Raw genomic sequence first — 132,778 nt, 5'->3', positions numbered from 1 at the left:
ACCATTTACACTTTCAAAATATTAACAGAACATTAGATTCCTTCAAGTCTTCTATAATTTCCCTGGTGTTCCAAGACTTATTGCAAAACCAACATTAATGGTTTAGTGAGCTCCTCAGCCAGCTCTTTTAAAACTCGAATATACAAGTTATTTGGACCTGCTGCTTTAAAAATATCTAATTTTAATAGCTGCTGATATACTAGTGGAATGGAAAGACTGTTATCATATAATATGACTACATCATCTATTTTTCTCAAATACAGAACAGAAATATTTTATTGAACACTTTTACCTTTTCTGTATTATTATTGAAAATTCTATGATTTCCATCTAGTAATGGACCAATACCCTAGTTAGGATTCCTTTGTTCCTAATATACTTTAAAAATTCCTTCTAATTGTCCTTAACTCTGCTGGCCATAGATTTCCTCTTGTGTCCCTTTGCTTCCCTTATCAATTCTCTGTAATTCCTAGCTTCTCATTTATATTCGTTACTTTCAATTTCCCCTTTCTTCAATTTGTTTTATATATATATAAAAAAATTATACCTGCCTTCACTTCACTTCTAAATCAGCCTTCTTCAATTGTGGGATTGTGGATTTTGGGACATCTAATAAAGTGTTCTTAAACAATTCCCAACTACCAGTCATATTTTTCTTATTAAGTTCTTCCTCCCAGCTGATCTGACTCATAATTGTTTCAGCTTTGTGAAACTGGTCCTTTTAAAGCACCAAGTATATATATAAACTGGTTTGGGTTTTATTTTGTTTGCACATTATACATGTGATCAAGCCATGATCACTTGTACCTAAGTTGCCATTAATTTTTATTTCTGTGATCAATTCCTCTTTGTCTGTCAGGAAGTAGTTTAATATAGAATCTCCTCATGTTAGACGAAAAACTTTTTGAGTTAGGAGATTGTCATCTATAACATTTAGAAATTCCAAGGATGTTTTAGTACTGGCAGTATGAGACCTCCAGCGTATGTCACACAAATTGAACTCCCCTGTGAGTATGCAGCTTTTTCCCCTACACATTATAGATCGGTATTTAACCCCTGGAACAACTTACCTCCAAATGTGTGGATTTCCCATCATTTGAAGTCTTTAAATCAAGGCTGGCTAGCTTACTAAAAGGTATGCTGTAGCTCAAAAAGGTGTTATGGGTTTGATGCAAGAATTACCGGATGAGGTTCTGTGGCTTGGGTTATGCAGGAGGTCAGAGTAGATGATCACAATGTTCCTTCCCTTCTGGACCTAAATCCATTTCCCTTCCAACGTGTGGGGAAGTCCAGGTTCAACTCCTACGTTGGTGAATAGAGTGCCAGGCTGGGCATCAGGAGAACTGGCTTCTGTAGCTGGTTCTGCCACTAACCTGCTGCATGACCTTGGATGAGTCACATCTGCTCAACCATCTTTGGTAGGTGTATTCTATATCTACACACACATATGGCTCCTTCATCAATCAGAGTAATAATACACAGTACTGACGTTATTCAATTCCCTTTCTTAAACAATGGGTGGCAGACAGGGCTATATAATAAGTCATGGACACAGACCTGTCAATCCAGTTCTTCTCACCCACACTTTATGGTTAATGTAAAACTAAATACTTTGGGAAAGAATAATTGACCTGTTATCTTGTGAAGAAGAGATCCAGAAGTAATGCCTTGGGTGCAATTAACATCTGTAAATCTCCTCGACAGTAACAGAAAGTGTATCTTGAGGATCTGGACTGAGCTGTGTGTGTGCACTTGTTCTGGAACTCCAAAGGGACTCCTGAGCATCTGCTCCTGTGGCCTGGGGATTAGGCAGAGAGGAAAAGCAAATCACCATAATTTATATCTGTAAAGAGCACATGATTCTGCCAAAGAAAACATATACCAGACTTGATACAGTCAGCGCCAGCTCTGGACTTTCTGCCGTGCTAAGAACCTAGGAAATGTCTGTCCCTTGCATAAGAACATACTAACAGCCATACTGTGTCAGACCAATGGTGGATCGAGCCTCTGTCTTCTGACAGTGGTTGGTGCCAGATGATTCAGAAGGAATGAACAGAACAGGGCAATATATCGAGTAACCCATCCCCTGTCATCCCGTCCCAGCTTGTAGTTAGAATGTGTGACATAGGGTCTATACATTCACATGAGTTTTCTGGAAAAGCCAAAGAGATCAGAAATGACCCCGCAGCCAAAGCTAGATCAGGGCCCAGTGTCACAAGGGGCTGAATTCTCCAGCTCCCAGGGAAGTAATTGAATGAGAGATGAGTGCACCCATCACCATACAGGAGGTGCTCAGTAGCTCACAGTACCAGCCCCTTAGACAGCAGTCCATCTTTAACAGGACATGAAGCCCGTCTGATCTGGCTATAGGTTCAAGTCCAGTGAACTGAGTCAGGAGACTTTGGATTTGTCAATAATAATATTCTTGGCTTTTCTACAGTTCTTTCCACCTGAGAATCTCAGGGAGCTTCCCCAGGTTAGCTTATCTTCCCAGCACCCCTTGGAGGTTAGGTGGTATGATTAGTACCCCCGTTTTAAATGGAGGGATTAGGTGACTTCCTCCAGCTCCTGCAGGAAGTCTGCAGCAGCACGAGAGCTCCTGACTTCATAGCCCATGCCTTGAATCCCTGGACTTCCCAGGAGACTAGAACATTGCTAGAACAGAACTAGAACAACACGGTGAGGTCAGCTAGGGAAGAGCTAGTAATCAAGGAGCCCATCCTTGAGAGTATGTTGGTAAGAGAGGATGATATTTCTCCTAGAGTGCAGGACTGTTCTTGGCAAGTGCTTCCCTCTGTATCTGGCTCTCCTGGGCCGCCCTTGGTCCAGGGTTGGGGGTCCCAGAATGTGGATGCTTTCCAACATGATGACATTTGTGACATCAGGGCACTGGCTGGGATCTGTGAGCTTTGTGGCTAGAACATGGCCACAAACATGAACTTCATCTGGGATTGGCTTCCCAGTGATGTAGGATTAAGGTGACAAGATGTCTGGATATTAGGGGCTTTGTTTTACTTAGGCAACTATCTCCTCTTCCCTCCCCTTCTCCCCCAATAAAGTGTCCTGCTTTTTCACGCTTGCTATCTGGTAACCCTATGTAGGATCAACATGTTTATGCAGTAGATCTTTTGTGGAAGAATTATACATCAAATGGTGCTTTCAGGTTTAAAAACTGACCTCAGTGCACCAAGGTCCTTACTACACCTAAACTAGTAAACTATTTACTAACTAATGACAGGTTTCAGAGTAACAGCCGTGTTAGTCTGTCTTTGCAAAAAGAAAAGGAGTACTTGTGGCACCTTAGAGACTAACCAATTTATTTGAGCATGAGCTTTTGTGAGCTACAGCTCACTTCACCGGATGCATACCGTGGAAACTGCAGTAGACATTATATACACACAAAGACCATGAAACAATACCCCCTCCCACCCCACTGTCCTGCTGGTAATAGCTTATCTAAAGTGATCATTAAGTTGGGCCATTTCCAGCACAAATCCAGTTTCTGGATTTGTGCTGGAAATGGCCCAACTTAATGATCACTTTAGATAAGCTATTACCAGCAGGAGAGTGAGTTTGTGTGTGTATGGGGGTGGGGGGTGGGTGAGAAAACCTGGATTTGTGCTGGAAATGGCCCACCTTGATTATCATGCACATTGTAGGGAGAGTGGTCACTTTTGATAAGCTATTACCAGCAGGATAGTGAGTTTGTGTGTGTGGTTTTTTGGAGGGGGGTGAGGGAGTGAGAGAACCTGGATTTGTGCTGGAAATGGCCCACCTTGATTATCATGCACATTGTGTAGAGAGTTGTCACTTTGGATGGGCTATTACCAGCAGGAGAGTGAGTTTGTGTGTGGGGAGGCGGAGGGTGAGAAAACCTAGATTTGTGCTGGAAATGGCCCAACTTGATGATCACTTCAGATAAGCTATTACCAGCAGGACAGTGGGGTGGGAGGAGGTATTGTTTCATGGTCTCTGTGTGTATATAATGTCTACTGCAGTTTCCACAGTATGCATCCGATGAAGTGAGCTGTAGCTCACGAAAGCTTATGCTCAAATAAACTGGTTAGTCTCTAAGGTGCCACAAGTCCTCCTTTTCTATTTACTAACTAAAACTCACATCTTTGCTGCAGGAGTAGCTGCACTTCGCTATACAAAATGCATGATCACAGAAAACAAAACACAGAGCCTGATTCTCACTTACACTGGTGCAGCTCTACTGACATCAGTGAAGTTCCTTCTCGTTTAAACCCGTGTAAATGAAATTAGAATCAGGCCCGCCAGTATAGGTTTTGGATTCCAACGGCTGCAGTGCAAGGCCTGCTTTTATTCTATTGCAGCAGTGCCACCTAGTGACGCTGTGTAAGGATTGACTCCACTGACAGTTAAGTGCCAATCCCATTCTTCAGGGATGTGCAGTTTAGCAATAGAAAGACAGTTTGGGGTGAAACTTTTAAACACACTGTCAGCCCTGGAGCACTTTTTACACAATAACATTTCCTTGCAATATTTTTATTTGTACCAATGCTGGGGCAAAGACAACTGATTGGCATTAGATAACAACCAAAAAAAGCTTTTGATCAAAACATAGGAAGACATTTAGCCTAATTGATATGATCATACAATCAGGCCATAAGTATGCAAAAATCACATCATTCGTGGAGGCGAACATCAGTCTGGGAATCAGGTCTTCTGCTCTATTCCCAACCCATTGATTTACCGTAAGACTTTGGGCAAATCAGGTATCCTCTCTGTGCCTCAGTTTTCTCAACTTATAACAAAGGAAATTAAACTTGCTATCTGATTACACTCACTTTCTAACGAGATCTACAGATTTAAAGGGGTAGGTATTATTGTTGATTTTATTTTCATAAGACCTTTACAGAGCCCTCTTAGCCCAGTGCAGCAAGCTACAACCTTTGCCACTGGCAAATCCCTTTTCAAAACAGATGTCCACAACCCAGCCCAGCCACCCTTCTAAACTGTGCCCTTACTCAGTCAAAAAAGTGCAGCAAAAAAGGAGACTCTCTCTCTCTTTCTCACGCTTTCTCTCTGTAAACAGCATCTCCATGTGGCTCTATCATTGCATTCTTTATATGTACGTGTTTATATGTATTATAAAATTGTTCATATGTCTCAATTTTTATCAAGACCACATTCCTTTTTTCGTCTCACATTGACTATGTATAATGGGTTAGATTGTCAAAGCTACTTGCACTCAATGTTTATTCATACGGCCTAATTTGTGCATGCAACAGCCGTGAGTGCAGGTGTGAACAGCATTTGCCTGAACGAGTGGTGAGTTAGGTGTCCTAGAAGCCACCTGCATGAACTAACACCTGAACTGTGTGTGCCTATATCAGGAATGTATCTGTGACAACCTGGCCCTCTATATATATCTGATAACGAACCATTATTTTGCTTCCAGAATAAGACATGTTGGAAAAATGAAGCTAAATAATATCACATAATACCGTATGAAATGGTGCACAGTGTAATTCATTCGTTATTCTTGTTATTTGCATATATGAGGCTCTGCTCACTGTGGCATCTGGCTGCACATAAGTGTCAGAGAGGACTTCACAGCTAATGAAGCTGGACTTGCAAATTCAAGTAAACTCTGTGGTTATAACGTATACTTCAGGAGGCAATTTGTAAATGCTGTGGGCAGAGGCAGTGAGCAAAATAAGAGTTAATAGCCTAGTTTTAGAGAGAATTAATAAAACAGATGCTCCTGGAGTGGAAACAGGCCTGGTCTAGTTACGAACATGGTGTTATGTAGACTGGACTTTGTATTTTCTAACTAGCCTGTTGATCACTGTAGCAAAACAAGAAGCCTGGCATTTGAGTGCAGGGAAGAGGTTGGAAACTAGAACCAGGTAAGGTTAGCACAAGAGGTTTGCAGATCTTCACCACTCATGCCGAGGCTCCCAGACTTGGGTATTCAAGATGGCAGCACCGTTTCTTTTAAGACCAAGATTTCACAGAAGGTGTGGTATGGACACTTCTCTTCTGAAGCATCTGATATAGACCCGTCAGAGACAGGATTTTGGACAGGATGCCCAGTGGGATTGTTCCCACGCAGGGATTTCCTATGTTCCTGAGAGCACATTTTATCTTGTCTCTTTGAATGGCTGCTAGAGAGTGACTCACTTCACTGCGGTCTGAGTGTTCCCAAACAGTTACTGGAGTGAAATGTCTCCCCTGAGGAAGGTAGAGAGTTCAGTGTGTACTTCACTGAGGGCCTTTTTCTCAAGAGCGCTTCCTCAAGCAAACAAATAATGAAATGGATTGTTCCAGTCCAAAATCAGGAAATTCCCTGCTCAGGCGGACAAGGCCTTCATGGAAGCGCTTTTCAAATGCATAAACAGGACATTAGGCCTTTGGACAAGGGGTCAGAGTTTGCTATTTTTGCTGATTCAAACAGAAAAGTACGACTGTGCTATGGGCAGACCCTGATCTCACTCTAACAAAGAAGCATAGGTTCGGTAAGAGAACAGATTAATGTTGATCTATGCCTTTGAGACACTGCTTTGTGAAATGTGCAACATGTAGGGTTTATGTTCGTAAAGTAAGGTGGGTGCTACAATAGATGGTTTTCACTACTGTGAGCGAAGGTGATCACCAAACCTGAGGCTTTTTGCCCAGCCTGCAGGGGGCTTTCTCAGGCTCCAAGCCCAGCCTCAATAGTCTCATGGTCTTTCAGCAGTTCCACTGTGAAAGCAAAACTGCACAGAATTGGAGGGCAGGAGAGATGATGGGTCCTTTGTGGGCCAGCTGCAAAGAAGACACTACTGTAGTTAGGAGCCCCTATTAAAATAATGAACATGTGGGCAAAATTCGCAAACTTGGTTGGATAAAATTAGGCACCTATATTTATATTTAGACACCCAAAGTGATGGCTTGATTTTCAGGGGTGCTGAATCCCATGGATTTCAGTGAGAGTTGTGGGTGCTCTGCAGCTCTGAAAGTCAAGCCTTTTTTGATTAAGTACCTAACTATGGATTTAGGTGCCTAACTTTAAGCACCCAAATTTGAGCAGGATGGCCATATATATATATGGAGCTATGACAATTTATGTCAGCTGAGAATCTGTCTCCTAACATTGTTGTTGTTGGGTTGTGTGGTTGTGGGTTCCCCAAATGGCAAATAGGACGCACAGAGAAAAGGTATAGAGGCTTTTCAATTCCCCTTTGCAGGCACATTGGTGACCATGCAATTACTGACCTGGCTGGAACAGTACCGGCGGATTGTGACAGAGTGTGCTGTTCTGACACAACCATTTCCATCTATGCTGGGGTGCTTCCAGGATGTGCCAAGGTTCACAAGAAACTGCACTCCAGAAATTACCTGGTGAGGAACATCAGAGTCAATTGTTTTTCTGACAACATTCACTTGGATCAGAGGAGACTGCAAAGTTCTGATTTCAACTGTCTGAGAGGTATCTGTGATTCAGAATAACTGGCCAATCAAAGCCATCTCTGGCCCAAGCAGTTTTGTAACAAAAATCTTGAGCTCCCTTCACAACATTTCAGGCTGATTTATTCCCTGCTGAGTCTGCTGGTCACTCATGAGTTAGGAGCCGTAATTCACCAACGGCATTACTCCTCCGGTGGAGCATGGTGGAAATTGTAAAGCAGATGGAGCTCAGGTGTTTCTAAGGATGCCTCTTGGGGGCCTATCTTTAAACCAGAGTTACAGCATTCAACCACAGTCGGAGCTATACCAGTGGTAAATTACGAGTTGTAATTTCCCTAGTATCCAGATGGCCCCTTGTTGGCTATGTCAATTCTATTACAGGGGTGGGGGGGAGACTTTAGTCTCTAGTACTGAATTCTGGTTACTTTTCACTCACTGGGTGAAATCCTGGGCCCACTGAAGCCGGTAGGAGCTTTGCCCGCTAACTTTATTGTTTTAAAGGAGAGAGATCTGTGATATTACAAGCTCAACTTCAATAGCTTCAAACGGATCAGAAATGTTTCCCGGGGAGAGGGGTCTAGCTGCACAAAGAGAGTTAGGGCTTGGTCAACGGCATCCAGCAGGACCACGTGCAAAAGCAAAGCCAGGCCTTACAAATTTGATAGTCCTTTTAAAGGAAGTAAGTCAGAGTCAAAAGATGGTGGATGATGGGGACCTAACTGATTTCCATAAAAGCCTTATTTCAAGACCTGCCACAGATCTAATCTAACAGGTCAGCAAGGATGGCAGAGAAGCAGGAAGGAGCTAGCTATCTCAGTGGGGATGGCAGAGTGATCAGAGAAAGAGGAAACACAAAGAGGAGGAGGGGAATGGACATCATTCCGGAGGCAGAAAGGTAGCAGCTGACACACAATGTTATATATCAGTGACCTGGAGCTCAAAAGCTCTACTACACATCCCATAATCATCATAATTATTAACAATTTTACATGTGTATGTCACCTTTTCGCTTGAAGGATTCCAAAGGGCTTTTTGGTTGGTGGGCTTAATGTGAGATTGTTTGGGTACTGCACACATAAAATGAATGGACAATTCCCTACTCAGTTTGTATATGCAATTACCACTGTCAGAGCAATTAGCTAATGAGATGCAGTTGCATGTGTAATTACAGACTTGCATGCAGTGCCAGTAACTGTAAGAACAAATTAGGAGCACTGCATATGCCTTTGAGTGTTACTAAACTAAATATCAGGCCCTGCATATATAAAATCACTTGTCACTAAAATGAGTAACCTTGAGGGTGGAATACAACTGATTAATAGTGCACAGCTATACTGTACAACACTGTACTCTGATACAGTTTCAGTAGGAGATGGTGTCCTTCTTCTCCTGTCCTGTGCAACAGTATAGGGCAAGGGGAGAAGGACACCATGTCCTATGGAAACTACAAGCAGACTCTAAACGGTCAGGACTCCTGAGCCAACTCTTGCATTAACTGCCACAGGATCTTTGTGGTCAAGTGGTTGGGACCTCTGGATCTCATGGAGAAGTCATTGCACCACTACCATTGCACCTCCTAGCCCCTCACTGGGACATTGGTTCAACGGGGGAAGTACCCCTGTCTGGACCATCAGGGCTTGCCTTCTTTCTAACTACGTGTCAATCCTAGCCCTGCTCAGTTTGGTAGATCGAAGCTGAAGGTAGCAAGATCGGTGTCTTGTGAGGTTTAAATATAAAACCAATTTAGAAATATTTTTTTCCTCTGAGTGATGTGATTCAGCATTTGCCTCTCTAGACTTCACATCCATAAAGGAATCTTCCCCACTCCCATTCCTTTTGCATAGAGCAACGGAATAGTATAGCCCATACTTAAAGTGGAAGGGGGGTATGAAGTGGGCACAGGCTCAGAAACAATAATAATTAAAAGTCAAGCTGGGTTGCTGAGGGCTGTACTCTGAGCACTTACCAAAGCTGCTGCCCCCAGATTATGATCGATCCCCCTAAGCTTCTTTCCAGACCTCTTTAGCAGTGAGTACTGCTTTTGCCTAACAGAGAAGTGTGTCACTAGGTCACTCATTCTGTCCTCTAGCATCTGCTTGACTCCGCAGCAGCATGTGTATAACATTTCTGCTTGGCACATGTGAGCAGCTCCATAAATATGAGTCTCAGTCAAACATGTGCAGAGAACTATCCCTTACTCATCATCGAAGAAAGAAGTAGCAATTTCAGGTGCACAGATGAAATGTGGGTGGGAACATATTAGAACCTGCAGCCTGTTTCATTCATGCAGCACAAAGTCTGGGCCTGAGCCACAGACTTTCCACAGCCGTAATACAAGTAAGTAGATGAGCAATGGAATGAAGAATTTCATCACTATTTCTGGTCAAATGCCTCTGAGCAATTCCTCAGTATTACTCCTTCTCCAGCTCTGCAAGTAGTTGCCTGTAATCCAGGCAGCAGAGTGTGTATTAAGAGAGACAAGCTGAATGTTTGGCACTGAATGGGTATGCATGTGTGGGTGCAGAGGCTTTGGGGCAGGGAGGACAGAGATGGGGGTGGGGCAGAGCCCTAAGACTGCTTGAATTCTGGGCACCAGATTCTCCCATTGGTAGGACACCAATAACTCCCATTGAAGACCATGGGAATTACTGATATCTACACTGGGATGAATCAAATCTTAGGAGACAGACAATCCATTCAGTGCATCATGGTAGCAAAGGGCCAAATTCAGGCCTGGCACTAGTGGGCTCAGTTCCATTGTCCAAACAGCACAGAGACATCCATCCAAGGGGAAAGTATCACATCCTACATGGAGAATACAGTGCTGATATGCTCTGCACAGAGTGAAGTACATAAATGCGAGTGCATGGGCATTGCCTGCAATCAGAAAAAGGGGTGGGGGGTCTCACGAAAAAGGGCAGGGGCAGGCTAAAACTGGGTCACCTCTCCTCATCCCTGCAAACATGCATCTCCAGAGCTTTCCCAAGCAACTGTAATGCACACCCATTGTGCACGCAGGGGCAAGAGGTAGGAATTACAATGAGGAGACAGCATGGCAAAGGAAGAGACCAGCAGCTGGACATCACAGCACCCTGGAGATGAAGCCGCAGCCTCCACAGGCATCGCAGTCCAGGCCGTGCTAGGAAGGCAGCATGGGGACTGAAAAAGAGAGAGGAAGAGACCACATGGAATGAGTTCTGTTGCATGCACCCAGGCACAGTAGTTATCAATAGGGGTAGGATCTCGGACTTTCTAAACCACAGGCCCAGGTCTCTTCACTTGAACTAAAGGAGAGCTGTAAGAAAACAGTAGGCTGCTACAGACCCTGGGCTCAGCTACGAGCAGGAGACAGGACCACACACAGACAGCCTGGATATTATGCATGACATAACAATGATTCAGTGGTTAGGGTGAATTCTGTGACAGTGGGACACAAGTTGGAGCACAAAGAGGAGGGAGCGCAGGAGCGGGACATATGGTGACCTCTTTCAGTTAGCCACATTCAAGCAACAGACAGCAAAGGGGCAAAACAACCCATGATTGAATTAAGAAATTTGGCATACACCAGCCATCCTTATACTGTCTACTTTCTTATGCTTCCTGGGTAGACTGGGCTTAGACGTTAATCCTGTTACTTATCTGTGTATAAGCAAGCTGATATGTTGTCATTAGGGTTCCCAGTTTTCTGTACATCTTTCTGCTATGGCAACTGTGACATTCTCTACCTCGTGGGAAAACCCTACACCCCCATGTTCATCCTTATAATATGATTCTGTGGTATCTAATGCAAATTTTGTCATGTCGGGTGTCTTCGGAAGGATCATGATGCACTGAGCATTGTTCTTATAATGATGTTATAGTAATTGTTGTTACAGTAATGTTATAGGTTGTAATTTCATGTGTATAGTTATGAGGCTGAAAATGTGTCTTCATGTCTTAAAATAAGCTCAGGCTGAGAGCAGAGGGGCAGTTCACACCTCATCAGGGCAGGTATGGGACAAACCCAGCCCAGCCTCACAGGAACAAAGGAGGCTGGCCTAGGCAGCAACAAAAGGATCTGTTGGACTCTTGAGTGAGTCACCCCCCCTTCCTTTGGTCAGTTTGGGACTGCGATGAGGTAATGATCATCAGACTATGAACGGGGGGGGGGGCGTGTGCGAAGCCAAGAGGGAAGAAAGAACATGATAAAAGGGAGAGACATTTGCCATGCTCTTCCTCTCTCTTTCACCTCCATCTACAGACATCACCACTGAAGTGCTGATCAAAGGGGAAAGCCTGGCTGAAGGGCAACCAGCCAGCCTGTGGTGAGAAGCATTTAAGTTTGTAGGTCATTGAAAGTGTTAAGATCAGTTTAGAATGCATTTTGCTTTTATTTCATTTGACCAAATCCGACTGGTTATGTTTTGACTTATAATCACTTAAAATCTATCTTTGTAGTTAATAAATCTGTTTGTTTATTCTACCTGAAGCAGTGCGTTTGGTTTGAAGCATGTCAGAGACTCCCCTTGGGATAACAAGCCTGGTGCATATCAATTTCCTTGTTAAATTGACGAACTCATATAAGCTTACAGCATCCAGCAGGTGTAACTGGACACTGCAAGACAGAGGTTCCTAGGGTTGTGTCTGGGACCGGAGATATTGGCTAGTGTCATTCGGTTGCACAATCCAAGGAGCAGCTTACATGCTAGAGAAACTGAGCGTGAACAGCCCAGGAGTGGGGGTTCTCACAGCAGAGCAGGGTAAGGCTGGCTTCCAGAGTCAAGGATTGGAGTGACCTAGCAGATCACCGGTCCGGATAATACCAGAGGGGAACATCACAGCGACATGTCCATTTTTATGTAACTAATGGCTCCATCGTAAGAAGCACTAACCTGTGTTTATCTGTAGTGTAATATATTTCCTCTCTCAAATGCACCAAAAAATCATTTGAGCTGGTTAGAATGTTTGTCCTACAAATAGAACACCACAGTAGCAAAGTTTGTAATTAACATAAAAAGGCATCTCACCTGGATCTCCCTCTATGAAACAGCATTTCTCTGAAGATCAAAATACTATTACAATATAAATTAAGTATAATAAATCATCCCACACACTTTTCTACAGTTGTCAATTTGCTTCCTCATTGTTTTGCTATTTACAGTGTCCAATTGAGAAAAGCTATTTTTTAAAAAGCAACAAAATGAACACTTTTTCTTCTACCTCAGCAAGCTAGCAGTGGTCTACACCGGAGGCTAGGTTGGTATTCACCCCTGAGACACAGCTATACAGAAGAAAATTCCTAGTGTAAACCAGGTCTTAACTGAGTTACTCTGGATTTAAAATGTAGAACCCCAGTTCTTCAGATTTAAAGGGACCTGGTCAGACAGTTAAGCCTTCAAAATTAGCTTTGGTGTGAGAAAGTGGGGTTCTCCGTCACCGGCCATGGAGAGAATGTTTTCATAAAATTACAAATCAGCAAAAATATTTGGGTTCGTTTAAAAAACTCTCACCTGCAAGGTGGGCAGCCAAGGCACACAGCAGTACTAGGCCCAGGCTAGAGAATGTGACAGTGAAATTGAGTCCACAGAAGGACCTCGTTTATGCCGGCAAAATTCAAATTCCAAACTCACCAGCAATACAGCTTCCTGAGTGTTAGCAATGGGGGATGCTGTCATTCAGACAAGGCTCAGATGTTTTGGCCTTGATTCCAGAAATCATCCCTATTCAGGACAGCACCTGTCCTCCCCTCTGCAAGCCAATCTTTATCCCCTTTTATCAAGGTGCTAATTTAATCCTGGTTCCTGAATCCAGTGGCCACAGGTGATAGGAGCTTTCTCCTAACAAACATCTGTGGGTTTTGATTAAAATGGAGACTTTGGTGCTGGCCGATATAAAGGCTAAAGGCCACACTTTGCCTTTCACATTGATATGTCATTAACATGGGAGAGGTTGTGTTTTATTTTTGAAAAGCTGCCTTTTTTTGCATCCTCTCTTTGGATTCAGGAATGTGGTGAGATGGATTCTAAAAAGGGATGGCAGCATTGCACTTTCTTAGCTCTCCTCCCCTCTGTGTGCCAATGGGCATATGCCAGTCCTAATAATTCAAGGGAGAGAGGGTTATAACTAACGGATGCATTGTGCATTATTGCTTTATTTAGTAAGATATATTGAGCTGTAACATCTTTTTTATGTACAAAAGTCAGGCATTTGTCCTCGTCCACCATCCTGGCTCTGGCAGTGGCCAAATGCCTTATGCTTCAGAGGAAGGTGTAAAACACTGTCTAATATATCTAGCTAATTGTACAGTGCTGCACATTACAGAGATAAATTCCTTCCTGTGGCGATCAGCTCTTGATTACTCTTCCTTTGTCTTAGTTTGCATCACTATAAACATTATTAAAGCAGTGGTGCAAAATTTCACATGGTCAGGGTGAGAATTTATTTTATTATTGATGAGTGAGTAAAATACCGTAAGCATTTGTCAGCATGATCAAGCATAGCTTGATACAGCAAGGATGTGCATAGGTTGGTAAATGTTCACAAGCACTTCATAAAGCTAATGCTCTGAATAATATTATTGCTCATCATATTAGTCAACCCTTTTATAAAATCCAGCCCCAATTCTTGACTTGACCTCCTGTGGCTGCAAATTGCACAGGTTGAGCTCTCTTGGCATGAAACAGTGTTTCCTTTCATTGTTTCTACATTGACTGCCCCTTAATTTTATGGGATAACCTCTCCTTTGCATATGATGTGACAGGGTAAAAAAAAAAGGACCACCCTCCCAAAAAACCCAAACCCAACCAACCAAACAATAGCCACCTTCCCGGAAAGGTTCCAGCAGAAATTTCCCAGAGTTTGTTTATTGTGTAGCAGCAAATGAACATTCAGTAGAATGACTGTTCTGGAATATAAAGCACCTCTGAAAATCACTGTGCTTGCTTTTGATTGTAATCAAGGCTGCAAATGTTTGTATGCTCTTCACTTTTACTGCTATCATCGTCAGTCCATCAGAAAGCTGTACATCTAGAAAGCTAATACCTTTAGCTGTCTTCACATTATCAATTTTTTTAAATTAGAATCCTGTATCTAACCATTTTAAAATTGACTGAATTGAAGAGAAATCACACTGAATTTTACAAACCTTATGTAAGATACAGTTTCATGATAACTCAGCAGCTTTTAAAGCAGAGAACATGTTGCACATATCATAGATTTATAGCCCAAGATAATGAAAACTTATCGGGTTATCTGGTCTATTCCCCTGGCTGATACAATACATCTTGGTCAAGATGTCCCCATGAGACATTTATCTGTGGTGCAAAGATAAAAAGGGAATACAGAACAGGTCCGCTGTGTCAATTCAGCCTCAGGTCAGAGGTCATGTCATCTAATAGCTAGAGCAGGAAGCTGGGAGTCATGTCTCTTGGACTCCTTTTTGAGCTCTGTTGTGGTCAGTCATTTAACTGAACTGTGCCTGATTTCTCTGTCTTATCTACTTCACCGGGAGGGGGTGAAGTTTCACTAATTAAAATTTGCCAGCACTTTGAGATGAAAAGGGCTAGAGAAATGCAAAAGTCTTATTATTACTTATAATCTGTAGACAAATGTCTGTAAACAAATGTCTGTAATACAGACAAATGTCTGTATTATTACCTATAATCTGTAGACCTATAATCTGTAGGCAAATGTCATTCTGAGAAACTGGCTAGCAATGAGATTCTCCCCTGGTTTAGACGGCTGTGGTTTGCATGGTTTTAAGCACTCACAGTCAGGGAAGAGCTTAGGTGCAGGCTACTTTGTTACCATACATAAGGGGCTAGTGCTGGGTTAGCACTGGGACTTTGACAGTCAATCACCAACAGGCCAGCCTCAAACCATTCTCTCTGACTTGTGGTGCTTCAGCCGCAGGACCTCTCAGAAAAGGGGATTATTTTTTCTGCTCAGCCGTATGATGGGAGTGCCTTGGGATCTCAGGTGTGCAACACCATTCTCGGTGGTGAGTGCTATAACACCTCCTTTGAAGCCCTGCTGCAACCTCTGCAAAGGATTCTGGGGCTATCGCTGGAGTTGTTCAGAACAGGACCCAGCAGAAACTGGAAGGCACCATTCTAGAAGAATAAATGACAATCAAATGAGTCCAAGAGGAAAGACAGTCCAGTGTTTAGTACCCTAGCCGTGGACTTGGGAGATCCAGACTCAAGTCCTTATTCTACCACAGACTTCCTGCTGACCTTGGGCAAATCACTTAGTCTCTTTGTGCCAGCTGTAAACTGGGGATAACACTATTTCCTTATCTCAGAGAGGGATTGTGGAGATAAATAAAGGATTGTGAGGTGCTCAGATACTCTGGTAGTGGGGGCCATAGATAGAGGTGAATTGTTGTCTGGTGGGAACAAGGAAGCATGAAGCAACGGGTAGAATATCCAAATGCACCCCATGTCCCTTTCCTCTCTCAGGGAAGCTCCATCTGTACCTCATCAGAATGGAAACAAAATAAATCAGGATCCATGTCCATTGTTGAGTTGGTTCTATAGTTTGAGGATTGTCTGATAATTTCTTTGGGGTGGTGCGTGGAGAGAGTTGGTGGTGTATTTGGCTGTAATTTTTCTCTCTGTGTGTTGTTTCTTTTTGGGAGAAGAAAGTGAATTTACCTACAAGGCTTTAGTTTCATTTTTAATTATTTAGTTTCCTTGTTAGTTTTCAGAGTAACAGCCGTGTTAGTCTGTATTTGCAAAAAGAACAGGAGTACTTGTGGCACCTTAGAGACTAACCAATCTATTTGAGCATAAGCTTTCCTGAGCTACAGCTCACTTCATCGAATGCATCCAGTGGAAAGTGCCACTAGTACTCCTTTTCTTCTTGTTAGTTTTGTTTCTTTTGGTTTTGTTCCATCTCCTCCTCCTTTCTGGTGGCTTTGCTTCCCCTTTCTCCTCATATGAAATTAGCAGTCCCAGAGCAGCAGCGCTTTGTAACATTGACCCTCAAGTGCTAGGGGATGAATTGGTGAGCCTGGCTGGAAGTGCAAAAGCACCCACTGGGATTTTAATTTTTTGCTGGACAAGATACAATGGGAGATTTGTCCAAACCTAGGAGCAAAACTGTATTTCCCTGAGTATGCCAGGCATTGCAGAATGTAGGGTTTTTTAAAACTCTTTGTAAGAGTTACTGTCAGGCATGTGTTAACTGTTTTAATAAAACAAACAGAGCCATAGGTGCTGGAAGTAAGGGCACCGGGGTGCTGCAGCGCCCCCTGGCTTGAAGTGGTTTCCATTATATACAAGGGTTTACAGTTTGGTTCAATGGCTTTCAGCGCCCCCACTATAAAAATTGTTCCAGCACCCCTGAACACACCTACCAAATAATTGTCCTAAATTTCCACTAGATCTGATTTAAGGTATCTTCTTGCATCTCCCATTAGTATTTATTTTTCAATTTGGATTCAGGAAGCATAACTGACTAGAAAGCAATGGTTTCTTTGTGGGGCATTACCTCTGAAATATTAAGTTATATATGTTATGTACTATGCTAAATAATACTTATTAAGTTACAACATCAGGGAGGGTCTGATCCTGCAAAGAGCTATAACAGCACCTATTGTTACCTGAAATCAATAGGACTCTGTGGAAGAAATTACAGCCCTGATCTTGCAAAAGGGGCTGATCATCCATGTGACCTGATCCTTATTCCAGCTTGGAGCAGAAGGATCTGTGGAGCCCTTTGCAGGAGAAAGACATATAAGAGTGGTCTAAATTCTATGCAGGATTGGCCCCCTAGATTTTAAGCGTCTGAAGGCAGGGACCTAGTTGTCTTCTGTGTCCTGTCTGAGTACAAACACATTGTCCACGCTGACATATAAAAACAGCAAAAACAATAACATCACCCTTATGTATTAACGGCAACAAACTAAGGCACCTGATCTGCTGGGACAGTATCCTTTGCAGCTCCCCCTAATATTAATGGGAGTTAAGCGTGTGTACAAAATAAGCAAAGGACAGCTTCAAGCTGAGGCAGCTGCTCACCTAAACTTCATCCAGCCACCTTTACAGATAAGGGGGAAACTCCTGTTGACAGCAGAGGGGGTAGGATAGGGTCCACAAACTGTACAATAGACACATTATCATAGTAGCACTGAGTCTTTTTCCCCCCGGGAGACTGTCCTGCTGGCTCGCCGGATAGAGCTGCTGCCTTTAGAAACTCCTGGTCACGGTTCAAGTCAGTGATCTAGTACCACGCAAAGAACCTGCACGGCTCACAACCAGCTGCTTGTCACAGCACTGCCCACCCAGGGCAGAATAGATACTTCAGCTATGAATGGGAGGGGAGGATGCTAAGCGGGCATTTTCACCCGTGTCTGCCTCCCGGGTTGGCGGCTGAGAGGGACGCCACCGTGGTGAGGGTAGATCTGAGTTACTGTGACCAGCTCTTTCAGTTTCTAGACACCGGAGCCAATTATTTTGTCCTGGAGGCTTTGCCTCCTTCGCCTCCCCTGTGTCTCTACCCAGATGGAGAAGTTAAGAAACTAAACTGCCGGCTGGGAGCTGCGCGCAGGACTTCCGGGGCTGAGATGGGAAGGCAGATGGGCATATTGAAGGAATGAGCCGAATGCATGAGGAGGGGGAGAGAAGAAGAGGGGATCCTGCCGGTAAAGTCTTACCCTTTGAGCCCTAGTTACCTAGTGCTGGGTTATCTGGAGGAAGCAGCATTTGCCTAGCTGACTCTCCCTCCCGCCCCATGGCATCTGAGCGCTCAACGGAATTACAGTCATCCGTGCAAGGGGGGGGGAGGCGACGTGTGTGCGGAGGGCCGGGGGGATACACGGTGGGGAGGAGCTGGAGGCTACGCGGTGGGGGGGGGGTACCGAGTATTTTGTGCTCTGGGATCACTGTGGGCTATGGGGAAATACGCGGAGGTGGGGATACACCGGGGGTGGGGTGGGCAGCGTAGAGCACCGGGCTGGCTGATGCAGGGGAGCTTCGGAGTCCGGGGGGGGTCTGCGCAGATCTGATCACTCGGATAATGACAGAATAAAGTTAGTGGGGTGTGGGGCCCCACCCCCGATCAAAGGGGGTAACAAACAGGAGTCAAATGCTGGGCGGGGGGGGCGCTCAGGGAGATGAAGGGGAGGGGGCGGCCCAGCTCGGGCAGGCAGGGTGACGGGGAATGAAATCAGCAGACTGCGCCCCCCCCCCCCCTCCGGCCCCCCACTGGAGAGGGCCAGCCCCAGCCGCCTCGCATGTGGGCTGTCCCCAGCCAGGGGGTGCGGAGCACATGCGCCGTGCGAGCACTGCGGAGTGCCAGGCTGGGCGAAGCTGCCGGGCACACACACGCGCAGAGGCAGCCGCCCTCTCTGCAGCCCCGGCTCGGCACCCGCCTCCTCCGCCCGCCCGCGCCGCAAACATGAACGCCCCGGCCGGCCGCCCGGGCTCCCCGGCCGCCCCGCGCTGAAGGCAGCGCGCCCGCCAGCAGCAGCGGCACCGCGGTGAGGGCGGCAGCGGGGGCTCCGCTCTCCCCGCCTGGGCTGGGGAGGGATGGCGGGGCGTGGGGGCTGCCCGGCCCCTTTGCGTGACGATGCAGGGGCTCTCCAGCCATTTGCACGGGGGGCTGGAGGGTTCGGATCCCCCGGCGCGGGGAAGGGGACACGCCGCGGTGCATGAGGACTCCGATCCCCCTGCGTGGATGAGCGGGCGGGGGGGGAGGTCGGGGGTTCCTCTCCCATTGCACGGGGGCGCTGGGGGGGGGAGAGATAGCTGCTGAGAGCAGCAGGTCCAGCCGTTGCTGGGACAGGTGGGGGAGCAGGAATGTCTCACGGGAGAGCGGGAAGGATCCCCCTAGAATCCGCGCGCTAGGGGACAGGGGGGACTCGGGGCTGGGGTGGGGATGCGGAGTGACTCTAGCTTTCCTGGGAAGGGCGGGGGGGGGGAGCCCGGAGCGTCTGGGTCCGCTACGATGGGCAGCAGAGAGGGGGAGGGGGAAGGAAGCTAAGCTGCATTTGGGTGTGTGAGGACTACCGACCACGCCCGGGGACCTTATCCCAGCGTTTCCCGGGCACCGATCCAGCCCCACATGCAGAGGATGGGTAGGTCGCTGAAGAAACTCAGCAACAGCTGATACCCTCCCAGCAGCAGCCTGGGACTTTATGGCTAAGATGCTGGCGGTGGCTGGAGGCTGGATAGCTCAGAGCAGGCTGGAGTAACCCGGCGGGGCTGCAAGATGCCTGTCAGAATCAGAGGCTCAGTTCAGATCTATTTAATGGGAGCTTTTAAAGATGGATTTTCGCTTCTGGCTGCGCGGAGAGCTCTGGGGTTTGAGCTCAGCGCTCTGGCCATTATTAGGATGGAGGCAGAGATAGATCAGCATTGATTCCACTCTCTGTTGATAATCCGCCAAGGCAGCAAGAGCTGGAAGCTTGCAGGTGAAGTTGACATGCTGAGGGCAGCTGACCCCAAAATGCCCACCCCATTGGCTCCCCTAAGCTGATGACTTCACACTTGTAGATGCTCCCCCCCCCTTCCCACTCCTCAATCCCTTGGGGATTTGGAAGTTGATTTTGAGAGACCTGGAAGATGTGATTGGCTGGGTGGATGGGGATGAGGATTGGGAAAAGCCCAGCTAATCAGGAAGAAACATCAATGTTACAACAGCTGTCAACTCAGCATGAGATCTTGACCTGCCAACAAAGTACACCTGCCACAAGTGTTCGTGGATCTTGAGGCGGTTGGTCTGGGCAGGTGTGTGCCAGCGTGTGCAATTTTTAATTTCCTTGGAGTAACATTTTTACTAGTGACTGGCGGATTTGTTTGTGTGTTGTTTCCATCAGGCCTTTCATTAGCACAGTTTCACTGTTCAGCTGCACCTGCTGTGTCAGTGGTTATATTGTGTGTAATAACATGTCTGTCCTGAGAGAGTATGGGGCTAGTGTGGGCAGGGGGCAGTGTTGTAGGTCAGATTTGCAATTGCTGGCTGCTGGCTTGTGACAGGGGCACCCGAGGAGGATTTTTTTCATTTCCACCTGGCAAGTGACCAGATGTAATTAGGCATGTGTTAATGCTTGGAATCAGCACCTTCCTGTGGGACGCCCATTTAACCTGTCTGTCTGTTCTGTGCATTTCCAGTGAGCCCATCACCAGGGTTTCAGAGTGACAGGTGCAAGTCGAAATCAAAGTATAGATTACCCATAAAGAGCACCTAGGATTCAGCACTCCGGGATTCAGCCACTCTTACTTATAGGGAGTTTTCATTTTATAATTCAAGTCTCAGGAGATTCTCTGTCTCCTTGTCATTGTTTTAATGTGCTAAAAATGCTGCTGGTTTATACAGCTCAAAACATGAGTTCGGGCACATTTCAGCGTAATTCATAGGTGCTTTATTTGTTATTATCTTGTCTACAACAGCTTTACTGTCAGCTATGATGGTAATGGGTACAGTGTAAAGACCCAGACAAATATGTAGATAGAACAACACGGGTAGAATTAATTCATTTTGTAAGCCAGAAAGGTTAACTTGCACAGTGTATTAATGCTGTCTGAGAACACAGGGATGCCCCCTATCTGGAGAGCGCTGAAGTGGATCTAGTTGATCTAGGCTGTGGGGTTTCCACAGTGCGACCCTTGGCTGCTCTCTTCTTTAATAAGGCGGTGGAACCGGGAGAGAGACCATGTAATGGCTGCTGAGATCAGCATGAAGCATCTTTTACTTGGAGCCGCCGTTTACACAGGCCGCAGCTCTCAACTGAAGGCGACCGTAGCCAAGATGATGGAGCCCTGTGGCTCCTGAGATCTTGGCAAGCTGAAAAAGTGGCCCTCTAGTGGGCAATGTTTGGATGCCCCTGGAGTGCTGTTCATCAATAACCATGCACCTGATTTTCATATAAAGCTTTGGGCCCAATCCTACCAGGTAGTGAGTGCCCTCCATTCCGGAAATCGGTGGGAGTTGGGTTGCTCAGCACATTGCAGTTATGTCCCTCGGTTGGATTGATTGTGGCTGAAGAGCTTTAATTGTTCTCACTGTTCAATACTGACCCCAGAAAGATTGATGAGGTTTTCCTCTGGGAAGCGAACAGCAATGAAGTTTGTCTGGAAGAGCATCTAGTATCATGGAAGAGCAAGGTGACCACAATGAAAGGCGTTGCACCGGGCAATGACCTAAAATTAGGGACAAGAAAGGCATTTGAATAAAGGAAAACATCAGATATACTGTTCAAAGATTGTCCCTGGGGTTATCAAAGTCCTTGGGATATTGTGGGAGAATGGCTTTGGGTCAGTGTGATAGTGCTTTACATCTCATTGCACAAAGCTTATAAAAGGTAAGAAATGTTGCCGTGCTATGAATACCGGTGACAAAGCTTAAAAGAGGAATTAAAATACCTAACAGTTATTATTGTTGGACCAATGCCTGTTACTATTCGGCCAAAGTAGACTTCAAGATTTGGCTGCTGCTGCTGGATTTCTACAGCCTGTTGCTTTGCAGATAAATGAAGAAGACAGATCCCTTCTCCAAGGAGCTTACAATCAAAATTAAACATAGGACAGGTAAAGGCTGGAGAGGAGATAAAGGGAGGAAGAAGAGGGTTATGTTAAAAGATCATAAGATTTTGTTACATCCTCACCTGGTTGGTTCCATGCTCTATTATGTCAAAATGTGAAGATATTATATTTATAAGAGAACAAAGCTAGCTGAGATGTTTGACCTGGAAGGGGAACTGAAAGGGAGTGAGTCTCGAGGGGTCTGAAGGAGAAGATTGAGGCTGGAAGGTGCAAAGAATCAGGGAGCAGATTGTATGCATGATGGGTGATGTGAGAAAAATCCAGGGGTAGGAGAAATCCAGGGAAGTGAGCAGACTAGTGGTTGATAGGAGGCAAAACGTAGGAAGGGATAAAACTGTGCTCTTTTTAGGCAGCTCATGCTGTGACCACTGCTTATCATGTCATTGACAATCATCTTATTTCCTCATTCCCCTGTTTATTTCATCTATATCTTGTCTCTCATTTTAGACTTAGGTTGTAAATATTTTGGGGCAGAGACCATCATTTGGTAATGTGTTTGTACAGCACCTATCACCTGGAGGCCCTGATCCATGACTGGAGGTGCAGGCGACAATACAATGATAATGGTCTGTAACTGAGCTGTACTTTTAATAACACTGTTGAATAGTAAACGTTAGATATTTCTAAGAAATCAAATGAAAAAAACAAAATACCACAAAACCTAAAAGCACAGGGAAAATAGCTAAATGAAAATTTGATTACCAATTATGTATTAGGCTTTGATAGCTTTCATCTGTAAAATAACATTTAATTTTTCTTTATTCTTTATTATTTTAAATAAGAAATATATAATGAACCCTGAGTGTTTTGTGTTAGACATACAGTACAAGTGGTGTCTTACAGTGACCAAGAGGTAAAGAAGCATTTGAGTTTATTACATCCCTTTTATAGATAGGCTTCTGGATAATAGTTCCTTGATAGAACCTAGTCTTCAAACAAATTTGTGATTTAAAAGCAATTTAGTCAAGTGTAATTCCTAGATCTTGAGCATTTTACAGTGCAAGAAAGAGAGACAAAATGTAATGTTTATTAATGAAACTGTGCAGTAATGGGAATATTTTTAGGTGTGATTTAATGTTACATTGAATTTCACAGGAAAAATTTCTACTCAATTATTATCGAAGTTAAGGATGTCAGATTTTGTTTAATGAATTAATTTAATATTGGTGGAAGATGATAGATTGATTGTACTGAGACAGAGGTATTGTCTCTACCAAGAGACAAAACAAGCGTAAGCCTCAAAGATGCCTCATCCAGGCCCTGGGAGGGCTTTAGGATTTGATATTTGTAGCTCAATATTCCTAGCCCCGTCAGTTCTTGGCTTCTCTGCTAGCAGATATTTCAGTGATGTGAAGACCTACGAATGGGACTGATGCTTATCAACTCATTTCACATATATCACCAAGCAGCCATTACATGGTAATGAAGTTTGGAGGCTCCCAATCTGGATACCCTTTAAATCAATGACCAAGAAATAAAAGGCTCTGGCTCCTGTTCCTAATCACTTTTGCCTCCAAGTTCCTCTTCCTTTCATGTCTGCATGACAAGTGTTGACATTTATTTACAGTATTGGTACCAGTGTTACATGGCAATGTCTCAAGTGCAACATGTTATTATTGTCTGACACCTGTCCCTGAAATGTGCTGATTTCATTGAGGTCATTATGGCTCAGCTTGGGTTTCCCAAAACTGAAACTAACAACAAACCTTTGAGTATGAAAAACGTTCATCTGGTGTAAGTCAGTGGAGCCATGACAATTTACACTAGTTGAGGGTCTACCCCTCTGTCTTATTTTAAATCCTTGTGAGGTTCAGCAGTAGTTCCGAAGTGTAATGTAATCTCTGATAGTTAAAGCTGTTTTTATGGGATAAGTTTTAAATGGAGCTATGGTATTTTTTCACATCGATACGATATGTGGTCTAAGTGATCATTCATATCAATCACTAATAAACTATCACAACTCGATTGCATAAATCAGACCCATATGTTTGGTTTTCTATGTAAATTTCCCCCTTTTTAGTCCAAGATTATACTTGAGTGTCACAAAAAGCTACTACCACAATTTACTCCAACTAGCATTCTCAGTGGAGAGGCCAAGGACTGAATTCCTCTCTGACTCCCTATCTAAGGTGCTTATAGAGCCCCTGTTACTACAGCACCTCGCAGTCTTTAAGGTAGATAACAAGCTTCTCTGAGTACCGTTATTTGTATTACAGTCATGCCTACAGGCTCCAATCCCATTGCACTGGGGACTCACAACATCTCTGTGAGGTAGGGAAGTCCTGTTATCCCCATTTCACAGATGAGAGACAGAGGGAGACTATGTGACTCACCCAAGGTTAAACAAGAGCCCTGCAGTAGAGCTGGGTATTGAAGCTGGCCCAGACTTATGCCCTAAACACGGCACCATCCTTCCTCTCTGGAAGTGCTCTGTTTAGATCAGAGGTGGAGCACATCATTGGGGATGCTGCCCAGCCCATGTCAGTTCTTTCATCAGTACTAGGGAAACAAAACAACATCTAGAGATGACAAATAAATAAATAAAATGCACTTTACTCTCTACTGACTTAAACCTTGATGGTGCTGGGCTAAAAAAGCGACATGTTAATTTAATGAAGACGTTTATATATTTGTCCTTCTCATAAGTGGAGAACATGTTTTATTATGCAAACCACGTTTAATAACGTGTGGCCAAACAATGAGTTTGGAAATAAACCACCCATGGGGTTTTCTCTCTTTGAACTTGAGTCTTAGCAAATTTATAGACAAATGGGAAATAATAACTTGCATGGATGTTGACCAAAAATAGTAAAAAATATGGAAGTAAAACTTCTTCTGCCTTAATTGTTTACTGAATGTTCTACCGTGTGCTCTTTATTCAGTTCCACTGATCAAGTGAACAAGTGTTCTCATCTCCAAAATCACCACCACTGTTGATGCCAACTGGCACCCTTTTTTGCAGTCTCAACAAAGAATAAAACACAATGCTGGCTGTTTGGCATGGAGATGGAATCCCCTGATCCTTCCATGATAGGGTTGAGACATGTTGCCGAGACTTGGTGGGGAAAGCTTAGCAGCTCATGCCTGTCCTATATATGGTCTGTGGATAAGCAGAGGCCTTCTGTCTGTGAGTCTGCCAGTCCAGCATCTTTCATGAGGCTTAGGACTTACTCTCAGTGAAATTTTAAATCATGAATCTGCTTTTAAAAATAAACATCCTCTGGGTGCATTATGGATTGGTTGAAGAAGAAAATATATGTTGGGTTCCTAATGGGACTAAGTTAATGAGCTAAGAGCCTTCACAGATAGCAGCTGGCTAGTCAACTTACATCTACCAGGCTTCCCTACCCAGCTCTTCTGATAGCAGCATAGGTCTCCTTCTGCATTGCTGCCATTTTTAATCTGCTTCCCCACCCTCTGTCCAGCAGCCTCCTCCTCAGCTTTGTAGAGCTCAGTCAAGGGTCAGTACTGGATGGAAAACCCAGCAGCCTGGGCTGTATTTCAGCATGTTGCTATCACTAGATCATAAAGGCAGTGGAGGGAAATCAGGGAAATGACAAAGGGGCAATAAATTAAAATATTTTTTATTTTAAGCAATGCAAAGGTTGAGGCAGCTTTGGGTTCAAGTGTTGTGAGTAGTGACTCACATTAATTCACAGGAGATGTTGTTTATCTGGGTCTAGCACTCTCTAACTTCTTTTACAATTGGTTTAATTTCTCAGCTGCTCCTCCTATGACTTGAAAACCTTTCATATTTCACTTAGTGTAGGGATCCTTTTTGTTTCCACTGTCCAGCATGAACCTTCCCTCCGATTCTCTTGTGAACGCTGCTGGGGCAGAGATTCCATTCAAGCTCCCAGGAGCTAGCTTCATTCTCATCTCCCTCGCCTGTCCTTTCACTCACCCCACAGCCTGACTTTTTAAGTCTTTAAATATTTAAAGACTGTCTTGTGTTTTTGCTTTCGTTGACAATTTTAGAGCCTGATCCTGCAATTTTTACTCACCCAAATACTCCTATTGCCATCACTGGGACTGCACATGTGAATGAGGGCTGCTTGTGTGAGGAAGGGCTATGGGATCTGGCCCTGAGTCCCCTTTTTTTGTTCTTCTTTTGACTTTTATTTGCAAGTTTTTTCATCTTTCCCTTTCCCAGGATTACAGATATTCAATATACTGTTTTCATTTTCTCAAACTACTCTGAGTTCTGGCATTAGTCCAGTACTCCGGGTTTTTTTAGCATTACTCTGCTGCTCTGGTTCCTGGCAGTTCTCTGACATTCTGGGTTCAGCAATACTCTGATATTCTGGTACAGTAAGTGGCCAGTCATCCTGGGCAGGTGCAATAATAATTAAGGGTAGGCAAAGTGACTGAAATAAAATGAGAGCTGACCCCAAAGCCTTGGGCAAACCTTGAGCTAAAATCTGTGCTTACAATTTTTGCACCCCCATTTTGAGTGAATCAGCTTTTGGGCACTGTTATAAACTTCTGAACCTTTGGAGGTTCCCCCAAAGACAGCTCATGGTGAGATCAATGCATGGTTACCAGATTCCTCCCAAAATGGAGTGTCTTCAGTTATGCTCTATATATTTCCTTATCCTGGGTTAAATATGTTTCTCTTCCGTGTTTGGTGCACATACTGAATTAGAAAACAAACTTGCACCAGGGCCACCCTTGATCACCTGCTCTCCTCTGTTTATTGAAATGTTGTTGACCTCCCATTACTAGCACTTTGGCTGCCTTACAAGCTGGTATTATAAATGCAATAGTTGGGGTTCCCATTCTAAAGCTTAGGTGGTGTAGTGCTTTAGTGCGCTAGCCATTCATCTCTGGAGCCTGGGGCTCATATCCCAGGTCAGGGCTGGGCTTATCCCCATTTCTCAGCATTGCAAATCCATGATTCAGTTTAGAGGCATCCATTGTACCTGACTGTCTCCCCTTAACAGTGCCCCATTGCTGGAGCAGTAGGAGGTGCTGTTGGTCATGAGAAGGGGTATTGTCAGAGCAGACTAGGAAACTCTGCATTTTATCTGTCTGTATTATGTGCGACTCAAGCTGTGTGTTTCTCACTTGATAAACACTCAGTAGGATGGCGGATTTTTTCCTCACCACCTCTTTCAGAGATAGTCGTGTATGTTTCTAAATCCCTTTGCAAACACCTCCACGGAAGTCCACTCTGCATCAGTCCTCCTCTTTGCCAAGCCATCCATGATAAATAAGGCTCAGCCTTTGTGATTACATACCTCCCTGTCTCCTGAGCTACATTCATCCCCTGATGTTAGTAGCCAGACTCCATGCTACACCAAATGATTTCTCTTGCTTCACATCTTTACAACATTGTCCCCAACCCTCTGTAACTGTCAACACCTTCTGTTCTCTCTCTTCCTCTGAAGAGTTCGCCAGAGCTTCATCTGTTTCCTCTGCTAGGATGAAGAGAGAGATGATTTTTTGTTAACGCTCTGAAGCAATGGAAATAAATTTGGAGCCTCTGCATCCTGCCCAAGGAGGACTGGCTGCATGCGAGGGGGATTAAAACTTCATCCAACCTGAGGCTGCACTGATAACTCTCCAGCAGCCTATGAGCTGCACCTAATTAAAATGAAACGGATGGAGGAATACAAACCCCGGGGACTACCATTCCAAGCGTGTGATGCTTTGAGTGACTTGTTTTTTGATCAAGGTATCGCACACTGGAACCTATAGTCTTCGCAGGCTGCACCTCAGCATTGTGGGCCATTCTAGGTCTGCTGGCCACGCACTGGCTGTCCCTGCTCTGCATGAACAAGTGATGAACCAGGATTTTTACAGAAGGCAAAGCTATGGCACTGGATAGCAGGAGCAGAGGGTGAGTAGACAGGAGAGTTAAAAAATAAGCACAAGAAGCCAGGTCCTCAGCTGGCATAAATTGGCATTGCTCCATTAAAGTTAGTGATTTACGCCGGCTGAGGATCTGGCCTCAGGGTGTATAAAAATATAGTTAAGCAGAGGAATTAAGGGGAAGGAACATGTAGTTGCAGTGGAAATGAGCTAATCATAGCAGACTAAATCTTGGATTAAAGGTCACATATGGGGGATATAATCTGAAGAGTAGGAGATTATTTAACTGTCCATAAAGCATCAAAGGATCTCTCCTGGACATTCACGCATAGACAGCGAGGGCACAATTTTGCAAAGCTCTGATTTTGGGAGACTCAGTTCATGGGTGCCCAAATCAAGACACCTTGGACCTGATTTTAAGAAGTGCTGAACTCTCACAAGTCCAGTTAAAGTTCAGCGGCAGCTTTGAGTGCCCAGTGCCTCTGAAAACCAGGCCCAAGATGTCTCGAGTTAGGCACCCAAAATCAGAGGCCAATTTTTGAAAATGTGGGCTTATGACATTTGGGTTGTTTGATGTTCATGGCCAAGCTTTCAAAGGAAACACGGACTGAACTGTAATCTTGGTGGCATCAGCAGCTGCTGATTGAATAGAGTGCAAATAATTGCCCAGTTGTATGGAGCTGACCTGAAATTTCAGAATCCCTAGTACATGAGAACATAACAACCTCAGAATAGCCCACTTGCTGTGAACCCTTCTGAGCCTACATGTTTATCCCATTGTTCCTAGCCATTCACCCAATGTCACCCTATAATTCTTCTCTGTCCAGGAATTTTACCTCCTTCAAACATTCATAGGCTCTTTCATGTGGTCCCTTCCTTCTCTGGTCATGTCTTAGTTAGGTGATATATATCTTGCTCCCTTGTTCTGTCATCATAAATCAAACCCAGCAAATCCCTGATCACTTTTGTTGCTCTTCTTTGAGCTTCTTTCCATTTGTCAGTCAATATCGTTCTGGGGTGCGGTGCCTGGAAATTAATGCAGTATTCTAAGTTCAGTTGCACCGGTGTCAGAGACAGGGGGATCCGATTGGCCTTATCTTAGCATGCACAACTGCTATATAGTTGTCACTGAACTGTTGTCATTTTGCCTTTGATCTTACATGTTCATATGAAATAAGAACTTGCTAAACCAACTCTCAGTCTGGTTAGCTTTTTCTCTGTTGTTTTTGATGTTCACTTATCTGCCCTTCTTGATCATAGCCAAGATCCGAAGCAGAAGTGCAGAAATACAGAAAGAAAGGCCTCTCTCCAGGTGCCTGTGTCCAGATTTTGACAAGAAAGCCTGTTCTTCCAAGATTCCCAGTTTTGCAGACCTAAGTGCTTTGGATGAGGATTTAAGCTTGCACATGGTTTTCCGAACTGCACCTTCTGAGGTTCACTCATCACCAGGACCCGTGTGGTTTTACAGCTTGGGGGGGTCCGATTCACTCATGGGTCAGCGCTGGTGTAAACCCAGTTGCAGAACGGTGGTGGTGGAATGCTTGTCAGGAGAGGACGCTGTGGTGGTGGAACAGGGGGGCCAATGGGAGTCAGTGCTGCCTGGAGAGTGAGTGATGCTGGATGGAAAGGGGGCATGGCTAGGCTGGCTGAGGAATGTGCTAAAATAGCACATCCCCTCAGTGGCCTCTGCCAGCAGGACTCGGACTGGCTGTTCCTGAGATGTGCTGGTGTGGGGGGTGGGGTGTAATTTACACCTTCCTACCCAGATTCAATGGTTTTAGCCCAGGAAATGTGTGATCCATCACAAGTGCTGTGTGCTGATGGAGGGCATCACGGTGCACAGACGCCAGCCTGCAGAGTCTGGGCAGCAGAATGATTCCTTGGACCACTCCAGGCCAAAATCACTTGTAGGAAATTAGGTTTGCTTCATAAACAGTGACTGAATCCCTCCTGGTCAGGGTAAGATGGGAGGCAGCTTTCAGGGGCTCCTGAGGAGAGCAATGATAAAATCATGTACATAAAAGGATACTTTGGAGAATAATGAGAAGTGATGGCTGAACATGGAACTTCTTGTAATGGTCCTCTCCAAATGCTCCAAGAGGCAGCTTGGAAAATGCTGTCTGCCTAGCTCCTTGGGTACAGCCGGAACTGCTCAGTGCATGATGTAAAATGAAGGCAGTACGAGTGTAGATGCAGGGATTCCATGCAATGGTAACATGCGCAGGGCCCCATCCAGCTCTCTTTGCTATCTGTGACCGGTTCCTCCTGTGGCAAGATGGCTGATTTTAGTCTGGTGGGTCCTGCGCTTTTCTTGGCGGGGAGCTAAGATGCCACCCTTTGCCCCTGCTCTTGGGTGCCAAGGACCCCGCTAATAGCCCGGGAAGGTGGTAGAGGAGGGAAGCGGGGGAGGCATCTGGGTTTGCTCCTTGCTCTGAGTCCCAGACCCTCTCAACCCCTGTTGGTTTCTTACCCTCATCCCCCTTAGGTGGGGTTACCCTCGGTCCTTATATGCTGGGGGGAAGGGAATCTCCCTGTCCTACTGGACAGGGTCTCCCTTACTTCAATTCTCAGGTCTTCCAAATCTCTCAACACACCTCTAAGCTCCACTCCTTCCTCCTCCTCCTCTGTCTGCCTGACGCAGGGGGTTTTATTAGGTTCTTAACAGGGCCTTAATTGACTGCAGGTGCTCCAATTAACCTGCAGCCACCTTCCCTAGTCTACAGGGAACCATGCCTTAATTAGCCTTGAGCTTATATATTTCCCCTCTAGCACTCTCCCACTGCTCCCTGGCCCTCCTGTATCACACTCCCTACCACATATTTCCATATGCCCAGGCCTGCATCTAGCCTCATCCTGCCTACTTGTGACCCCTCCCACTCTGGCTCTCTCAAGTGACCCCTTTCTATGCACTGTGAAGCAACAAGGTTGAGACACAAGTGTCCAAGAGAACTGTGGGGCAGGGCAAATAGAGATTTCCATCTTTGCAGCACAGGGAGGCCAACGTTGGATGGGGCCATGGCTGGGGATGCGAATGAGTATTTGGTTCTACTGTAGGGCTCCAGGTGGTTGCTTCACTCTAAGGGCACCATGGGTGATGGTTGATGAGATCAATGACTGCAGCAGACCCGTTCACTGCCCCTGTACTGGCTTCTTAGGTGGAGGTGACCCTAAGAGAGTCTCTCTGGATAAATGTGAAGCAGTGTCCAAGCAGCAGCTATGCTACCTACAGATGAAACCATGCTCATGAATTGCGTGTGGTTTCATTTGTAGGCCTGCAGTGGCAGCAGGGACAGCAGCCTCTGCTCTTTGGCATTGCTGCATGTTTTCATATCCACTTCCGTGGTCCTTCCCTGCAGGGTTTAGAGAAATTCAGAAGGAGAGAATGTAGGTGTAGGCCTTCCAGCAATCTAAACACACGGCATGCCAATATCATTCTACCTATTCTGTAGTTCCATGATCCTTCCTTGGGAGATTGCGCAGTGTGAAGCTCATAGCTTGTTTCCTCTTTATTCCTCTTACTCTCAGAGTCCCTCTGTTGTGGTCGTCTTCACTCCGGCTGTGTAGAATTGGATGTGATTCTCTTCAGAGTTTGTGTTGCTCAGAATACTGACTGGTTGGTAATGGTGGGAGGGGTCATTCAAGGTGCTCTCCCCTCTTTACCCTTCCCCTGATTCTGAGTACACAGCCTTTGCAGCACTTCAAGACTTGGATGGGTATTGGGCAGCTTGTGGATTTTTGCGGCCTAGGAAAATGCTGCGGTTTTTTTTTTATCCTGGAGAGAGATTTGTGAAAATGTGTCTGAAATCTAGTGCACTCTGTGATGTAAGTGCCAGGCCCTCTGTTAGATTTAGCAAGTGCAGTGTATGGGACTGAGCAAACCAATGCATCTCCCAGAACAGAAACAGCTTGGGGAGGTCAATGCAACCAACACAGGTGAGATGCCAAAAATGTTTGACGGATGCATTATGGAAGCTGAAATGTGCTATCCGAGGAAGCAGCGATGTGCTGCTTAGAAGCAGACAGTTTCCAGTAAACATCAAGAATGGTGACTCTTGTCTTGTCATGACAGCTCTGTGAGAGTCATCAGGACTCTCTTCTGCTCAAAACATTTTCCAGTATGGGAAGTTTTCAGAGTTATTGATTCATTCAACAGAGCAGAGAGAACTTTGGGGTCTCTGTGTGTGTGAAATGTATCATTGCTTCCACAGGTCTAAGGAAGCCAAACCCCAGGCTAATTGCTGTTAAGTTCAATGGGCCTGATTCTCCTCTCACATTAGTTTTACACCAGTGTTAACTCCACTGGTTTTCTTTGGCTTAATCCTGATTCACACTGATATCAGTGAGAGGAGAATCAGACACAGTGGATTTTAATTAGAGTAAATGAAATCAAAAACTGGTAATCTCGTAAACACCCCACTTAGAACAAAGCTCTGTGTTCAGACACGTGTTGAGCTGTAACCAGTGCTTGATTTATAATGAAAGAGGTACTGGGGCTCCAGGAATTAGGTGCTAGGGTGCAAGCATTTTTTTTTTTTTTTTTGCTTTCATAACTGATGCAGCAAGCCCAGAGCGGCTGGGACTATGAAATGTCATAGAATCATAGAATATCAGGATTGGAAGGGATCTCAGGAGGTCATCTAATCCAACCCCCTGCTCAAAGCAGGACCAATCCCCAATTTATGCCACAAATCCCTAAATGGCCCCCTCAAGGATTGAACTCACAACCCTGGGTTTAGCAGGCCAATGCTCAAACCACTGAGCTATCCCTCCCCCCCCGGCAAGCCCCGGCATGAATTAAGCACTGGCTGTAATAACCCTGGTGCTTTCCACACTGGCAGCTACACAAAGGCTTCAGGGCAGGTGTAAATGTATGGCTGCGGCATCCAAAGAACTTGAACAATTACTTAAGAGTAACCTAGTGGCGGGATTTAAAGGGTAGATGTGGGCCCATTGCCAGTGACATTGCCTGCAGTAGCTGGATTCTGTAGGCAGTCCTTGATACAGTAGCCTGCATTTCCTAATGGACTCTGAGATGAAGCAGAAATAAAGCCTCAAACCCTCAAGTGCTGGCATGTTTCCTAATCTGAATTACCAGATGAGTCTGAGGAGAAAAGCAGGAGCCCTAAGGGAGGACTGGGATTCCCTTTCTTCTTTTCAATGGAGTGAGTGGCTGACTGGCTGTGATTGGTTGGTAATGAACTGCCACCTGGTCTTGGGGAGAGGCTATTAGGGGCTCCTTTTCGCAAAATGTCGACTGCCAGCTGACAGCCTTTGCTTCTTCTGCTAAGCCACAGCAACCTCAGCAGCAGTACACATGTTTTATAGGAGGGCTCCAGTAATAAACACAATCAACAGCTGGTCCCATTCAAGGGGAGCTACTTGTCCTGTCCTCTTAGGCGCTGTCTGCACTGGGCAGAAAGACATCACAAGAAGTCATTGCTTGGAACCCCGCAGGCAGCATAGCACAGGTGGTGCGGGGGGAGGGGAAGGGGCTCTAACTTATTGCAATCTGAACTATCTGTTATGGGATGCTCTGCTGCCCAGGATTGCCAACATGCAAAGTGGTCCAGCTGCTCTCCCTCTCCTCCCAGCTCTGCAACTGCCAAGCCCTTATGAAGAGGGGGCAGTATAGTTCTGTGTACGTTGACCTTGCACAGCTCCTCTGTTTGGGTGAATTCACCCAGGGGCCTTTGCAACCCTTTAGGGCGCTGGAGTATAGAGGGACTGTACCGGAGGGTGGATTTGGCCCCTTGTGTTCTCACGTTACAATGATGGCAGGTCCATTACAAGCATTATTCATACTGATCTGCATGCGGTGCCTGCACTGGCTGAACCACGGCTGCCTGCTAGGGTTTCTGTTCAGTGTGGAGAGCAAGTCTTGCAGCTGCACTGGTTCCGGTGCCTTTCCTCAAGCACAATGCAGTGCTTCCCATCTGGAAATTACCCAAAAGGCCATGCCCCCAGGAACTGTGCTGAGAGTTAGGGGGTAGGTGTGTCAGAATACACTGGTGTGTCGAGGCAGTAAACATTCGTCGGGACAAGCAAAACAGCTGGCCTAATCCAGCAGCTGATGAGCTTGAAAGGTTTTCCTTGCTTAGATAACAAGTTCTTAAGCGTGTGCCCTTGGGAAAGAGCTACTTTTCCCTTTCCCATTAAACTAGTTTCATACTAGAAGAGCTACGCATTTCCGCTTTCTTCTCTCTTTGGGTATTTGTAGCAAGATGTGAAGTAAATTCAAGGTACAACATGTAGACGCAGGACCATCAAGTCTATCTTGCCTCTGGGAGTGGCCAGTTCCTGATGCTTCAGAGAAAAGTGACTTCCCACCCTTCCTACAAGATCAGATGTGCAATGCTCTACCAGAGTGGAAAGATTAGGATTCCATCTTGACTGCCATGAGTGACCAGGTTATGCCCTGAAGCCTGAGATTTCATTCCTCTTAGTTTAGCATCTTCAGCTTTATCATTGGTTTATAAATAATGTCGCGCTAGAGGGTAGTTGTCTTTACTCAGTGGAGGTGATATTAGTTACACGGTGAAAGAAAGTAAGGACTGTAATGGGTTGATTGTTACTATGGGACAGTAAAGGCTCATAGAGAAGTTGTTTCTTTCAACTCAAAGAACCTGCTGGTGAAACTTAAGTCCTAGTTTTGAAGGCCTGATTCAGGTCTCATATGGGTGGTGTGGGGGGAAAGTCAGGTATAACTCCAGTTAGTCCATAGAGTTACACTGGTTTAATTGAGAGGAGAATCAGGGTTTCTGCCTTTATTTGTCCTTCCACTGCATGTGGCACAGCAAACCCATAGACATGTATTTCATTACATTAGCCTGAGTTGGTGGCACCCGCCTGTAGGTGCATTCAATCTTATAGGCATGAAACAGCCCACAACGATGAAAACCTTCTGCTAACATGATCCTCCAAGGCGGTAAATTCTCTCCACTCCTATTGACACCAACAGGAGTTGAGGGTGCTCAAGACTTAACAGGATCAGACACATCGTTTCCAGTTTCCCAGCTGCCTGACCCTGACTCTGAGAAGCGCGTGTTAAGAAGCATGCTGGGAAATTGCCTTAAATGCCTGACTTTAGTGTAGCAGCTTCTAGTGTTGACTAATTGCTGTTTCATAATGTGCAATACAGTTGCAGAGCTTCTAATGAGATTTGGAAGGTAAACAAAGCCATCAGGTTAATTTGCAGGAACAGGCTGCTGAAATATTGAGTGTGAGATCATCCTGCAGGGCTGGAATCCATCCTGAAGCTTTCTCTGAAGAATGACAGCCATGTAATGACTGCTGGCAGAGCTGTCACTTACTGGGCCGGATCCTGTGCTGGCATGGATTGGTATAGCGCCATTGATCAAAATAGAACTATGCTGATTTACATCAGTGGAGGGTCTGGTCCATTATTATTTATTATTGTATAGTGCTCACAGGTGTGCTGGACATTGCACTAAGAATATGTAGATGAGAGGGCCTTGCCCCAAATAGCCCTCAGTGTAAATGATGGATTTGAGAGGCTGGTGAGGATGCAACCTCACTAGGAGTAAGGAAGGATTCAGATGACAGACATAAGGTTAATCAGTTTAGGTCTCCATGTGATTTAGTTGTGGTGTCTGAAGCATCTTTGCTCAGTGCTGTGGGGAGACTGTTCAGGCTTGAAGGGAAATTTGGATTTTGTTTCTTCCACTTCACTTTCTGACCCCTCCCCCTCCCCCTCCTTCTTCGTTGTCCTTGTAAGGTAGCGTACTTGCGACCAATAGCACCCCTTTGTGTCAGGGTTCAGTGCTGCAAGGGGTCCTTGCCTCCAGAACCTCCTGCAGGCCATCCCATCTGCCTCTCGCCAGGCTCAACCCTCTGACCAAGACACATACAGTTCAGTCCCCTTCCAGGGTAACAAACAGGTCCAGCTGAAAGTTCACAAAACATTTCAACAGAAACAAGTCTTCAGTCCCCCGCTAGGACTATTCCTCAGCCCGTCCTTCGGGGTCTTCAGCTCCACCCTGGGCTCAGTATTGCCTCCCTAGGGCTTGCATCCTCTGGGGCTTGTAGGGGAACCTAGGGCCACGCTCTATTCTGGCTTCCAGCCCAGTGACCCTGTATTAAGCAGCTAGGTCTGCTTCTTCAGATACACTGCTGGTTCCCTGGGCTGCTTCCTACCTCTAAGCCCCCTCAAGCTGTGCTCTCCCCCCACCCCCAGCCTGTGCTTAACGGAACCTCCTTTTGGTTGTCAGCCTCTAGCATCTCTCTAGATTTTCCAGCTTCTCCTTTCTCTGCTGGACTAACCCCTCTTCCACCACTGAAGTGCCTTTAACTGGCCCTACCTCAGGAGCTCCCCACAGGAACCTAACCTGCTCCCTGGGGATCATCCCACTTGGATTTTTACCTGTTTAAGCTCTGTCTCCAGGTTCCTCCCACCCAAACCTCACCTGCACTCTGTAGGTACATCTACACTGCAGTAAAAGACCCATGACACTGCTTTGGCTGTGCTGGGTCAGCTGACTCAGGCACATGGGACTATAAAATTGCAGTATAGATATTCGGGCTCGGGCTGGAGCCTGGGCTTTGAGATCCCAAGATGGGGGAAGGTCTCAGAGCCCAGACTCCGGCCCGGGCCCAGATGTCTACACTACTATTTTTAGCCCCACAGCCCAAGCCCTGCAAGCCAGAGTCAGCTGCCCGAGGCTCTGAGACTCAGTGGCGTGGGTTTTTTATCACTGTGTAGACGTACCCTTAGGATTTCTCTCCACAGGAGAGTTCAGTCTCTTCTGCAGTTTCCCTCCCTTCTCAGTATGTAACTGAGTTACATAAGAATGGCCATACTGAGTCAGATCAGTGGCCCATCTAACTCGGTATCCTGTTTTCTGACAGTGGCCAGTGCCTGAGGCTTCACAGGAATTGAACAGAACAGGGAAGTTTCAAGTGATCCATCCCCTGTTGTCCAGTCCCAGCTTCTGGCAGTTGGAGGTTTAGGGACACCTACACATGGGGTTGTGTCCCTGACCATCTTGCTTAATAGCCATTGATGGATCTATCCTCCATGAACTTATCTCATTCTTTTTTGAACCCAGTCATACTTTTGGCCTTCACAACAAGCCTTGGCAATGAGTTCCACGGGTTGACTGTGCGTTGTGTGAAGAAGTACTTCCTTATGCTTGTCTTAAACGTGCTATCTCTTAATTTCATCAGGTAACCTCTAGTTCTTGTGTTATGGGAAGGGGAAAATAACATTACCCTATTCACTTTCTCCACACCACACAGGATGTTATAGAGACCTTTGTCGGACCCCCTATCATCGTCTCTTTTTCAAGCTAACCAGTCCCGGTCTTTTTAATCTCTTCTTGTATGGAAGCTGTTCCATACCCCTAATTGTTTTTTCCGCTCTTCTCTGTCCCTTTTCTAGACCTGAATGCTGGATTCAAGGTGTGGGTGTGCCATGGAGTTCTTCTCTTATGGTTTATGGGGAAGGCGACTCATCTGCTGAGTCTGTAACTGCCACCTACTATATTCCTCATAAATTCATGCCACTACACTTTCTTACCCTGCGCTATAGCCTTAAAATAAGTAGTAGAGTTTTTTTAATGTGATCAAGTTTCCCATTACGCTCACTAGACCCCTTATAGTAAATTCTGTTACCTTAAAGCATCTAAATTGTTCTCTAAAGAACCTATTATTCCTGAAAACAGTCCCTGCATTCCATATCAGGTGATCAGCTGTTTCTTTGATCTTACATAACCCATCTTTGTGTCTATTCAATAAAGATAAATTACTATTCAAACCATAGTGACCAGCTATCAGTCTGAATATGAGTACTTCACTGATCCTTTCCTAAGTTCGGAGTAGAGCATTATCCTCTGTTTTGGGGCATAATTCATGGAATCTTCTTCTTTTCTCCTTGGTCCATAATTCTTGCCCTTCCTATTTAAATCCTTTTTGAACCAAACTTTTAAATTCCTGCTTATTCAAAGGAATCTTTATATCAATTTCTCAATTTTTTAAAACCATTTTTCACTTCCCTATCCGCTATTTCATTGCCAGATATCCCAGAGAGCTGGAATTCATGCTAGTATTGTGTTCACGTCCGAGCATACTAAGTGTTGTCAGAAACAATATTTCATTGATTAGCTCACTCCTGCTTTCAGAGGCACTGCTTTGAATTGCCAGTATACCTGATAATGAATCCAAAAAGAGAACAGATGCGGTAGGCCATATGGCCCTTATCCAGTTTCATTCAAATATTATTCCCACCAATTCAGCTGTCATAATAGCTAAAAAATTAGATATTCTTTTAGATTTCTTAAATCCAATCACAGAGGGTCAAAAGGCCCACTGTACCTGTTTTTCATCTTTCAAGCCATCAGTATATATTCAGCTATTGTGACTCCATTTACCATATATTAACTTTCATATAAGACAGCTCTTTGTTTCTCTTGATTTTATTATATAATTCTAAATCCAAATCTGGAGAGACAATTTTCCAGGTATAACTTATTGCCCCAGAAGTATAGACTTTAGTATCTTCTTGTCCTTCCTTTTCACTTAAGTTTTTTACCCACATTTTAACCCTAAGAGTACAAGGGAGTTTATTGTGTCAGGCTAAATTTCATCCAGTTATTTCCAAACATTCCTCCTATATTTATCCAGCATTCTTATCTGCACTATTTCCTTTGACTTTAGGGGAAGAAAACTTGTCTCTTTCACCAACAGAAGTTGGTCCAGTAAAAGATATTACCTCCCCACTGTTAGCCCAAAACGTCAGGTCTAACATTTTCATTCTTAAATGGAGAGGCATTTCTCCAGTAGCCACCTGCATTACACACAGTGGTGTTGTGAGAAATGCACCACATGCTATTTGTAGTACTTGAGCTTGACTTTACTCTAACTTTTTAAGCTCCTAACTGGCTGCAGAGCTAAAGGCTTGATACCCACAATCTGATCTTATTAATGCTGTATATAGCTTCATCAGCACTTTCTTATCTGCTCCCCAATTAATCCCAGCAATATCTTTAGGTACATTACTCCTCCTTTATATTTGTAATACTTTCTATATGGCCCTTCCAAGTAAGTTTATTATCGTACAATACACCTGGAAATGTAAAACTATTAACTACATGTGCCTGTTCTTCACAAAGATATGAATGACACTCATAAATCTTTCTTCTAGTGAAGATCATCCCCTTTGTTTTAGTGATTGAAAATTTAAGTCCCCAAGCAGGTCTCCATTCTGAGACACATACACACACACCCTCCAAAAATAGCAGTTATCCCCTATTGAGTTCTCTCCTCCTGAGTTCCTTATAAGGCCCAGTCGCCCAATGATCCTTACCTAGCTCCGCCCCATCTGGCTAGGGGGGCAATCAATCAATCCCAGGTGCACTAATTGGCTCTTAACTGCTTGCCTACCAGGTGATGGGAGTGAACCCCATTACAGTCCCCCTTCAAACCCATCCATTTCCCCTGTCCTTCACCTCCCTCCTACCCTGCCAGTACCTTCAAATGGCCACCTACTCCTCTCCTTCATTCCGTCCCCTCATCAGCACTCCCCACTCTGCCCCAGACAGAGCAGAGCTTGACTCAGGTGACATATTCAGCAGAAGAAGGACTATTCCCCTGGCTGCGTGCTCATCTCTCTGTTCCGGCCATGTCAGGACTCAGGGGGCGGTTGGGGGAGCAGGTCTAAGCAGGTTGTGAGAAGCAAGGGGAGACAGAGAAAAAAGTCCCAAATGTCCAGGGCTCCCACTACAGCTGGGAGGTTTGGCCTAGGTCTGCACGCTGAATCATTGGCAACCACTGGAGGTGTCACTGCTGCCCAGTTGCACCACCCAAGATGGCTGAGGTCAGGGGTGCCTGTGCCGTGTGGAATTTTAGATGTAGAGAAATTCCAGCTGGCTCAGGTCGCAGGGGGCAAAATAGGGATTTTTCTTGTCTAGCACCTTATAGCTAAGGAGCTCCATGCTCTTTGCACACGTCAGTTAATTAAGTCTGACAACACCTATTGTGAGGTAGGTCTCATTATATCCATTTACAAATAGGCAGACTGAGGCACAGAGAGGTCTGTGACTTGCTCAAGGCTGCATGATGCAACAGTGTGTTAGAGTCAGGAAGAGAACCCAGGAGTCCAGGTTCCCAGTCCTTTGGTTTTAACCACTAAACACGGTCTGTCCTTTACATCTAACTCTTCTCAATGTTTTCTGGTGGAGACAAGGTGATTTAGGACCCGCTCTTCTCCAGCTAGGCCCCTACTTTCTCCTGATCAGTATTCTTAGTCCTGTCAGCACTGAAATACCAAAGGAGTGTGTAAAGCTATGTCCTCTCACTGTCCCAATAAAAATCCTGCTGGCTTTGCATGGTACACATCTGCAGGTGATGTTGATGGTATGGCTGATTTCCTAACAGGTTGCCTTTTACTTGATCTTTTTGAGAGACTGACTAGCAAGGTCAAAAAACACAGTTGTTGTTTTCAAGACAATTTTCAATATTAGCTGGGACAGCTTTCTTGAGAGATAAGCTTAAAAGCAAGGGGAGAAAAACTACTGTTGAAAAGTCCAAGCTCTAGGATGGGTTCCCTGGAGTGTTTCCCCTCTCACTGGAGTGCTCTTATGAGAGGGGGTTTTCTATGTCAAGGATGTTGGCTTAAAGTGAGCTGGGTCTCACCAGATTGCAGACAGCCAGAAAACTGGTGGGTTAGAGAAAACTGATGGCAAGAGGGCATTATAATAGTTCAACAACCTGTCTGGGCATGAACATTCTGTTAGGAACTAATGAAAATCCATAGTGCACAATGACACATCTGGCACTTCTCTGAGACCCCTTTAAAGTGTTCTACTCTGAAGCATAATTACCGTGAAATTAGCACCTTCTTACTAATGGGTCTGCTCCTTGGGTGCATTTAAAATCCGATCTGCTTATTTTAGGCAAAACAAAATAAAAACGAGCTACATTTTACCGCTGTTAACCCTGCCGTGCCAAGGCAGCCAATGGGAGCACGGGCTGAATTCTATTCCGTTCAACCCAATTCCAGTTTCAGGGACAAATTCTGCTCTTACTTGGACCCAGGCAACTCCACTGAAGACAGTGGGGCTGGGGTGCATAACTTAGGGCAGAATTTTACCTGCAGAATCCTTATAACTACTGATCATGTGGGTATTCCCTGGTGGGAATAGTATGCACAAATAACATTTGCATCTGTGTAAGCTATGTGTAACCCATGCCTGCTCAGTGCTGCACTCTGCCCTGCTCTTGTGACTGGACTAAAAGCTTGAGTCTGTACAGCCTTTGAGCTAATTACAAGTAGCCAAAAAGGTGATATTTTTGACATCTGATCTGTGTTATAGGCATTGGGCAAAGCTGGACTGGATCCCAGCAAAGGAGCTTTGGCAACTGTGTGAGTCTGATCCTTAAACTGCCTTTACTGGCGTTACATTTCTCCCAGTTACCCCTGTAATGAGCCCAATAATTTGTGTCTGACTAAAGCATAATTTCCAGAAAAGCATCCAGCATTGAGAGCTGGAGAATCCATCTCTTCGCTGGGTAGTTTGTTCCGATGGTTAGTCACTTTCACTGTTACAAATTTATGCCTGATTTCTAATCTGAATTTGTCGGGCTTCAGCTTCTAGCCACTGGTTCTTGCTGTGCCTTTCTCTGCTAGACTAAGGAGACTTTTAGTACCTGGTATTTTCTCCCCGGGAAGGTACTTATAGACTGTGATCAAAATCACCTCTCAATAATAATCTGTTTGATAACCTACACCGACAGAGCTCTAGGTCTCTCACTGTAAGACATTTTCTCTTGCCCTTGAATAATTTTTGTGGGTCTTTTCTGAACTGTCTCCAGTTTTCCAATGTGTGGCAAACAGAACTGAATGGATTTCAGGATTGGGTCTCACAAGCATCACATACAAAAGTAAAATCATCTCCTTCCTCTTAGTCACTACTACCCCATTCATACAGCCAAAGATTGCGTGAGCCCTTTTTTGCCACAGCATTGCACTGGGAGCTTGTTTTGAGTTGCTTGTCTACTATGACCCCTAAATCCTTTTCAGAGTCACAGCTTTCCAAGATACACCCCCCCCCCCCATTCTGTGGGCATGGCCTACATTCCTTGTAGAACTCTGCCTTTGGGTGTATTTGTGTGAATGGACCCAGGTTACCAAGCAATCCAGATGGCTCTGTATGTCTTCCTGTCCTCATCATTATTTACCAGTCATCTGTGCATTGTTTCCTTGGACCCTTTGTTGGCTTGCTGTGGGCCATGAAGTGCTATTCATGGCAGTCAATTAAGAATCTGTAGATACATGGCCCATGGCTGGCTCTAACCTCTTCCATAACAATTGCCCAGTACCAGCCTCACTTGCTTTTTCTGGCCGTTTAACAAGAGAAAGTGACACTTTTTAGGGTGATCCACTTCAGCAGGACTGTTACCTACTAAATAAAGTTCATTAAAGTCAATGGGAAACTTTCCACTGACTTCAATGGGCTTTGTATCAGGCCCGCTGTGCCTTTTATCTGTGTCCATCTTTGTGGAAACCCTGCTTCCCCTTTCATTCATTGTCTTACTGCTGGTGCTCAAAGTTTGTGTCAGCAGGACAGAAACGCTGGATGTTGGCACTTGATCACCATTTTCTTGGCCAATGCTAAGACTCCCTCTTTGTTTCCATCTTTTAATTGTCTGGCTCAAGCAGCTCATTAAATGCTTTCCCCCAACCTCCCTTTCCTGTCCCGGTGCTGGCCATGGCCCAACTGAACTTCAGAGTGAGTTGAATTGAGGACTATGCAGAGTTAGTTGTATGGCACACAGAGAATTTTGCTTTTAGCTCACTAGCTTGAATCAAGTCCAGGCTAGCAGTGACTGGCAGCTATTGCCATCTAAACAGCCTTTTGGTGGCCTATGTGAAAAAGAATGGATGGGTCTCAGTCCATTTGCCAGTGGAAAGGTGCCTTCTGGTTTCCTTACTAGGTTAGAACACAACCAGCTACCATGAGTGGAAAGATGCCAGGCTGGAAAGATGCCAGGCAGTGTCTACACTTGGTGCTGAGTGATTTTTCAGTCATACTGGCCAGCTTGAGACTGAAAAACAACCTTTCTTCCTAGTCTAGACAAGGTCCTAGACACAGAGGGCCAGATACACGGCTACACTCTGGCTGATTCACACCACTCTAGGAACAGCTGTAAACTCAGCTTAACTGAGCACTTAAAGTAGGTTTACAGCTCTTTGGCATCACTGCAGTGGTGCGAAGCATCTGGCGCATACCAGCCAATCTGACCAAGACTCCCTTAGGCTCTCTGGGTACTTAGCAATTAAACACCTGCAGCTGGCCTGGGTCAGCTGACTCTGGCTCGTGGGGCTCCGACTGCAGGGCTGTAACACTGCTGTGTGGGCATGCGGGCTCGGGCTGGAGCCCAAGCTCTGGGACCCTGCAAGGGGGAGGCTCCCAGGGCCCAGGCTCCAGCCGAAGCCTGAACATCTACACAGCAATTTTTAGCCCTGCAGCCTGAGCCCTGCAAGCCTGAATCAGCTGACCAGGCCAGCTGCGGCTGTGCCAGGGGTCTTTTATTCCAGTGTCGATGTACCTGCTCCCTCTACTTTGCGCTCCTAGGTCCAGCCTTCTGTGAGTTGCTTTCCCAGTTATTCTCCTCTCTTCAAACCCCATAGTATATAAATTACACCAGTTTAGCCTCAGGGGACTGATTTCAAAGGTGATACTTTAGGGGAGGTGTAATTTACTTGCCAGTAATGGGTGTGAGAGGATGGCAGCGGAAACTGGTGTAACTAGGAGGCTAGAAGAAGGTGTAAGTTACACCAAGTTTCTCATCTCTGCAATTGATCCAGAGAGTGGGAACTAGGAAATGAAAGTAAAATTGTAATGGTGATCCCCAGCCCTTTATTACAACAGTTTGTGCAGAGGAGCCCGGATCCATTGGAATGCATTAAGCATCCTAATCCTTGTCACCATCAGCACTGAATTCCTGCATTGTCGTCGATTTCTTACCTGGCATATTTAGAACGTTTCGCTCACATTCCTGTGATTGTTGCTTTGCATTCACTATTTTACAGTTTACCTCAGACCTTTTGGCCATATGCATGTGTGCAGAAGAAAAGGGCTACAGGTGTCTAAAGCAGCCAAGTGCTTGGAAAATGAGTTTTGTTTCTTCTGTGGGCTCACACATACCAGCAGACAGCAAAGGTCTCCCATGAAAATTGTGTCCCAGGGAAATATATTCATTTCAAATTCAAGTGTTTGAGGGAAACCTTCTCAAAATAGTTTTGAACCAAGAACAACGATGTATCAGTGCTGTGGGAGGGAGGGGTAGCAACGTTGTGGCTCCTGATCTGTAGCACATTTTGGCAATTCCTGTTAAGATCTAGACTAAGCAGCATGACCGTTTAGCACACCCGTTGTCTGTTCTCCTTGCACAGCAGGAGCACAATTCGGACCACGTTAGAGTTCAGTATTAATTATTTAGAAACAACTTTGTGGTGCTGCACAGTCCCTGTTCTGCATTTGAAAACAATGGCAGCGTCTGCACAAAAAGCAAGCTATACAGGGGAACTGTGGGGTATGGCGTTGCCGGAAAAGTTGACCATGTGGTTCCAGTGGGATGCTGTTCTGCTCTCCACACTGATGGACCAAACCCCCCCCACCCCAACTTTGCTGGTTTCTGGCTCTCGTTAATAGTGCCTAACTACTCTGCTTTGAATTATTGACATCTGACTTGGTAAGCTGTTTTTCCTTGACTGCAGAAGTATAACAGGATTTAGTTAAGGACACAGGGCTGCAATGGGTTTGCATGGGGTATAAAATGGCAGGATTTAGGCTCATTAATAACAGTGGGGTTGCATGGGTGTAACTGAGGGGCGAATTTGGACCATATGTAGCAAGCTAACCTAGATTACTTAATGCTCATTAGGGCCAGCCTTAATAACAAGCAATATAAATGGTTGTTCGGAGCCCTGCACAGACACTCAGCTCATAGATTGGCTTGATCCTAGCAGTGGCCTATGAGGAGGTCATATTTCCTCACCATCCTCCTGGCAAGGAGAGGTCCCTCCTTGCTCTGCTCCTTAGGGCCAGAGGAAGACATAACTTGTAGCTGGAGCTACGTCTCTGGTAACTTGGGGTTGATACCTCTCAGGAGGTGTTTACAACCTGAATGATTCACCGGAATCATCCCCACCTCCACGCTGGTTTTCGTTCCTGGAGGAGCTGTGGTCACCTCTGCTCCAGAGTTTCATACAGTCCCTGGCTCACAGTGTTACATTAAACCATTCATAAACTCGATACAATATGGTCCCCAAAGATATTGCATGCAGCTGCCATCCTGTATCTATCACAGCTAGCTCGGCTGTAAGCTGTACTGACATTTGGTGTGTTGTAGCTTCTTCCACACGTCTGCATCAGCCTGGGATGGAAGTGATAATTGACGAATGGGAATACAATGGGCCTCAATCTTGCCGTGGAGGCAAAAGGAGAGTTCATTTTCCATGGCCCGTTCAATCCCTGGCCTCTTGGATGAGACTGTCAGCAAGGGGTCCAACCGTTGCCAGTTTCAATAGTGTTTTTAGCTCTATGGATACCGTTCAACTGGGAAGAGAACTGAGACCCACCAAACTCGTTTCACTGGCCTGTTTTGTAGAGGCTCTGGGTCACTAATAACTTTGAGCTGGATTTGGACCAGTGATCTAGAGGTGAAAGTCACTGCAACACAGTTCCTCAAGCTCCAGGGTAACTTCATGTTTAATAAATGCTGATTTCAGTGTTCCTCCCTGACATTGCTTGGCATTAGCCCATGGCTGTGCACAAGTCAGCAGTAGAACCGCTTGAGCTTTGGAATGATTGCCGTCATACGAATGACTGCTAAAACTGCAGCTGCCGAGCTCCGGAACGCCTACAAGTGCACCCCCCCACGGACACTTCTTCCAGGGTGTTTGTAAGTCCCCATCTCTCTCAGCTTCCGCTGCCCCAAGAAGAGATAACAAAATAGCTGGTAGCAAATATTAATTAAAAATTCCAAACAGAAAGCGTAAGTCTAAGGAGAAAATGAAATGCCACTGGTCCATTACTTTGCTCTTTGTTGCGAGCCCACTGGTTGTTTAGGGACTAATACTCCTCTTCTGCCATTTTCGTACTAGGGTAACTCCATGGACTTCAGTAGAGTAAGACCTGACTTACCCTGTTGTAAGTGAGATCAGGACCAGACCCTTAGGTTGTAAGCTGTCTTAGACAGGAACCTTGTCTTCTTGCTGACTGAAAAGCAACTAGCATAGGGTTGTACTAGGTTAATAATGCACTTAATTTGCCCATACTCCATTGATAAATGTCTTCATTTTTCTCAAATGGACAGCAGTAACTACTACTATCTGCTCTGCCCCATTGCTAATTTTTGCCACAACAACCAACCCCTCATGCTAATGGAGGAGTCTGACTGAACCCCATTAAGGTATTGGCTTTTCCAGGCCTTTCATCCACGAATCAATCCCGTGTTATTTCAGCTAGTCCATCTTAAGCTGGTCCCATCTGCATTAGCAAATTTTGAAGGCAAGAATTTCTTTGGCAATAGGGAAGGGAGAAGGAGGCCATGGGAAGCGAATTCATTAGGCTTGCTTAATATTGGGATCTCCCAACGTCTCACTGAACCTGTCAGAAAATTAAACATCCCTGGATTCTTCTGCGGTCTCTGGGTTGCCTGCCAGTGTCTGATGATAACAGTTAATAGAGTGTGCTCACTGCTCCGGGCTGTCACAGAACTGGCAGCCGGCGTGAGCAGGATTTCTGTGCTGCTTTTCATTCTAAGCAGCTGGGCTCTTGTAACTGATGGACAGTAACCCAGTTTCAATGAGCAAAAGAAGGAGCGTGTGGATTTGAAACACATACAGAATGATTGGGAATAACCGACACACACCAAAATGCATGATTTGCTGGGGCAGGGCAGAGCGGAGACTGGCGCCTTTGTACTTGGATGGCCTGTATCAGTATATCATGGTGCCCCAAATTAAAAATAAACCCCAAAGAGCTTTGCACTCCGCTGGAGATAATGGAATTACATGTGATTGCTGGTTTCAGTTTTGTCATTTTGGTTGGAAAAGGCTCCACTCAGGGGCTTTTCAAGAGTGGAGGGTAGGAGGCTGGATGGCGCAAGAGACTGATGATAAGATGTGGAGGTTTATAGTGCTGTGTCTCTGGCTTGGATCCAGCTTGGGTGAGGTAAGTGACAGAACAGCATTACCATTGGCAGATGGGTGGCTTGTGTGCAAAGAATTGGTGAGGGGGAGGTGACTCAGCCTGGCTCTTAGCACAGGTGACTCTGCCAGCACAGCCTGGTACTGCATGGCAGCCTTGTTCGTGACCTCCCCAGAGAGGTGGAGAATTGAATGGGCCAGGGTGCCTTGTGGATCTCCTCCCCTCTAGCAGAGGTCCCTCTGAGGCCAATGTCAGGGTAGATTGCACTGCTGCTGTCTGCACAGAGCCCGGCCTGGCAGAGAGAAGTGCAGTCTCTAGGACTATCAAGCTGGCCTCTTTCATGAGTGCCAAACTCAATTACAACACGTTTAAAAATGTAGACTGTCTCCAGACTGACACCTTCACTCCGTGTGTGCGTGGGCAGGTGGATGCCCTGGGGATGGGGAGCCGCGTGTTTGGGCATACACGTTTTCTGCACACCTTGAATCGCATGAGATGAAACAGTGTCTTGCTCAGGAGGTGTTCCGCGAAGCGGTTGCTGCTTGCTGCCCGTCAGATGCATTTTATTTATGCCCCCGCCGCCTGGAATACCATAGCTTGCCAAGTGAGAGCATTAAAAATCCATGGGAGGATAGAGGCAGGGCTCCCTGCATCGTCCAGCTTAAATCACCTCTCAAGCAACCCAGTGGCAGGGACCTATTTTAAGAACTCTGCTGGAGGCAGGTAAAGAGCAGACTTGTATTTCCTTTGTTAAAAGGGCAGCTGCTAGAAGGATTCCCTGTTTGGTTCGAGATTTCCAGAAAAACAGATTTCTCTCCTTTTCTGCTTCATCCCAGGGAAAGCAGTGAGAATTCCCTGGAAAGATGCCTCTGGTGAAGAGGAACATTGAACCTCGTCACCTGTGCCGTGGCGCTCTTCCTGATGGGGTGACCAGCGAGCTGGAATGTGTAACCAACAGCACTTTGGCTGCCATCATCAAGCAGCTGGGTAGCCTCAGTAAGTTGAAAACAGGAGGGCAAGTATGGACCTTCTGTGGGGTTCTTAAGCAGAGTGGTTGTTTGTTCATCATCTGCAAAAATCCCCACTTCAGGGCTTACTGGGTCAGAATGTCAGCTGGTGTGAATGGGCTCCAGGTCTATGAGTGTGAAATCTCAGGGAGATTAGAGAGGCTGCAAAAACAGAAACCCCAATAATAATAATGGGAGATTTCAACTATCCCATATTGACTGGGAACATATCACCTCATGATGGGATGCAGAGATAAAATTTCTAGACCTCATTAATGACTGCTGCTTGGAGCAGCCAGTCCTAGAACCAGCAAGGAGAGAGGCAATTCTTGATTTAGTCCTAAGTGGTGCACAGGATCTGGTCCGAGAGGGGAATTATAGTTGAACTGCTCAGCAATAGCCACCATAATGTGATTTCATTTAACATCCTTATGGGGGAGAAATATCATAGAAACTTATCACAGTGGCATTTAACTTCATGCCAATTTTTTTAAAAAGGCTCTAGAGGGGATCTGGCAATTACAGGCTGGTAAGTTTAATTTCAATACCAGGCAAATTGGCTGAAACTATAGTAAAGAACAGAATTATCAGACATATGCATGAACACAATATGTTGGGGAAGAGTCAACATGGCTGTCAAAGGGAAATTATGTTTCACCAGTCTATTAGAATTCTTTGAGGGGGACAACAAACTTGTGAACAGGGGTGATCCAGTGGATATAGTGTATTTGGACTTTCAGAAAGACTTTGACAAAGTACCACACCAAAAGCTCTTCAGCAAACTAAGCAGCCATGGGATAAGAGGGAAGGTCCTCTCATGGATCAGTAACTGGTTAAAAAACAGGAAACAAAGGGTAGAAATAAGTGGTCAGTTTTCACAATCGAGTCAGATAAATAGCAGGGTCCCCCAAGGATCTGTACTGGGACTAGTGTTTAACATACTCATAAATTATCTAGAAAAAGGTGTAAACAATGAGGTGGCAAAGCTTGCAAATGATACAACATTACTCAAGATAATTAAGTTAAAAGCTAACTGTGAAGAGTTACAAAGGGATCTCATATAACTGAGTGACTCAGCAAGAAAATGGCAGATGAAATTCACTGTTAATAAACACAAAGTAATGCACATAATCCCGACTATACATACAAAATGATGGAGTCTAAATCAGCTGTTACCAATCAAGAAAGAGATCTTGAACTCATCATGGATAGTTCTCTGAAAACATCCACTCAATGTGCAGTGGCAGTCAAAAAAGCTAACAATGTTAGAAGCCATTAGGAAAGGGGTAAGACAATAAATATCAAATGCCATGATATAAATCCATGGTCTGCCCACACCTTGAATACTGCATGCAATTCTGGTATCCCCATCTCAAAAATAATATAGAATAGTTTTTTTTTTATTTAGAGAAAGTTTTGCAGGCCCTGAAACTTAAATTGGGGAGTCTAAACTAAGTTGGAAGTGATTATTATGTACAGTACTTGAAACATAGATTGAAGAATTACATATACCTCTTGCTACGGAAATAATGTAAATGAATAATCTGCAATGTCCCCTATGCAGAGCTGTTTTCTCACTGTAGTGATTACATTTTTTTTCACATGTATTATTATTAATAGACTCTAGAAGTCCCAAATGAGATCAGGGCCACATTGAGCTGGGCATTGCCAAACATGTAATAAGAGACAGTCCCTGCCCCCACAGAGTTTACATTCTAAACAGACAAGACATACAAAGTGTGGGAGGGGAACGAGAAGCCCAGAGAGATTAAGTGACTTGCCCAGGATCACACAGCAGGTCAGTAGCAGAGCTGATGATAGAATCCAGGGACCTAAACACTAGAGCACACTGCCTTTTGTGGAGCATGTTGAAAGGGACCGTATATTTTAGGAGATCGGAAAGGGGATTCTGGGAGCTTTTACCTCCACTGTCAAAGGTTGAATTTGACCCAGATTGGCACTCATGCTGTTAATGGGTAATCACTTGTCTCTGCTAGATTAGTTTGGGGATATCTTTGCAGTTATTAATATGTATCCAGCTTGTAAAAGGCTCTAATTCTCTCCCCTTCCCCCCGCACCTTCCCCAGAGGCAGTTTCAGCAGAGAGGCTGAGGAGAGAAAGGGGTGTGGAGGATGAACCTGCCTCTTGCCTACAGATGAACTTCCTTTGGGGCAGTGGTGAGGGTGGTATGGGAAAACCTGCCCTGCTCTACCCGTGCTGTGCTTATGTAGTGGATAAACAGTGACCTACTCTCTCTCCACACTGTCACTCTGGTATCTTCCATCTGCATTAAATTCACTTTTATTTTTTAAAAATCCCAAATGTTTTCTGAGCTTCTTAGAGCACAACAGTTGATAATAGTGGGCCACATGCAGGGACAACACACACACACATGACAATCCCCATGGTCTACTCATCACAAAGAATGGAAATAAATTAAACCAAGCCTGGCTGAGTTGCTCTGCAACTGGATCAAATCAGAAAGCTACAAAGCACAGAGTTCCCTGTTATTGAAGATATCTATCTGCATGAAAAGCTCCTTGATCCTGAATCTGTGGGGATCGCTTGCTAGAGGTAGCTGGAAAAAAAATCAGCTCAGAACTGTCAACCTAAAGGCACCACATTTAAAACTATATTATTTCTCAAAAGGAGAGAGACGGAGAGATCAGTCCAATTAAGTCATGTACCAGGGTTGAATTAATATGATTCTCACCTGCAGGTGTCAGTAGAGCTTTGATAAACATTGTGATGGTTAGACCTTTCCCACGTTAAAAGACTTAACATGGAAATGTGATGAACTGTGAAATAATATAAGCAGCCTTAATTCAGAGTCTTTCAGCTGCATCAAAATGAATAGTGGATTTTTTTCTTCTAAGCAGTTGAGTCAGCCCTAGTACAGTTTTTGCTCATTCAAGATTGAATTCTTTCAGGACAGTTTAATTTGAATAGATGTTATTAAACTCCATATGGACTGGGAACAATACTGATCTCAATAGTCTGAGAGGTCACTAACAGGGCAGTTATAGTGAACACACACACACGTTAATCCCTGGATTTGGCTATACCATTTCAGTCTGTATGCTCTCTAATAAGAGTCAGTCTGGTCCAAAGGCTAGAGCACTGGATGGGGACTGAGGAGACCTAGCTTTGATTCATAGTCCTCCCCACTGACCTGCTGTGGAACCCTGTGAAGCTGCTTCTTGTTCCAGTTTCCCCTCTCCCACCTTTGTGATGTCTGTTTCGGTTGTAAGCTCTCTGTGGGAGGGGCTGTCTTGCTGGTATGTGCGTGTACGGTGCCTGGTGCAACAGAACCCTGATCATGTTTAGGGTCTCTAGATTTCCTGCTCCCCCTATGGCTCTGTTCTGCAAGGCACTGGCTTGTCCCCAGCCCATGAAGGGCTCACTGCCCATGCCCAGAGATACTTTCCAGGCACAGTTTTATTTTCTAAACATAGTCAAAACACAAAAGCAGTGTCTCTCAGCCCACCATGGACTGCAGCTGCCAGAGGGTTTTCCCCTTTGCCTCTCAGTGCCTCCTGCAGGATTCTTCCTGGCCCTTTTCACAGAGCACTGTCTCCCAGGGCTTTCTCCCACGAGACCCTTTTCCTCCCAGCAGGTTCCCACTGCCTCTCCTCCCAGTGACTGTGGCAGTCACAGCCGCACCCCATTCCTTACTGGCAGCCTGGCTCTTTATAGCCCTAGGTGCTGCCCCATCCTTTTAAATAGCTAAACTGGGAGCACCTGTTCTGGGACAGGGTTTGAAGGGGCCAAGCACTCGCTGACAGTGACAAAATGGCCATTTTCCGCATTCAGAAACATGCACAAATATTGATGTTAAAGCCACTTAGAATGAGGGTGCTGCAGAGAACCTGTGCTCTTGGTTATATAATGACAGGTTTCAGAGTAGCAGCCGTGTTAGTCTGTATCCGCAAAAAGGAACAGGAGGACTTGTGGCACCTTAGAGACTAATACATTTATTAGCGCATAAGCTTTCGTGGGCTACAGCTCACTTCATCGGATGCATAGAATGGAACATATCGTAAGATATATATATATACATACAGATAAGTTGGAAGTTGCCATACAAACTATGAGAGGCTAATTAGTTATGATGATTAGTTAATCTTAACTAATTAGCCTCTCACAGTTTGTATGGTGATGTCCAACTTATCTGTATGTATATATATATCTTACTATATGTTCCATTCTATGCATCCGATGAAGTGAGCTGTAGCCCACGAAAGCTTATGCTCTAATAAATGTGTTAGTCTCTAAGGTGCCACAAGTCCTCCTGTTCCTTTTTCTTGGTTATATAGTGTAACAAATCCATGGCCACCCAAGATTTCACCGTTGTCTCTGGTGCTCACCATGGCTATTGAGACCTTCATGGCAATAGCAGGTGGTAGAAACAAGCTCCTGCTGGTTCAAAAGCAGAATTCTCCTTTGAGCTAAAGGAGAATATCTCCTTAGCAGACAGCAGTATGCTGCGGATGGCAGACCTCAGAGCAGCTCTGATTCTGTGCAGCTGAAGGCAGTGCTGTGCACAAACACATCAGCTCATTACAATATACACAATTAATACACTTGGCCAGTTATACAATTTAGACATGAAGATGGCAGTTAAAAGGAAATCCGTTCCATCAGGCGTATTCCTGTCTTTCATTATCACTTGCTTTGCCCACCAAAACCTTTTACTGCACACACAAAATATGGAAAGATTCTTGCAAACAAGCAGACCTGTAATGGCTGAGCATGAGGGCTGGAGACTTGTGTTCCCATCTTTTACATGTCTCCCAAGACCCCAGGAGGAATGCACTGCACATGCTTGTGGCTAGTTTGTGCAAACTGAAGGCTTCACAGATCTGCAGAAATAATGGCTGGGAATGCAGACTAATGTCATGGAGAACAACTGGGAAGGCCAGGCTTGTACTGGCTATGCCTGTCCTTTGTAGCGGAGTCCCCATGGGACAATCCTTACGTTTGCCTCTCTCTATAACTAAATCATCCATCTCTCAGTTGAGCTGCCATGGTCACCCCCCTTTGCCTTTTGTTCTTTAAGGCAGACATGCTGAAGACATATTTGGAGAACTGTTCAATGAAGCCAATAGTTTCTATATGCGGATGAACTCCCTGCAGGAGAGGGTAGATCTTCTGGTGATCAAGGTCACTCAGCTGGACTCAACTGTGGAGGAAGGTAAGATGGGGCTGGCCGGCAGGAGTTGTCTTTGTTCATCTCTGTTGTGTTGGTTGTAGAATGTGGAGGTTGCAGCTGGAAGGAATTTCAGTGGTAACTTTGCTCTACTAAGATTTTACTAATATTTGGCCTGCTCCTTTCTCTCTCTCTGCCATGGAGAATCATTCCAAAGGATCAGTGGGCAGTATTAGCCTGCTAGCCTGGAAGTCATTTAAAAAAACCCTAATTCTTATTTCTGTTGAGATTGTGAATGCCCATGAACAGCCAAATTTAGAGGCAGTTTTGAGTGAGGAAGTTCCCCAAAAACCCTGGGAGGTTTAGAAACATGGAAATGGAGGAACTTAGCAACTGCCACACCATGCCAGTGCACTGTCTAGGCCAGTATCCTGTCATGAACCACTGCCAGATTCTTCAGAGGAAGGTGCAAGGAACCCTGCCGAAGTCAGCTACGCGCTAAAGTGCTCCTAGGGAACATGTCTTCCTAACCCCCTTAGCTGGAGGCCAGCTAATGCCGGAAAGCAGGAGGGTTTGTATCCTTTCCAGAACTCCTTTGTTTTAAATCCTTGCTCTTCTAACCCCAGATAACATAACTCACAGCAGGTTAGCTGTTCTCAGCTGTTGGAGCAGCCCCTGGGGGCTATGGCAGCTGAGTGTAGGTTAGAGCAGCCCGGAGGGTTAAGGAAAGATTACCAATATGATCAGGACTATGGTGTATTCTCTGGCCCGTTCAAGTTACCGGGGTCTAAGTGGCAACAGGATTTGGCCTCTGGCGTTGAATACTGGTTCCAGCTGGCTGGAAGTATTTCTGCAGGCTGTGCCCATTGCAACACACGTCCTTCCCTTGGAAATGTCGCCGCGTGTTTCTTTAAGAAGATCTTCCCTGCGCTGTCTCAGAGGTAGCCCCGTGTAATGCCACAGTTGCTATGGTTATTTCTTCATTGAATCCCTGGAATGCAGGTAACTTATCAGTCACGTCTCAGTGCTTCTCATGGGCAGCCTTAGGTATCTGCTGATGCGGCCGTGAATTGCCCGTCACCCGGGGTCACAGCGGCTACCCACCTGGACAAGGAGAATTGGGCAGTCTGTCACTGCCACTCCTTAACCCCTGCAGACAGAAGGCGGCGATTCCTGCCTTCCAGACCACCCCTCCCTCCTTGTGTGGCGTAGCTGCTGCCTTGGCAGCCCTCCATGCAAAATATGTTAAGAGAAAATACCGCCGGCAAACATATGAACAGTTACCTTGTTTGGGAGCAGAGAGAATACAGGCAATTATTTGATCAGCTCACTGCATGGGATTAGCCTGAGAGAGGAGCAGAGGATGGCGGGGAAGCAGGAAACCTGCCTAATTAATCAATGTGACTGATGGACAGTCAGACATATGAAGAAGCACTACAAACATCCCAATGGAGGCTAAAGACATGGGGATCTAGGCACTGGAGCACAGGCAACAGACCCTGGTACATAGGTACAGGAGTGCAGGCCGTAACACATACGGAGCCTTTCTCCTGCTAAACAAGCGCTCAGTGTGTCTGCAGATGAGAGCTGTGAGGGAAATGATTTTCCCATCCTAGGAAAATTTCTGAGATACTGAAAAAATGCCCCACCCCGAATCAGGGCGAGAAATCGTTCTCAAATCTTTTTACAGACTGAAAAGCTGAAAAAAAAAATTTTTGGCTCCAGTTAATCAAACTGTTTCATTTTGACAACTTTTAAACTTTTTTCCCAAACATTTTTTTTAGTCAAAAAGAAGTGTTGAAACTAACCCTTTCCTGTGAAAAGTTTGGGTTTGATGAATCGACATTTGCTGATGTTAAAAAGCTTCATTGAAAAATTCCTGACCAGCTGTATTGCAGACACACACAGCCTGGCTAGAGAGCGGATTCAATGGATGTAGGTTGCTTCCTGGTCTGCTGAACAGGCTAGGAGACAGCCATGACTGTGCTGGGCTTTTGATGTGGGAACTTGATATCTTTTGAATACTGGGGAGAAGAAGGAGAGTGGCAAATGCTAACAGGTCCACAAAGCCAGAGTCCCAGCAAATAGCAGAGGGGGGCCAGTGCAATCTTTCTGATGAGGCATTAGGAGTTAGAGATGAACCACAAGCCCTCAAGTTTAGCCTGGAGCAGAACTTCCACAAAGTTTCCGGGTGTTGAGATCTGGGGGGGTTGGTTCAGGCCCATCTCTAATAAGAATTGGCCAAGAATTCAAGACAGCCTGGTTGAATATAGTGCAGAGTAGGCAACACCACTGTTTGTAAAAGTGTCACGCTGCATGTGGCTGCAAAGGATGTTAGAAAATTAAAATTGGACTTATCATTGGGCTTAGCTTAGAAAAATTCCTCTGCACAAAATCCCATTGCACTCTGCCACGTCCCTTCGCTTTGTGACTTTTGGAGCAAAATTGCTCTGTTTTTCACCAATCAAAAGGTACCGCTGTTCCATGCAAAGGAGACTTAACCAGGGTCAAGAATCTGCCCCAGTAAATTTGCATGTGTATCTGACAGAGCCTGGCACACTCCCTCCATTAGAGACAGTTTGCCTTTCCTTGGACATTTAGCCTCTGTAACATCCAGTGCATTCATACAGCTCACACTGATGTGCGGAACTTCTGCTTGTGCTTGCCTGACACAAATCCTGCCACGAGTGAAACTTCACCCAATGTAGGTCTCTTTCAATTCAGTGATGAAAACGTGCCCACTTCCCATCAAAGAAGGGAGGCCTGTCAGCAGAGCTGTCACAGCGTATGCCTGTGCGCAAGCTCAGAGTGGTTCCTTTTTTTGGCAAATTGCTGTTTTCCATCCGGTGGGAGCTCCTGCAGCACGACTTGTAGTGGAGTTGGCATCTCAGGCAGTCAGCAGGAAAGCTTTGGATGGCTCAAGTGGCTGTGCCGGAGGTTGGATTTCTGCCTCCCACTCTTCCCACACACAGCTCTGCCTCATTTGCCCACATGCAGGAGAGGCCGGGGCAAATGCTCGCTGATCTAAAGGGCTGGATGGATTGTCATTGATTGTGGAGGAAATGGCAGAAATTCCGCTTGCTGCCATCGGAGAGGCTTTGATTTTAACAGTGAAATAACACAGAGGTGGAAATATTAATGCCTAGGCACCACTGGCATCCAAAGTGACCTGGGATGAGTCTCTAGCCTGCACAAATAAACTCAAATTGAACACGAGCCAACCTTTTAGTCTAGAGTATCAAAGTCTGGTTTATGTTTTGAATAGCTGTACATTTACACGCTGGGTTTCGGGTGAGGCCGGCAAGCATGCAGCATGAGTGTTGGGCACAGGGGAAAACAGCAGGCATGCCATGTGAGTGCTGGATGCAGTGCACATGTTGGGCACAGGTGGGACTGGCAAACACACAATGTGAGCATTAGGGCTGGAGTGCTCAAATGCAAGGACACAGTGCGAATGGCGAGGGTGCGTTGTTAGTGCAGGGTGCAGAGAGAAAAGGCCGGCACCTGGCTCAGGAGTTGTGTTGAGAATGCAAAGAGCAGGCCCCCAGCCTTTCCCCTGGCACATGAAGGTTTCTTTCTTGTGTGGTCACAGTTTCACTTCAAGACATCAACATGCGGAAAGCATTCAAGAGCTCAACGGTGCAGAACCAGCAGGTGGTCTCTCGGAACTCCATCCCTAACCCCGTGATGGAGATGTACCAGCGGTGTGACAAGCCGCCACCGCTCAACATCCTCACGGCATACAGGTAGGGCATGTGCGGGCTGGGCCTGAGCAACATGCCTCATGCCCACTCTGTGACCACGGTGTACGGTTCAACATAGACCAAACAATTCCTAGCCGAGCCAAACCTACTCTGGAAGAGATTGTTTCCTATCAGATTGGAAGGATCCACTTCTGATCAGCCTTACATCAGTTTTACTCGAATGTAACTCCATTGCCTTTGGTGGTGTTACTTCTGATTTACTTCAGCATTAGCTAGCTCAGAATCAGGCCCCTTATCTCTTTGCTTGTACACTTTGTTCATGCTGCTGTATGGGGCTTCCTCTGGAAGTCCATTGTTGCCCTTGTCCTCAAGTGCTGCGCTGGAGTCAGCCTGAAGTCACAGTTGTTTCGAGCGGTGTTACTGGGTGGTTACAGGAGAATATTGGTCCACTGTTTGGTGATGGTTCAGTAAATGATGCTCTTTTCCCGGCTGTTCAGCTTTCTCGGCATTGCAGGTACCACGATCGCATCTCTCGTACAAGACAACCGAAACCACCCAGAGTTTATTTAATACAGCCAATAATACTCTGTACTTGCACAGTGCAGATCCTCCAATGACAAATGTGATGTGAGAAAGCGTCACTGATCACTAACAGTTTGAAGCTAAATATGGCCTGGATCATCTAAAAAGGCAGGAACCCAAACCCCACCCTCATGTATCTCTAGGGGGTGGGAGGGAGTTGTAACATATGGGAGCTTCTTTGGAAAATTAGAGGGTCTCCTGGAATTCTATATCAGCCTGTATGTCAAACAGGCCTTAATAAACCACTGACTTTGAAGCCAATAGTATTTTCCATTTTTTAGCAATTACTTGAGTGTCCTTTGTGCCAAATCCTTAATGATCTATGTTGTGGTGAGAGGGGAATGGGAGGAGAGTGGGATAGGGGATGGGGATGGAACAGTGAGGGGATGGAAGGCGGCAGCTAGAGAGAAGAGAATAGGCAACTATAGGCTGAAGCAAAGAGGTGTCTTGCCACCAACCAGCGGAGCTCGTTGGGGTTCGTTTCCCAAGTGCTGGGCTCATTAACGTGCCTTTGTTTTTAGCCATTAAGTTATTAATAATATTTTATCCTGTTGCTGAGAATTTCCTCTACCCCTCCTCAACTCTGCTGTGATCATTTCAGGGATGACAAGAAAGATGGCCTCAAATTCTACACCGACCCTTCATATTTCTTCAACCTGTGGAAGGAGAAGATGCTGCAGGCGACTGAGGACAAGAGAAAGGAGAAACGCCGGCAGAAGGTAAAGGCATCAGAGAAAGCTCTGAATCAGGCCTAAGATGAGGCTGGTCTGGACTTAGTTTGATAGTCTGATACGGTCTGGTTATAGTGTCCTTCTGAAATGGGAGCAGTATCTCTTGCTCTTTCTGCCATTTCTAAGGTGCCCTTCACCGTACTATCATCCTCAAACTCATGTCCAGTCAATGCTGCTCTGGTGGTAGTCACTTGTGAAGGAGGCCTGCTAGGTTCCCACCCTATCACCTGAACAGGCTACTGCCCAAGGAGCCCTGGGTGGAGCTTGGGTATTCTTACCTCATGTGTGCCAGTCACCAGTTGTGAGGTTTTTACATTCAGGAAACATACAGATCTCCTAATGTCCAGACCAGCAATAAAAGAATCACAAGACAGTCTAGTGTCCATGAATTTCTGGTTTGTTGCTTGCTCTGGTTTGGGGAGTCATATGACACTGAAACCTTTGGAAAACAAATCCCTCTTGGCTATTTTTGACATTATGCTACCTTGATTGAAGTCCCCTGTATGCCCCTTAGCTATAAGGCATTCAAGGGATTGGCCCCTGAGAATAGAAATATAAAGGAAATCTGGAGTTTCAGTGGTAGGTAAAGGATACCCCATTGCTTTTCTTTTTAAAGAGCCCAGGGACAGAAAAGCAGGTCTTAAAATAGAAGCAAGCCCCACATGTGGTCAGAAAACATGTTTAAGGCCTGGGTTGAAGAGAAACAGGCTTATCCCATAAGCACCAGTGGATGCTGCTGGACCTTGTCTTGTCCTGTTTGCTTTGGCTAATGCCTATTCTGATGGAAGATGTCAGAGCAATGGGTGTGGGAATGGCTCACTGGAATCCAAAGGCTCACATGGGCTATGCAACAAAGGGCAATTGGCATGAGCTTGAGATTCACCCTGACGCTATTACCTCCATCAAGTGTGACTGCGGACTTGAATTTCCATGTTCTCATAGACTCATAGACATTAAGGTCAGAAGGGACCATCATGATCATCTAGTCTGACTTCCTGCACATTGCAGGCCACAGAACTTCACCCACTCCTAACCTCTGGCTGAGTTACTGATGTCCTCACTGTTCTCTGGGTTGTCAGTAGTTTGGCTCAGGCTTCCAAATCTACATGGAAATCACATGGAAAGTCTCTGGAATGTATTCCAGACGCCAATGATTCTACCCCAGCTTTCACAGCTAATTGTACCAGTTTAGAAGGTGAAGACACTGGCTGAACTTGCCGGTGCTCACAGCCTTCCGTTCCATTGTACATGCTCTGGGCTGCTCCAGAACCAGCCTTGTGATTGCGATTGGTGTTTAGATCAGCACAACCTTATTACGTAGTTGAATGAAAAACAGGCAGTGGTGGTGCACCAGGACTCATCATTACAGGAGGGAAAGGGAGTGTGGAGGGGAAGTGCTAACAATATGTCCTAGTAGTTGGGACTCAGGATCTAAAATAATATGTCCTGAGAATTCCAGGATTGTTTGGTATCCCTGTTACCCTTATATACATAACCTAAAATCCTTACTTGAAGTCAAGCTCAAACAAACATTGTGCTGTGTACAGTCAGCAGGCAGCCACCCTGCAGTCATGCTAACAGGACAGTGCTTATCTGCTTCCAGGAGCAGCGGTTAGTGGAAGATTCCACCCGGGAGGTGAAGAAAGTGAGAAAAGCCCGCAACCGGCGCCTGGAGTGGAACATGATGGCATATGATAAAGAATTCCGGCCCGATAACAGGTTCTCACCATCCCCATATCACATGGCCTCATCGGAAGGATCACTGTCCCCAGACAATAGGCAGGTTTTCTGTATTACACGCTTTATTGTTTTTCTTTGCTTTTCTTCACCTTTCTTTTTTCCTTTTCGATTTTCTGGGTGAATTGGTTCCTCATGGCAGTGAAGGACCCTTAGCGCTGGCTAGGAAGCAGGTTCAGGGAAGGCAGGCACTGTGCAAACTACTCCCACAGCCTGCTGCTTAGCACATGTACCTGCGTTCTGATGTGCAACACCCCTGCTAGGTTGGTCCTGCACCTGCCGAATCATGTCTAATTCCGCATTGGTTTTGCGATCTCTGTGTGGAGCTGAGATGAGACCAGAACATTTTCATTTGGGACCTAAGCTAGGATTTCCACCCAGCTGAGCTGAAAGGCTAGTTCGTTAGCCTGAAAGGCTATTGCCGCCTCCCTACCCTCTGCTTGCACCATCCCAATACGGTCTTGCATGTTTGTATTTTGGTGGCTACACATCATGTCTCCTCGTGTTGATGCCTTGATCCCAAATGCCAATAGGTGCCATAATACTCCTCCCTGACCTGTCCTCACCTTGCCTTCCCTCCAGGCCCTCCATACAGGAATACAACCTTTGGTATTTTTGTGTGCAATAGATCTTATGCGTCAGATGCAGCTGATCACTCATACCCAGCCAGTCCTAACCACCCTGTGCAGCAATTAGCTCCAGCCTCACACCTGTCAACTGACAACAAAGAAATCATCCTGGTCGCTAACCAGGCCCAGGAACATGTCTACAGGCCCTCAGCAGCAGGAAGCCGTCAGAACAGTCTCAACCGAGTCCAGCAGCCCCATGTGCCGCAGCATCCAGAGACTATATTGAATGGACCAAGACCTCAGATAGTCAAGGAGTATGGGTATGGATTTCAACCTGCTTTCCTTCATCCAGTGACCTGTTTCTCCCTTTAAATGAGTTTCGTGCTTTGGAAAGGTGCCCGGTTGACAGCCATAGAAAGTGAGGTCCTCTGTCCACAGAACAAGTAAGCGATAGGCAGCAACTGTCCCGTAGATGGTCCTTCTGTAAGTGTCCCTTACCATTCATGAGGTGAGAGATGGTAGTTCAGTCTCCATGACCCAGTCATCCCTTTAGTCATGTGATCAGCCTGCCAACAAGAACATCAGTTGGTGCCATCTGTGAGGGTGCTTTGTGAGAGGGCAACACCTGTTGATCAGGAACTGCACTCAGAAAACACCATCTCCTTTCACATCATGCCACAGTGATGACTAGACCAGTACAAGACTGGTCCAAATTCAATCCAGTAACCTCGATATGTAAAGATCCCTATCCTAGTCCCAACTCTCTGACTCATCCAGCCTTCCCCTTGCTACTAGCCTTTACTGTCACCCAAAGATAAACTGCTGTCAAAAAAGTCATAATCAAGCTCAGATTCTGCCCTCTGTCATCCCGTGGAACCCTGTACATGGTTCTATTTGAGGGCAGAATTTTGCTCGTGATGATTTCTGCCAATTAGAAGGTGGCAGGGGAGGGGAAATAATTTGTTCGGGACCTTGGACAGCTTCCAGTGAGCACTTGGCTTGGGGAGACCTTTCCTATTCTGCAAGTATTCTCTTTCTGTTTTTCAGTGCCCTCCAAGTTCATAATCCCATGGGAGCTCTTACTCCAGAGTCACAAGCAAAACAAAAGACTAAAAAAATAATTCAATCCATTCATTTGAGATGGTCCTTTAAAGGGGCCATTTGGGTTCTAAACTCAATTCTCTTCCTGGGTATGTCTGCACTGCAATAAAAGACCCATGGCATGGGCAGCACTAGCCTGCATCAGTGGACTTGGGCTCACAGGGCTTGGGCTGTGGGCCTATAAAATGGCAGTGTAGATGTTTGGGCTGGAGCCCAGGCTCTGAGACCCCTTGAGACTCCAGCTCGAGCCTGAACGTCCTACACTGCTATAATAACGAGGTGTCCTTGTGGCACCTTAGAGACTAACACATTTATTTGGGCATAAGCTTTTGTGGGTTAGAACCCACTTCATCAGATGCACTGCTATGTTTAGCCCTATAGCCTGAGCCCCACAAGCCCAAGTCAGCTGACCCAAGTTCTGAGACTTGGTGCTGAGGGTTTTTTATTGCAGTGTAGATGTATCCTCTCTCTCTGTCTGGTCAGCTTCACCATCAAATAAAAGGATTTCAGTCTTCAAAGATCATTATGTATCCTGAGCCTAACAGGATCCTACAGATTGTCACACTGCTCCTTCTAATTCAGTATCACTTTGAATAGCTAAAGTGACCGATGCCAGAGGCTTCAGAGGAAGGTGTAATCTCCCCTGCACCCTCACAGAAATGAACCTAAATGCACAATTCTGTACAACGGGAGGGAGATTTCATCCTGACCCCAGCAGTCAGTCAGACCAGCCTTGACAGAGAATAATTTGTAGCCCCTTTAACTTTGTCTCAGCTGGTGTAATTGCGGATACTGTTCCTGGTATGATGCAGGGACTTAACCGGCTTTTGTGAATGAGTCTGAAGCACCTCACTGCCACTATGTTACCTGCCCCTTTGGCATCTGCAAGGCAAAGACATTTTCCAAACAATAAGTTAACAATATATTTTCTTTTGGGTGGAACACTGATCTATCAGAGGCTGTGGACCCCTGTCACAGCGGTTTCCATTCAGAGGCACAATGTACTGACCTAAGGATGGGGATTGAGCCAGATCTCTGTATTCCCCTTACTTTTTGTACGTTTAAATGATCAGTCACTCAGTAGGACTTCAGCATATCCTTTCAAGGTGAAATACGGAGAACAGGTGTCCCCTGACCAGAGGGAACATAACCTTCCAGGCCATCTGAAGCCACGTTCACCAGCGTCTCAGCTCTCACTCAAGATTTACAAGCTTCCCTCCCCACACTACTTTGCCTTACACCCTCCTTCAGTTGCTGTCCTGCCCCTGCCTCTGAGCATGTAAATCCCACGTGTTTTTACATACTCACTGAATGGCAAACTGGTCCAAGATACAGTATTTTACAGCTTATGCCCATTGTTTAATCAACTTCCATGGCCCAGAGACTTCCTTGGCAGTTACACCTGCTGGAACCAGGCCTGGAGTTGATCCGGTATATCCACTTACAGGGACTGAGTTCCCTGTCATTTTTGGTGTTTATGTCTTTTCGGGTGACACTTTAGAAAACTGTCTGCTTTTGTTACCAAAGTGGGTTTCTCTGAATATATAGGAATCATTTCAAATGCAGCCACTGCTGGGGTGGAACATGGGAGCTGTTTACCAGCACATAGCTGAGCTGCACAATAGTTTAGGACAGACATTGGAGATAAATGCCGTGCTCACTTTAAACTGCGGGGGGGAATTGAGCTTGTGCATTTCCCAAAGCTGGGATGTTTGGGTTGCCACTAGGGGACCCTGAGTGGCGGCTCCTTACATTACGGTTCGTGTGTGGTATTTCTTTAGCAAGCGTGGTTTCTGCTATTGCCATTGATTTGCTTTCTGTCCTTTAATTGTTGCAGTCCCCAGCAGATGCCCCTGGCAGAATACTTTGTGCCTCCTGCTCCTCCGCCCCCACCCCCTGTGATACCTTCGGCTCAGACTGCCTTCGACAGCCCCATTTCAGCCCCTCCTGCCCTGGCGCCCAGCGCGGCAGCCTCTGTGGCTCACCCGTCATACGCACCTTCCCCGCCTCCGGCTCCACCCTGCCCATATGCTGCTTCCACCCCTCAGACTGGCCCCATGGGGCCCCCCGTCGCACCTCCCCCACCTCCACCTGGTCCTCCAACAGTCGCTGCCTCGCCGGCTCACTCGGCGTCATCCCCGGCGGCGGTGGTTGAGCCTCGGAAACCTCAGATCCCTCTGATACCAATGAGCGATGCCAGGAGCGACCTGCTTGCTGCGATTCGGAGGGGTGAGTTATGGCCTGGGACACTGGCACTGACCAGCAGTGAGGGGGAGGGGTCTTGGCTCAGCAGAGATGGAGAGAGAAGGACATGTTGGGGATTCCAGCAGACGCACATGCCCACGCACGCTAGAGGCCTGATCCAAAGCCCGTTGTAGTCAGTGCAAAGTCCCGCACTGGTTTCCATGATCTGGGATCAAGGCCCGCGTGTTCAGGGGACCTCTGAAGAAGATTTTGTTGCTAATGTTACCTGTAAACACTGAAGAGAGGGGAATTATTGATGGGGGGTTAGAAGAAGGAGAGATGGGATGAAACTGAGCAAAGGACCATTCAGTCTGGATATCAGGGGAAACATACTGCATGCAGCTTCCCAGGGAACGTGGTGGAAAGCCCCATCATTCAGGATGTTTAAAACCGGGATGCACAGAGCACAAGCAAATGCCCAATAGGGAACAAGCTTGCATTAGGCACCATGGAGAAAGCGGTGGACAGCATGATCTAACATGCCTTTTCCTTCTTCATTTCTGCGAACAACGCTGGGTTGAACAGTAGGGAGGGAGGCAGATAGGCAGGCTGTGGCTCTGGAGCCCCGTGGAGCCCACTGGTGGGCAGGCGGGTGGATTTTTACAGGTCCTCCTCTTTGCCAGATCCATAGAGGAGATGAGTCAGCTACAGCACCAGCTAGGGAGCAGTAGTTTAAGCTACAGCAGCCAATGCTTTTAGTTCTGAAGGTCCCTGGTTCACTCTTTGGGTGGCCATCACACATGCTTATATAGACAATGGGAGTAAGCTGCTCTTGCTGACCTTGGAGATTTTCCTTCCTCTCTACTGCAGGAATTCAACTCCGGAAAGTCCAGGAACAGTGGGAGCAGGAGGCGAAGAAGGAGCCAGTTGGCAATGATGTAGCCACTATCCTGTCCCGCAGGATTGCAGTGGAGTACAGCGAATCCGACGATGACTCGGAGCTGGACGACAATGAGTGGTCAGATTAAGAGAGCTCAGAATGCTGTGTTGGAGTGTACTCCCCCCTCCCTGCTTCTCCACAAGAAGGTGTGCATGGCTGGGCTTCCCTGAAAGCGAATGCTGACCGCCGTCAGCAGTTAGTGTGGCTTATTCAGGAGCTTTGCTTTTACACCATGTTGCATTGTTGAAAAAATGATGGCAGTGTTGTCAGTGGAGAGTGTGCATTGGTGGGACATGCTTTAAAAGCAGTAATAACAGCCATAGGCCCAGAATCTCGCCAGGTGTGGCTATGACACTTTAATAATGCTGAGAACACAATGAGGTGAGGATCAATGGAGTTACTCTGGATTTACACTAGGGTGGCGGCAATCACAAGCTGGCCCCATGCATGTGTTTGTAGAGAAACAAAACTGCAGAAACAGCACTGCTTATTTGGCCAGATGTTAATTTTATAATGAAAAGCTCCTGAAAAAGCATCCTGTTCCCATAGCAAATACAGCCACATGGTCTTAGGTGTCTAGAGATCACAATTCACTTGTTTGTATTTTCTGCAGATGTTTAAAATTGTTGGGATTTGGACCATAGGAACCAGGGAAAAGCTCTGTTCGTTGCCCTGAAAGTTACATGCAGAAAGAGTCTGTTTTCCCTTTAAAGTAATGTCGTTAGCTTTGCGTTCTGACAGTCAGAAAGGAGAGTTCTCTGCTGTCTCCCAGTTTCACTTTTAAGAGCACATCCTGGGGTGGCACAGATGTTTGTGGAATGGTTATATTTCCCTCTCTGCACTCAGATTCCCTGGAGAAGAGCATGAAAGGAAAGTTTAATGTAAACCTGCTCTTCTCTTGCCATCAGCCAAGAAACAAAGCACTCATTACTGAGTAGAAAGGGATAAAGTCAGCTTAAAGAGAAAAGAACCTTGCAATAGATTTAAGTTGTCTAAGAAAGATTCTGAAGGCCTAGAAATAACTGGCTGACAGTGCTGTCCTATTGTTGTATCACCTTATTATTATTTGAAATAAAATTAACCAGGCTAAATACAACTCTCAGCTGCACCAAAGCAACCCCACTGGAGTTAGTAGGGAGCAATATTTGTCCCTTTGGGTTGAATTTTGATTTTCAGTTTCTATTATCTGAGAATCTCCTTGTACAATTGAGGCGAATTCAATCTTATTCCCGAAATAGTTATTGAGGGAACAATTCTTCCACTTTTACTCAGGCTGAATAGTACTGTACTCCAAGAGCAGTGGTACTGGGTCGGGGTGGAGTACAGCAAACCTGACAATGACTCTGAACTGGGGGATGATGAGTAAGATTGGCAGGATCAGGCCCTGAGTTAAGATGCTGAAAACACCAGTGAATAGTATTTGGTTTATTAATCCAAATGGACAGTGATTCATAAAAGCATTTTCATGCATACTAAGGGAGAAGCCCTGAGAATCCAAAGGGATCCTATGGGAAATATTGAAAACCCACAGTCAGTTCTGAAAACTACAAGAGAACAGGAAATGGATTCTGACCAATAGAAAACTGGCCAGTGTCACCCTTGAGTCTGTATGATATGGTCAAATAGGGCCCCAGTGTTCCAGGGACACACACGTACACATCAGCAAATTCACCATTTCCACTTCCCCATCCACAGTCTTGTCTGACTCATGGGTGGTGAATGAAACTGGATTCTCTTATTTCCCTCCCGGTAACAGGAAGCTTACACTTTGGCTCCACCCTCTGGCTTCTTTGTCCATGCAGGTGACTGAAAAAAGCCAAGGGAAGGATACAGGCAGCTAGTGGTCAGCCGGAGTGAGAATGCCTGGGGTGCCTGCAGGCAGGAAGACCTGGTGAAGGGCAGGGAAAACGTTGGCTGGAGCCCACAAGTGTCACTTTGAATAGGGTCCCATTTGGCTAGTGCCACCATTCACCCTTATCTACTAGAGAATGCTGCTATTGAGCCAGCCCGCTTTGCAGGGAGCGGGGGCGATGGGGTTCGCTATTCTAACCAAGCAGCAATAGTTCCTGAAAAACTGCAGCTAGACGGCACATGTCAGACCAGCAACAGGAAAGGAGAAAGAAAACAAGACAACAATCCAGCAGGATGCAACACAGATTCTCAGTGGCATTAACAGAGGACCCAACAGCTCAGCTGCAGCTCCTGGGGCAATGGGAATGTTAAACACATATAGAAAGAGCTGGTGCCATGTTGTTGAGCTGGGAAGTCCTGGTATGCAGTAGTTACACCAAAGGCTCTTGCTCCTACCATCATCTTGTCTCTGTTAAGAACTAGCAGGCAACCCCCTCCCTGAGAAATGGAAAATACAGAGGTAGGAAGCTGCAAGCCAAACCCTGATCTCTTTACTCAGGCAAGTAGCGCCACTGAAGTCAATGATGCTGCTTTCCTCAGTGAGGCGAGTAGGATTAGACCCCTACTGCAAGGTCAGGAAAAGCCTTGTATGTTAAAAATAACATATACAAAACCACATAAGTATTTATTATATGGTGTTGTTAATATATGCATGATTTTGATGTGACCCACAAATGAAGAGAAATCCCAGACTGATGGGCTTGATGTGTAAGATGAAAAACATAATATATTCAGACATAAAGTGAATGCTAACGAGATTTAGTAATTGCCTTTATCTTTGGTACTGATCGTAGGTTTATATCAGCTGGCCCACATGGCTGTGATAAAGCAGTGATGGGATTGGCAACAGCCCCTGAACATTGGCCCTGTTGTGTGTGAGTGCGGAGGAAGGGGGATTTTGACTTGAGGGCTACATGGCACCTCAGGAAGGGAAAAGGCTGCAAGGAGACTTCCCCTTATGACCTTGTGTGGGGCCTCGGCACAGTCCCTGCCCTTGCATGCTGGATGTGCAAGGTGTGGGGACTCTAATGCAGAGAAGGATATTGGTGTCAGGTGAGGCATTGTAGGCACAGTGCCTGAGGGAATGGCCTCCAGAGCGCAGACCACTACCCTTCTCACCTTTGCAAATGTGAGCTGTGTCTTAAAGCCACAGAGCCTGACTCTGCTCTACTTTCACTGGTTTCATACCTGTGTAGCTCCATTAACTTCAGTGAGTTACTCCTGATTTACTCTGGTTTATGACATCAGAATCAGGTGCACAGTCTTGCCCACCACAGATTGGCTCCTACCTGTGACAGGGCCAGACTCTGCCCAGTTTACTCAAGCAAAACTCACTAGTTCATGGGAGCCTGGCCTGAACTAGAGGATAGGACTTGGCTCTGCAATGGGTTTGTTGTCATTTGCACAACCCAAGATGTTAGTTGATCATTTTCTCCAGCATTGTTGACATGGCCTTTCATAAGACATCATAACAAACCAAAGCTGGGGCCTCTCTCCAAACCGGCACACCTGCTTTCAGGCATAAAGTGGCCTGGGGGATAGGATTAAAATTCATAATGATCTGGACCAACTGGGAAATGACTGCCTAGGAAGGAGTACTGCAGAAAGGGATCTGGGGATTATAGTGCATCACAAGCTAAATATGAGTCAACAGTTTCACACTGTTGCACAAAAAGCAAACATCATTCTGGGATGTATTAGCAGGAGTGTTGTAAGCAAGACATGAGAAGTAATTCTTCCGCTTTACTCCGTGCTGATTAGGCTTCAACTGGAGTATTGTGTCCAGTTCTGGGCACCACATTTCAGGAAAGATATGAACAAACTGGAGAAAGGCCAGAGAAGAGCAACAAAAATGATGAAAGGTCTGAAAAACATGACCTATAAGGGAAGATTGAAAAAATTGGGTTTGTTTAGTCTGGAGGAGAGACGACTGAAAGGGGACATGATAACACTTTTCAAATACATAAAAGGTTGTTAAAAGGAGGAGGGAGAAAAATTGTTCTCATTAACTTCTGAGGATAGGACAAGAAGCAATGGGCTTAAGCAGCAAAGGTAGTTTAGGTTAGACATTATAGGAAAAGCTTCCTGTCAGGTAGTTAAACACTGGAACAAATTGCCTAGGAGGTTGTGGAATCTCCGTCACTGGAGGCTTTTAAAATAGGTTATACAAACACCTGTCAGGGGTGGTTTAGTTATTACATAGCCCTGCTTTGAGTGCAGGGGACTGGACTAGATGGGCTCTAGGCACCATCAAAGCAAGCACGTGTTTGGGGCGGCACAATTCCAGGGGCGGCATTCTGGCCACCCTTTATTTATTTTTTTTTTTTGCTTGGGCAGTTGCGCTCTCAGAGCTTGGGGTGGCAAATTTTTTGCTCGGGGTGGCAAAAAACCTAGAGCTGGCCCTGACTAGATGACCTCTCGAGGTCCCTTCCAGTCCTACACGTCTATGACTCTATGATTCTGCTCCCTTTGATGTCAGTGGCAAAACCCCTGGTAGTTTCAGAAGAAGCAAGATTAGCCCTCAAAGCTGTACATAGGAAGACATATCTTGGTTAGGAACTGTGGGGACAGACACACATGGAGACAGAGGCATAGCCCACAGGTCACAGCCCCGGAGCACATGGCTTTATGTCAGCATTGCACTGCCCAGATTCTGGCCTGCTATGGGAGCTGAAACAGCTCCTGGTGTGAACTCGAAGAGGGGCTACTCTCACTTACAGCACCATCCCCGTGGCTGTCTGTAGGCTGCACTACAGCCCACGACAGTGAGTGATATGGGGACACCTCTTCCTACACTGGCATGCGATGGCCAGAGTAGAAAGGGGCCCTTATGTGCTGCGATTGAGGAGGGTAGTGTATTGGCTGCTTACGTTGGCCCTATGTTGCTCTTGCACTAGGGGGATTGATCCCCAGCCTGTTCTGTCTCCTTAACAACTCCAGTCCATTGCTGGAGCACCGCTGGCCACCATTGGCCCCTCTCTTTTGTGTTTATAGCTGTAGTTGCATTATGTGTTGTGCTAAGCAATCCACTGAGGAGTAGCTGTAGTAAGATTGATCAGGCCCATGCCAGGATTGATCCTGTAGTATATTTCCTAGCACACAGCTTTGGAGTGTTTTGTTCTCTCTGGGGTCACACCAGCCATCTTTCCGAAAGTCCATTTGGCCACATGGTTGTTGCACAGCAGCCTAAGGGACAAAGTCTTTTGGATGGCGGGGTGTTTAACAGAGACGCTTTTAAAGCTATATCTACTCAGTGCATGCGGGTAGGTGCGCACTTGTGCTGTTTGCAGAGACAAAATGCCACCGTGAACCCTCTCACAGCAGTTGAGTGGACTTGCTTTTCCTTCCATATCTATTTACGTGCTTGTGCCATATGCTCCCCTCCTCTCCCTCATAAATACCACCTGATTCAGAGCACATGTTGCTGTCCTTTTGCTGCAGCTCTGTCTAGAACCATCGCTCCCCCTCAGACATAAGCACATTCCCTACACAAAGTTCTGCAAGCAAAGCAGGAGAATCACAGCTCACTAAGAGTTTATGGGCCAGATCCCCATAAACTGGCGCAGTTCACCTGACTTCTGTGGAGCAACACTGAGTTACTCCATCGGACCATACATGTTTTCTATGGGCCTGATCCTACAAAGGGGGTGAGCATCCTCATTTGCCATTGACTTGAGGGGCTCAGCACCTCAGTGGATTGGTCCTTATATAGTTTTGTTAGGCAGAATTAATATATTTTTGTCCCAAGTCCTACATTATGTATCAAATCAAATGTATATAGGCCCAGATCCTCAACAGGTGTATACTGATGTATCTCCATTTAAGTCAACGGTACTATAATAATTTACACCAGCTGAGAATAGGGTCCATAAACTCCTAGTTTTAAATATTTTGTATATGTGTGCCTGTTTCCATATACACTGCTAAAAGTAGGCCAGGCTACGTTATACAACCAGAAACATTCAGTCCCCAGATGGGGTGATATAAAAGTGAATATTTAAATATTTTATCTAGCTTGGCAGCCAGTAAAAAGTACAATCCAGGTCACAGCTGATTGAATTTCTCCTCTCTATCAAGTACATCAGAAGCAGGCTGAGCAAAAATCCACTATACATTAAGGTGTAATGTGTCATGTTAAAAGAGAGCCTGATAGTTTACTGACAACACACAATCACACTATGCCAAACATTTAACAACCTGGACCTACCTAGTGAGAGCTCCTATTTCCATTTTATGAGTCTTGTCATGCCTGCCAATTTATGGACATTGATTAAAAATAGTAAATAAAAGATTGCATACAGGGGAAACTGTATTCAGTTTATTTACCACATGAGATATCCTGTAGCCAGTTAAAAATAAATACATTATGTTGAGCCTGCTATGGAGAATCAGTTGAAGCATCTACTCCATGGAGTCCACAAGGGATGTGTCTGTGCAGATCTTCCTGGGAAATGACTAGTTACTATGGTGATGAGTATCCCAGAGATAGAGAGGTAGATCTTCCATAAATGAGGTCTATTCTCCATGGCTAATTATGTTACTGAAGTCTGATCCAACTCCTGTTGAAGTGAATGGAAAGTGCAGTGCAGGGCAGGTCCAGACATCAGACCCTGTTTTTCCCTTGACTTCAGTGAGAATTGGATCAGGCTCTTGAGCCTAGCGGTTCTCACAGGATCATTACCTGAAAGACAAGGGATTATTTATTTTCCAACCTTCCTCTGAGGATTTGAAGAATACTGTTGTGATGCAGTAAACTGGGGAAGAGCTACCATCATATTGCTCAAATGCTCCTACTTTTGAAGATGTCCTGTTCCTTGAAGGCTTTGCTTTTGGTGACCAAACATAATATTTAGTTTGGATTCTCCAGAGAGCTCTGACCTCATAAATCTTCTATCTTTAGCTCTTTTTTAAGCTGCCTGACAGTGTAACCGGTAGCTGCTTGTTTTAGCTGAGAGAAGCTCCCCCCTCTCCCGCATTTTCGGCACACTGATACTTTTATGTTTGAGTGATGTGCTAGCAATTTCTCAGAACAGGTGACACTTCATGGTACTGGGGCATAAATGTTGTGCAACTGTGGGCCTGGTCCTGAAGTCACACCCATTAAAGTCAATGAGAACCTTGTCTGAATAAGGGCTTCAGGATCAGGCCTGTAATAACTTTACTTAGGCTTTAGTGGTAAGTGCCATGTAATTACACACTGATAGAACCATAGATATTAGAGATGAGTGACTTGTGGGGCTTGTCTTAGTTCATATGTCCACCAGCACTGGATTGTTCTCTCTTGAAATTACTTGTTCCTATGGATTAATGTGGACCAAATCTTCTGACTCAGGTCAGGACTGTAGTAAAGTCCTGGACACGATGGCACAGAACAAGAGTCTACTGTGCAGAGAGAAGCACTGCAAGGATAATGAATGTACAGCCCTAGCAGAGCAAAGCTACCTTGAGCAGGTTTGTGAGGGGGGTTTTCAGGGTGTGGCCAGTGGATCCACATGCCAGAAAACCCCTGGTATTGGTGTTGCAGTGACTGCAGAGGCTCCCCTATGCCTGGCAGCATCAGCTCCCCTGCCATTCCGTGGTCCCAGGAGAGGCATTCCAACCCTAAGGAACTTTCCTATGAAGAGCTCTCAGGCTCTGCGCATGGTAGAGGCTCTGGTCCTGTGTCACTAGATCCAATCAGCGGGATTGTATTTACCGTTATTATTATTTATGGCATCACAGGTCAGCGTGGCACTTTACGGACAAAAATAAAAGGACAGGACGGTCTCCTGAGGAGCTTGCAGTTTAACGTAGAGATCATATAACCTGCACTGCACTTTAAAAGATCAATCATTTACACATTCATAAATTTACCATCTAATTAGATGCTATTTGTGGTGTCATTAATTACCCTGCCACTACATTGTAATTACTCATTAGTGCCTGAATTAAGAGAGAGCACAAGTGAGCCAGGGGTTTAGGGTGAGATTGGCAGTTTAGGCTTCTCAGCATCTATTAAAGTGCTAGAAGTGTTGCCCTGGGAAGTAATACTATGTATTTTTAAAACTGGTATCTGTGCTCCCAGACATATTTTGCCTTTATTTGTCTTTCTTGCTTTGCATTGAATGAGGCAGTCATGCTGGTCCTTCATCCATCATAGCCCAAAGTAGAGGTAAAGATGTCCATTTCACAAACACCATCACAGCTGGCACTCATGCCTAGCTGGGAGCCTCAATAGTGAGACTGATTGATTAGGCCCTGGAGACTGAACAAACCTGTCTCCCCTAGAAGGGGGTCTATCCGGGTGAAGGTTGCAACACATGGATGGTAAGTTGGGAGTGTTTGTGCTAACACTCCTTTGTAGATTTATGGGTACCTCCCCGCAGCTGGCCCCAGAGTTGCCTTTCCAGCACCGTATAGCAGCACTAAAAATGGGGTCTAGTTTACCAGGTACCGTTAGCTTTTCCCTTTTTGGTATCATTCCATACATGAATCATGCCTGGCTGAGAAGAAGTATTCTACATGCAGGTGGTGGTGATGTTTAGTCTATCATAGAGCATGGATAGTAAGGGGTATACAGCTTATTGATGTAGTAAACAATTCATGTACTTTTGATGGTACACTGACATAGCTGAGAATAAACATGTGGCCAGAGGATGTCAGAGGTTAGTCACAGCACAGACTAACACAGAGCATCCATCACATTCTAGTACAGTATACTTCAAGGGTTTTAGTACTTGGGACCAGATTTTCAAAGGTATTTAGGTGCCTTGCTTGCTTGGGTACATTATTTCCTTTCCAAGAGTGTTCATTATCATACTCACTGCTAGGAATAATGGATTAGAGGTAGAGCTAGTCATAGACTCAAAAGATAATAGGTTAATCTTCCCCGCCAAACAATATGAATATTTACACATGGCCAAAGATAAGACAGTAAAAATCAAGGGCCAGATTTTCAAAGGTATTCAGGCACTTAAAGATGCAGCTAGATGTCAAGTGGGACTTTCAAAAGCACCTAAGCAAGCAAGGCACATAACTACCTTTGAAAATCTGGTCCCAAGTGCTAAAGTCTGCTTGTTCGGTTGCAGAAACATGTGTCAGCAGTTTGACTACATGGACCAAGCACATCCTGCTTGCTTGCTTCCCTGCAGAATTTTCAGAAATGCCTAGCTGGGGGTTTCAGTGGTACATCCTCACAGCTCCCAGGGGCACACTCAATGTATGAACTCCACTGGCACGGTTAACCCCTATGACTATGCTTTGCACTGTCTGCTTAGCGCATTGGGGTACTTTGTGTAGTATATATAACCCTTAATGAAAAAGAACAATTTGTACATCAGATAATGTAAGATAAATGTGGAGAAGAAACCTTGTGTTCAGTACGATTAAAGACATGCTTTCTAGTTGGCTTTTTTTTTAATCTATAAAACACACACATAATGTATTACACAAGGCCAGGATTTGATCTCTCTCTCTCTATTGTTTTGGATGGTCAATAACGTTAGTAAGTTGTGCATGCATCCAGAACATGACAATTTAAATCACATGTCAATTTAATATCTAAGGAAATTCAAGGATTGTCATAGTCTGATATGTTTAGCTTTTGAATCTGACTAATTAGCTGCATGATTTCACTCCATAGTTTCTAGACCTGATAAATAATGATCATGATGCATTAAATGTACGCAGGGTTTCCTATTAAGGCTGTATATCAAGAGGTGAGATTGGTTCCCATTGGGATTCTGTCTGTACATTCATGTTGTGTTCAGTTAGCCCTTAAGGAATGTTTCTCCTTGGGCATTACAGGCAAGGTCAGACTCGTAGATAGCTGACCCCTAATATCTTTATTTAAGATCCAGAAGGGTCTTTAGCCAGGTCTGATTTTCCTTCAGTGAGTTGTCTAGGATTGCCTCTCCAGATTGAGCCTTGCCCAAGTGACTGATCCTGCAGTCATTTGCTGAGGCAAAGTGTGTATTACTTTTAATGGGCTATTTTCCCTGAGTAAGCCCTCAAGACTCCAATAGCTTGAGGTTTCAGAAATGCTTCCAAGGTAAACAAAACAAGAGATGATTTGATCTTCCCTAATCGTCTCCTTCTGTGGTGTAGGAATCTCTGACTGGAGAACCCAGGACAGAGGAGAATGTGTCACAGGAAGGAAGGGGGGATGAACTATCACTCCATGAAATATGTGGAGAAAATATGGCCAGGCAGATGGAATGCAGCGCACCACAGTGTCCTTGGGAGGCAAAACTGGCACATTAGCTGGTCTAATCTCTTCTCTGTTAGTCCGAGTTTGCACAGAGCTCTGAAGATGTAAAGTGCGAATGATTAGTGGGTTCTCACCCTTTCCCACACAATGCACCTTTCCTTAAGATGGTCACCCTCTCATGGGTACCTCCCCACAACTGGCCTCCCAGAACTGATACTAAACCTCCTTATGGAAACTTTTGGCAGTTAGTTGCATGAGAAATTATTAGAAGGACAGAATTAAAGAGAGAAGATGAAAATACACTTGTCTAATGTAGCAATTTTGTTGCACGTCCCCCCATTTTGTATCTCTCCTTCTTATTTCCCTTCCCTAGGCATGAGACTTTGTATTTATTAGGTCCATCTCTCGCTTTGGTGATTACAACCATAGTCGTTCCAGTGGCACTGCAGTTTGTTTCTGGCCTCCTTTGTGTTTGCTGCCCCTCTCTGGTTTTAATGTATTCCGGAAATGTGATAAAGATTGACTTTACCCCCCAAAGAAACACCCGAGAAAGGAAGACATGAAGCAGCTGCAGAGAAGGAGAGGTGCTTGGAGAGGTTTTTTTAAACTTGGTTGGTAAAAAAACGAATTGGTTTTTGTTGGAAAGTGGTAGCCCAAAACCAGTGCTGGACAAGGCTGCAGTGTGTGGAAAATGTTACTGCTTGAAGCATGGGAGGTGTTTTAACAGGGAAAAGGATGCACTTCTGTGGACCACTTGGAAGTTCGTCATAGACCGTCCATAAGTCACACGGTATTAGATCAAGGCTACATTTTCAAAAGCGGCTGCTGATTTTGGGTGGCTCCGGGCGGGGTGCCCAGTTTGAGACTGTTCAGCTTCATTTTCAGAAGTACTGAGGATCTGCAGCTCACATTGCCTTCAGCTAGAGTTGTGAGCTCTCAGCACCTCTGGAAACCAAGTCTAATATGTTCTCAAGTTGGCCATCCAAAACCTGGGCACTCCCAATGAGTAGCCACTCTTGGAAATTGGGCTATAAATAATGGGGAAGCAAGAATTGAGGGAGTTGAGCAGACAGTACAAAAAAATGTGATTCAGGAAGAAATTCTGTCCATCACCGTGTTAGGAAATGCCTCACTGTCTGGAGGCCCTATCGTGGTTGAACGGTCTTAGTTCCCACTGAAGCTGATGAGCAGTAACTTTTTAGCCTGTAATCCATGCTTGCCTATACCTGACATCCATGCTAGGTACTTTTGGTACAAAGAGAGACACTTTTTCCACAAGACTATTCGTAAAAGAGTAAAAACAAATTTGACTTTGACTAAGCCCAATGAAGTTACCATGGGTGAAAACTGAGGGCATAAAGATTTCTTCTACGGAATGTGGTCTGGTTGTTCCAGCGAATGACTGGGCGTCAGAATTCCGGGGTTCTAATTGTGGCTCTGCCACTGATTCACTGGATACTGTTGTAGCTGTAGGCAACTATTTCCCTGTGTCTCAGCTTACCCATCTGGAAAATGGGTCTGATGCTCACCTCTCTGACTGAAGTGTTATGAGGATTAATTTAATCAATCAATCTTTGAGATTCTTAGAAGAAAGGTGCTACACAAAGGGCCAAAGTTCTGAAGTGAGAAACACAGCAGTATTAAACTCTACTCTTCCCCCCAGCATATTGAGGGGGGCAAAATCCTTTAATGAAGCCCATCTCTTTCTCTTGACTTTATCGCCTATGCTCTCACAGTGGTGTGATTGCATTTCAGGAGCACTTTACATGGTATTGTTTTACTACTGATTTTTAAAACATCTATATTTTTAATTAACATAGTGTTTTTCAAAGTGGACAAATACTCACGCAAGACTAGGAGATTGTCCAAAGTTTTGTGCTGCTGCTGCTGCTTTGGGAGTGGGTGAGAGCTGGATGAATGAATGTTCAGAGGCAGGTTCCAAAAGAGTGAAATTCACACGAGTTCCTGAGCCCCACTTATGGCCCATGTGTCTTCAAACAAGGCTGAACTGAGAGTGAAGTGGTGCACAGACTGTGAATTTCACCTAGTTCCTGCCCTTAGATCCAAGCATAGATTTTGTGCTGGCCATCTTCAAAGGGGTAAATTTCATCTAGATCTTGTAATGAGATCCAGGCAAACAGACCCTTGAGCTCTTGTGAAACCCAGTTAAGACAATGGGGCTCTGTTTAGGCACAGGGGGTTGATTCCATTTCATTACCAGGCCATTGTAAGTAATTGTCCACAGAGAAAGAATGATGTGATTATAAATATGTAGGGATTAAGTGTCCCCCTTGCTCAGGCAAAACTTCCTAGAGCTTTGGGTGACAGGATGAGACCTGCAATGCCTGACAGAAAGGTCACTGTCATTGGTTCAAGATAGTTTTTCTGAAAGTAAGTGACTGAACTCCTTTCCTTGTCATATAATCATGAATAAAGTAGTGTAAGGGGACAAATTAATGATCTGTTATTGCAGCGTGTTGATGAGAGCTGTAATAATGAGACTTACTGGATTCCATCTGTGCTTAACTAGACTGAAATGTTCTTTGCTGCTCCTTCAAAAAGTGTTTTGGCAGCTCTCTCCACATCCTAGTAACTTTTGACCCAGAAACTGACAATTTCAGTGCCTACGGGGAGAAAACTACACAGTGCTGGCACCAGTTACTACTAACAAGGATTGATATAAACTGTAGAAAACCAATGGGGAGCAGAGAGAGAGAATCCAATGAAATGAAGGCAGGTAAACAATGTGAAGCTTTCAAGGCCATACTTGCAAATGATATGGCTCACACTTCCTCCACCTAGAATGAAACTGACAATGAGCTGCCTACATGTTTGACACCTTTGTTAAACGCAGTGTGATACAGCAGACTCCTTGGGTGGCAGGGAATATACGGACTAAAAGTTTCCATCTCTTTTTCTTATCATGTCTGCATTTTTATGAAGTTATCCATCTCTGTGAGACTCTCACCGGGGCGGGAGTGGAGCATATGTGCTTAGTATCCATACTCCGCTCACTGTGGGTGAAATTCTTTCCTGTGCAGAAGCCCAGCCCAAGGAATCACTTATATCCCACAAGTTGGAGTTTAAGTGATGCAATAGGTGTTGAGCCCTCCCTTTGCACAGGTGTGAAATCCAGCCTCCCTTCATATTTTCCCCAGGAGCATGGCAATGTGCACTTGGTTACATTTCTGTTTCTTGTTAATTCAGTGCTGGGGTGGGGAGTGTTTGCTGGTGTGTGCATCTTTGGCACAAAGCCTCAGTGATTTTTTTTCAGTAGTTATTTCCATATGGAGAAGTTTAAGATTTTCATTCCATTCTGGTCAGATTCATCACCAATGCAAACTCTTTATTTGGCTTTGATTGGATATTAAAGTAGCTAAAAACCTTTCCCTGAAATGATTTTTTAGGAGTGCTTTAGACTTCCCCATGTTAATAACCTTTCTCCATTTTTAAGCAGCTTGACATGCCGGTGGAGAATTTGGAATGATACACTCACATAGTGCTAGTTTGACCGTACTATGAGACTGTTCCCCACTGCTTATTCACAGTATTGAGAGGTTTCACTGTGCTATATATGGTTGCTAGAACTCTTGTTTTATATTCTTTTTCTAGCAAGACATTGGGAAATGCTGCATTAGCAAAATTCATTATTGACACAAGTGCCTTTTATGGAAATTGACATTACATTTCCAAGGAGCAGGGGGGAGAGGGATGGTTATATGAAATCATCAGTAACATGCAGGACCAGGAAATGCCATGCATGCACATAGCATTGTAGGGTTCTCAGCTAGTGTGGGTCGGGCTGGGAAACTACACACAGAGCCAAGGTAGACCCACACAGTCAGTCTAGATTAACTTTCTGCTTTTGTCTAGATTAACTTTCTGCTTTTGACTATGCCTACACAGGAGCTCTTCATGCGACCCTTTAAGCAAATAGGAATTTTACCATTTATCTCACTAGTACTGGGCCCATATCACCCGCCTTGAGCTCAGCTTGCCAGCCTGAGACTTCCTGTTATTTTTGCTGTGCCCTGGGCCTGTCTCCTTTTGTCCCTGTTAAGCCAGGGTGATGACAGGAACAAACAGAAGCTGGGGGCTGCCAGTTGGCTGCTACCCCGGGGCCTGTTGGGGCTGTGAAGAGCACCCGTTGCTATGAAGGTATCTGCAGTTCTGAGTAGGGTGCTGTGTTGCATTAGAAGAGCTGGAGGGCTACATGTGGCATTTGGGCTCTATTTTGACTGCTCCTCAATCCAGCCATTCAGAGTTAACCCAGTGTAATGCAGGTTGGCTGCAGGGATTGAATCTGGATACTCTCTATTTACTAGCATAAGCCCTTACTGCTTACACAAGAGGACCAAGACTCATAAGCCAAAGTTCATGGTCCAGCCAGTAAGAGTCACACTTTGCTGGTGAGGATTATACCACAGTCCTCAGAAGCACTAAGATTTGTACCTAGGTGGTAAACTTTTCATTTTTGTTTCCAGTGGTTGTTTCCCCAAGATTTAACTTTTCCTTCCAGTACAGCTACCAGGAAAGGGGTGTCTTGGGGGGGGGGGCGGGGAAGAACCAGCACTGCAGATGTCAGTGAAACATCAGCTCCCCCCCACACAAAGAGATCTGTGCCTCACAAACTACAACACAATATCAACCATGATTCCATCTGTTCACTGGACGTAGCATTGCTCTAAGCCTTTATTCTGGTTGTGGCCAACCCAAAGCCCTCCCCATAAACTCTTCCATCTCGGGGTGGGAATCAATTGCAGAGAGGACTGTGCATAGAGGCCATCGTGCAGCTGGTGCAGCCACATATGCATATGCTTACGAGCATGTGTTCTGTGCCCCCTGTCCTTTGGCCATGCCCTGTTATGATCCTCCAATATTCCTTTTTCAGCAGCCTTGTGGAGCTTTCTGTCTGCAGACAGTATTTTCAGGGGAGCCAGAACTGAAGCTGCCATCTTCCACCATGTGACTTGCATGGATTTGGGCCGTGGTTTTCTGGCAGGTGACCATGCACAAGATGAGCCAGAATTCAGTCCATGAAATCAGTCTGGATTTCTACGCAACACATGTAGGTCCCAAATCAAGCCAGTGAATCCATTCACAAATGTTGCTCAGTGCAAACAATTTCTTTCATTATTACTAATCAATGGATTGCGCTTTATGGTAACAAAATCAGAATGATTTAAGGCAAACTGCAAGCTTTTCATTAAAACAAAAAAAGTGAAAACTCTATTACAGTGTCTTGGCTGCTTAGTGACACACATGGTACGTGGGACAACATACAGGCCTGGCTCCGCCCATGTGCTGGTGACATCATTCCCAAACATCACTGTTCCAATGAGATGGGTGTTCATGCAGAACTATATCCACCCACAGCACTTAATAACTACTCATAATACTGACACGTCACAGAAATAATGCAGTGACCTATGGCAACAAAGAGGTGATGACCATAGGACTAGAGGCTGCTGCTACCCTTCTTTTCACAAGTAATCCCATTGACTTCAGTCGGGTTATTTGTGTGCCTAAGCACTACTGATGTGAGTACAGTCAGGCAGGATTGGGCCCATCAACTCTTCTGCTTCACGGGACAATCTCTTACTATATGCGTGTACAATGCCTTGCACAGCGGGGCTGTGATCTCAGCTGGGCCTGTTAGCACAGCTGTAACTAAACAATCAGTGAGACTAATCAGCTCCCCTGGGGAGGGGCTGTGTTGTTTATTCTTCTGGTAAAACCAAACGGGGACTGAATAAAAAATCAGTAAGAGCCACCCCAGGACTGGACACTTGGAGGGATACACCAACTCTGCAAAACTTTGGGAAAGAAGGAAAATCTCTGGTAAAGGCCCCAGATCAGTACAGTTCTGTATGTGCAGAGAGGCAAATCCCAAATAAGAGCATATTAACCAGGTCTCTTTCTTGGCCCTGCTGGGGCACCCATTCCAATCCCCTTCTCCCCCAACCTGCTCTGCGCTGCTCTGGGGTGGTTGAGTTGCCATCAGCCCTTGCAGGGGGAGCACTGGCTCCTGAGTGGAGTGCTTGGGGCTACAGGGAATGACTTGCACGGGGCTTAGTTTCACACTGTAAGTTCACGCTTACATCGGCAATCACTGGCTCTTCATGAATGATTATTTAACACTTATACACAATCCTCATTTGGGCCAAACTTCAACTGCCATCGGCGGGAGCTTTCCCTGAGTCAGGGCTGCGTGAAAACAGAGCTCTGATCTGGCCCCTTAGTTACAGTAGCTTGATCGCTAGGTCACTTATTAAACTACTTCTTTGAATGGTGGATAATGACATATCTCCCAGCTGGTCTGTGTCTTTCCTGGCCACATACCCAGAGATAGCAGAACTGGGAGCATTTCCAGACCACTGGGCTCTGGCGTATAATTCAAGAACCCCTTTTATCCTCTAAGAACTACTACTAAGGGCTAAATTGTCCTAGTATGCTGGGCCCTGCAGAAGGGGCCTGTGCAAAATTGCATTGCCAGAGAGGGAGCCCCTGTAGTCCTCAGCATACCCTGGGACTGGGAGCATCACATGCCCTGTACCTCCTGTGAGAGACAAGCTCCTGGCAGCTAAGAGAGGGGCTGGGAGCCTAGAACAGTGGTTCTCAAAGCCGGTCCGCTGCTTGTTCAGGGAAAGCCCCTGGTGGGCCGGGCTGCTTTGTTTACCTGCCGCGTCCGCAGGTTCGGCCGATTGCGGTTCACCGCTCCAGGCCAATGGGGGCTGTGGGAAGCGGCGGCCAGCACATCCCTTGGCCCACGCCGCTTCCCGCAGCCCCCATTGGCCTGGAGCAGTGAACCGCGCCAGTGGGAGCTGTGATCGGCTGAACCTGCGGATGCAGCAGGTAAACAAACCGGTCCGGCCTGCCAGGGGCTTTCCCTGAACAAGCAGCAGACCGGTTTTGAGAACCACTGACCTAGAATATATTTGGCGGAGCATAAGGACATCCACTGTGGCTGGTCCCTGTGAGGGTGTGCAAAGGCCGGGGGGGCGGGACTTCTGTTTGCCCTTCCCACCTCTTGTGCATTCGTGTACACAATGTGTTCCTTCATGTTTGTTTAGCTTTGCCAGAGGAAGCTCAGTGAGCAGGTGTGAGTTGTAGCCATGCTGATTATGAAAAGTGACTGCAGATTTTCCATCACAAGCAAGATGCTTCCCTTTTGTTCCGTAAGAGTGGTTCTGGGTGTGATATCGGCAAGTAAGGCAATGGGATGGCAGCAAGTAAGGGACGTATTACACACCAGACCAGTCTGTGAGGAAGGCCTCATCTAACTTTAACCATACAATTGGAACACTGTTTCTGCATACATTGCATTATTGGGACATCTAATAGACTGAGCAAAATGGGAGATCCAGCACAATTACGTTGGTGTCTCGTAGGCTCACATAATGGTTTTTACTTTTTAAAACTTAAGTATTATTTTTTTAAAACTGAATTTCCGTTTGGTAAAAGTGATTAACAGGAGAAAGTTATCTCCACCTTGTGAGTTTGCACATGCTTCAAGATATGTCTTGATTACTGATTTGCATTATTATATAGTTGACATAAGAGAGATGTTCACTGTCTAAGGGGGTCTTTTAACTATGTGCACTTAGTCAATAGCTCAGTACGTGTTGCTGCTTCTCTCTATCCACTGTACATAGTTACTAAATGTAAGCAAGTGTATTTTTCCCAGTGTTGTGAGTTCTACCTGTCTTGATGCTATCAAAGAAAGGTATGAACTATATGGTTGCAAAATGAATTTTCTTCTGTACAATCTACAGAGGAAAACTGTAAAGATTTGAAAACTGCTTGTAACTACATTTGTTAAAAAATGTTGTACAATATAATCCCAGACTGTTGACACTATATGCATGTGGTAATAAAAAGAAAATAAAGATTTTAAGAGGTTTATGGTTTGTCTGTCTGGGGCTATTTATGGTTTTCAAATTCCTGGGTTCTTTCTGGTTGGAAAGAGATTTAAGAGTGTGTTTATTTCTGTTAAAAATGGATGGATTAACATCCCTAGTGTTTTAAGTCCTCTGTATCCACAGAAAAGGTATGGAATCGGGAGCAACAAGACATTATATCACCTTAACCCTTAAATAGAGGAACCCCTTTTAAAATATAGCTCTCTGTCCATATTCATTCCGTCCTCAGCCTCTCTGCTGAGAGTAACAATGAGGTTGCCAATTGGTTCCAGTTCTGGTGGCATTTTAGCAATATTGACATTTGTCCACAAGGAGATACACCAACTCATTCTGCAGTCATCAAATAGCCTTCAGGTGACAGTTAGACTGTGGTCACTGCCATCCTGATCTGGGATCGCAGCAACAACCTAAAAGCAAAGTGTTCCATAGTCAAACACTTTTATTATGGAAAATAATGTGGTAGCATTGTTGAGGTTTGGATCACATCAACAGAACTAGGCAGAAAGTAGTTTTGCAAAAAGTTTTGAAATGTCAAAGTTGGCTTCATTTCTAAGTGTTCAAAGTGGAACCATTTTTTTCAGACCATTTTTGATACAAATATTGAAAAAATAGTATCAAAATGATTATTGATACTTTTTGTTCAGCCCATTTTGGAGTAAATGGAATATTTAGATAACCACTTAGATAATGGTTTTGATAATATTTTGAATCAAAATATAAAAGCAAAGACATGGCATTTTTATTTTATTTTTTTGCAAAAAAGTTGAAAATGTCAACAATTTTGCAAAAAAAGAACCCCAAAACAGAGAGTACATTTTTTAAAATGAAAAAAGCCTCCTTGTCCTTAGCATTTTGACCAGCATATTAATTGGAGGATCAGACTAACCAATGGCTGAATTATGTTGAAGGCTCCCTAAGCAGAGCTGTGTTGAAGTAAAACATTTTGCAGAGATTTCCCAGAGTTGTCAATAGGCCTGATTTTGCTCCTCTCTGATGTACATATGGAGTAAGTCCATTGAAGTCAGGGAGTTACACTAGTGTCTCTCTGGTGTCCAGGAAGTGAGAGGAGAATCTAGCCCAGTGTGTCAAGAATAATATACTGCTCTTTGCTGCCTTTGTCTTCCATTGGAATTCCTTAGACATCTCTTGACACTGATGCACATCTCTTCAAGTTAAAAGCACAATCTGCGCACATGCTCACGGTCAGTGAATTTGCAAGTGAGGTCTACTACAGCCATCACTGGCATGATCCTTACATTGGCATCATGTGCCATTAATGTTTCATGCTGAACAAATAATCCTCAAACCAGGCTCATCTCCCCAAGGTGAGGATATAAACCACAGAGGACCAAATTCACCCCTGACGTAACTGAATTGACCTTGCTGGAGTTGCAGCAGGGATGAATTTGGCTTATCTAAAAGAGACCTCGCTGGAATTTGACACTCCTCTTAATTTGACCAAGCAGCTCAGATTGTGATTATTGGCACCTAAAGGAATAAACCTGGATTAAGTTATGTGTTGGTGTAGAGCAGGATGAGTCATGAAACACACAGAGCAACTCACTTCAGGCCTTTGAGGAACTCCTCAGCCTGTTAAAGCGAGGGAACAGTGAATGAATGGGAAAACCATATCTATTTTATACTTGCCCATGCTGTCTTGTAACCGCACAGGCACTGAACAGAGCCCATTCATCTGCTGCCCTCTTTAAGGACCAAGAAAAAAGAAACTGAATAACGTAGTGAGGAAGGCCAGCTTTCCTGTTTGTATGAATGTGTGACAGGGCGTGTGGGGTGTATGCAGCACATTCCTAGCCAGAATGATATCTGAATAATACACAAATAGCACTTTCTGCTTTGCAAAAAGGTTGGGACCTATCTTTTAGCGCCCTCCTCCTATCAGCCCAGACTTCACTCTTGCTAAGTCCATTCACTGGATGGCTTAACTCGGAGCTCTCTCAAGGAACCCGGGGAAGCAGTGTCCAGCAGGATTAGCTGTTTTATTTTAAGCCTCATTAACAAACAAATCAAAACCTTGCACCCTCCTCTCTCAAAGTCTGTGCAGGCCCCTCCCCAGATGTGTCCCTCCCACCAGTAACTTCAGTAACCAAACTTTCCTGGCTCTTACCTCAGAGCCTCCATACAGTCTCCCCTCTGCCCTTTTGGTTTCTGGAGCAATTCCTCTCTGCAGCAGCTCCAGTAGCTGCCCATTGGGAGCACAGCCCCATGCCCCTCAGCTTTGTAGAGGCAGTTCTCACGCCAGTTCCTGCTGCCCTCTCTTCGTAAGGATCAGCTACCGAAGTTCCAGCTCTTTCTCAGGTGCAGTGCCAACCAGCTGCAGGCCTCTGACCCCCGAGGAATGGTATCCCTTGTACCTTCACATCCTGCTGCTGCTTTTTTGACTGCTACAATATAAAAGGATCAAGCTCTATTTATTTATGCTCAGTCAGCTTGTCATGACACAATTGGAATCATAGAAACTGGGGTGGGAAAAGACCTCATATATTTCATCCATCCTGGGGCCTATTATCCTTTCATTCTCCGTTGCTTTGCCTGTTCTAGTTTTAAGCATCTCAAGCACTTGGGCTTCTACCTGTTCCCTTGGATAACAGTCGAAAAGCAAACCCATTTGCAGTTTTTTCCTGCTGTCTGGCCAAATTATTAATTTTCTTCCCATAACTTCCTAATAAACTCCTGTGCATCATCCCATGTATTCCTCTCCCTCCTTGGTGTTTTCCTTCCCACTTAGGACATGTCTACACTGCAGTTAGACACCCGCAGCTGGCCTGTGCCAGCTGACTTGGGCTCGGCAGGAGAGGTTCTTTAATTGCAGTGTCGACGTTCGGGCTTGGGCTGCAGCTTGAGCTCTGAGACCCTTCTACCTCACAGGATCCTAGATCCCGGGCTCCAGCCTGAGCCCGAATGTCTACACTGCAATTAAACAGCCCCTTAGCCTGAGTCCCGTGAGCCTGAGTCAGCTGGCATGGGCCAACCACGGGTTTTTAATTACAGTGTAGACATACCCTTAGTAGCCAAATTAAATAGATTTGGCTCAGAACATAACATACGAACGACAATACTGAGTCAGACCAAAGGTCCATCTAGCCCAGTATCCTGTCTTCCGACAGTGGCCAATGCCAGAGGGTTTGAACAGAACAGGTAATCATCAAGTGATCCATCTCCTGTCACCCATTCCCAGCTTCTGGCAAACAGAGGCTAGGGATACCATCCCTGACCATCCTGGCTAATAGCCATTGATGGACTTATCCTTCATGAATTTATCTAGTTCTTTTTTGAACTGTTATAGTCTTGGCCTTCACAACATCCTCTGGCAAGGAGTTCCACAGGTTGACTATGCATTGTGTGAAAAAATGCTTCCTTTTGTTTGTTTTAAACCTGCTGCCTATTAATTTCACTTGGTGATCCCTAGTTCTTGTGTTATGAGAAGGAGTAAATAACACTTCCTTATTTACTTTCTCCAAACCAGTCATGATTTTATAGACCTCCAGCATATCCCCCCTTAGTCGCCTCTTTTCCAAGCTGAAAAGTCCCAGTCTTATTAATCTCTCCTCATATGGCAGGCGTTCCATACCCCTAATCATTTTTGTTGCCCTTTTCTGAATCTTTTCCAAGTCCAATATAACTTTTTTGATATGAGGTGACCACATCTGCATGCAGTATTCAAGATGTGGGTGTACCATGGATTTATATAGAGGCAATATGATATTTTCTGTCTTATTATCTCTCCCTTTCTTAATTATTCCCAGCATTCTGTTAGCTTTTTTGACTGCCGCTGCACATTGAGTGGATCTTTTCAGAGAACTATCCAAAATGACTCCATGATCTCTTTCTTGAGTGGTAACAGATAATTTAGACACCCTCATTTTATATGTATAATTGGGATTATGTTTTCCAATGTGTATTACTTTGCATTTAATCTCGATTTGTAAATCAGTCCTTTTAGCATTTGGTTGCTCCCCTCTGAATTCCCTCCTCTTTGCAGATCATCCCTTTCTTCCACTGAGTAGGCAGAGAAAACTCAAGACTAGCAAAATGATGCTTAGATACCATGGTGATGGGCACCTTAGAAATCAGAGGTCCTAATACTAGGACCTTGCAAAGAGCAGAACACACCACCATGAATATCCACCATGCCAATCTAAGAAAGCATCTTTAGAACTCAGAAACCATGGAGATGGATGCTATAGAAATGTGAAGGTTAAAGCAAATCAAATGGCTTAATGGAAGACAGCCTGCTAACATTCTCTGCCACCTGCCATCACCTTTCAGAAACCCACCAAAGTTGCATAGCAATAGCGTGCATATATGATTAGATTCTCTCAGGTACCTGGCAATAGGCATCATAACTCCCACACCTCCACAAATGAATGCACATCATGCAAAGCTGGTGTTAATGTGCCCTGTATTCAGACTCACATCTCACAAGCCAGCTCTTCCCAGTCACAGTAAGAATAACCTGCACAGGCGTGTTGTAACTTCAGTCACTGGGAATTTCTTAAAACAGTGGTTCTCAAACTTTTTTTTTTTTCGTGGACCACTTGAAAATTGCTGAGGGTCTCGGCGGACCACTTAATGATCTTTTCAAATGTTGTTTGCACCATTAGCTAACTATTGTAAAGCGCTTTGGGTAAAAGCACTATATATAAAAAAAAATAAACCTTTTTTCTTCTACACATAAAAGCACACAACTCAGATTTTCATATCAGTAGTCTTACCTTTCAAATGCGATGGAGGTGCCTCTCTCCCCCGCCGCGGCAGCCCCCATGCTGGGGCTGGGAAGGAGAGGTGTCTCTCCCCCGCCGCCGCAGCCCCTGAGCTGGGGCTGGGAAGGAGAGGTGTCTCTCCCCCGCCGCCGCAGCCCCTGAGCTGGGGCTGGGAAGGAGGGGGGGCGGTCTCTCCCCTGCCATAGCAGCCACTGAGCTGAGGCTGGGGAGGAGGGCCGTCTCTCCCCGGCAGCCACAGCCCTGGAGCTGGGGAAAGTCGCCTCTTTCTCTGGCCGCCACAGCCCTGCACATCCCAAATTCCTCCCCACCCCCTCTTCTCAGTGCACTGCCCCCTCCCACTTACCCCCTTTTCCCCCCAAGGCCACCACCTCACCTTACATGCGAGTCTTCTCCAGGGTCCAGGCACCTAATTAGTGGAGCCACGCTTGCCATGCCATGCCTCAATTGCTGTGACAGCACACAGAGCAACAGGTGGTTCTCTCAGGTAAGCAGGTCCTATAATATAGGTGGCTTTAAATATTGCAAGGAGTACCCTGCTGTGTACTCACTGCATGACAAGCATTTCCCAGAGTGTGCCCAGGTCAGACTTTCCCCTCCTAGTAGTTACACCCACTCCATGCAGTGAAGCTAATGAACAGGTCTTTTCCTCTTTGTTACTCCTTTCCACTATCAAGATTTCAAACACACACGGATTGGCTCTCAGTTGAACCTATGATATTGATTAATATCCTAGTCCAATACTGCCAACCTCAGACATTCAAAAACCATTCCCAAAATCATGAGATTGACTTAAAAATCATGAGGGTTTTTTTACTTACTTTCTGTGTGCACTTGAGTGACATTTTTGAGCTTTTCTCCATAACCCTGAGGGCTAGAAACTTGCTTTTTTTCTAATGGAAGCTGAGATCCTCACGCAATCTCTTGAATCCACAAACTTGCGCTTTCAGTAAAACACTTATTCCCAGACTCAGAATAAAATTATGAGAGTTGGCAACACTGTCAGATTTATAACATTTTACACATTAAGTCTTGCTTAATGCAAAGTTCAATGTATATCTTTGTCCAGCAACCATGCCCCCTCAGATTGGGATCTCCACTGAAGATGGGTCCTGGAAGATACTTTGCTAGAAGACCTCCCAGTAATGATTGGTCCTAGTGATGCGATTAAATGTAGGGTGCTCTTCCCTCTGACTCAGTAGTAAACCAGCACTGCAGAGGAGGGGTTAGGCAACACTGCAGCAAGTGTCTTTACAATAGAGCCTGACCATTTGTGAACACTGAAAATCTCAGGGTCCTTGTGCCAAGAACAGAGGTGTTAGCCCCAGTGATCAACCTAAAGTCCAGCTTGAGTTATTATCACTCTCTCTCTCGCTAGTATTTTAAGCACTACCTATTATCCTGGGCCAAGATTAAAAAAGAGAGAGAGAGAGACAAAGGCTAGGCACCTAAAAAAATGGCCAGTTATACAAATGTGCTGAGCTCCCAGCCCTCAATGAGAGATTTTTAAGTACCCAGTACTTTTGAAAATCTCACTACTTGCTTAGGTGCCTAAATGGGAGCTTTGGGTAGCTGAGTTCTGGCCCTAGGAGCGTAATTTTGAAATCTAACCCTAGGAGCCTAATTTTAGGCTCCCATTTTTGAAAAATCTTGGCCTTGATATCTAAGCATCTTCCAAAATCCCCCTGCGCTTTCAAATGCATGCAGCATTCTTCTTCACTTTTTGTCCTGGGTGCCCATTGTTGCACACTATGAAACAGCTGCAGCTCTCCGTTCTAGAGGTGATGGCATCACTCCACCAGAAACCAGAAGACTGAGCTAGAGGAATGGGCACTATGGACCTGGGCAACAGGAGCAGCTGCAGATCAGAAGAAGGAGAGCTGGCTTTGACACAGGGAGGAACACCCTGCTGGATCTGGTGGTGAGCTAACCTGGAGATAGGCTTCCCAGTGCAGCAGATGACTTGATGACTTCCTTTGGTGTTGAACAACGTTCATGCTGAGCTGGCTTGGAACTTCCCCAAAGTTCTGAGAGGCTGGAATCCAGATAAGGTTTTGGTTTGGGCCCATTGGGCTTCATTTCAGTTTGCTTTTAACATGTTATTAGTCTTGCTTTTCCTATGTGAATTCACTGCTGGAGAAACTCAGTGACTTGACAGCTCTGCAGGCTGAAATGCTCGATTCCCCCCCTAATAGGTACAGCTCCAGGAATAACAGTGCAATGGCATTCGATTCCTCCCCACGCCCCCACATCCCTGACTTATCTGTCTGATCCCTGCCCTGGATGGATCACTTCTAGGGAGGAAAGTCCATTCCTATTTCCATGCCCATTTAATTGTTTGGTTATTTTAAAAAAGGACTACCCCTAGGACTTACCTTAAAGACACTGCCATATTTTGGACTATTACTATGGAATACTGTTGTGTTTGTTATATGGAGTTTCCTCTTTAGGGAGCCTGACAAGATAGATAGATAGATAGATAGATAGATAGATAGATAGATAGATAGATAGATAGATAGATAGATAGATAGATGATGTCATGGTGGATATATAGAGTCTGATTTTCAAAGGTGCTGAACATGCTCAGCTCCAGTTAAAGTCAATGGGAGTAGTGGATGCTCAGTATCTCTGAAAATCAGGCCCAATAGTGCCCAATCTGGCAACCCTTACTCATTGACTAGAGTCCCAGCATTTCTCAAATGTGGCTACCAGGAACTTTTCTTGAGGCCACAGCCTTCTGGGCGGTGATTGGTGGGAGGGGAGGGAAACAATGGCCCCTCCTGCAAGGCCACCAGCAAGGGTTGGGCCCTGCCCCCCTCTGGAGCCAGAAACACCGGAGGAACAGGCAGTCAGTGTGAATTCCCAACGTTCCTGAGGCTGGTGGAACTTGGGCTTCTGGCTTCAGCCCTGGGGTGGTGGGTTCTGGTCTCCAGCCACAGAGCTTTGGCCCAGACCCACTGGCCCCCACTGCCTCCCCCAGTCCATTGGCACTGGTCCCACTGCCTCCTCCTTCACCCTGGCCCATGCTGCCTCACTACCCACCTCCCCATCCAGGACTTAATTTGTCCCCCAGCTTGCTAGGGCTTTGTAAATTTCCTGTGAAATGTGATATTTGTGTGTTTGTTAATATCACTTTTCACTGCCTCCCAGCTAGCTAGCAAGTCTGCTACTGTGAAAAATGATATTAACAAATATACAAATATCATTTTTCATAGCAGCAGACTTACTAGTTAGCAAGTCTTAAAAAAGCAACCAGAAAAGCAAAAGAAACAACAACAAAAGACAAGAACTTGCAAAGCTCCTTATTTGTGTTTCTGTTCTGTTTAGGTCCAGTAAAGTATAGAGACAACTGTACATTATTTGTATTATTGAGTTTAAAAACAAAACAAAAAACCCTTACATAAATAAATGACAAAAATTTGGATGTATCTATGTGCATATTTATTTGTTTTTCCTAAAGCTAATTAAGTATTTTAGGGAAAATTGTCAGAGCAGCCACCAGCAAGAATTGTTGTGACTAGATATAGAGATTTCAGTGAGACTTCTCATGTAGGTAAGTCTCCAACTTGGGTGAGTAGAGTTTGCAGAACCAGGCCAGTAGGTCGTCTGAAAGCCACCAGCTCAACTCACATAGGTCACTGAACAGCTGTTTTAAATACCATGTTATACAAGTGATTTTTTCTGGATTAATTTATCTGGAATAAAAACACAGACACAAACAAAATGGCACATACCTGGGACAAGAGCCCAGATCTTAGATTGTTTTAATTTTGATTTTTTTTTCCATTTTGGATATTCTCTTGACAAATCACTTTAACCTTTTTATTTACAGTAATAAAAATAAATTACTCTTAACAGAGGCATGTATAATATACACACTAGAGATACAGTGCAATAACAGCATTGATTTATTGTCACTTGTTCATAAAGTGCATTGCAGGGGCTTTATTTAATCATAACTGAATGGGAGTGATACACTTTCCTTTGTAATCAATTTACCCATTCAGATTAAAAGGATAACGAAAAGTTACATAAAAATAATCTGCTGTCCTGATTGTTCTGATTTTTCCTACTTCCCAGAATAATAAGTAAAATAGTTCTGAGACAATGTACGTGGATCCGATCCCACAAGACCCTCTGTATACGATATTTCTCTTGACTTCTCTGCACGCAAAAGGCTTGCGTTATTGGGGTCCTAGATCGGTGAAATGACTTTGTTCCTTCAAAAGGCTACCCTTTTGTTCACTACTTTCGCCAGCATTATACAGAGAGCCAGCACAAGAGCTATGCACCAGCCAGGTCCCAGCAAAGCATTTAGGTACATACTTAAGTCCACATTCCTATTCAGCAAAGCACTTCAAGCACACGCTTAACTTTTAGCACATAGTTAGGAATGGGCTGCAAATTGGGGTATTAGTCCTTCTGAGGGCTTCAGTGGGCCCCCTTAGCTGTGTATAGACCCCCTGCTTGCCCTCTGTCCAGGGATGAATTTCATCCACAGAGCCTGAACTTAAATGCACTCACACCATTCCCCCTGACTCCAAAGGGTGCAGGTTCAAGCCCAAAGGGCCCACTTGTATGACATGCCAAGAAGCCCCTTACAAGATGCTGAATGCCCTTAACCCCCTCCTGAAGCCAACGGAATCTGAGGGCAACTCAGCACCTTGCAGGATGAGGCCAAACCCCAGGATCTAGAGCGATGCCCCTGACTTCAAAAACAATGTGACTCAGTCATATGTTTAGAGCTACATTCTTCCCCAAATCCGTACCTTTCCCATTGATGTTAGTGGCAGCTGCGGTGCAGATTTGAGAGCAGAATTTGAATTTGGATCATTGACTTTTAGCTGGGGTTGTGCATGTGCTTCCAAAGGAAAATTTGGCCTTAAGGGCACAAACTGTCCAAAATATATTAAATACTACAGGCCAGATTCTGCTTTCAGTTACATAGTGGCTTAAATCCATTCTCTTCAGGAGAGACTCCAGATTTTCACTGGTGTAGCAGAGCAGAATCTGGCCTGTATTTCTTAAATCTGGCTGAGCTCATCAATTTATCTTTAAAGGCTAGATGCACCTTCTGGTTCATAAAGAAAATTCGTCTGACACTGCAGCAACCCTCAGCATAGAGCTGTTGCTAAAGCCTTATAGTCAGAAACCTGTCCCTCCGAGTTACAGTTGATCTGTATACACAGTGCAATTTATTCCGCTATGAACCTGATTCTGATCTCATGTTGGTGTAAATCAGGAGTAGCGCCACTGACATTAGCTGGTTTACACCAGTGTAAAACTGTTGTAGTGGAGAGGTGAAACAGGTCCCAGGTGCTATGCTGCATAAACTTTAAATCTAACATCTCCCTTGCCCATAAGTGTCTGCATTCGCTTGCAGATTTGTTCATTAGTGAAACTGTGCATTGGGATAAGAACTTTTTCTTAGACAACCCAGATGTCTTATCCCCTTGATCCTGCAATAAAATCATAACACTGTGTTTGTGACTTCAGAGTCTATTGATATGATAATGTGCTGTCAGACATTCAGCCTCCTGACCACTGTAGGATACACAGATTGTGAAGGGAAAAACCTTTGTCTAAAAAACAATTATACTTGATATGGAGCAGAATTTATTAAGGCACCCGTTATTCTTCTCAACCTACCCAGTTGGTGAAAAAGCCGATCTGCTGCCTGATACTTAGCATGTAGCTTCACTTTAGCATTTCTCAGTGGATCACAACAACACTTTTCATATTGTTTTTCCAGTTCTGGACTACAGCAGTTGCAGCCAGAAATGGCTGATTTTTGGAAAATGTTGCTAGCAGGATTTGGTTTTGCAAAACCCATGGTCAGTTTGGATCCAGAGCCCATTTTATCCACATCCCCAGAGGTCTGGGATACAAAGGTGTTAGAACAATGGTTCTGGATTGCCTTCTCTAGTTATAGACTGTTCCATCTCTCTGCATCATTCACTGTACAGCATTTCATAAAGTTTTCAACAGGAATTGCCTCTCTTCTCTAGGGTCACAGGAACAAAAACCAAGGCAACTACATTAGCTATTTTGTAAGAGGCAATTAAGCCTTTATCATGATGATTCAAATGAAATTGTAAGAAGATCCCAACACCGCCACCCCACCAAGAGAAAAAGACTGGCTTTAACGAGAAGAATTAGAGGCAAATACCGTACGCAGCATACAATTATTCCTGACAGTTAAAATGTATTTTGTCCCATTAATTATTACTATACATTGATACAATTTAAGTAATTATGAAGATCAAAGGCTTACTGTCAAGTAGATTTAGACCCCAAAATTAAGTTTTTGTTAAAAAAAAAAAGAAGAGGAACTTTCTAACAATGTGAACAGTAATGTTTTCATTATTTTTATTCTAAATTCAATGAAAGCTATTTGTTTGGGATGTAAAAATTGTCACTGTTTTGATTGAGACCCCAAAGGTTATAACATTCCTGCTAGTGAAGTGAAATTGGTTAGACAGAAAGTGAAAGTGACAACTACAGTTCCACTGACCAAACTGAGAGTAGGGGGAAGTAAACAAAAAATAAAATATTTTTTAAAAAAATTGTAAAAGTCAACAATCTAAGGTATGGTTAGTAACACTGATAAAGGCATATTTTTAAATATATGGGACCAGATCCATTAAGTTCAATGCAGGTGCCCCAGGAATTCATGTGGCTTGTGACAGTGTCCCATTTATCTGTGCTCCCAAGCTTTTCAAATACTGTGTGTATCTAAGGAATGTTTCCCCTTCCCCTCTCCTTCACTTCCACCTCCCACCCTCTCCCCACAACCTACCTACCTCTCAAAAAAACCAACAAAGAGCAACTTAATAAGTGATTCTTACAACTGTGCTGCTGGCTATCAAACATGTGGTAGGAAAGAAAAGGGCAAACAAGACACCCGGAAGTGAAAAAACTAAAAAACAGGTTCATGTTTCTCTGGTCACTCTGAAAGAACTCTGGGGTGGGTTTTGGTGTGTTAAATATTTTGTGCAATTGCTTAAGGCCAAATTCTTCACTCGCTTGCACTGGTGTAAATCTGGGCTAACTCCACTGAAGTCACCAGGAGTTTTACTGGTGTAACTAAGATCAGGATCTGGCTCGTCATAGTCAGTCAACAGCCTTTTGCCTGCATGTGAGAACTTTGCTTTTCCAAGGGGGAGCAATGACTGCGGATCAAGTGTGTCTCAGCTAAAGACACTGGGGCCAGATCCTCTCTGCCACTTGCAGTGGTGAAAGGAGAGGAAGCTGGCTGGAAGTGGCTGGGGCGACAAAGGGAGGATCAATCCAGATGGCACTTGATCTGCAAGGAGACTATGTCCCTTTGGGATTTGCCATAGTGATGATGATAAGTGACGGGAGGAGCAATAGCTCCACATGAGGCAACCATGAGGCTGGTGCTGGGGAAGTGGCTGCTCGATGTGGCATGCTACCCATACACATGGAGCAAAACTCCATGGTAAAATGCTACACAGGTTACTGCTGATCTGCGCAGTGTTGGCTCCCCACACTGAAAGACTTCATCCATGCAGAGGGGAGCTATATGCAGCAGCAAGAGGATGGAGGAAATAGGTCCAGGGCATAGAACCTGGCTATAGGGGAGGCATGTCCCTGATTGTGAATGTTGCCCATGATTTCCTACCTACACTTAGGTTTGCTGGCATTGTTCTTTTTCCTATTCCCAAAGGCAGCCGGCTCTGCCCCAGAGATGGACATGGGGGCTCCTGCTCATCAGCGATCTTTGGTAGGTAAGTCATCCCATTCCAGGAGGGAATGATGAGAGGTCATTTTCACCAATTGTTTAAATGAGGCACGGTTCATCTGTTGAAAACTGAATTAGTAGTTCACTCTGAACAAGGTGGAAACCTTAACAACAGTCAAACAAAATCCATGTGCTACTGAATAAGGTGGGAAAGGAGAAGCAAGGATTTGGTCCTCTGGAGAAATCAAAACTTTCGTGATATTAATCATTTGACCTTAATAGATATAGCTCTGCATTATGTTCTCTCTGATATGCAAAGTGTTAACTATATGTTAGTGGATAAATAACCTTGACTACGTACTGAGCAGTCCCTCCAAAGTAAGCCAGATCTTCATATGTCATGAATCAGTTTAGCTGTTCTGAAGTCAAAGGATTTATGCCAGTTTGCACCAACTGAGGATCTGCCCTTTATACTGTTATCTACTGTTATCCTTTATTAATATGACAATAATTAAAGCAGAGCTCGCTTCTCAATACCTCAGCACTTCAAATAGCTTGTGTCAGTTTTGGTTTCTTTATCGGACTAAATCCAACAGGAGGATCCTTGCCAATAAGCAATGGCCCAGATTCCCCAGGGCACTCCAGTTGCTTTGTGCAACTCCCATAATGCAAAGCAGCTGTAAATTTGGCTCATCAGACTAGTTAAACTGTGTTTACAGCTGCTTGGCATCATTAGAGTGCTACAAAGCATCCACTGATAAATCAGGCCCTATCTACCTTATATTCCTCTTCCACCAGACATTTTACACTGGTGTAACTCTACCGACTTCAGTGGACTTTTTCCTGATTTACACCAGTGTGAGAATGAACAGAATCATGCCCAGTGTTTTGTAGAAACACATTCCATGAACTCAGCTTTGAAAGACAATAGACCATCACTGTGTTATCATTGTGCATACAACTTTACTAACTTGGTAAATATTTCCAATAATTAACCTAGCTCTCCTTAATAAATATTGACAAAGAGTGCTGCAGTGTAGAGCTGGTCAAAATATTTAGTTTAAAACTTTTTCCAACAAAAATGGACTATTTTCATACTGCAAATTTTTTAAGAAATCTTCTGATATTTCCACAACTCAATGAAAAACAAACTTGGAAGGGGGACTTCAGGTTTTTTTCCCTTTCTATCCTCCTTTTTCCAGTCCTTCCCTCATTTTTTCATTTTTCCAGTGATAAAGGTGGGGTCAGGGAGGGAGAAAGGAAAAGGGGAGCGAAAAGGAAAAACAAAACAAACACCCCCCCAACCTAATCTTTTTAATTCAGAAATTGAAAAATATAAATTTGAAAACTTCAATTTTTCTGTGAATTTTCAAATGAAGAGTTTTAGAAATTCTTCATGAAACATACTTAGCACTTTTTGAACATCTCTTGTTGCTTCTCTGAGACAACCACAAGGAAAGAACTAGATTAAAATCTTTATCCAAAACATCTGGGTCCAAATTTACCTCTGGTGTAGTTTCATTGGGCCAGATCCTGATACCCTTATTTTCAAGGAATTCCACAGTGAATTCCATTCACCTATTCCATAATTAGCACCACCGGAGCAGGGTAGGATACTATTTAATGTAAGCACCTGAATTTAGCCAAGTGATTTCAATGGATAGAAATAGATTTGGCCAGTAACAGTATTTTAGAGGACATGCTCATATAATCTCTGACTTCTCCATGGTGGTTTACAATCAGTAACTTCCTCCTTTTATCTAATTACATCCCAATGTAACACTCCTCCTCTGAGTGTCTGACATTGAGGGCCACAAAAAAACCTCATTATTTTGCTTTGATTGCTATGCACCTATGTCATATTTAATCTACAAATCCCTGGAAAGTGAGTAAATTTCATTCACATCATTAAATTTCATTCACACCATTAAACTCCTTATGAGGAAAATTCTGAAATCAAAACCTTTGATAAAAGGAAATCAACTGAAAATCCAAGAAAATGTAAGATGTTCATTTTAACTGTGTGCCTAGAGTGAATGTTTAAATGCTACATTTGATTTAAAAATACAAAATGAGCTGCCCAGAGAAACACAAATACCTGCCCTGTAGATCAAATCGTATAAAAACATTATTTTGAAATGTTTTTAATTAACTCTGCATTGAGTCTTCACATTTAGGAACTGCAGGAAGTTGTCTGCAACCATGGAAACAGAATAATAAATAAATGAACAGCAAAAACGTTAAATAAAATTGTAAAAATATTGACTAGAATTTGTGCATGTTGTACGTTGCTCCTCATAAAAAACCTGAAAAGCTGGGACACCTTTAGGAGCAAGAAAAAAAGTCCAGGCCCAAAGCACACATTTGAGATTCACAGTTTTGTCATGTGCAGTGAGCTTTGCTGAGCTAGAAAGAGACCTTCATTGCGCAGTTCTATAGATAAACGATTGGTTCACCTGCATTCAGACATAAAATTTGGACACTTTGTCCTTCATGGAACTATAATATTTACATGCGATATTCTCTCTTTTGTTGTTGGTCTTTTTATATAATATAAACCTAAGCCAGGTTTGCAACTGATGCTGCAGGGGTAGGCTATTGTTTGAAAGAGGGATCTTTCTGGCGTTTGTAGCACAGATTCCTTTCTAAGGGAGAGCAACACATTTGGAGCATTGACATCACAGGTCACACTTCAAAGCAATTTCCTTGCAGTGCACTGAGAGAATAGGTGGTAAAACAAACCCCCAACCCAAGAGGCAACCCTGGACATTTCTCCTATAGAACAGAGTCCCCGTCTGTCTCTGAAGGTTTATTCTGTTTTTAAAGGAATGCACTATTCCACTTCTTGGCCAAAATACAGCACAAGACGAAGGACACTTCATCATTTTCTCACTAACACGACAAAGCACATGATAGAGTAGAGGAGCGGGAGGCTAGCGTAGCTTCTCTATGGAAGCAAGTTAATCTCGTAGTTTCGGGAACAAGACACGTGATGATGTAGGCTTCCCTTTAGAAGAACCAACCTCATTCAGAATATCAGTCTTTGGATCATATCCTCCCTCCCCACACCCAGTATGCGAGATCAGCATACTATATTAACAATGCCGCTAAAGACAGTGTGTTATGCCTGCACTGAAATAAGTGAAAGATTAACCTAGGTTCCAATGTCAAGAAAACCTCATCTCTGACTTTCTTCCACTGCTTTCATCTCCCTGGCAGGGAGATTAACTAAATAACCTAAAAGGTCCTTTCCTCCCACCTTTAGATTTGATGATGCACCGTGAGCATATTTTTCAGCAAGGAGTTCTCTTTACTCTCACATTGTAATAATAAATAATAATCATACCTTAAAGTGCCTTTCATCCTGCAGGTTCTCAAAGTGCTTCACAAACAAAGGAGATATAAATATACAGGCATCACTTCACCCACCACTGAAATGCAGCCTCCTCTGAGGTGCAATGCAGCAGCTGAACAGCACATAGCAACACTATACAATTGTTTAGGACAGCAAGTGAAGGGGAATGGACCTCATTTGTTCCTGACTCAGGATCGTACTTCCTTTCCCCCCCCCCCCCCCCCGCTTAAAGAGGCCTATGTAAATCTTTGACTTCCATGTGCTTTTTTACAAAAATAAACATAAAATCGTAAGACAGGCCACTTGTCCTCCTACCACTTCTCACGGAGCTGTCCAGACCTCGTGGTGCTGAACCGGTCTGGCATGAAAAATATTGGCAGGTTACCGCATCTCACAATGTCCCTTTTATTATTGCATAGCAGAGCAAAACCTGATTATAGTTAAAAAAAATCACCACCACCACCAAAACCCTCTACCCCCCTGAAGTGAAGCCCCCTGGATATGGTCATTTTTTAACCATTCCAAACAAACCCAAACTAACAGCAAGCAAATATTGTACACGTTTTTCTAGATCTTGCCCCGAGCCCTCAGCATCAGATCTGCGCCGGGCTCTAAACAGCAGGGCACTATCTTATTCTCTTCCCACGTCCCAGGCCTGACTTCCCCCCCGCACTTGACAGGATTTTGACTTGGGGCGACCCCCAGTGACTTCAGTGGGGTTACTCCTGGTGTGGGGCCAAGGGAGAGTTGGCCCGCGGTCTCTCCCCGTTCCTCACCGAGACCTTCCCAACGGCCTGGCCCTCGCTGGGAGGCTTGAAATAAGTAAAGAGTTGCCCTGGGCCCTTGAACATTTTCGGGCCACAGGTTTGGCAAACGTGCTGCTCCCCCTTTCCATTACACCGAGATGAGAAAAAAAGCATCAAGCGCTGATCTTTTTTTTTTTTTTTTTTTTTGGTCTTTTGTTGTTGTTTTTAAATAAAAAATAAATAAAATATGTAGGAAAATAAGCATTTTTTAAAGGAGACCACTCTTATTTTTGTTTTCTCGTTGACATCTTTTTCCAGGGAAGGAGACGCGGGTCGCTCTGGGATTCCTCCTGCTGGTGGTAACACATCATAACGCCGCGGAGGAGGAGAGCCTGAAACCATTTGACAATCCGGGCGGCCAACCACCCTTATACATCACTGGATGTCCTGGGCCTGGAGGAGAAGGTGGAAGGGATGCACCCGCAGCAGGCCAGCCACAGGGACTTCTGGATGTCCGGGTTTCTGAAGGCATAAATGACCGGGTTGATGAGCGAGTTGCAGGTGGCGGGCAGGGCCAGGGAGTAGGTGTAGACGGCGGGGTAGCTGGAATCCGCCACCAGCGAGTAGACGGCGAACGGGACCCAGCAGAGGGCGAAGGTGCCCAGGATGAAGGAGAGGGTGGAGAGCCCCTTGCGGGTGGAGGTGACCTGCGCCGTGGCGATGAACTGGTGCTGCACGGCGATCTGCTGCGCGTGCCGGAAGGCGATCTTGCAGATCTGCAGGTAGAGCTGCAGCATCAGGGCGAAGAGGAGCAGGAACGTGACCGCCAGCACCGCCGCGTTGTCCTTGGTCACCGGCCGCAGCACGCTGCAGGTGGCCCGGTCCCGCAGGCAGTTCCAGCCCAGCAGGGGCAGCAGCCCCACGCCCAGGCAGAGTAGCCACATGAGCAGCAGCATGGCGCAGGTGAAGGTCAGCGTGCGCTCCGTGTGGTAGGTGAGCGCGTTGTACAGCGACAGGTAGCGGTCGATGGTGATGGCCAGCAGGCTGCAGACCGAGGCGGAGAAGGCGGTCAGCAGCAGCCCGGCCGCGCTCAGCGCCACGGCCGCGCTGGGCGGCTGCAGCAGGTACTGCACGGTGAAATTGACCACCAGCCCCAGGCCGGCCAGCAGGTCGGCCAGCGCCAGGCTGCCGATGAGCAGGAACATGGGGGCCCGCAGGCTGGGCGTGTAGAAGAGCACGGCCAGCACCAGCGCGTTCTCGCAGGCCACCGCCGTGCCCGTGGCGCACAGGGCGATGTCCCAGGGGCTGACCGCTCCGCCTCCTCCGCCTCCGCCTCCGCCTCCTCCTCCCGCCGCCGCCGCCGCCGCCGTGACCGGCTCCGAGGCAGAGGAGTTGGACGGCCAGATGCTGCTGCCGCTGCTGCTGCTGGGGAAGGGCCTGGAGGAGGCATTGAGCAGGACCAGGAGCTGCTGCTGCCGCAGCTGCTCCTCCATGGCGGCCGCAGCTGCTGCGGGGTTGCGGAGCATCGCTAGAGAGGAGGCACAAGGGACACACAGAGAGAGGAGACAAGGGTGAAAGCAGCATCGAAAGAGCCTGGACTATCCACCCCTGAGCCCGGGGCCGCCCGCAAGAGACACGACAAGACCCGCTGTCCCAGCCTGGCCCCCAGTATCCCCAGTGCCGGTTGCAATGGGGACTGATCGGACACAGACAGGATTAAAAGACCGGTACCCTGCCTGGGCCATTCCCCGGTGGCACACCCCCCACCCTCCTCTGGGAGCCGAGCGCGAACGCAGCCGCAGGAAACACCCCCAAACCCGTTTCTTTTATTTATTTTTTTTTAAAAAAACCAGGCTCGATCTTTGAATAAAATTATTTTCCTCCCCATCTTGGCTATTTCCCCTTCCTTTCCCCCGAATGAACAGATGGGGGATTCGTCTGATCTCGGGTTCCGTCTGAACAGCTGAAGGTGAGCAAGGCTGAGTGTCAATAATTCACCCGTCACAATGCTCGTTGCATGCGTTCCCATTAAAAGGCAGACGGTTGCATCAGGCACGGTACAGAGCTGCAGATTCATAGCATGATCAGACCGATTCCAACACTAACACTTGGGGACAAGCAATTTGGGGGTTAAACAGAGTAATGGTTACATCATCTGGTCCCTTGTTGTAAATGTGTCTTTCTGACACAATAATTTTGTTAGTAATAAATAAAAATATATTATTTCTGGCCAGGCAAGCCTCATACTTAAGGAAACCTCCTGGTTAAATCGGATCCCAGTGAAGGCTACAGACTAGAAATATTCTGCATTAACTTTGCTTGTTTTTAATACCGGTGCACTCAGGGACTGCTGGCGGCAAACTGCAGGATCTCAGCTGCATTAAACATGGTTTTCTTTCATAGTAAACCCCTTGCACTAAGTAGGAACCCTTTCACCCCCCTCCATCACATCTCCTCCAAGCCTTGTATATATCGTCTCACATTTCACTCTTATGAAAACAAAAGTTGCAAAGGTCACACAGATGGTTTAGTCCGGAATCTCTTCGTCAAGGTTTTTGCTGCTGCTCCTGAGAGTGCTGTCCATAATGCAATTTACCAGAGCGCTAGGATTAAAATATTGAAAGGGCCACCTTCTAGCTGGCTTGCTTTCCAAACTCAATACAACGCAAACACCCTTCCCCTTCCTTAGCCCGCAGAAGAGAAGTCAAACACATGCAACAACATAGGCAGACATGTATTTCTGATGTTTTACCTTTGTTTGATCCTTGCTGATCAGCTTTCCCCTTTTTTTCGTGCTAGTCCTTCCAGTCCTTGGGATTAAGCCTCATTCCTTGGTTAACATTGCTAATAACGTTGGCAGATTGCTGGCATTGACTTGCACTTAATATTCTTGCCCCATTGGGTCTGCTGATATATCTCAACTCTGACGTCAAAGTCTTCACTTATATTCATGATCAGCTCCAAGTCTGTGAATCAGGGAAGCTGTGATCAGAATAACAACTAGCCTCCCTCCCTTGATCCATATACACACGCATACACGAGGAGATACACACATACACATACACAGCGAGAGAGGCACACGCACATACAATCCTCTGGAATTTCATTCAGAAGATTTCAGAGACACTAGGACACACCTCCCCCAAGGTCAAATCTTTCACACCTGCATCTTGCGGATGTAGATTGGGTTACAGCTTGCTATGCCTGCCTAGGCATCTGGGGCAAGATAAAGACATAACAAAGGGAGAAGATATATTTTTACTGCTGATTCTGATGAAAATATTTGTGTTGCCTGATGGGCAGTGACTATACTGTGCCCTATCTATTCTGTAATTTGACCAAGTGCAATGCCCTTCAGACCATTTTTCCCAGAGAGCAATTCAAAGGCAATTCAAAAACCCAAACCAAACCCCAAATGGTTTAGTAGGAAGCTGGTCAAAAATGTATTCTGTACATCGGCGAAGAAAGAAATTATTATGGATTGTCATCTGGCTGACAAAAATTGATCTCTGAACATACAGTGTATATTAAACCTGAAAGCATATGTAGCTGTGCCTATGCATGTGTTTATGTGTCTATGTGTGTGTGTTTGCATATATTTGTGTGTGTGAGTGGGTGAGTTTATTATGCCTTGTATAAGCCAGCCCAAAAAACATCAGTGCTACACCAGCCACAATTATCTGTACGTGCAACACATTTGCTCAGAAAGCATGTACACACAGATGCAGATTTGTTTTATTACACAGATAGTAAAAGCTACAGTCTAGAGCTCAGAAATATGCATATTTCCTCCCCATCCTCTTTGAGACGGACTGTATTTAAAGTCTAATATTTTTGTGCTTGGACAAGAAAGAATGCTGTCAAATTTGACATGCCGCAGTCTGCCACCCTTAGTGGGGGGGAACCTGCAAATGATATTGGTTGGCTACAATGACAGACTGCCATGCATTGTAATGGAGAAATACTGGGAGAATATTTAGTGTTGCATTTGCTTATTCTGCTCCTTGTCTTTTGTATTCCAACCTTATAGCCGGGGGGACCTGGAGGGGGAAGGTGGTGGCAGAGGATGTGATATACTGTAACTGCAGTGTCCCCCCTACAAAATATTGCTTCATATCACCGCACTGCTACAATGGAAGGTATAAACAAATTTCCTCCCTAGATATTCTATTTGGATGGTACTCATCCTACAAAGAACACCCCAAAAGGCATAATGATTTTTAATAACATGAGTCGTTTCATAATCCATACAGTAGGTAGTATTATTAAAATAGGAATGCCAAGAACACAAATCAACAATACAAGATAAAACATGTATTTTCTTAATATTTTAATGTCACAAATAAAAATCTGGGCTCATTTATGTATACTTTTAAAATGTAACCATACTGAATAAACTAAAACAATAATCATTATTATTAACAATAGTAACAGTTACTTATGATTATTTACTTACTTACTAATATATTACTTACTATTATTAACAATAGTAAGAAATACTGGCTACCTAACACTTCTTAGTTTTCAAAATAATGCAGATTACCTCTATATAATGAATGAAATGAATAATAAATAGGATTTACAGTAAATTCCTATTTAGGGCAGATTTTTAGATCTTTTTGATCAGGTTCATGGCAGTATTATGATTTGAAGTTAATTGAGGCAGGATTTGTCTTCACCTAGAAGAATCATTTTATGCATCTAGGTTCTCATGCCAGGCCTATCTCTGGAGTATCTGACATAGATTTAATAGTCTCCTGTCTGGAGTTTTTTGCTCATGTGATTACATGGCTGGTATGTGCAGAGGGAAAGGGAACATGAAAAAGAGAGTGGGAAACCAAAATAAGCAAGCTGAATGAATACACTCACACTAACAGTAATTATACTGTAAAACTGGAAGGGCAGGATGTAAAAGAATATTTGACAGATCTTGCAACGACAGCCTCCTGTGATAAGATAATGGTCCAAATTGCGCTGCTATTATTGATCTTTGCTATAATTGCATTTAGAGGCCTTGATTGGTGCTCAGGACCCCCTTGTGCGAGGCCTTGTACAAATCCATAACAAAAAGACAGTACCTGCCCCCAGGAGTTTACAGTCTATTCAATCTCAGTCCCACTGAAGTTGTTAGGTCCCACTGTGGGAGTGAGGCAAGCACCATTTGACTGAAGAAAGAGTGGATGATTTTAAAGTGGCGTGAGTGCAATTCTCCCTCCCTCAGGATAAAGACATGAGGGGAACTGATTCATCTACTGAACTTCCCATCTTGGGGAAGGAGCAGGCATCACCAGTTGGGGAGAGCCTGGCTAGGGAGCTAGAGGGGGATTCAGGGGCCCGCACACTATGGAGGAAGCACCCCAGGCCTGTGCACAGAGGCCTTTTTCCCTCTAGCAGATCTTGTGGGGGAGCTACCAGTTCTGGTGAGCAAACCCTCTCCTCCTCACACAGGAGAACTCAGAGGAAACTCCATGAGGAGAACTCCATAGAACTTCCTCCTCCCCCGTCAGCCCGCCCATGGATTTGTCTGTGGGAGGGGAGAACAGGACCACAAGATGGAGTCTGCTTCTAAAAGCAGAAGCTCCAAGAGATATGAAAGGATTGTTTTACAGTGTTGAGCTCCCACTTTAAACATACGGGGGCAAATCTTGAAGCCTTAACTCAGGCAAACCTCCACATGAATTTGATTGGGGCTGAATAAGGACTCAGTGTTTGGCCTACAGCAACATGCTATTACATGCATGGGTTTGTATGAGGGAAGACATCTTCATTCCTATAATTGTAAAGTCACATCACCTGCATTCTTGGATGGACTTTTCAGAGGCTATTGCACATGATTCTGCCTTCCCAGAATTGCCTTTGATGGCACCATGAGCTTTGTTTTTATATTTAGACTTGAGTATCAAATTCTGTAAAACAATCAAAGAACAGTTAAAAACGATCACTAAAACCCAGGTGCATCCATCAGACTGCCCCAGGGCAGCGCTAACAAGTGTGATTGGTTCTGACATGGCTTGTGCCCCCTCCCTCCCAGGTTCCCAGAGACATTGGCAGCTCTGCAAGGCAATCTTTACATAAGGAAAAACAGTTCTTGAGTAATGTCTCCAATACAAGACGAACCTGGAGATGAGCAGCTCCTGGGAAATGATGAACTCTCTCATCTGCTATTGACTACAGTGGAAGATGAAGGTGCTCAGCACTTGGCAGACAGACTCATGGCCAATTAGAAGCAAAAACCCCCAACATGCTTTCTCTTCAATATTAGGCAATCACAACCTCTGGTATAGATCGATACAGAGAGCACGCAATTAGATCTTTGATCTATCTACCATTTATACCATCCTCACCACCGTGTTGTCTAACTATAGTATTACGCACCAAGCAACGCGAATAATAATATTCTATTGCACTTCTCTATGACTTCCATCTGAAGGTTTAAAAGCACTTTATAAAATGAAATGGCCTGACAAGAACCCTGTAAAGTAGGCATGAATTATGACCCCAGCTTAGAAACTAGATGGGTCTGATAGAAAACCCTAGAACAGAGAGACAGATGGAACTGTCAATGAAACTGAACTACAGAGATGGGATGTGACTGGCCTGAGGCTGCAGAAGAAGTCTCCAACAATGCTGAGAAGAGAACCCAGATCTCCTGAGTCCCACTTTAGGCATAAGATTATTCTTAATCTATTTATCTCTGAGTTCTCCAAAGCCCCTCATTCCTTATTAGACTAATTCAGGATCTTGTTCTAAGCAATTTTTTTCTTTCTGGGATCTGCCTTCCCCTATTCGGTGAAGCTGAGTAATCATACTGTTGCAGTCCCTTCTCTTGGGAATTCAGTGATTTTCCTCTTTGTAATAGCGAACATTTATCTAGCAACTTTAATCCCAAAGAATCCCAAAATGCTTGGTAAACTATCCATCTACCTATTCTACCTACACAGCATTAAAATCTGCTGCCTTGGCTGGTGAAGAAAAGGGGAGTGAAGACTCGGCTAGTTGCATTCTCTGCAGAAAGGAAACCTAGAATTCCTCTCGGGGGATAAGGTATGTTTAGTCAAGTGCATTGTGCTGCTCTTTGAGTAGGTGCCAACTGTGCCCTGGATAGTAGCTGATGTAGAGTGCAGCATATGCATTAGCCAGTTTGAGGGTAAGTAATAGACTAGACATGACCCTTACCTGTAGGCCACACAGGTATATGAGCTGTGGCTCTACTGAGACTCTGCCATGCAGATTACGTGGGGTGCAGGTAGGGCTCCTTATATCTTCTCTCCCTGCTTGCAAACCAGCATGGCTTAGGACAAAGGTTATCCTCAAAAGGGGAATCACTTTGCTCACATCTCAGGCTGAAGATCCAGGTACTTTGCTTGAGACTGTGCAATCACCATGAACAGAATGGGCTGAGGTTCTTAACACTCAGGAGTGTCCAGGTAATCCGATAGCAAGGTGATGAATGCAGTTTAAATGCCTAGACAAACAGATAAATAGCTAAATAGCTAGTGCCCGTCATTGTAAGATACATGCTACAATATTTAATAGCAATGGGCAAATCACAGGAGTAATACTAGTGCAATCTATAGGGTTCCGGACACTTAATATAGAATAGTTCTACTTATAACAATTGGCATTAAATAAGAGTGTGTACCGGGTACGGATAGCTATTTACTGCTCCAAGTGTTGTCTATGTCTTTACTAAAACTTGTGCCATTCACTGAGCGTGTGTCCCCTGAAACACAGGAGAATCTCTGGCCGGTACCTGAAGCGAGTGCTCAGTCACATGGGCCCTGCAGATTCTGGTTGCAGCAGCTTACTTTTTATATACATGTTGCTGAGAAAGGGCGCAGCCTGTCCCCGGAAAGGAGACGTGGGGAATGAAAAAATATGCAAATGTAACACTAGAAAGCGAGACCAGAGCCCCGGCTTTTGGTTTAAGTACAATAGCTAATCAGCAAAGCCAAAGCACCTCTTCGTAGTCAGATCTAATTTCCAAAACAGATATTCAAACAATCCAATCCCTGATACACCCTGCGTGCTGCTCTAGCTGGTTACATTCCCTTTGAACACACTTGATCGCATTATTAGGGTTTGAGTGAGGGGGGAAAATTACAACGCTCAATCTAACTATCAATATATTGGACAGTGACTGGTGTGTCCATAATTTGTCAATGTATAAATACCAGGCAAATGCACCAGGCTAAATCCTGATATTACACCCATTGGCATAGCCTCCTGTCCTGGGCTGTAGGCAAGCTAAATGATGCCTTAGAATTATGCACAACACAACTGTCCCCAAGCCCTCTCCCTTGTTTGTCCCTGCTGCCAGGTTTACTAGATCATCATTTATTTTGTTATCCAATTCAATTCATGGCAGATCTTCAGTGTGCTGCAGATTTTTGCATTGAAACACATGACTGCCTTACAGAAGTTGTCATGTTTTGATAGCTGCATAGCGGACTGCAGGAACTTCTGGCTCCCAGGGGGGTGTGGGAATTGTCTTTGCCAACTAGGAGGTAGTTAAAATGGTTGGCTCTGGAGAGAGGATGCATCTCTTCTCTCCCTCCCCTAGGGTAAAGGCAGAGGTGAGTTTAAACTTGGGGGCGAGGGGCTGAATTCCTCACTCCCGAGCTTAGCAAACCTGGATACAACTGGATTGTCCAATATCAGCTCCTGCATCCAACAACAATGCAAAAAGATTCATTAGCCAGAATGTTTCTGCTAAAATGCTCAGGAGGAAACAAGTTTCAGAGTAACAGCCGTGTTAGTCTGTATTCGCAAAAAGAAAAGGAGGACTTGTGGCACCTTAGAGACTAACCAATTTATTAGAGCATAAGCTTTCGTGAGCTACAGCTCACTTCTTCAGATGCATATCGTGGAAACAGTTTCCACGATATGCATCTGAAGAAGTGAGCTGTAGCTCACGAAAGCTTATGCTCTAATAAATTGGTTAGTCTCTAAGGTGCCACAAGTCCTCCTTTTCTTTTTTCAGGAGGAAACAGTTAACATCATTGACATTTAAAGTATCCTCATTAGGCTGCAGAGTTAGCGTCCCATTGTGATAAACTGGGGAAATCCAGTCTGCTCTCATAACCATTCTGACTGCAGAGTCCAACAGGCATCCCTGCCTGCTTTACATTGGTTTAACATTTTGAAGGCTATCTTCCCAACCATAAGGTTTAGCGGCTTAATTTTTTTCTTAGGCCTGGTCTATACTTTTGCTGCCTTCGCTATGTCAGGTGTGGTGTGGAGAAAAACTACCCCCTTACTGAAATAGCTATGCCAGCAAAAGCCCTAGCGTAGACACAGTTATAGTTGCAAAAGGTCCTTTGCCGGTATAACTTATTTTGTTTAGGGAACTGGTAGAAACTATACGAGTAAAGAACTCTTTGGCTGGTACAAGCTGCGTCCCCACTAGGAGGGTTGCCTTTGATATAACTATAACTATTGTGATAGACCCAGGCCAGTTGGGTATAGCAGAGTAGTCGATGGCAGATATACTGGCCACTGGAAAAGCAGTTTTCTGTTCCCTGACTGACCAGAGCAGGGGCTGCTCCAGGCTATGGTGGATGTATGACTCCAATTAACCTGCTAAGAGTCAGTTGAAGCCATTAGGCTAATGAGAACACCTGACTCCAATTAACCTGAAAAGAGACAGGTGAGACTGTTAAGCTAATGTGAACACCTGACTCTAAGGCCCCTCTGATACTATAAAAGTGCTCACTCCAGTCAGGCTAGGGAGAGCTAGGGGAGAGGAAGTGTGGTTGAAGGGCTGGGTAATGAAGACACCCTCAAGTCACTGGAAAGGGAGCCCTAAGGCAAGGGTGACAAAGGCGTTGAGAGAGAGAAGCAGGAGAGCTGTGGGGAAGTGGCCCAGTGAAATGTAGCAACTCTGGCAGTAAAAGGTTGGCTGCCAACAACTGCTGCTATTAGGGTCCCTGCGCCGGAACCCGGAGTAGAGGGCAGGCCTGGGTTCTCCCCAACCCGTCACTACAGAAACACCTCCTGGGAGAGGAAGACAGGCCCCTGTCAGGACAGGAGGCTAAACTATGTTGGAATAAGCCCATAGGGACAACAGAGACTGTGGGAGTTCTCTCACCAACCTCCTTGCTGGCTTATGATGAAAATGGCTCAGTAGGCTGTGACCCTTGCCTCGCGAGGGAGAAGGGCTACGTAGAGGGTCACAGTGAGCCTCTGAGGCTAGCGTAATCCGCCAGGAAGCGTGGGACCCCCTGAGACAAGGTCGGAGCTCTGCCACACTATTCCAGCTCCATTAGTGGTGGGGGGAGAAGGGGAAGTGTTGGCGATGCTCCATGCTTTACCTGCCTTTCTTAACTCGGCAGCCAGCATGGGCGTCACATATTGCTTTCTGAGCTGAGCGCGCAGTGGGCAGTGCTCAGTGAACTACGCTGGACAGGGGGCAGCAGAGGCAGCGTACCCGTTCATTCAGTGTGACTCAATGAGCCAGGGTCACCTGAGAAGGGAGAGCCAGAGCCAGTCACGGCTGTTTCCTCTCCGGAGTTTACCTTGTGCTTTATGTTTAATAGATGGAGAATTGAAAAGCCAGGGCTAAGCTGAGAGTAAAGCCAGCTGAATAACAAATAACAGCACTGATGTGGTGATTTTATCTGTATAGCAACAGTGCCCAGAGTGCTCAGTCAAAGATCAGGGCCCATGAGCTATGCCTTGTACAGACATAAATTAGAAGATGGTCCCTGCCCCATGGAGCTTCCAACCTATTAGTTATTTGCAAATAATTTATTCAATGAAAAACAGCAAATACCCTCATGAATGTTCATCACAGCTTGCTATCTGAGCCGTTCTACAGCCATGCAGACTCCAGAGCTGGCTGAATAATTAAAATATTCATCAAGTAATTAGTTGATAATATGTTTTGCCAACATTCACAATAAATATTATTTCCCATTGGATTATTCACGTGGTTTCAACTGGTAGCACAGGCTGTGGGGGAGGTTGTTGTAATCTGGTTAAATCACAACGTATATTGAATTCATTCCCATGTTACCATTGTGTCATCAGAACACTTCAGGTATGTAGAAAGCCTTACACACACACACAAGAGATGAGTTCAAGATTCAGAGTTTGGACCTGGAGTTTTGAACACCCCAAAGTTCAGCATTAGTAGAGAAATAAAAGGTCAATGGATGTTTTTGGTTCAGCTGAGGGCTGGTATTTCAACACCAAAGTTTGGAGTGTTCCGATCTGGAGCATTGCTTTGCGTCCCTACGTACACACTTACAAAGCACCATGCACAATAGCTGTACAACAGTTCCTTTTGTCACGAGCTCTGCCATTCTCTTTGTACCTCCAAAAAAGATTATTTCCATATGATATTGCTCCACTGGCAAGTTCCTAGGAATATTATTTGTGATTCTATTAATCTCACAGGAACTCACAACTTTTCCTTCCTTCTAGGAAGTCTGCAAGCATCCAGGAGATTTGATTCATTAGGTTGCCAAACACACCTGTGACTTCTCTTAGCATAAATCTCCCCTCCCATTCTTCCTCCTCCCTGCTGTCAGTCACTGTGTCAAACATCAGCATCAGTTTGGCTCCAAAATGTTTCTTAGAGGGATGTCAAAGACCAGAAGTTGTCCATGCAGTTCCGGGATCCAAGGTGATGCGTTTGCTAACACAAGAGCCACATCATATTATCTTGTCCATAATCAGCTCTGTCAGAGCACTGTGTAATGGAAACTCTTTCCTCATGTGCATCCGATGAAGTGAGCTGTAGCTCACGAAAGCTTATGCTCAAATAAATTTGTTAGTCTCTAAGGTGCCACAAATACTCCTGTTCTTTTTGCGAATACAGACTAACACGGCTGCTACTCTGAAACCTGTCCTCATGTGGTAAGACTCCAGATGCCTCTTCAGCCAATCTCACTGATCAGATTGCTATGGTAAAGGACTTTGCTTTGGTTCTTCAGCCCTCATTTCCATTGGCCTGTCAGCACGGCTCCACCTTGAGGCCAGAGAGTGTAGTATCTTAATGCACTGGCAAGCTTTCATCTGAGACATTAAATCTGAGTTCTTTCTGTCTCCCTGTGCTGGACTGTCCAGCTGAATGTTTAAGATACAACTGGCATTTTGGAAAAAGGTATCGGGACATGCAGTGTCCTGGCCAATTCTTAAATACTATGGTGAGGGGAGCTGAGAGTAGTAGCATGGGAATACCCAGAGGGCTAGGCAACGTACATGCAAATAGGAAAACATGGACCCTGAAGAGCTTGCCATCTAAAATGCTGTGCAGCATAAGAAGTGTTTTTTCCAAACAGTCTCATGCTGCGACAGCCCTCCAGCCATACCCCACCATCCCGGCTACACCATTTTGGGATTCCTCCCTGAAGCTGGAATTGCAAAGTAGCAAGTTAAGTTAGCTGTAAGATTGCTTCAAGCCACTGAAAACGGGGCCTCAAGTCTGGTGTTTTCTTAATGCTCTGAAGACAGCAATCAGAGCATCTGACCACTTTCAATAGAGCCATAACCATGCCAGCAAAGCATCATAATAACCAGCAATAATTCCGGTCACTGCACCTTTCAGGATGGACCATTGTTAGCCATTCTCTCTTGTGCTGGGTGAGTGTATGTTTTTAGATAAGTCATAAGTACTGGGCTTCCCTGAAATGAATATTTTACAGTGTAGTAAATATCCTTTATCTGAATTCCTGTTACAGAATCTGTAGCAAAGACTCTCAGCTAATAGATATTACAAATGGATGCACAACTACATAATTAGGTGTTGAGGGGCGATTAGTATCATTTGTGAACCAGGACGAGTTCTTCAAATCTTATGCTTTTAATTCAGCGTTTTCATATTTAGGAGCTTAAAAATTACCACAAAGGAACAGACCAATGGTTTGTCTAATCTACTGGCCTTCCTCTGCGACTCACCAGTGCTGGGTGCTTCAGCACAATATGTACATGTAAAATAAGTCCAAGGCTATTAGAACATGGTTAAGGGCTTGTCTGCAATGGAAAATGCAACCATATTAGCTCCCGCAGCGTGTGAGTGTGAGAGAGATGTGGCCCTGATATCTGATGCCAATTTTGCTGCTACCATGTTTAAGCACAGAGTAGAAAGGACCTTTAAAATTCCTTATACAAGGATGAAATGAGGATGGAATTCCAGGTATTTACCCTACATTTTATACTGGAGAGTGTCTTTTATGAGGCAAATAGATGTATCTACTTTTCTGACGGGCTGTGTTATTTTCTATTACTCCAATGGTGCTTGAAATTATAAGAAGTTAAGCATGGTTATAATTAGCAGTGCTGAATAATCAAGTGGGGAAACAACGGTACTGTGCCTGCAGTCTTTCCCAAATGGGAACTTTCAGGTCTGCTTGTTTTCAGCTGGAGATTGTGGAAAGTTCTACATTTAAAGTCTTTGCATAATCTACACAGAGACAGCACTGAAAAGAAGGCCACATTACTGCCGCAGCAATCCCTGGAGAGCAGAGGGCGGGGGAGGCTCTTTTGCGACCAGTGTCATTTGAGTTAAATGCCTCAGATCAATCCAATGAGATGAAAGGAAAAGGGTTTTCGTACTGGGATTTTATGATACAAATGACAAAGCTTATACAAACACCAGTCTGGTAACAGGGAAGCATAGGAATTATCAAACCAGATCCCAGCTAGTCACGAATCCTGTCTCTGACAGCGACCAGCAGGAGATGCTTTGGAGGAAGGTGCAAGATTCTGTGTAATGGACAATTAGGGAGGTTTTTAAAGGCCCCGTTTCCAGATGTGATCGCTGTTTTTGCACTAAAAACATCACTAGGAATAAGCGTAGGAACATTTTTATAGCTCTTAGACAAATGTGTACTTGGCTGTTGTTGTTTATTTTGTATTGCAGTAGAGCCTAGAGGCCCGGATCCTGGACCAGGGCTTCATTGTGCTGGGCACTATACACACATAGTGAATGGTGGGCCCTATCCCAAAGGGCTTACAATGTAAGCATATCTGAGAAACAACACATGGATACATCAACCAGATAGTGGGAAAGCACGAGGTGAAACTGAGAATTACAGTTTGACACACAACTGCTGTAAAATGTTCCCACATTTAATTGTGCTCTCAATTATCTGCAGGCACAAAATCGAAGGGTGAATATTCACAACTTGAATTCCAAGTGCTTGCAAAGAACTACTCATGCATTGTCTACTGAGAAAGAATTAACTGTAGATGTTATTTGGCAAATCGTTTTGAATAACTAACAAACTGGAGCAAATTGTAATTAGCATGCAGACAATTTGTGATCAGTAAGAGATAAAATTAGTTAGTTCCGTTATTCACTCATCTCTAGCCACCAATGCCATTTGGGCTTTAATATTTGCAATCTAGCTTCATAAAGACCATCGTGAGTTTCTGAGCAACTAACTCATTAATATGATGTTAGTGGCAGTGGCAACTCCAGGTGAAACTTTTCAGGGTGTGCTCAGTAATTAATGGCATCTTTGGAAGTGCACCACAGTGCTCTTCTGTGGCTGCTATGCTGCTCAATTGAATCCTGCTGCTGCTTTGGAGCACCCTATGGAATGTACATATGTATTGGAGGCCCCACTGGAATAAGTACACCGCAGGGCTGGTGTAAATCAGGAGTAACTCCATTGACTTCTGTGGATTACACAGGTGCAAAACATACCTGTGAGATGAGAATCAGGCCCTGTATTTTCAGGGTTACACCTGAAAATACCGGATTTCTCACTCCTATTTCTAGACAAACCCCATCTAAAACAACTGAAGGTGTTCTTACTTTTACCCTACTTGATTGAAATATTTTGGTCCAAATAGTTTTGCTCCAGATTATTAAGGTCTTTTGAGCCAAAGGAACACAGAGATTTGTAGACCTGCACTTCCTCTGCAGTTAGTTAATTTAGACTTTGCAATCATCTTTTGGTGCAAGTTTTAAGAGCTGAGGCCCCATCTGTACTGCACCAATATTAAAATTCCCAAAGTAAATTTTTGGAAGAGATGGGGTTTTTCCCAGTTTCCTAAGCTAAAATTCCTCCTCTCCCATTGCTGTACAGCAGTCTGTGCACAAGCTGGCTGCTGCACTTCACCCTAGAGGAGGCTGCATTTTATTTGTGCTTTGGTACACATAGCTGTAAAATGCTTTGGACTCCTTCAGGATGAAAAGCAATACATATAAATAAATAATTGTTATTGCCAGGAATAATAATTTGATTCACGTTCGGTGACAAAGTAGTGAGAAAGTTTAGAGACAATGAACCTCATTAAAGGACCTCCTTTGTGCCTAAGTCTCTGGAAAATGGGACTCAGGCTCCTGCATCACACACAGTGACTAGCATGCCTTGTGGTAGAGAAGAGACAGGACTTTGTTGTGCTGAATATAAAGCAGATTCTTTATTGAGGCTACTGGACACAGATTGCTGCTGGACACTGTATTTCTCCTTATCTTTTTATCTGCTAGACTTACTGGGCTCTGGCAGGGCTCCCTCCTGTTACCAAACAGTGTTTCCTTAAGTTTGGGCCTGGACTAAACAGTCATAGAAGCAACTGCTGCCCACATTGTGTTATGTAGGAGAGTTTGGGATTTCTAGGTGGACCTTTTTCCCATTTGCTCCCTGTGCAATGAGATACTAATCCAAAGAATTATTATTATGTAATAAAGTTTTCTGAACATGAATAGAAAATCAGAAGCTAATTATGAATTATAAATGCTCGACATAAGCTTCTGCAAACAATTGTAGGTGGTTTTATTTCCAAGTTACTGGGTACCGACACAAAGACTGCAACGTGTACTCATATTGAGCAACTATTTCAGAAACTGTCTGGTCTTGGTAGTGGAGTTTGCACTGTCATTCAGTTTGGGCACAATTTGGCACCCTGGAGTTTGGCACAGTCCAACATAACTGACAGTCTTTGCTACGGATGGATAAGGACTGGAGTAGCTGGGAAGGTCAGCGGGGCAAAGCTGCGCATTGGCTCCATGTGTGGGGCGGAGGGGTCCAGCACTGGAACAGCAGCACATCAGTAGTTGAAGTGCATTAGCAGACACGTATGATGAGAACCTGAGACTAGAAAAGAATAGCAGAGTGTGGTGCTGCATTAGCAGAGCGCTGTCTGAACCTGGACTGCAAGACTAGGGTGGCTGCAGATCAGCACTGAGGTGCATTCTGAGCTGAGCTGTATGGGCCCCTGAATCTAGAAGAGCATAGCATGCTGTGGGCCAGGAGGGAAATGTATTGGCAGAACTACAGTAGGTGGGGAGACATTTGGGCAGTTCCTGCCCATGCTGTGCCTGAGTCAAATCTGCCCTAATAATCTTTCTTTCACAAGCGCTACATTCACTCACAACATTTTTTTTTAAATAGACAGGCTTGTGTGGTGTGCAGTGAAACCAACAATCAATCCATCCACGGGAGAACAGTGCTTTGTAATACAGGGTCACAGATGAAGTCAGGTATCTCAAAGAGAATGAGGCCTTGAAGAAATTGATTCTTGGAGAGAGTCACCAAATCCACTGTGTAGCGGCAAAGTCTTACAGTGTGCTGCTAACTCCTCAAATCAAAGCACTGACCTGTAAACTGAGAGGTGAAGGAATCGGGAGGGCCAGGCTTTCACTGAACCCACAGCGTCTACAGCGAAGGCAGCGGAATCACTGTTTCATATGATATGATCTCTCACAGTTCTCAGAATAACAGCTCATTCCCGAGAGTGGAAATCTCCCTTGGTTAATTACCTTACTTTGAAAAAGAGACCCACCTCTGAATGACCTGCCTGGCTTGGGATCAATGGCAGAAGAGTTACTAAGGGAAAAGAGGGTTGTATTTTTCAGAAAAGCTATTGTGCTACTGAGGCTTTCAGCACCGCTTCCCATTGAGTTCTCGCTGGGAGTTTCTTTCTCCCTAACTAGTTTTCAGTAAGCATTGCGTGCAAATACACATTAGAGTAAATGGAAGACGTAATAACAATAATTTATGGTAATTTGTGCAGTTTTATCTTTGAAAATAGAATAGGGTAATAAGAACACACATACACCCCTATTAGTGTAAAGGTAATGCACATCTATACACTCATATATATCCTACATTTTCAAAACTGATTAGTGAGTTTGAATGCCCCGCTAGAGATGTTTTAAAGGGGTGGGTGCTCTGGTCCCTCAAAGGTGTTTCAAATTGGGCACCAAAAAATGGAGACACTGAAAATCACTAGGAACTTTAAAAAATGTAGGCCATACATTGTTAAAGAGTTTCAAAGGGATGGGGATGGGTTGGATAACTGAGCCCCTGGGACAGTCACTGTTCCATTATGCTTTGCAGGTGACATCTAAGGGGAGGAATGTAGAAATAATGAAGAGCTGATCACAAAAGAAAAGGGAAGATCTGTTTGAATAAGCAAATCTTATACTGTGATCCCACTACAATAAATTTACAAAGGTTCTCTGTCATCTGCATATAGGCTGACCATCATTTAGGGGCAGGAAAGAATGTCTGCCGGTGGTGTAACATTACCCCACAGGTGTAATTGCATACAAGTGCATTTCAGGGACTGTATGAAGCATTTGGCCACTGTCAGAGACAGAATACCACACTGTCAGCAGTTGGGCCAATATAAGAATCTCTGCTCCCGGAGTGGCTGACCACCAAGGGCACTGGGCACTAGGCTTCCTCTGCTAGGTGTGCCAGCACAGAATAGGATGTGAGGAGCCATTTCATAAAGCCTCCCAGAATTTGATGGTGCTGGCATAGTGCCCCGTGTCAGTCCCTTTGAAGGCAAGCACTACATCCCCATGTCACAAGTGATAAAGGGAGGCAGGGAGGAAGCTACCTCTTGCATTCTCCTTATGCTGTTCTTATGATTCAAAGTAACCATGGTATTTTGCAGGACGCTTGTAAACTTTAGCTATCAAACCCCCTCAACATCCAGCTTGACATTTGGAAGAATCAGTATCTCCACTTCATGATGGGAAACGTCAGAGCCAGGATCAGATCTCAGGAGTAGGGCTCCAGGTCCAGCGGTCAGACAGCAGATCACACACCTCTCTCTTTCTCTCTCATGTGCTCAAATGTGACATCTTATGAGACATAATGTTAACTCTGTCCCTCCCGGTATGATATGCACACACAATGGGATGTGTGCTACAGTTAGCCATTACCCCAGAGTATTTAGGTAGCAGGATACATTGCTACGTCCACTCACTATGGTCTCTGAGTTCCCATCAGTCAAAAGGCCCCTTTCCCGTAACCCATATCAGTAGTGAATGATGAATGCCCCATGCAGGACCCAAAGGATGCTCAGTGAATTCTGAGTACCCACAGAAAATAGCAGGGATAGTACAACAACATGGTCCCAGCAACACCTGAGGCAGTGAATGGGATGGAAGGGCTTCTCCTGCTAGGCCTCTTACAGATATCAGCTAACCCTGTCTGAGAAGATTAATTCCAGCAGCATTACATGCTAGATCAGCCAGATTGTGTGTATTAGCTATTGCTGGGTTATGTCTAATTTGGACTGAGACCTCAGTGGCAGGGACCTGCACCCTGCCCACATTTAATGCTCTGTTATTCTGAAATTTTGCGTGGGTGAGTAGGTTGAAAAACACTCATCGAGTTTACATTCCAGTCCCGACAGAGATTTCAAAACTGCCCTTATGGCACTGCTCAGCACAGGGGATAGCAGTAATATCTTAAGGCGCGGGCACATTTCCAAAAACAAAGAGGGATGCAGAGGAATCAGTCCTATGCAGGACTATCACCTTCCATACAGTCAGTGATGTGAGCCCTCAGATGGAGGGACAGCTTTGCAGTATGACAGAGGACAGCTGCAGGCTGGACCTGCTCAGCATGCAGAGTTAACATGAAGTGGCAGCAAGAGGACCTCAAACCTACTAATTCATTTCCTGCTGGGCACTATTGTAAATCTTGCTTTAATAAACAACACAGTGAATTCTCTGCTTTGAGGCCAAGCAAGACAAGAACCGAAGACTCTCACCTAATCCCAGGACAGTTTGGTCTTTTTATTTATCTTAAATAAAATATTTAGACAGGCACCGTAGCAAATCAAAGACCTTCCCTGCCCCAGATTCTGTTCTGTGCATCTGACTAGTGTGTGTATGTTTTTTTTTTAAATAAATGCCCATTAGCCAGCAATTAATAATAATAATATCATGGGAGAACCATCCTACCTGAATGTTGCTAGCACTAGATAATTAAGCAAAATAAGTGGTAGCAGACACTGAGGTGTCAGCATAGATTGACCCAGCTCTAGTTGCCCTCAGATGGTTTAAAAAAGCCATGATTAAACTGAAATCCACATCAAACACCTACACCTCAACATTCACACCCAGAACCCAGCCTCCTAGTTTGCACTAAACCCCTCTAGTGTTAGTGACTAGACCACTTTTATAGGTTACCTTAATTGGACTGCTTAAAGATAACAAGGCCACCTGCCCTGAGCAGATGAAGCTCAGCTGCTTTTCCTCAGCCAGACAAGCTGGAGAGAAAAGGAGTTCACACCTAGCCACTCCTCAGTCGTGTCACTCCCAATGCCTGCATTCTGGCTAGCACCAGGTCAGAATTCTGTATGGATTTTGCCAGCCTGCTGTAGGACCCAGATCCACAAAGAGATGCAAGGCCTAAGTCCCTCTCTTAGTTGCCACTATCCACAAACCCCCTGCTCAGCTGCCACCTAACTATATGTGCCTACATTTTGGCTGTAAAAGTTCCCTAGGTGCCTAAGTTTCTGCCTCTAGGCATGTGCACTGCTGCCTCCATCTAGGTATCCAGTGTGATCTACAAACCAGATGTTTGCTCATCTATCTTGGGTTTGGGGCTAAATCTAGTAGGTGGCCTCTGAGCATGCTGACTGATTTGGGTTCTATTCAAAATCTGGCTGCCAGAGACAACAGCAGACACCATATAACTAATAGCCCTGTGGTCAGGGCACTCACCTGGGGTGGGGAAGATCTTGGTTCAATTCCTCTCACCCCCCAGATGGGGAAAAAGAATTTGAACAAGGTCTCCTGCATCCCAGGTGAGCGCTTTAGCCCCTGGGTTAAAAGTTAAACAGTCACCTACTGCTGGTGTTTTGCATGGAGTGAGGCAGGTGCCTAACTTGTTCTCACAAGGAACAGCTTAGGCACTTATGCCACCTGGCTCCAAGAGAGGGGTTCCCAGCCGTGGATCACAAGCAGAGATAGGTGCCTCACTCTATGAGAGGGGCAGAGCTTAGGACACACGCCTTCCATTGGTTGGCTTAGCATGCAGGCTTTTGTAGATCTCATTCTCAGGCACCTTTCTCTCCCCAGTTATTGTAGAGAGAGCCTCGGTGCCTAACTCACACTTTGTGGATCCCATTGTTGTTCCAGTGATGTTCTAAGTCCTTTTGTGGATGTGGGCCTAGATGGCTTTCCCAGGCGGCTCCTGGTGGTCTGTAAATATCCTGGCATCTTGTTCAGTGCTTTTGGTGGTTTAAATGGGGGAAGGTTGCTTTTGGCTCCAGGAGGTTTCCTCTGAGGAGCCTTGCGGGATCTGTACATTCAGTTATTATAAGGGCTAGCACCAGAATGAAGAGACCTGTGGCAGCTCTAGGGTTAGGTGCATCGGCACATCTGAGTGTCTGCACAGGTCTGCATGCATGTTTGCACAGGTCTGTTGCACATACATGTTATATGTATTCCTTAAAGAAAACCTAGTAGGCAGAAGTAATTACAAAGAAAACTGGGGTTTATACCCTTTACGTGGAGGGCATAAGTGCAGAGTAATTGATAAAACACCCTGTAATGCTCCCAGCTACTACTGCAATGGAAGACACAAAGGAGTTCATCCATAAATAACAGCAATATATTATCATTTAGGGATAATGCTACCAGGGAAAGGCAAGGGAAGAGTTGGGAATACAGATCTCCATACTAATTCTTACCTTAAATATTTTCTTGGCACCCAGATATCATGGTGATGGATGCCGAGTAGTTGAGATGAGATGAGACACCCAAAGTAACACGTGCAGTTGCAGCAGAGTTATTGTTGACTTTTCTTCACAATGTCATCATCTTGGTTCTTACGTCAAGACAAGCAGACTATTGAATAAAGCTCTCACTCTCGCTGAGAGAGCATGTGGTTGTCTGGGGAGCAGAAAGATTGTTTGCTTTAAAATCAGATACCCAGTCAATGGCACAGCAGGGAGATGCAGCTATTCCGATGGGAAATGCAAGTTTGGTTTTTAAGGTTCTTTTTACAAACAAGGCATTTCTGTCCCGTGGCCAACTATTCCCTTGTCAAAACAGCACCACTGCAGGTTGACTGGTACTTGCACAGATGCACCGAAGATGCTGCTAACTACCTGTTGACAGTGACGGTTTCCAGCATATTATCACTGTATCACATGTATGTAGCTCATATTCCCATGACATGCTGCTGTTTATAATTAAACACAAAAAACTACATCAAAGAACATTATTATATCTGCAAAGTCAAGCACTCAGAAGTTAGGAAAGGCCAGAATTAAGGTTGCTTGTGCATATGCATTGCAATACAGTCTTTAATTACATGGATCACGTAAGTGCTTTTCCACAGGCCCCCAGCCAGTCCAAGTCTCTCTTTCTGGGCTCCTTACCCAATTCCCCCCTCACTCCTTCCTTGGGGCATTGCCCCAGTCTCTTTGAACAGCCAGTCCCAGTTCTCCCACCACACCTCAACTCCATGTCATATATGTCTCTTCTCCATCTCTTACCCCATTCCCTCCTACACTGGTTTCTAGTCCCAGTCTCCTTTCCCAGACAGTCTTTTTTTCCCCAGCTCCCTCCAGCTCCTTGTCCGATCTTAGCGTTTCCCCCTTTGGGATTCCCTCTGAGACCTTCTCCACTCAGCTTACCCAGAACCCCTTGTCCTGATTTGCGAGAACACTTCCTCCAGTTCTCTGAGATCCAAAAACTCATTCGACTCCAACTTGTCATGCAGGTTACTTTATTAGGCATGTAACAGCCCTATGCCCTTGCTGGCTAGGCCCAGATGCAGGGGACTTAGGTACACCACAATTCCAAATCATGTCACACACTACACAGTTTATGGACATTCTTCCCAGCTGCTAACTTCTGTACTTCTTGAATCTTGGACATCGCACAGATCGTGTAAGGACCAATTGCTTACATCCTCACCTTGTCCACATTTCAAGCTTATCAGTTCACAGCATGTCCACTTACCTCAAACAGCCCCAAAAAAACATATCCAGCCTGTCACTCCCTTGCTTACAGTTTAACCTTGCACTCAAGTCATGAGTGCCCAACAAGATCTATGCCTACACCCCCCAACTAACTGGCTCCCAGTCCCCCCGGTTCCCTCACCAGCTCCCAGTCCCAGTCTCCTTCCCCTTCCCCAATCAGTTCCACTCTCCCCCTCCCACTGGCTCTCAGTCCCAGTCTCTGTGCCCAATCAGTCCCAGTCTCCCTCTGCCCCCTCTTTTGGCTCCCCATCCCATTCTCCCTACTCAACCACTTCCAGCCTGCCCTCCCACCCCTTCCTGCCTTCCAGTCAGTTTCTCTTCCCCACTCCAATCCCAGTCTTACCAGACTCCTTGTCCCAATCTATTCCTATCCTCCCTCCTACCCCTGTTCTGGCTTTTGTCCCCGCTACATTTGACTCAGCTTCCTCCTCCACACTGCCTCGGTGCCAGCAAGGGAGGTCATTCAGAGCATAGCAGAGACAAGCTCTCGGCACTAGCGCCCAGCCTGGAGCAATTGAGCAACCATTACAGGGAAAGACCCACTTTGCCTCAGTAGTCCTTGGCTGGAGCATGCTCAGTTGCTCTGTGGGGATAGCAGTCTGGTTAGCTTAGGAGTTGGGAAAGGCTTGAGCATGCTCAGGGAGGACAGACTCTTCAGAGGTTTTGGCTGCAAACATGGAAAAAGTCTCAACTGTGATTTTCTAAAGGCTTATAACTTGGCCAGTTGGGTAGTTTGGGGACAGCAAAAGGCAGATCTCTGACACAAAGTCCACCTTCCTGCCAAACTTTAACCCCTGTTCAAAAGCATGGGGTCATTATAGCTTTCCAAAGAAAAGGTGACCAGAATTTTTCCCAGTCTGATTCTTGGAAACAGCTGACCCATTTTGGCAGATTTTTTTTTAACATCAAGCCTCAGGCAGACATCCAGCATGGAAAACTTCAAAGTTATAAGCAACTGAAAACAGGACCTTGCAATGGGAAGTGTCAGGCAACCCTATAATGTACTAGTGTTAAATGCTGAGGCCTTGATCCTGCAATGAGTTCCTCAGGGATGGACACTGGAACCCATGAAGAGCCCCACTGAAATCAATGGAACTCTGCACAGACATAAGGCTTTCACCCACAAGGAACTCATTTTAAGACTGGAAGCTAAGATCTTACAGACATCCCTTGGGCAGGAATACACAACATAGCAACATGCACAAAAGTTAACATACCCTAAGTCGCTCCTTCAGCCCAGGTTTTCCAGGACTGTGATGATTGCACTTACTGTGTATGCCTCCTGCTGCCTAATTACTGACAGTATCAAGCATCCTGTCTCCCCTGAGTGAGAGTCATCCTGAAAACTCATGGAACATGCCTGACTTTCCCACGTCCTGCAATGTAAACTCATGGAGCCATTTAATGTCTTTTAGACATTGTGATACAGCATTACTGGGTGAAGTTGCTGTGATCAGAAGTAATGCTGCAGTGATGAGATTACAGAAACCACAACCAAACCAAACCAGAGACACTGGTCATTTAGGACCTACTATATTTTGTGTCTATATAGTGCAGGGAAAGAGAAATAATGGAAGGGACAGACCTCTTGAGCTGGATTCTGTAGCACTTACCCACATGAATAGCTCCACTAAAGTCAAGTGGACTAGTCACATGAGTAGGGGGCTGTAAATTCAGGTCCTTTACTTCCAGCAGATAACATGTGTTCTTATAAACAAAGTACAGTTTTAATAGATAGAATGCAGGGAATTAATATTTCAGGGTATTGGTAATAGGACACGGAGACTTTCACCTCTAAGCCACAGGTTCAAATATAGTTTAGGTCAGCTGTGACCAAAGATCATATTATCAGATGGCCTCTGTGAAATGAATTTGGAGGAACTCAGTCCACTTCCTAGTGGACAAATGTCCCCATCATAAAAACTGCCACCCCATCTGGCAGTAAATGGCATGCTTGTTGGCAATTTTAGGTAGGGGTCCTACAATCAGGCTAGAGCTACTCACAATATTTTGTGCTAGGAGTGGATTTTATCCAGTGTAGTGAGGATATTTTCAGAAGCCTGAACATGCAGCCTGAGTAGAGTGCGGTGCTGTACAATGTTTTGTGCCTTCTCTCCTAACAAGCCTGGCTTGTGAGTGTTTGCTTAATAGTACGCTATCTATGGGACATAGTGTGTATATTGTGCACCTTTGCTTCACTCTGCCCACTAGTCCATCTCAGCTTGGACTACCTGCACCATTCTAAACCTCTAAACAGCTTCAAACAGCTGCCATTTTAAAAATCGGCTTGTCAAAGAAACATTTCCTCCTTTCCCATCCAGTTATGGAAGTTTGTCTTCTAAATTTCACTGGCCTCAGACATAGCTCAGTGACTCCTCAGGGCTAGAAAAGGGAGCTTTATACCAGGGGTTACCAAGGATAAAGCTTTTGCTTCCAGCCCTGGTGGAAGGTGAAATATTTACCTTTGAATCATGACATTACTGAGGATAGATACACTACTACAGGTCAGTCTGGAGGTTCATTAGCTCTGAGGCTTGTATTTATGGTACAAAGGCAGCCATAGGGACAGGACAAATATCACCAATGAATATCTTTAAAATCCTACCTGTCTGTTTTATAGCCACACATAAGGCCTTTCAAATGGAGTTTAAATTGCAAACGAAGCTACATTTTCCTTTAAAATGCATGGCATATAGTGTACAAAAGGCATGATTCAGTGGAGTGGCACAAAGGTTGTATTGGCTCTTGGCTGGGATAAGCCGCATCACTCACTCTTGGCTTCATCACAGGTGAGTAACGTGGGATTCCAAACTCATGCAAATAAAGCTGAAGCCAGCCACTTTGCTCTCTATTTATGTGTCTGTCTGTTTATCAATCCTGAAATACAGGAGTAGAATCAAGTGGGTTTTATGATGTTAGAACCTGTAGAATATTTGCCCTTTAATTAAAAGAATCTAAATATGGCCTTCTCTTGGCCAGAGGAGAGACACGCCTGCCAATAGCTATTGATCTGATCACATTTTCTGTGGCCACTTTTGTGCTGTTATTTTGGCAAAAAGGTGAGCTCTGTTGTCAGAGATACATGTCACAATCATCTTTACGGATATCAGTGTAATTGTGTTTGATGACTCACTTGCTTAACAGGAATAGACTGCTTGTTGCTATAGCAATTCTTCAGTGAATTCTCCTTGGAGGGAGAGAGAATACCTTAATTACAGTAATGGCTCTTTGTCATGAGAAAACACAACCACCAACAATTATAATCCCAATGAGTTATGAACTAAACTCCAGTTCACTGTAACTTTTAAAGAGAAGTTTTACATTTAACCAGTTTTAGTAGATGTGACTTTACTTGTAGCAGCTGCCAAGGAGGGCTCTATTCAATCTTACGGCTAAGGGGATGGAGCATGCAAGAAGCCCTCTGAGTGCAGAATGCTCTTTGACTTCAGTGGGAGTTCCTTGCACAGGAGGCTGATGGGAGCAAGAGTTTTCTGCCTGTACCTAAGGCCTTTCAAAGGGAGTTTTGAGAAGGATGAAGCTGTAGGCCCAGATCCGCAAAGGTATTTAGGCTCCTATCCTTTCAATGAAAGTTAGGAGACTAAATATCTTTGAGGATCTGGACCATATCATTGGGAAGAGTCTTGGGGCTAGCTCTCAGCTGTGGATTGATTGCAGGTGTAGCAAGGAGGTGTGGCTTCCCTCAGAGGTAGATGCGGAGGGAATGCTGCAAGCCACCTAGTGGTCAGAGCCGGGGGACCACACCCTGCACACCGGAAGCAGAGGGGTGGGACAGGAAGAGGAAGTATAAAAGGCTAGCCCTGCAGCTCAGTTGGGAGGGAACTGCTGAGGGGAACAGATGTATCTTCCCTGTGGCTGGAGCAGGATACCAAGGAGCACTGTGCTACGTGTCCCGAGGGCCCTGTCACTCCCAATGCTGAGGAGCTGCTACTGTTACCCTTGGCAGTATATCCTGGGGAGACAGAGGACAATCCTGGGATGCAGGTACACCCAAGGGGGAGAACAGGAAGGAGCCCAGGGAACCTAGACAACAGTCTGGTTAAGAGGTGGCCTGATACAAGGTCAGCATGTTGCAACTCCACTCAGATGGAAGTAGCTGCTGAATGGGTCCAGTCTTGTCCAGCATCACAACATCAAAATTTGCTGCCTGGAGAGGCAGCAGTTCAGCTCACAAGAAAATACCGGAGTGGCCTAATTTGGTTTCAATGAGAGCTGTGAATATTCAGCCCCTTTGGAAATTAGGCCACTATGTCATAGAAGTTAGAGCTGGGAAACACTTGTGGGTGGTCAGTAGGCATTCAAAGCCAAGGAGTCTGGCATAACAGCTGGTTCCAGCTGGCTCTTACCAGAGCCTCTTAAAGGTACAGTTCCCCACAACACTCAGTTAGTCATCTAGGCTACTCTCTTGCCAGTGTCTGACTGCTTTCTACCATGTGTTGTCCACTGCTTTATATAGTCTAGTTTTAATCTCAGGTGACATTCATCACTCCCCAGATCTTCTGATGTCCAGCTGACATTTTCCTCTCCTTTATTTCATCCTGGTTCTCTGAGTTTTGCCCCTCCTGTTCTTCTCAAATGTATGGAATCATTCATTCAGCTAAGATGCTAACTTTAGCTTGAGTGCTTATTCAGTTAATAGCTTCAGAGAAACTAAACATGTGACCATTCTTTGTTATACTATCACTCAGTGGGGGCTGACTTCTTAACCCCAGCTTGTTTACCGAGCTATGGTCCCACCTCTCTGAACTGTGGATAGACCTTACTGAGGCAGTCCTGCTAGCCCAAGCTAGCTTTTTGTTTAGGTTTAGAATGGTCCTACAATATTTAGTCTTGATGTTAGGGGATATTTCTGTTTGTTGTCATCTTCTACTAGCTCGGTTTTAATAACTATTGTAATTGACTAAAAACCAAGCCAGGGGTATCCCGGAAAGTTGCATCCTTTTGTTTGATAAGTGCTAAAGTAGTAAAAATAAAAACAAATAATGGAGCATGACAGAAAATTGGGCATCAATTTCAATACAATATTCAGTTTCATTATTATTCTTATTTTCTACTTGTGGATGCAGAGAATCTCAGGAACCAATACTTACGTAACAATTACATCAACACCATAATGGATGAAACTGGACTTGGAGAACCCTTAACTTTGTGTGTCTCTCTAGCCTCCTTCCTGTTAGATATTCTTCTTTCTTTTGCAAAGAGTGAAGCAGAATGTAGGTTAGGCTGAACAAATGGAACTTTATTAAACCTGTGCACTGCTCTGGCTATGTGGCTGCATTGCTTCTGACCTTATTGTCCACATTCCCTGTTTTCCTGGTGTCCCATCAATAACAGCCCCCCCACACACACTGAATGTAGGCCCTCTGGTTCTAGTTCCACTGATCATGATACAGCCTTTCAATTTGACAAACATCATCGTATAAACATTAAAAACAATTAATTGATGCCCCACTCCGTGTCCTTTGTTTAGAGGTTGTTAGCACATAGCTGAGTTGGCATCTTGTCTTTATCATAGACTCAGCTGGTTTACATGGTCTTGGAGACAGTTTGGTCTCCTCAACAGGTGACCACACTGGGAGTTATGTAGCTCTCCCTGCCAACTGTCTCTGACTCTAGCAAACGACCTCTGTGCAGCCTCCTCCCTTCCTGTGGGCTTGGCCTCTGAATGGTTCTGTCTTTGTTCTGTGATCTCTGTAGGAGCTCTCTGGGTTTGTCTGATGGCCTGTGTCTTCTGTTCCTTCGGGTCACTTGTCCCTCTTATGTAGTCATCTCAAATGACCTGGGTGCCACTGCATGCCTCATGCCTCCTCTTGTCCATTATCTCTAGTGTTCCTCTAGTGCAGAAGTGGGCAAACTACGGCCCGCGGGCCACATCCGGCCCACAGGACTGTCCTGCCCAGCCCTTGAGCTCCTGGCTGGGGAGACTAGCCCCCAGCCCCTGTGCTGCTGTCTCCCCTCCCCCACAGCCTCAGCTCACCCCGCTGCTGGTGCTCTGGCCCACTGCTCCTGCTGGGCAGCGCGGTGGCGTGGCTGCGAGCTCCTGCCGCTCTGAGCAGCATGGTAAGGGGGCGGGGAGCAGAGGCGTTGGTTAAGGATTAGGGGGTCCCGTGGGGCAGTCAGGGGGCAATTGGATGGGGCAGAGATTCTGGGTGGGGGGGCAGTCAGGGGACAGGGAGCGGGGGGGTTGGATAGGCGTGGGAGTCCTCGGGGATGTGGATAGGGGCTGGGGCAGTTGGGGGACAGGGAGCAGGGGGGGTTGAATAGAGGGTGGGGTCCCGGGGGGGTGGTTAGGGGTGGGAGGTCCCGAGAGGGGGTGGTCAGGGGACAAGGAGCAGGGGGGTTGGATGGGTCGGGGGTTCTGAAGGGGACAGTCAGGGGGTGGATAGGGGGCGGGGGCCAGGCTGTTTGGGGAGTCACAGCCTTCCCTACCCGGCCCTCCGTGCAGTTTTGCAACCCCAATGTGGCCCTCGGGCCAAAAAGTTTGCCCACCCCTGCTCTAATGGCTGACTCTTCACAAGAGAGCCCGTCACCAGGGCCAGCTGGTCCTTGGCTGACCTGTCATACTCTAGTATCTGCTTTCTCTGATTGGTGACCATCTCCCCTTGATGAAGTCTCTTCTCCCCAACCCCTTCTGGCTGCAAGAGGTCTCCCCTCACTGGTAGCAGGGTTTGGTCCTTCATCCAATCAGTGCCTGTCCTGGACTGTTTGGCATGCCTGTGATGTAATTCCTATGTGCCAACATGCTAGCAAAGGGTCTGAATTAGAAGAAACAGCCTTATGTAAGTCTCTTAGCTGTTTTCACAGTGGATTCCACTTTACCATTACTTTGTGGGTATGCTGCAGATAGCGTTGCCAGGTGTCTGATTTTTGACCAGAACATCCAGTCAAAGGAACCCTGGCAGCTCCAGTTAGCACTGCTGACCGGGCTGTTAAAAGGCCAGTCAGCAGGGCTAAGGCAGGCTCCCTGCCTGCCATGGCTATGTGCAGCTCCCAGAAGCAGTGGCATGTCTCCCCTCCAACTCCTATGCATAGGGGCAGCCAGGGGGCTCCACATGCTGCCCCTGTCCCAAGCCCTGGCTCTGCAGCTCCCATTATCTGGGAACCACAGCCAATGGGAACTGCGGGAGCGGCACCTGTGGATGGGGCAGCATGCAGAGCTGCCTAGCCCCGCCTCCACATAGGAGCCGGAGGGGAGCCATGCTGCTGCTTCCAGGAGCTGCTTGAGGTAGGTGCCACCCAGAGCCTGCACCCCTGACCCCCTCCTGTGTCCCAAATCCTTGCCCCATCCCTGATCCCCCTCCTGCCCTCTGAACCCCTCAATCCAAACCCAGAGTACTCTCCTGAACCCCAATCCCCTCACCCAGAGCCCACACCCCTAGTCAGAGCCCTCACGGCCCCACACCCCAACCCTCTGCCCCAGCCCTGATCCCCCTCTGGACCTCTTGATCCCAGCCTGGAGCCCCCTCCTGCACCCAAACCCCTCATCCTCAGCCCCACCCAAGAGTCTGAACCCCCAGTCAGAGCCCCCTCCTGCACCCCAAATTTCTCACCCCCAGCCACACCCCAGTGCCCTTACCCCCCAGCCCAGAGCCCCCTCCTGAACCCCTCATTTCTGCCCTGCCCAGAGCCCACCCCCCCAGCCCAGCACCCATATCCCCTCCCACACCCCAACCTCCTGCCTCAGCCGGGAGACCCCTTCCATACTCTGAATGCTTCGGCTTCACCCCGCAGCCTGGAGCCCCCTCTTAAACCCCCAGCCAGAGCCCTCACCCTCTCTTGCATCCCAGCCCACTGCCTCAGCCTGGAGCTCCCTCCCACAACCTGAACTCCTCATTTCTGGTCCCATCCTAGAGCCCGCACCCCCAGCCGGAGCCCTCACCCCCTTCCACACCCCAACCCTCTTAGCCAGCCCGGTGAAAATGAGTGAGTGAGGGTGGGGAGACCAAGTGACAGAGGGAGGAGGGATGGAGTGAGTGAGGGTGGGGCCTTGGAGGAGGGGCGAGGCAGGGCCTTGGAGGAGGGGCAGGGCAGTGGCAGGGCAAGCGTGTTCGGTTTTGTGCGAGTAGAAAGTTGGCAACCCTAGCTGCAAAAGAGGTGTTTGTGACAAGCTGGACCCCCTGGGATGTCACCTAGTGTGCTGGGATGCCACTAAGTCAGACTATTCTACCAGCCTGGGCCTCCTTTTACCTGGTCTTGCTAAGCTAGGGTCCCCAGCCTGTTCCAGCCAAGCACACAGGCAGGGCCACACCCAGCTGCACAGAGACTGAGATCCACTCTGGGAAGGCTCAGTTTAAGGGGCTTGCCCCAGTATCCAGATGTCCACCCACACTCCTTTGGAGTACAAACCCAAAATTATATGAAATTTGCCTCTTTCCTCAATGGGGAGGAGGGTATGCACAACTCCTCGCCGCCCCAGTTAGAAATCACATAAACTGGGTTATATTATAAACCAGAAATTTATGAACTATAACAGGTGTATCTTAAGAAGTTAAGGAGGTAGCAGACAGAAAGAACAAGGCAGATTACTAAGCAAATAAAACAGAGTACGCAAACTAAGCTTAATAAACTAAAGAAACTGGTTCCATGTGAATTCTCACCCTAAATGTGGTTCCAATAATCTTCTTCACATGCCAGATGCCCTTCCAGCCTGGATCCAGTTCTTTCCCCCAGTTCAGTCTTAGTTGTTCCAGCAGTCATCTTGGGTGGGGTAGCAGGGGAGAACTGATGACCTGGATTACCTCACTTCCCGCCCTTAAATAGGATTTGCATAAGGTGGGAGTCCTTTGTTTCCTAGTTTGGACCCCCACCCCAGCTTCTCATGAGAAAAGTACAGAATTCAAGATGGGTTCCAGTATCAGGTGACATGGTCACGTGCCTCTGTAGGGCCCCTGTAGCCATTCTTCACAGGCTGACGGTCACAGGAAGACTAAGCTATTTTACAATCCATTGTCTCTTGCTGATGAGCCATCAGCACTGTTGCGCTTTTTCATTGTTGTACCTGAAGTGTTAGCAGGGGGCGTCCCCCAAAGTAACATGTTTGAAACATAGATACATAGTCAATATTCCTAACTTCAGATACAGAAATGATACATGCATACAAATAGGATAATCATGTTCAGTTAATTATAACCTCTCCAATGATACCTTACAAGAGTTATCTTGCATAAAGCATATCTTATTCATATTCTTACCACAAGAATATTTTCATAAAGAATATGGAGTATAATGTCAGTGTGGTGGTCATTTGCATGTAAATTCCTTGAATTATTCCAAGGCAAACTGGGCTCCATTGTCAGTGAATACAGTGTCTGGAAAGCCATATCTCACAAAATGGGCCTTCAGTTTGCCATTCTCTGATTTGCTTCTTATATCAGCCAGGGCATTGACATCCCAAAAATGTGAGTCGTAGTCCACTGTAATCAAGGACTGCTTTTTCTTGAAGGTAAATAACTCCGCTCTCACCTTTCCCATGGTCAGGTGGCCAACTCATGTGGCCTCTTCTGCTGGCAGGTATCACACGACTGGCAAGTGTCAGACCCCTCTATAAAGAATTTGAGTTGTGTATTCAATCCCAGCTAGTAAACATACTCTCGAGACCGTCTCAGACAGCTGTCAATGCCCAGGTGCAAGGCATGTATTTTTTGCATGACCTCTCTACATAATGTTCCTGGATCACTACTGAAAAACTTGTAGTTTTCTGTCATGGTGTTCAGCTTCTGTATCATCACTCCCTTCACCTACAAAAAGCATATCATCTGCTATTATTTTTCACCCTGGTCAGTCCTTTCAGCATTTGAGTGAATCTTTCCTGTAACACTTCTGGTGCTGGCCTTATGCCCATTGGTATACACAGCCAAATGTAGAGACCAAATGGTGCTGCAAAGGTTGTCAGCATGCTTGACTCTTTATCCACATGTATGTACTAAAGCCCATTCTTCAGATCAGACCATAAAGATTATGGCTTTGTAGAGTTCTGTCATCAATTGTGGGCAGTGGATATTGGCATCTTTTCAATGCCCAGTTTAGTGGCTTTGAGTCTATGCAGATGTGTAATTGACTGATGGCTTCTCTGCTACCACCATGCTGCTGATTCAGGTTGTTCTGGCCTCTATGGGTGCTATGATATCCCTGCTTTGCAGAGACTTTCAGGCTTCTTGCATACTGGATTATGCAGTGCCACTGGAATTTTCCTTCCTGAAAGCACACAGGTTCCACTGTAGGATCTACTTCCAGTTGCAGCTTTCCTTTGAGGCCTTTGAAAACACCCCCATATGGTCTCCACTGTCAATGGGACACCCCCTTTTTGCTGCTTGCTCTGCAGCTATAAAATTCTGATGTTGCACGCTGATTTCCCCCAGAGGGGTCTGAGGTGCTTACCATCCACCATCACAAACTTCAGTTGGTACCATCTGTTATTTTTTTGGGATAGTTACTATGAGGTCACATTTTCCTATTGGTTGCATTATATTCTCATCATACATTATTGGATTGCAACTGCTTTTTGTAATGGATGTGTGAGTCCAATTCACCTTGAGGAAACACATTGCAGGAGGCCCTGCTATCCAGCTGAAATCACATGATATTTCCCTATTGACATTGTTGCATGCATGGAGGTTGGTATTGTCCCTTGTTGCTTTCCTGTCCTGACAGCCTGAACTCGGTATGCTGTGGGACTCAAGGAGAGAGTCATGGTGTTATCACCACTGTCTGATGTGCCATCCCCCTCTTGTACAATCTGAATCTTTCTGAGAGCCTCTTCTGCTCTTGCACTCATTGCTGAAATGGTCCAATATGCCACCTTGCAATGCTCTCCTAGTGCAAGGCACTTCTCCTTTACCCACTCATGCTGTCTACCAGAGTAAATGCATCTCGCTATGGGCAAGGAACACTGCTCTCCTTTGTCATCTCACTGCATGTACTTCTGGGGGTGTTGTGCCCGCTATGGTTTTCACCATTTCTCTTGAGGCTTCTGCCGCACACCCCATGTCTAGGCACGTGTCCAGTGTGAGATCCCCTTCCTGGAGCAGTCCATCCTGAAGGGGGTGATCCCAACTGCCACAGACCACACTGCCCAAATTAGAGGATCTGTCAGGTCTCCAAAATTGTGGCAGGCACTGTGCATAAGGCAGTAACATAGGGCCCCTACCCTTTGGATTAATCTCTAGTGAAAAGCCTGTGTTGCTCCACAGATTCATTCTGCTTTGGGGACCAATAGGTCCCCAGTGCTCCTTGGACTGCTGTGATGAACTTCTGTGGTGGTGAGCTTCAGAGTGGTGCTAACCTCTCTGCCTGGCTCCCCAATAAGGTGAACTAATAGTTTTACTTTCCTGCTGTTGTAATCCTCCTGCATGACCAGGTCTGGCTAC

General features: G+C 45.4%; 2 protein-coding genes across 3 annotated transcripts; one reads left to right on the top strand and one right to left on the bottom strand.

Annotated features, from left to right (window-relative positions):
- The first annotated feature begins 17,993 nt into the window (after positions 1–17,993).
- LOC140917722 (actin-binding protein WASF3-like) lies at positions 17,994–73,924 on the top strand. 2 transcript variants are annotated; one of them, XM_073361104.1, is made up of 9 exons: positions 17,994–18,040; positions 47,764–47,923; positions 52,994–53,128; positions 56,676–56,829; positions 57,971–58,088; positions 59,704–59,879; positions 60,466–60,726; positions 63,345–63,736; positions 64,562–73,924. In XM_073361104.1, exons 2-9 carry the CDS (start codon positions 47,791–47,793, stop codon positions 64,717–64,719), a joined length of 1,527 nt encoding a protein of 508 aa, XP_073217205.1. In that variant the 5' UTR covers positions 17,994–18,040; positions 47,764–47,790; the 3' UTR covers positions 64,720–73,924. The 2 variants fall into 2 exon arrangements, with proteins under 2 accessions (XP_073217205.1, XP_073217204.1); XM_073361103.1 differs by lacking the exon at positions 17,994–18,040 and adding an exon at positions 18,814–18,877.
- Positions 73,925–98,709: 24,785 nt separating this feature from the next.
- LOC140917721 (G-protein coupled receptor 12-like) lies at positions 98,710–101,412 on the bottom strand. The gene has a single exon (XM_073361102.1). The coding sequence runs from the start codon at positions 100,721–100,723 to the stop codon at positions 99,626–99,628; it is 1,098 nt and encodes a 365-aa protein (XP_073217203.1). The 5' UTR covers positions 100,724–101,412; the 3' UTR covers positions 98,710–99,625.
- Positions 101,413–132,778: the final 31,366 nt, after the last annotated feature.

The sequence above is a fragment of the Lepidochelys kempii genome, chromosome 9, assembly GCF_965140265.1.
Source record: "Lepidochelys kempii isolate rLepKem1 chromosome 9, rLepKem1.hap2, whole genome shotgun sequence".
Classification (NCBI taxonomy): domain Eukaryota; kingdom Metazoa; phylum Chordata; order Testudines; family Cheloniidae; genus Lepidochelys; species Lepidochelys kempii.
The sequence above is the reverse complement of the archived record's forward strand: the minus strand, read 5'-3'. Positions and strand labels throughout refer to the sequence as shown.

Coding starts and splice junctions, on each gene's coding strand:
- LOC140917722 (XM_073361104.1), top strand. CDS start 47,791: ATGCCTCTGGTGAAGAGGAACATTGAACCTCGTCACCTGTGCCGTGGC. Junction 53,129..56,675: donor GGACTCAACTGTGGAGGAAG/GTAAGATGGGGC, acceptor GTGTGGTCACAG/TTTCACTTCAAGACATCAAC. Junction 60,727..63,344: donor CAGATAGTCAAGGAGTATGG/GTATGGATTTCA, acceptor TAATTGTTGCAG/TCCCCAGCAGATGCCCCTGG.
- LOC140917721 (XM_073361102.1), bottom strand. CDS start 100,723: ATGCTCCGCAACCCCGCAGCAGCTGCGGCCGCCATGGAGGAGCAGCTG.